This window comes from Leucopleurus acutus (assembly GCF_964270905.1).
Source record: "Leucopleurus acutus genome assembly, chromosome: Y".
Taxonomy (NCBI): domain Eukaryota; kingdom Metazoa; phylum Chordata; class Mammalia; order Artiodactyla; family Delphinidae; genus Leucopleurus; species Leucopleurus acutus.
This window is the reverse complement of record NC_139164.1, coordinates 2,282,779-2,426,957: the sequence shown is the minus strand read 5'-3', so window position 1 is coordinate 2,426,957 and position 144,179 is coordinate 2,282,779.

Below are 144,179 nucleotides of genomic sequence, written 5' to 3'. Positions count from 1 at the left end.
TCATAGGACCCCATGAAAAGCCTGGGGAGGATTTTCCAATTGCCATAATCAACAATCAACATAGGCTTATTTTGTACAATTTATTTTCAACAAAATGCAACTCTTTTTTAATTGGAGTAATAATTTTTTTTTTGCAGTACGCGGGCCTCTCACTGCCGTGGCCTCTCCCGCTGCGGAGCACAGGCTCTAGACACACAGGCTCAGCGGCCATGGCTTACGGGCCCAGCCTCTCCGCGGCATGTGGGATCTTCCTGGACGGGGGCGTGAACCCATGTCCCCTGCATCGGCAGGCGGACTCTCAACCACTGCGCCACCAGGGAAGCCCGGAGTAGTAATTTTTATTGGAGTAGAGTTGACTTACAATGTTGTGTTAGTTTCAGGTGTACAGCAAAGTGAATCAGTCATACATACACCTATATCCACTCTTTTTTAGATTCTATCCCCATATAGGTCATTACAGAGTACTGAGTAGAGTTCCCTGTGCTATACAGTAGGTCCTTATCAGTTATCTGTTTTATATATAGTAGTGTGTATATGTCAGTCCCAATCTCCCAATTTATCCCTCAACATCTTTTCTGTAAAAAAACAGAAATGAGCCAAAATGACCAAAATACATATTACTTACAGTTATTTAACTATTAGATATTATTTCATTCTGCTATGCACGTGTAATGATCTTGATCCATTTTTCTTTTTCTTTTTCTTTTGGTGACTGCAAATCCTTTTTGGAAGTAGATCGGCACAATGGTCAAATATTGACTGCAGAGTTTTGTTGACTATGAAACTTTACATGGCTTATTTATGGAACTTATTTCCTGAGATACTATGTCCGTGTGATTCCATTGGAAACAAAATTCAAAAATAGGTCATTTAATTTATACCTTAAAGCAAAATTCAGGCTGGAGATGTGTATTTGCAGCACTGTCAGACACAACGGGGGAAGGAAAATGCACTTCTTCTTGACACCTGAATCGGAGGTTATATAGCCCTTGGCAGACGGTATGTTAAATCTGTTTCCTTCTATTCATTCCCGCAGTAAAAATATAGGACCGCATTCACCAATGCCTCTTTACTTCTCTTTAAATCACGCTCAGCTCTCTTCTCCAGGCTGTATATTTTCCATTTCTCCCCTCCACTATAGTTGACTCATCCCGTGCCATTCAGCTGTGAGGATTTTCAGCCTTGAATGGAAATCAGCTTCCTCTGGACACCTAATACCCCGAGGACGTCTTTCCAAATGGTAAAAGAGTACCAGCATTAAATAATATGATTTTTTAAAATCACGATTTAGTAAAATTTCACCTTGGTTGACTTGCTATGCGTCAGCTACTCTACGTAGTCTAGACATGCCTCCGTTAATGATAAGCTTGTGAGCTGGTACAATTAGGATGCTCATTTGTTATGAGAATACAAAGGTCAAAGAGTGTCCACATGGATGACTAGAGAAGCAGCTGGGATGCAAACACAAAAAACCTACTGCAGACCTGAAGCCTTTAGCCCGGATTCAACTTGCTCCTGATTTCCATCTATATCAACGGGAAAATTGTCACCGTCACTCATGTGTATAAGTGACTGTGGCAGAATGAAAGTACAATGCTATCAGCGTCTCGACTTTTGAGGAATCAGTCTCGGTTTGGGGGAGAAATTAAATCCTTTGGCCGAAGATATGAAGAGCCTTGTGTTCATGTTCTTCTATTATTTGTAAGAATCCGTCCCGCTATTTTATTTGACTTAGTCTGTCTTACTTGTTCCTACTTCCCCAAGTGCAAGACATAATCCCTTGGATTTCATTCCTTCTTGATTCCTAATGAATGGTTTAAGCTGTGGCTAGCTCCTGGAATCCTACATTTACTACATCATAGAGGTTTTGATATGCGCTGTCTTTATGGCTTACATCTCATCGACTGGAATTATAATTACAGTTTTAATTGTTAACCGGAAAACGATTTAGAAGCGTGCTATCCATTTCCCAAGCAGAGGAGGTTTGGGTTTCTATTTTTTTCCCCCTGTTGAAAATATTTAATGGTGTTGCATGATAATTGGTGACACTTACTTAATTTTTTTTGGAAGGTGATTATGAATATGTTAAGGTCTTTTTCTCGGCATGATGCGTGGCTAAGATGGAGACAAAGAACAAATTATGAGAGCTTGTTGAATGCCTGGCGCTCTCTACTTTTCCTTCAAGATGGAAAACGTAAAGAGGAAAATGCAGTATTTTCCATGATCACGTTTAACCACTTGATGGCAAGAGGATAATAATAAGACTTCATTCCTTCTTGCTTTGGGGATAACTCCCTATGCACCCATAGCTTAGTCATACACACGGATTCCCCAGTACTTCTGAACCGTGAATTGCCCTCTTCCCCTTTTGCTGTGTCGATTATCAGTTTACACCAGAAGTCTGCATTTTTTTTTTTTTTTTTTTTTTGCGGTACGCGGGCCTCTCACTGTTGTGGCCCCTCCTGTTGCGGAGCACAGGCTCAGCAGCCATGCCTCACAGGCCCAGCCGCTCCGCGGCATGTGGGATCCTCCCGGACCGGGGCACGAACCCGCGTCCCCTGCATCGGCAGGCGGACTCTCAACCACTGCGCCGCCAGGGAAGCCCTCCATCCCATTTTTATACAGGTTTATCAGAGGTTAAAAACCAGGAAGATTTTTGATATAAACACCCAGGTATACTGACATTTCAATTCAGAAATTTCCACCTCAGCAAGAACACTTCAAGTCTATCTCCTTGCAAATAGAACATTTCACCGATAATTTTCTGCATAAGACACCCCGTTTAATTCTGTGGCTTCTACAGTATAAAACGTTAGGATTTAATAGTGTGTTGACAGAAACTCAGAGAAAATGTCTCTTCCATTAGACTTGGATTCCACGTTTTTCCTGGAAATATTAGAAGGCTCTCCTGCTCACCTCCGTGAAGTCAGGCTAAATTTCCTCTGAGCCATTCCCTCCACCTTCACCCCCCACACACACCAAAAAGCACCGCTGAGGCCCTTTAAGGTTTCCCATCAGCAGCTCTGGGTGCGCCATCCTGGTGGAACACTTCAACAAAAATCTACAAACTTCCAGGTGTGACATGTTCAAAATTAGATTTCCCTGACCGGTCACTTCTTCACTAATCTTCTGTTTCATTCATCAAAAGGAAACCTTTTCACAGAAAATATTTTTCAGATTTTTAAAAACAAATACACTGCCCGTACTTCAAAATATATCCTTTTGAGTGCACAGTTCTGTGACAGTTGACAAATGCATAGACTCAAGGAATCACCTCCACAACCAACATAGAGAATATTTTCATACCCCACCCCCACCCCCAGAAATTTCCACCTCTACCCTTCGTAGTCAGACCTGCCCCTCCCCCGCAGTCCTGGAAACCACCGATCTGAGCATCCTACCTCTACTCTGACCTTCTCAGGATGTCACATCCATAGGTTGAGAGAGTAGGTAACCTTGCGAGTCTGGTTTCTTTCTTTTTTTTTTTTTTGTTAACATCTTTATTGGAGTATAATTGCTTTACAATGGTGTGTCAGTTTCTGCTGTATAACGAAGTGAATCAGCTATACGTATACATATATCCCCATATCCCCTCCCTCTTGCGTCTCCCTCCCACCCTCCCTATACCACCCCTCTAGGTGGTCACAAAGCACCGAGCTGATCTCCCTGTGCTATGCGGCTGCTTCCCACGAGCTATCTATTTTACATTTGGTAGTGTATATATGTCCATGTCACTCTCTCACTTCGTCCCAGCTTACCCTTGCCCCTCCCTGTGTCCTCAAGTCCATTCTCTACATCTGCGTCTTTATTCCCGTCCTGCCCCTAGGTTCTTCAGAACCTTTTTTTTTTTTTAAGATTCCATGTATCTGTGTTAGCATACGGTATTTGTTTTTCTTTCTGACTTACTTCACTCTGTATGACAGACTCTAGGTCCATCCACCTCACTACAAATAACTCAGTTTCGTTTCTTTTTATGGCCGAGTAATATTCCATTGTATATATGTGCCACACCTTCTTTATCCATTCATCTGTCGATGGACATTTAGGTTGCTTCCATGTCCTGGCTATTGTAAATAGAACTGCAATGAACATTGTGGTACATGACTCTTTTTGAATTATGGCTTTCTCAGGGATATACTGCGCCACCAGGGAAGCCCTGGAAAGTTTTTTTATCATAAATGGGTGTTGAAAGCCTTTTCTGCATTTATTGAGATTATCATATGGTTTTACTCCTTCAATTTGTTAATATGGTGTATCACATTGATTGATTTGCGTATATTGAAGAATCCTTGCATCCCTGGGATAAACCCCACTTGATCATGGTGTATGATCCATTTCATGTGATGTTGGATTCTGTTTGCTAGTATTTAGAAGAGGATTTTTGCATCTGTGTTCAAAAATGTGAACATTTTTGTTCTTATGTGGCATCTTTGTCTGGTTTTGGTATCAGGGTGATGGTGGCCTCGTAGAATGAGTTTGGGAGTGTTCCTCCCTCTGCTATATTTTGGAAGAGTTTGAGAAGGATAGGTGTTAGCTGTTCTCTAAATGCTTGATAGAATTCGCCTGTGAAGCCATCTGGTCCTGGGCTTTTGTTTGTTGGAAGATTTTTAATCACAGTCTCAACTAAGCCTGTGCGCCAAAACTACTGAGCCTGTGCTCTAGAACCCATGAGCCACAACTCCTGAAGCCCACGCACCCTAGAGCCCATGCGCCACAACTACTGAGCCCGAGTGCCACAACGAAGAGTAGCCCCCGCTCGCCGCAACTAGAGAAAAGCCGGTGTGCAGCAACAAAGACACTACGCAGCCAAAAATAAAATTAATTAAAAAACACACACACACACATCCATCCATACTCCACCCAGTGACGGATCACGTGACCACCCACAGGACTGGCACTGTCCTTGAGGCTATAGCTCAGGGAACAAGACACAAAGACCCTGCAAGTGGATGCAGGCAAAGCTACTTGGGCAGAGATTTCGAGGGTCCTAGACACCCGGTGTGGGGTCTACAGTGGGTGCAGGTTCTTTATCTCTTGGATCAGAACTGTGTCCTCGAAACCTGGGCTCAGGACAGACGCCCTTCTAGCCTCAGTTTAAGGGTGATACTCATGTTTGCCCTGCCATCCCTGGTTATCTCTGAGCGTTATCATGTAAACAGTTTATCTCACAGCATCCGCCCTTGGTTATTCTCTCCCTGGCTCCCTTGAGTGTCAATCACCAGTGCCAGGAACATCTTGCAAACACCCAAGAAGGGAAGACCCACGTCTAATCTGCACACTCGTAGGTGACTACGAGTGTGGGCTTGAAGTTGGTACCAGGACTAGGTCAGGACAGGTCAACAAAAATTAATCAACAGTCCATCTAGGAAAGAAGTGGAAATGTTTACTTGAGTCAAATTTGAGGACGATAATCTGGGAAGAGAATCTCAGAAAGCTCTGAGAACTGTTCTGCCCATGAGAAGTCCAGAGGTATATAGTGTTTTGAGAAACAGGGATGTGCGTTCAATGACATATTACTGAGTTTTCACCGTCCAGATCTGAGCATCACCGTGGCCCCTTACGAGATCAAGAAGGAGCCTTGTCTTTTCAGGAGTCGTCTCGCTGCTGCTGGGAGAATGTGTTCTTTAGGGTTGAGCAGATGTTCCTGCTGACAGGGCAGACTGGGTCCATGCCTAATGCAGATATGCAATGCGGAGTAGACGAGGGAGGAGACCACAGGGCAGAAAAATCGGTTTCCTGTTTAAATGTTTCTTGTCTGGCCATAAACTATGCATGTTATGTCACAGACGCACTGCCTGGGCTGTAGGTATGCAACTGGCACCAGCTTCCTGAACCGCAGGCTCACCTCGGTGCCGGGATTCTACCGCACACACTGGGGCTTGGGCCCCGGGGAACCGCAGCAGGCGTAGCGCCGGGCTATAGACTGAGGAAGTCCCGTCTCATCACTGGGTCCTCTCCTGGGGTGGGGGTGGGGGGGCCACGTCCTCCAGTTCACCACAAGCCCCCAAGCATGCCCGGTGGGCGGCTCTTCCTGGAGAGATTAGCCCTGGATTTCAGCAGGAGTCACTGAGCCGGACCCTTACAATGTGTTCACATCTCTCTAAGTACGTTCTAGTTGACTAGCTCCTTTAGAAAAGGCTTCCCTTCTCTGTGAAGGGGTGAGTCCATCAGGGGCTGTAGCTCTCTTTTTCCTTCTCCCACTATCTCTCCTCCTCCCATTTCCTTTTTGCATATTTTTCTAAAAGGGATTTTTTTATTTTAAATTGGAGTATCGCTGATGAACCATGTTGTGTTAGTTTCAGGTGGACAGCAAAGGGATACATGTGGCTACACACAGACATGTATCTATTCTTTTTCAAATGCTTTCCCGTTTAGGTTATTACAGAATAGTGAGCAGAGTTCCCTGTGCTCTACAGGAGGTCCTTGTTGGTTCTCCATGTTTAATAGAGCAGTGGGTACATGTCACTCCCAAACTCCCAATCTATCCCTGCCCCCTCCCCCCCTCCAACTCCAGGTAACCAGAAGTTCGTTCTCTAAGTCTGTCTCTTTCTGTTTTGTAAATAAGTTCAAGGGATTGTTTATTTGACTTGCCTGTTCCCGTCCTTATAAACGAGCTCTTGGCATTTGCTATCTATATAGGAGGGAAGAAGGGCTTATCTCTCTTCCTTACAGAAAGCCTCAGGGCACTTTGCTTTTTGTGTGGAAGCTTGTTTTGTTTATCTTTTCTACTGCACACAGGCTGGGTGTCTGAGTCTAACCTTTTATCTTTCAATACTGCCTTGGACTGCGGCGTATTTGCACACTTTTGATGCTTTGCTTTTCAATGCAGGCTTTCATACTAAGCAGTGAGTCTCAGCGGAAACACTTCGGCTTCAAGCAGTTTTCTCCCTGTGCACTTTCCTTGTAGTTTTATTCACCATGGTCCCCCTGTTTCCAGCACTGAGCGAAAACTGCCCACCCTGGCCAGGCACCATAGCAACGACTGGCATGAGTTCTCTTAGAACAGGAGGTCCTGGTAAGGAACACGGAATTGGCAAGTTACCACCAACTGGAAGAATTTGGGAAAGGTCAAAAGGAGAGAGGAGTCCACAGGTCCTACCAACCTCCCGGAATCCTTCTCGGGGAATCCACCTTGGCTGACCGACGCGCGCACCATCAGGAAGGACCCTGAGTCAGAACGATTGGCCAGAGGCAACCTGGAAACTAACCCCATCACCATAAAACCCGAGACCGTGAGCCACATGGCAGAGCAGTTCTCCTGGGTCCCCTCACCCTCCTGCTCTCCAGCCGGGCGCCCCTTCCCAATAGAGTCTCCTGCTTTGCCAGCACGTGTGCCTCTCCTCGGACGATTCATTTCCTAGTGTTAGACAAGAGCCTGCTCTCGGGCCCTGGAAGGGATCCCCCTTCCTGCAACAGACCTGTTGATACATCTTTACAGATCCAATAACATCAGAGTTACACTCCAGTACAACGTATTGGAGAAGCTGCTGGAAATGGATAGATCCATGTTCTGCTCTATCCCGTGATTAACTTAAAAAGAAAATGATTCTCCCATGGTAATAAGTATCTTTCTGAATATCTAAGAAGGTAGAGGAACCAAGTAATAAGTTTACATCAAAAGGATTAAGCCAGAGGAAGTGCATAACCATCCCTTAGGGTCACTCTCATTAACGTACTTTTGAATACAAGGAAGGACTGTTGCCTCAGGTCTCAAGAAGGAACAAACACCTCAACCCAAGGTCTAAAGGTCCCTTAACCCTCTTGCGTCTCTTCTTTGCTCAAGTTCACCTTCCAAATTCCATGTATGTGCTTCTGCTGGTTGGCATAAGGGACACATGGAGAAACTTATCCTCGGGGGGTTCAGGATGTCCTGACTCTATAGAAGAAGAAAGTCATCTAGGAAGGGCTTGGGTTCATTGACGAATAAACCAGTTGGCAGCATCTTCCTTGGAACCTTCCTTGGGCTTCTCACTTCCTTACGTACTTTCTTTCCACAGATGAACCCCTAATAGCAACAGCCAAACCCACAAGCATCCCTGCCACTTGAGAATGATCGAAATCTCATGAGTCAGGACTTCCCTGGTGGTCCAGTGGTAAAGAATCCACCTTCCAATGCAGGGGACGCGCGGTTTGATCCCTGGTCGGGGAACTCAGATCCCACATGCCGCGGGGCAACTAAGCCCGCGCACGTCAACGAGAGAGAAGCCCGCGTGCCACAAACTACAGAGCCCACGCGCTCTGGACCCCGAGGGCCGCAACTAGAGAGAGAAAACCCACACGCCACAACTGGAGAAAAGCCCGCGCACCACAACGAAGATCCCGTGTGCCGCAATTAAGACGCAGCCAAAAATTTAAAAAATACAAATAAATAAATAAATACTCAAAAAAAAAAAAAAAAAAAAGGAATGGCCACAAAGAATGGGCCGAAACAGTTTTCCACTGCAATATTTAAAAAAAAAATCTCATGAGTCACTGGAAACATCTCTGGATTTTTTCTGTTCCTTCTCTGGTTAAGTCACCACCTCACATCCACATCCCCAGGGAAGTAAATGAGGAGGTTATTTTACCAACCGCCTATGCCAACCCTGTAGCCAACTCTCTTTCTCAGTCAGTAGACCCCAGATGACTTGCTTTCTTTCTTGCAGAGTCGACGGCACAGTAAGAAACAAGCACCACATTGCTCAACCCCGGTATCCCTTGAGCCTATTAAAGTGGTTTCTTGTAGCTGTCGTAGGATTGCCAATCACTGTCTCCTCTAAATACTGTACTGCGATGAATAATTTAAGGGACTATCAACACAGCATCCAAGTATCAGTTCAAATAAAAGTAAACCCCCCAAGAGAGACAAATAGCATATGACCCCACTTACATGTGGAATCTAAAATATGACACAAATGAACTGATCTGCAAAACACAAACAGACTCACAGACAGAACAGAACTGTGGTTGCCAAGGGGGATGGGGGAGGGAAGGAGTGGGAGGCTGGGGTGAGCAGATGCAAACTACTATATATAGGATGGATACACAACAAGGTCCTATAGTAGAGCACAGGGAACTACATTCAGTATCCTGTAATAAACCATCGTGGAAAAGAATATATAAAAAAAGAATGTCTATATGCGTGTAACTGAGTCACTTTGCTGTACAGCAGAGACTGACACAGCATTGGAAATCAACTGTACCTCGACACAAAAAAATTAAATTAAAAAAATAATAAATAAGCCACCCCAAATTCCCTTAACCCTCATAGCCTGTTATCTGCAACCATTTCAAGAACCTCTTGGTGAGGGTTCTTCACTGACCACGGAATACGCTGAACATACTTTACGTACAAAGATTTAAAGGATGAACAATTTTCTAGCTTCACCGTTTTTCTCAAACAGAGGAACCCAATGTCAAGCCATCCCTTGAAAGAAATACTGGACTGGCCACGTGGGACCATTCCTCTGCCAGCTGTGGACCCTCGGAACGACACAGTAGGATTGATGCCTAGGGCTCAGGGAAGTATCTGGTCTACCTCACAGACGCCTCAAAGGAGGGTTGAGAATGCCTCAAAGCAAAACAAACAAAAACAGAAACAAACACAAGGCCCTAGAACCTGGCCTGAGACCCACACAGCTTCAGGGGTTTCTATGATAATTAACACTATGGGCAAAGTTTTATCAAGAACACCAAGGACAGAACTTGAAAAGATACTGGAAAATGCAGGAGAGTGTTTCAGATTTGCTGTATCAAATCTGTAGTAGTCAAGATTTAATTATTTAGATCTGCAGAAAGAGGGCATCTGATTAGATATATATTTTATATATATTGATATATATCTCACCCTGTGTGTGCCTGTGTGTGTATAACTGTTGAATTAAATTAAGACTACTGAGTTCATATAACACTGTATGGATGTATGCTCATATCTATGTATTTATAATATATTTAATACACACATATAATACATGCATTTATCATGTTTAAAAAAAGTGCCACTGGGCTTCCCTGGGGGCACAGTGGCTGAGAGCCCGCCTGCTGATGCAGGGGACACGGGTTCGTGCCCCGGTCCGGGAAGATCCCACATGCCGCGGAGCGCCTGGGCCCGTGAGCCATGGCCGCTGAGCCTGCGCTCCGCAACGGGAGAGGCCACAGCAGTGAGAGGCCCGCGTACCGCAAAAAAAAAAAAAAAAAAAAAAAGAGCCATTGAAAGTGACCAAGAAAATCAATATTCAGAATGTTTGAATAAATCTTTGGCCTAAAGATTTTTAACTCTATGGTTCTTTAATGCTCCCTGGCGTGATTTCAAGACCTTGAGTCTGTAGTAATTCCACAGTTATGGTACATACTCATGAAAGCAATAACACACAGTCCCAGCAGAAATTCACTGCCTAACTGTTAGGAACATACTCCATTTAATCGACTTTCAAAATTATACTTTGATAAATACTGTTTTGTCTACTAATCAGGAAACCCATGTAAAAGTCACCTTAAGCTGTTCGTCAATCTCTCTGTCATATATTCCACGTTCAGTGAATTTTAGCAGTGACGACTGATTCTAAAAGTTTTGCTGTTTTCATCCTTGGTAGTTTATGTTTACTATCCTGTCATTCATAATGTGCATCTTGGTCTGGAGGTATTTTCTAGGGCTATCTCATGACATTTCCCATTATGTCTTTCCCTTATGTTTCAACTAATGCTCTTTAAACGTGCTTTAAAGTAAGATGCGTGAACGGGAAGGGGGAGTGATATTAGCAATTTTTCTGATGGAATGCTTTCGGCTGAGTTTTTAAGGATTGATTAATTCCCTCAAATTCCATAAAAACCCATGTGAAATGTGAAGTTGTCAGGTGCAAACTAGAGCATGGCTATCTCAGCCCGAATCCTTCTGGCAGGAACGCTTAAGAATCAGGAGGATATGATGCATCGCAAAGGGATCCTTTGTTAATGGACTACATCGGACGCAGCAGGGCTGGAGAGCGTGCGATCACTTTATATTCTGCTCGGCAGAAAGAAAAGAACATTCTGTATTCAGCAACGCTCTTTGTCCAAAAGTAATTGTGTCTCCAAAACGTAAGTGAGGTTTTCGGGCTTGTAAAATGTGACACGCATTATGACTAGCATTTAGGGGAACGGGGCATGGTGTGGTTTCACTAAAAATACATGAATTCGTCTCAGTTATCCTCCCCAGTCTTTGCAGGCTATGCAGCTTTGTCTTTCTTTTGTTTGGCTAACGTTGAACACTGTCTTAGGCAAAATATTTTTTAAAGAATTTACTTGCATATCTTTACAAGTACATGAGATGCTTTTTTAAACAATTTTTTTAAAATTTTATATTGGAGCAGAGTTAACAGTGTTGTGTTAGTTTCAGGTGCACAGCACAGTGATTCAGTTATACGTAGACGTGTATCTATTCTTTTTCAAATTCTTTTCCCATTTAGATTATTATAGAATACCGAGCAGAGTTCCTTGCCGCTAGAGATGCCCTTTTGCAGCTAGTTATTTCCTTGTTTTTTTTACGGGGAAAGTAGATAAATTCCCTGTATTATTCTTTTTTTTTTTTTTTTTTTTTTTTTTTTTGCGGTACGCGGGCCTCTCGCTGTTGTGGCCTCTTCCGTTGCGGAGCACAGGCTCCGGACACGCTGGCTCAGCGGCCATGGCTCACGGGCCCAGCCGCTCCGCGGCATGTGGGATCTTCCCGGACCGGGGCACGAACCCACGTCCCCTGCATCGGCAGGCGGACTCTCAACCGCTGCGCTACTAGGGAAGCACCCCCTGTATTATTCTTACTTCCACAAAAAATAGGTATTTTATATAATTCTTCCATTTATTCAAATATACAGCAAGTATATATAGACACAAATATACATCTATGAGTATATGTATGTACCTATGTTTACTTCTCAAAGACATATAGTATGCATGCATGTTTCTCTATCTATATATACAGACATATACACAGATACATGTTATCTGTCCCTGTCTATAATGTGTATGCGCGTGTCTGAAATCAAAAAGCATATACTAATATTCCAATATATACCAATAACTGTATGGCCTTTGGTTGGCAACATTCCAACCCTCACATTCCACATGTCTAAACATGAGTGGAAAGGTTAACAGCCATCTTGCATTAAATACGAAAAATAATTTCAAAAATCAGTTAAAAACCACTTTTTTTTCCAGGCGGGCGTGTTCACATGAAAGAGGGGTGTGAATGTTTCTGCAGCTTGATAACAATTTATGGTCGGCTCTCCATACCAGGTGAACATAGCCTGTAGGACACCTAGTTTCAAAGATTAGAGGGGATATATGTATACGTACAGCTCATTCACTTCTTTGTACGGCAGAAACTAACACAACACTGTAAAGCAACTACATTCCAATCTAAAAAAAGAAAGATATTGTTCAGATACTGTAGGCACCTGTCATCATATCCCTGGGATCTCAGATTAAATATGCACCATAAATCAGATATATTAAAAATGAGGCAGAACATTCTGCCTTTATTGTGATAAGAGTGGAGGTCCTTGATATTTGCCCCCCAAATATGATAATAACAATAATAGTCATCATCACTGTCTCTCAGCCACTGGCTTCATCTTGTACTGGTCAATTTCGCTCCCCTTTCTTGCTGTTTACTCCCGACATAATCTGTATTTCACGCTGTAAAGGCGTAGAAACCACATTTGCTAAGCTTCCTGATTACCTAATTTTCAAACTCAATGAACAGCAAATAATTGCCAATGATGTTCCCCCTTCTTGGAACATCTTTCCCCATCTTCGGTCATCAACATTCTCGGCGTCTTCAAAGCAAAGCTGAAATGCTGTTATTTCATGAACTGTATGGTTTCTTTTCCTCCTTCCCAGGAGAGAAGTCACGCTTTCCTTGTTTCCTTCACTATCCTACTCTGTCTGAAGGACTCTATACATAGAAAGAATTAGGAAATGCTCCCTTATCACCCATGTTGAGAGGATTATTCATGACTAATGAAGATGATTTGGGGTTTTTTCTTTTTAATTGCAAGTGGCAGTTACGCAACATGCATTCTATCTGTTGTCTTTGAAGCCTGCAAAATGAACACCATTTATCTCAATATGCCTTATAATAGAGCTGTTTATGCTCGTGTCGTTCTCCCTACCTGATAATGAATTCTAGGGAACAGCGACTACTTTTATTCATCATTTTATCCGTGACAGCCTCTCGCATAATTCAGCTGTAGGCCCTTCGTAAATGTTGCATCGAATTTCTTTCCCCTGCAGATCTCACGCTCCCTTATCCAAGAAGGTATTTAACGCACACAGAAAATATATATTCTTTCTTTTCTATCTCCATATTTCTGGCAACCTTCACAATCATACCCTACAGAAGAATAGCGGCTGGGGGTTTGGCATTGAGTTAACTTTTCTTAATGTATTTTGAGTTAGCCCAACCATCCCCAATAAGTCTTTTTTTTTTTTATGAGTGTCTTTTAAAATGGCAATGCCTGCTACCACTAGACACAGAAACACAAGTTCCCAAGGGTCGGTAAGGAGGGGTTTCAGACTCTTCCATATTGGGAGGAGAGAGAAGGCAGCTTCAATGGTGGTGAGTCCAGCACCATGATAAACACTTCTCTGTCCAATACGGCAAATCAGTGCTGGATGTCGGTCTATTCAATATACTCAGGTTTTGCATATCATTTGCTTGAAAACATGGTTGCACTGAAGAGAATGTGTCTGCACCCACTCTTGCAGACCAGAACATTTCCGAACAGGGGATTATGGTTCAGGGATATGGCATTCTGCAGACATAAATCAAGAGTTGCCAGATACAACACAGGATGCCCAGTTACATTTGAATCTTAGATAATACGTTTTTTTAGGGGAAAAAAAAATTCCCCCATATTGCATGGACACTCTTTCTTTTATTATTGTTATTTTTTATTGAAGTACAGTTGATTTACAGTATTGTGCCAATCTCTGCTGTACAGCAAAATGACTCAGTTTCACACATAAAGACTTTCTTTTCTTAATATTCTTTTCCATTAGGGTTTATCCCAGGAGAGTGGACATAGTTCCCTGTGCTCTACAGTAGGACCTTGTTGTTTATCCATCCTACATATAATATTAATAGTTTGCATCTGCTAACCCCAAACTCTCAATCCCTCCCTCCCCCAAGCCCCTCCCCCTTGGCAACCACATGTCTGTTCTCTACGTCTGTGTGGACACTCATATTAAACATATGCTCCGTCGATATAAGCAACATTTCTTAAATTTGAATCCACCTCCCCAATTCTTTTTCTATCCCTCTCGTTCTCTTCCTTCATACTTTATGATGTGAAGTTAAAATGTTTATCCACTGTATTTACTGAAAAAAAAAAGTATGCTCTTCTATGCTTGATATAAGAAACTTTTAAATGTTCTAATTTGGGAAAGAAACACACTTTTGCTCTTTTTTCTATGATTTTTCTCACACAGTACAAAAACAACAAAAAAATTTACATCAAAACACGTCACGGTTTGTGGGAAACCCAAATTGCAAATAACCTGAATCTGTACCTTTTTATGAAATAAAAACTTGATACTTACTGTTAAAAGAAAAATGCACTGTGTATCTGAAAAGCAAATTTAACTGGGATCCTTATGGCACTGTTATTTGCTAAAACTGGCAGTGTGACAAAAGGCACTGCTTAAGATGTTTTTGGACTGACTGTGAGAATGAACAAAATACTGAAGAGATGAAGGCTTTAGAGCCATCTAACGGGAAGATACAATGACCACCACGCAAGCACACCTTAAAAAAGAAACACAGCACACTCTATTAAAATATTTCTAAAATGTACAACTTTCACCATAAATCTTACCTGGTTTCCAATTTCAGCATCTTTAAAGAATTTGGAAGTGGCTGTTCTCTGCATGATCTTTTAAAAGTTCAATCAGTCCTCAGGCTTTCTTTCTTCAGGCTAAATTATCTCAATTCTTTGATCATTCTCTTCGTGACCTGTTAAATATTTTAAAATAATGGTTTTCATTAATATACAAAATGGATGCTACAGAAAAATTAGAGAAAGACCTGCTGGCTTAATGACTCCTTGGAAAAGAAAGGCTCTTTCTGTGCTATTTAATAATGCCTCTTACCTTCTGATCAGAAGAACATCTATGAATGATGTTAAGAATTTAGCATATTAATGAACCCAGCCCATATGCTTAGAAGTTATGAGAGTCACTGCTGGAGTTTTGTGTAGAATAACGGTCTCTGAAGATAAATATGTCTGGCAGCCTTTGGATAACACAGCCCTGGGTTTTTATTAATCTCACAACTGTGTCATTCAGATGTTATCAATTTGGATAGGTTTAGACATCTCAAAGAAAATACTACTTCTGTTTCTTTATTGAAAGAAAGTGGAAGTCAGATAAAAGGCATTGTAGCTACAAAGTCTCGGGAGTTTAGCAGAATTACACAACAGCTGTGGAATGCTAATGCCACATCACAAGTAACTCTTGAAGGTAATTCTGCTAAGGGGTCTGGGAGCTTCTAGCAGGAAAAGGTCTAATTAGTCCAGCTAATGTGGATGATTAAGTAAAGGCTTCTCTGGAATGAATTCCAAAACTATTAACTTTTTCTGGCAAAAGAAAAAAAAAAGGATAATAGCAGAGGGAAAATATGTGGAATATGATATATGGATAAAAGAATAAACTTGACATCTTACATTTCTCTGAGTTGACCAGTATAAAGACTATTTTTTAAAATATTAGTTTTAAAGATTTATGTTACTGAAATATACTTGATTTACAATGTTGTGTTAGTTTCTGGTGCACAGCAAAGTGATTCAGTTATCCATATATATACATTCTTTTTCATATTCTTTTCCAAGATGGTTTATCACAGGATGCTGAATGGAGTTCCCCGTGCTCTACAGTAAGACCTTGTTGTTTATCCTTTCTATATATAATAGCTTACATCTGCTAATCACAAACTCCCAATCCTTCCCTCCCCCATTTCCCCCCCTCCCCCTTGGCAACCACAAGTCTGTTCTACGTCCTGAGTCTGTTTCTGTCTCGTGGATAATTTCACTTGCATGATATTTTAGATTCCATGTATAAGTGATATACGATATTTGTATAAAGAGTATTTTAGACAGTGATGTTCAGGTTGTGTAAGCTGGTAATCATGACTGTTCTTACAATCATGGAGGGATTACTCTTTCTGCAACATTACTGGTGATTTCTAACCAAGATTCACTGTGGGGTACAGAAAGAAACCAGCACCTAACACACCTGAATAGAATGCTCACCAAAGGCCAAGGGCCCAGTTCTTTAAAAGTGAGATACTGGACGCAAGAGGAACAGGAACCATCTCCAGATGTCGATTCTGCCTACAGTCATACATACATGCAATGCAAACCTATAAAAATATACACAAACTACAGAGACTTCCCTGGTGGTCCCGTGGTTAAGACTCCATGCTCCCAATGCAGGGTGCATGGGTTCGATCGCTGGTTGCAGAACAAAGATCCCACATGTTGCATGGCGCGACCTAAAAAAATATATATCTATCTATCTGTCTATCTATCTATCTATCTACAAACTACATTTATGGACCTTGGGAAGATGATATTAACATGTATATGGAAAAATGGGTAAAAATAACTAGAAATACACTGAAAAAAATCAGCTTTGAGAGAGGAATAACCTTATCAGACATTTAAAAATTAATACAGTGTCTCTATTGTTAAAAGTGGTTAAAAAAAAAAAGAGATAAGTATGTTTTGGGACTTCCCTGATGGTCCAATGGTTAGGACTCCAAGGTTCCACTGCAGGGGGCAGGGTTTCCATCACTGGTCAGGCAAACAAGATCCCGCAAGCAGCACGGTGTAGCCAAAAAGAAATAAATACATAAAAGTGATGTGGCTTTGTTTCTAATAGATAAATAAGTAGAGTACAAGAGAAACTTCACAACTAGACCCAAATCCATATGGGGATGTACGTTAAAAAGATGTCATCTCTGATACTATACACAGAGAATCCTAAAATGCCACCAGAAAACTACTAGAGCTAATCCATGAATTTGGTAAAGTTGTAAGATACAAAATTAATGCACAGCAATCTCTTGTGTTCCTATACACTAATGATGAAAAATCTGAAAGAGAAATTAAGGAAACACTCCCATTTACCACTGCAACAAAAAGAATAAAATACCTAGGAATAAACCTACCTAGGGAGACAAAAGACCTGTATGCAGAAAACTATAAGACACTGATGAAAGAAATTAAACATGATACCAACAGATGGAGAGATATACCATGTTTTGGACTCGAAGAATCAATACTGTGAACATGACTATACTACCCAAAGCCATCTACAGATCCAATGCAATCCCTATCAAATTACCAATGGCATCTTTTACTGAACTAGAACAAATCACCTTAAAATTTGTATGGAGACACAAAAGACCCCGAATAGCCAAAGCAATCTTGAGAATGAAAAACGGAGCTGGAGGAATCAGGTTCTCTGACTTCAGACTATACTACAAAGCTACAGTAATGAAGACAATATGGTACTGGCACAAAAACAGAACTATAGATCAATGGAACAAGATAGAAAGCCCAGAGGTAAACCCATGCACCTATGGTCAACTAATCTATGACAAAGGAGGCAAGGATATACAATGGAGAAAAGACAGTCTCTTCAATAAGTGGTGCTGGGGAAACTGGACAGCTACATGTAAAGGAATGAAATTAGAACACTCCCTAACACCATACACAAAAATAAACTCAAAATGGATTAAAGACCTAAATGTAAGACCAGACTCTATAAAACTCTTAGAGAAAAACATAGGAACAACACTCTTTGACATAAATCACAGCAAGTTCTTTTTTGATCCACCTCCTAGAGAAATGGAAATAAAAACAAAAATAAACAAATGGGACCTAATGAAACTGCAAAGCTTTTGCACAGCAAAGGAAACCATAAACAAGACAAAAAGACAACCCTCAGAATGGGAGAAAATATTTGCAAATGAATCAATGGACAAAGGATTAATCTCCAAAATATATAAACAGTTCATGCAGCTCAATATTAAAGAAACAAACAACCCAATCCAAAAATGGGCAGACGACCTAAATAGACATTTCTCAAAGAAGACATACAGATGGTCAAGAAGCACATGAAAAGCTGCTCAACATCACTAATTATTAGAGAAATGCAAATCACAACTACAATGAGGTATCACCTCACACCAGTTAGAATGGGCATCATCAAGAAATCTACAAACAACAAATGCTGGAGAGGGTGCGGGGAAAAGGGAACCCTCCTGTTGATGGGAATGTAAATTGATACAGCCACTATGGAGAACAGTATGGAGGTTCCTTAAAAAACTAAAAATAGAATTACCATATGATCCAGCAATCCCACTACTGGGCATATACCCAGACACATGCACCCCAATGTTCACTGCAGCACTATTTACAATAGCCAGGTCATGGAAGCAACCTAAGTGTCCATTGACAGACGAATGGATAAAGAAGTTGTGGTATATATATAGAATGGAATATTACTCAGCCATAAAAAGGAACGAAATTGAGTCATTTGTTGAGACGTGGATGGATCTAGAGACTGTCATACAGAGTGCAGTAAGTCAGAAAGAGAAAAACAAATATCGTATATTAACACATGTATGTGGAACCTAGAAAACTGGTACAGATGAACCGGTTTGCAGGGCAGAAGTTGAGACACAGATGTAGAGAACAAACGTGTGGACACCAAGGGGGGAAAACCACGGTGGGGTGGGGATGGTGGTGTGCTGAATTGGGCGATTGGGATTGATAGGTATACACTGATGTGTATAAAATTGATGACTAATAAGAGCCTGCAGTATAAAAAAACAAACAAAATCAACTAATACTAAACTTTCTTTGGCTTATTTGTATGGAAATATGTTAATATAAATGTTTCAGACATTACATGAAATTTCTTAAAATCTTATATGTTCTGGTATAATGTTATAAGTCATAATTCTAGTTATTACTTTAAAATGTGTATCTCAGAAATAACTAAATTTCCTTGTCAATTGCATTATTATGAAGTTTCATCAAATCTTTAACCATGGTCATTTTTCAGTCTTTTGTCATTTACAGACAGTTCTGGGTGTACTCTGATGCTTTTGCAAAAGTGTTCCTACAAAAGGGTTTCATCTTCAAGGAATTCATGGAAAAGACTCTGACAAGTACAGGTTTCTGGTAACTGACTATACTGCTGAACTGAATGAATAAGCATTTTCAGAACTCTAATGGAAAACTGACGAATTCATAAAAGTGCTAACAAAAGATCAAGATGAAAAAAAAAATTAATTACATGGGACTGAGTGCACTGATGAGATGATTATAATTTTTGTGACTTTCTGTTTGAATAAAAGAAAAAAATCCTACAAGGACTCAGAGGCAAAAAATATGCAAATCAATTTACACTGCAAAGTAAAGGAGCTGTTACAGTGAAGGATTGCTGGACTGAATGTCAATATTATGACATAGTGTGAGTGTGTTTCATGTTTGGGAATTGCAGTCATTGTTGCTTTTGTTGTGGCCATCCGTTTACAATGCTTGGTGTCAGTTTATTTATCTCTTGTAAAAATAAAATACAGTGTGTGTGTGTGAAAAAAAAAGATGTCATCTCAAATTACTGGATACAGGTTTACTTCTTACTAAATAGTGTCGGGGTAACTGCTAGACACTTGCAAAAAAAAAAAAAAATCACATCAGATATGTACTTCACATCCAAGGGAAGAATAAACTCCAAATGGGAAAACTGCATGTTAAATCAAAATACTAGTACTAAAAAATAGCTTGCGTGAATTCCTTTTCACAATTCTGATTCAAAGTCCAGATGCATTACACATATTTTTTAAAAGGCTGACTACATTAAAAACATTTTCTTCAATGGCAGAAAAACACTTTAAGTCAAAGGCAATTGAGAAAAATAGAGAAAATATTTACAACACACATCATACATTCAGGGCTGAATACGCCAATATTTAAAGATGTTTCTTTACACTGAGAAGAAAAAACTAAAAACCACCCAGCAAATCCAAACCAAGGGGCATTCTAAAAATAAATACATCAACTAGCATCACAAAAGACAAAACTCAGCAAGCATGCTAGATCAAAGGAGATAAAAGACTCATGACAACTAAAAATGAAGTGGGACCCTGGATTGTAATCCTGCAGGAGAAAATATACGATCTTTTGTTTTTGTGCTTCCCAAAGGGGAACTATTAGTGGGGCAGTTGGCAAAATTTGTATAAGGTCTGTAGGTTACATAATAGTCTTGAAGCACTGTTAATGTCCTGATTTTGATCACTGTACTGATGATATATAAGAGAATGTCCATATTTTTTAAAATACATACAGAAGTATTTAGAAATAAATGAAGATTATGTTTGCAACTTACTGTCTGACACTTATAAAATAAAATTAGACTCACACATGCACTTATAGGAAAAGGTATAATATTAAGAAGACATAACTCCCTTTCCCTCTCCTCAGAGAGAGAGAGAACTGTCCAGACAGAAAACAAGAAAATGTTCTTATAAACAGTAGGAGGGTGAGGTGTGTGTGTGTGTGTGTATGTGTTAGTAGCCTAGGACATATACAATAAGTCTAATATATATGTATATAAACATGTCTATAAAAGCATATTTATTATGTACATAGAGATAAAATAATTTCCCCCAGAATTATAGAAATGTTTGAAATATAAAAATAAATGTTCCAAGAAATGTTCAGTCACAGGAAAACAAAAGTCCCACTCCCTGGATTAAAAGTTGTAAAAACTTCTAGAAAGAAAAGATCTAAGAATTTATGAAAATCAGGTTGACATCATACTTCTCCTCAACAACACTGGTACCTAGAAGACTAGCTAGAAGCTATGAAGCTATGAATCAAAGTCTTCAATCAGGTGGAGAGGGGAAAAAAATATGTTTAACCCAGAAATTTTGTAAGAAGCCTAACGTTCAAGGCTGAAGGCAAAATAAATACTTTGTTTAAAATATAAGCAACCAGAATTTTTACCTTACCTCCTCCCATATGTGGTTTTTGAATCGTGAAAGTGATATTCAGGAAGGCTTTCATTAGCATGAAAACAAATAGGAGAAATACTAGGACATCAAGAAATAGCACAAGGCAAACCAAAAGAGACGCCTCAGAAGAAACCAACCCTGCCAAAATCTTGACCTAGGACTTCTGGCTTGCAGAACCGTGTGAAATCTGGGTCTCAGTAGGAACATCCATGACCTGTTCCAGAAAAATCAGACAGCTAGAAGTCAGTGAAGCTCGAGAGATTGGTTCAAGACGGCGGAGTAGAAGGACATGCGCTCACGCCCTCTTGTGAGAACACCAGAATCACAACTAACTGCTGAATGACCGTCGACAGGAAGACACTGGAAGTCACCACAAAAAGATACCCCACATCCAAGGACAAAGGAGAAACCACAGTGAGACAGTAGGAGGGGCGCAATCACAATAAAGTCAAATCCCATAACCGCTGGGTGGGTGACTCACAGACTGGAGAACAAACACTTACACCACAGAAGTCCACCCACTGGAGTGAAGGTCCTGAGCCCCACGTCAGGCTTCCCAACCTGGGGGTCCAGCAACGGGAGGAGGAATTCCTAGAGAATCAGACTTTGAAGGCTAGTGGAAATTGACTGCAGGACTTTGACAGGACTGGGGGAAACAGAGACTCCACTCTTGGAGGGCACACACAAAGTAGTGTCTGCATCAGGACCCAGGGGAAGGAGCAGTGACACCACAGGAGACTGAACCAGACCTACCTGCTAGTGTTGGAGGGTCTCCTGCAGAGGCGGGTGTGGAGGCTGTGGCTCACCATGGGGACAAGGACACTGGCAGCAGAAGTTCTGGGAAGTACTCCTTGGCGTCTGCCCTCCCAGAGCCCACCATCAGCCCCACCAAAGAGCCAGTTAGGCTCCAGTGTTGGGTCACCTCAAGCCAACAACCATCAGGGAGGGAACGCAGCCCCACCCACCAGCAGATAAGCAGATTAAATTTTTACTGAGCTCTGCCCACCAGAGCAATACCCAGCTCTACCCACCATCACCAGTGTCTCCCATCAGGAAGCTTGCCCAAGCCTCTTAGATAGCCTCATCCACCAGAGGGCAGACAGAAGAAGCAAGAAGAACTACAATCCTGCAGCCTATGGAACAAAAACCACATTCACAGAAACACAGACAAAATGAAAGGCAGAGGATCATGTACCAGATGAAGGAACAAATAAAACCCCAGAAAAATAACTAAATGAAGTGGAGACAGGCAACCTGCCAGAAAAAGAATTCACAATAAGGGTAGTGAAGATGATCCAGGACCACGGAAAAAGAATGGAGGCAAAGATTGAGAAGATGCAAGCAATGTTTAACAAATGCCTAGAAAAATTAAAGAAGAAACAGAGATGAACAATACAATAACTGAAATGAAAACTACACTAGAAGGAATCAATAGCAGAATAACTGAGGCAGAAGAACGGATAAGTGACCTGGAAGACAGAAGGGTGGAATTCACTGCCACGGAACAAAATAAAGAAAAAAAGGGTGAAAATAAATGAAGACAGCCTAAGAGACCTCTGGAACAGCATTAAACACATCAACATTCGCATTATAGGGGTCCCAGAAGGAGAAGAGAGAGAGAAAGGACCCAAGAAAATATCTGAAGAGGTTATAGTCAAAAACTTCCCTAACATGGGAAAGAAAATAGCCATCCAAGTCCAGGAAGTGCAGCGAGTCCCAGGCAGGATAAACCCAAGGAGAAACATGCCGAGACACATAGTAATCTAACTGACAAAAATTAAAGACAAAGAAAAATTACTAAAAGCAACAAGGGAAAAACGACAACATACAAGCGAACTCCCATAAGGTTAACAGCTGATTTTTCAGCAGAAACTCTACAAGCCAGAAGGGAGTAGCGCGATATATTTAAAGTGATAAAAGGGAAAAACCTACAACCAAGATTACTCTAACCGGCAAGGATCTCATTCAGATTCAAAGGAGAAATCAGAAGCTTTACAGACAAGCAAAAGCTAAGAGAATTCAGCATCACCAAACCAGTTCTACAACAAATGCTAATGGAACTTCTCTAAGTGGGAAACACAAGAGAAGAAAAGGACCTACACAAACAAACCCAAAACAATTAAGAAAATGGTAACAGGAACATACATATAGATAATTACCTTAAATGTGAATGGATTAAATGCTCCAACCAAAAGACATAGACTGGCTGAATGGATAAAAAAACAGGACCCGTATATATGCTGTCTACAAGAGACACACTTCAGACCTAGGGACACATACACACTGAAAGTGAGGGGATGGAAAAAGATATTCCATGCAAATGGAAATCAAAAGAAAGCTGGAGTAGCAACACTCATATCAGATAAAATAGACCTTAAAATACAGAATGTTACAAGAGACAAGGAAGGACACTACATAATGATCAAGGGGTCAATCCACGAAGAAGATATAACAATTGTAAATATTTATGTACCCAACATAGGAGCACCTCAATACATAAGGCAAATGCTAACAGCTACAAAAGAGGAAATCGACAGTAACACAATAATAGTGGGGGACTTTAACACCTCACTTACACCAATGGACAGATCATCCAGACAGAAAATTAATAAGGAAACAAAAGCTTTAAATGACACAATAGAGCAGATAGATTTAATTGATATTTATAGGACATTCCATCCGAAAACAGCACTTTACACTTTCTTCTGAAGTGCACATGGACATTCTCCAGGATAAATCGTATCTTGGGTCACAAATCCAGCCTCAGTAAATTAAAGAAAATTGAAATCATATCAAGCATCTTTTCCGACCACAATACTATGAGATTAGAAATAATTTATAGGGAAAAAAGCATAAAAAGCAGAAACACATGGAGGCTAAACAATACGTTACTGCATAACCAAGAGATCACTCAAGAAATATTAAAGGAAATTTAAAAATACCTACAGACAAATGACAACAAAAACACGATGATCCAAAACCTATGGGATGTAGCAAAAGCAGTTCTAAGAGGGAAGTTTATAGCAATACAAGCCTACGTCAAGAAACAAGAAAAATCTCAAATAAAGAATCTAACCTCACACCTAAAGGAACTAGAGAAAGAAAAACAACCAAAACCCAAAGTTAGTAGAAGGAAAGAAATCATAAAGATCAGAGCAGAAATAAATTAAATAGAAACAAAGAAAACAATAGCAAAGATCAATAAAACTAAAAGCGTGTTCTTTGAGAAGATAAACAAAACTGATAAACCTTTAGCCAGGCTCATCAAGAAAAAGAGGGAGAGGACTCAAATCAATAAAATGAGAAATGAAAAAGGAGAAGTTACAACAGACACTGCAGAAATACAAAGCATCATAAGACACCACTACAAGCAACTCTATGCCAATAAAGTGGACAACCTGCAAGAAATGGACAAATTTTTAGAAAGCTATTTCCAACACTGAACCAGGAAGAAACAGAAAATATGAACAGACCAATCACAAGTAATGAAATTGAAACTGTGATTAAAAATCTTCCAACAAACAAACGCCCAGGACAAGACGGCGTCACAGGTGAATTCTATCAAACATTTAGAGAAGAGCTAACACCTATCCTTCTCAAACTCTTCCAAAATATAGCAGAGGGAGGAACACTCCCAAAGTCATTCTACAAGGCCACCATTACCCTGATACCAAAACCAGACAAAGATACTACAAAAAAAGAAAATTGCAGACCAATATCACTAAAGAATAGAGCTGCAAAAATCCTCAACAAAATACTAGCAAACAGAATCCAACAACACATTAAAAGGATCATATACCACGATCAAGTGGGATTTATCCCAGGGATGCAAGGATTCTTCAATACATGCAAATCAATCAGTGTGATACCCCATATTAACAAATTGAAGAATAAAACCCATATGATCACGTCAATAGGTGCAGGAAAAGCTTTTGACAAAATTCAACACCATTTATGATAAAAACGCTCCAGAAAGTGGGCATAGGGGGAACCTACCTCAACATAATAAAGGCCATATACGACAAACTCACAGCAAACATCATTCTCAATGGTGAAAAACTGAAAGCATTTCCTTTAAAATCTGAAACAAGATGTCCACTCTTGCCACTATTATTCAACACAGTTTTGGAAGTCCTAGCCACAGCAATCAGAGAAGAAAAAGGAATAGAAATTAAAAAGAAGAAGTAAAACTGTCAGTGTTTGCAGATGACGTGATACTATATATAGAGAATCCTAAAGATGCCACCAGAAAACTGCTAGAGCTAATCAATGAATTTGGTAAAGTTGTAGGATGCAAAATTAATGCACAGAAATCTCTTGCATTCCTATACACTAACAACGAAAGATCAGAAGGAGAAATTAATGAGACAATCCCATTCACCACTGCAACAAAAAGAATAAAATACCTAGGAATAAACCTATCTAAGGAGACAAAAGACCTGTATGCAGAAAACTATAAGAGACTGATGAAAGAAATTAACGATGATACAAACAGATGGAGAGATATACCATGTTCTTGGATTGGAAGAATCAACATTGTGAAAATGAGTATAATACCCTATGCAATCTACAGATTCAATGCAATCCCTATCAAATTACCAATGGCATTTTTTACAGAACTAGAACAAAAAGTCTTAAAATTCGTATGGAGACATAAAAGACCCCGAATAGCCAAAGCAAACTTGAGGGAAAGAAACGGCTCCCAGACTTCAGACTATACTACAAAGCTACAGTAATCAAGACAGTATGGTACTGGCACAAAAACAGAAATATAGATCAATGGAACAGGATACAAAGCCCAGAGATAAACCCATGCACATATGGTCACCTTATCTTCGATAAAGAAGGCAAGAACATACAATAGAGAAAAGACAGTCTCTTCAATAACAGGTGCTGGGAAAACTGGCCAGCTACATGTAAAAGAATAAAATTAGAACGCCCCCTAACACCATACACAAAATAAACTCAAAATGGATTAAAGACCTAAATGTAAGGCCAGACACTATAAAACTCTTAGAGGAAAACATAGGCAGAAAACTCTGACATAAATCACAGCAAGTTCTTTTTTGATCCACCTCCTAGAGAAATGGAAATAAAAACAAAAATAAACAAATGGGATCTAATGAAACTTAAAAGCTTTTGCACAGCAAAGGAAACTGTAAATAGAACGAAAAGACAACCCTCAGAATGGGAGAAAATATTTGCAAATGAATCAACGGACAAAGGATTAATCTCCAAAATATATAAACAGCTCATGCAGCTCAATGTTAAAAAAACAAACAACCCAATCAAAATATGGGCAGAAGACCTAAATAGACATTTCACCAAAGAAGGCACACAGATGGCCAAGAGGCACATGAAAAGCTGCTCAACATCACTAATTATTAGAGAAATGCAAATCAAAACTACAATGAGGTGTCACCTCACACCAGTTAGAATGGGCATCATCAGAAAATCTACAAACAACAGATGCTGGAGAGGGGAGTGTGTGGAGAAAAGGGAACCCTCTTGCACTGTTGGTGAGAATGTAAACTTATACAATCAGTATGGAGAACAGTATGGAGATTCCTTAACAAGCTAAAAATAGAATTACCATATGATCCAGTAATCCCACTACTGGGCATATACCCTGAGAAAATCATAATTCAAAAAGACACATGCACCCCTATGTTCACTGCAGCACTATTTACAATAGCCAGGTTATGGAAGCAACCTAAGTGTTCATCGACAGACGAATGGATAAAGAAGATGTGGTACATATATACAATGGAATATTACTCAGCCATAAAAAGGAACAAAACTGGGTCATTTGTAGAGACGTGGATGGATCTAGAGACTGTCATACAGAGTGAAGTAAGTCAGAAAGAGAAAAACAAATATCTATATTAATGCATATATGTGGAATCTAGAAAAATGGTACAGATGAACCAGTTTGCAAGGCCAAAATAGAGACAGAGATGTAGAGGACAAATGGACACCGGGAGGGGGGAAAGCAGGGGTGGGGTGGTGGTGGTGTGATGAACTGGGAGATTGGGATTGACATATATACACTAATATGTATAAAATAGATAACTAATAAGAACCTGCTGTATTTAATAAAAGTAAAATAAATTAAAAAAAAGGCACCAAATCAGAAGAGTTAAGACCTAAAAAATCATTTTTACAGAGAATCCAACAGACTTTGACACTTGGAAATGTGTTTCTTTAGCAACAAAGTTTCAGTGAGGTAGGAATACATTTCCATCTCTATAAATCCAATTAAAATGTTTAAATGAATAATATTTACATACTCTTCAAATACATTTTTATTGAGTTAGAACTTTTTTGGAATTCAACCAACCATGAAGCCCAAAGACTTAATTACATTATGGAAACTTGAAAATGTAACAGTGTCCTTAAAAAACAAAAATTGGAAGGAAGATGAAGAGGTGTACTAATTTCCTCACATCTTAGGGCAAAAAATCATCAGAATCTAGATTCTGATGCATGTACACTACTTAAGTTTATCTGTGAAGGATGAAACGTTAATTACTAAACAAAAATTCGAACTGTTTAATTAAGTTTGCCATTGGAGAATGGGGTATTTTTTGATTTTTGTTTTTAATAAGAGAATTTTAATGAATTTCCATGGAGGCTGGAATAATATTCATATCCCGATTGGAAACAGCATGGGGTATAAATGAAATATGCATTCACGTGGGTAATCCTCATAACCTAAAAACACCTGTAATTAATTGGAAAACAGAGTGTCTCCTGCTGGGAATGGATACTAGTACAGCATCTAAGAATGCTGAGTGGAGGAGATAAATCTCTTCTTAGCTAAGTGGCAGTGGGCAGGTTACCTAAACTTGCTATTATATGACAGCAAGTAATATAGTGATGACTTAGTCGCTACATTTTTCCTTTCCTTTTTTTTTTTATTACCGTGAGAACATTTAATATGAGATCTACCCTCAACAAAATTTTAAATGCATAAAATGTCACCTCATGCATGTTAGAATGGCTTTTATGCAAGAGAGGGAGGGAGGGGAGGAGGAAAAAAGAGAGGGGGGAGGAAGGGGGGGAAGAAGGAAGGAAAAAAGGAAGGAAGGAGGGAAGGAAGGAAGGAAGGAAGGAAGGAAGGAAGGAAGGAAGGAAGGAAGGAAGGAAGGAAGGAAGGAAGGAAACTTGTTTGTGAGGATGCAGAGAAACTGGAACCTGTGTGCCCTCTTAGTGGGAATGTAAAATGGTGCAACTACTATGGAGAACAGGATGGATATTCCTCAAAAAATTAAAACCATGCGATGCAGTGACACGACCTTTCCCTCTGAGCCTCACTGAGGTATAACTGACAAATACAATTGTATATATTTAAAGTGTACGACATGATTTGATACATGTATACACTGTGCGATGACCACCATCAAGTGAATCAACACATCCAACCACCATCACCTCCCATCCACTGACACCATCTTGATTTGTGCTAAGTCACTATCTTTTGCAGCATCTCTGTAAATGTCAACCCAGTGAAAAATAACAACAACCTCTGAATAATGTTATGAAATAACTCTGACCTCGCATTCCCCCCAAATGGGTCTCAGTGACCCCCAGGGCTCTATATACAGATGACACTGTGAGGACCACTGTTCTGCAGGAAAACCTATTTAGGAACAAAACGTGCCTTGAAATCCTACTGCAAAAATTACTATAGGAAACAGGGCACTTTGCTGATGATGGAATAGAAGAATTTTTTCGAGATAGAAAAAGTATATTTTATCTTCTGGATCTGTTGTCTCACTGAGGAACGCATCTCATTTATCCAAAAACTATGTATTCACTGGCAAACTTGGGCTGGAGACACATCTTCTGGGGTTACTCCACAGGGAAACAACATGCCTGAGGGAAACTGGGGGTTGCTGATAGCAAGAAGGGGCTTCTTTCCTCAAAGGTGGCTCTACTTTGTAGGAAAACCCCATGACATGATTTTGCTGGACAGAAACAGGTTTGTAAATCAATATAAAGTGAGATACAATTTATGTTCTGACACGCAAGCGAAACTGTTTCTGCAGGTAAAGCCATGATCACACATAATCCCCAAAGACATTTTCATGGATCATCTGGGAATTTCTAATCACAGCCCAGATTATGTTACCCAAATTCTCTTCCTTTTGAAAACATCCAAGAAATGTCATGTTTAAACGAGGGGAGTTACACGCACCATCTCTTTCTATTTATGCAAGAGACCCGCTCCAGGGATTGCCCACAGCCCAGTGGTATAGTTGCCATTGCTTTTTGGTTATTTTCATTTGGGGCTGTCCTTAGCTCATGATTCGTATCTAAGCTGAATAATAATTAGACATCTTGGAGTTTCATTTCTACCACTCCCCTTCAAGAAATGCTTCAAATTTGTTCCACATGTTTTCCAGAATCCATCCTTTTTCTGTTCTCTCCGCTCTTTTCTCTTTGCTTTGACTCCCCCAGTGTGAAGTATGTATTCCAATGGCAAGCTGACCTACTGTTGCCTTTCCCGACACCCAGACATTTTGCTCAAAGCCTAGCATTTCTAAATTAGATCTTCCATGAAAAAAAAAATGTCCCTGTGGGTGTGAGCCAGAGGCAGATCTGTGTGAATGTTCCCAGAACTGATCCTAGGACACTGCAGTTATCAGAAGACATGTAGGGTTCGGGTGATGTGTCCAGAGAAGCAAGGAGAGAATTCCTTAAATACCCCACCTATATTTCTAGTCAATTTAAAGTGAATTACAGAATTTGCAAAACAGAGTTTTAATGACCCTCCTTTACAAATGCAAATGTTTGACCTGCCTCCGGCTAAACACAAAGCCACTGACTTAAGACACAGCAAGTGTCTATGGTCATTCAGCAGTTTTCTAGACAGGAAGAATCCCCTGGGGGTGGAACATCTTGTGCCAGGGCCCTCAATGAACCCCAGAACGCAGATTCTCCCAAATACCAAGGGAAATAGGGCCAGAGTGAGAACCATGACAAAACCAACCTTCAGGTGTGAGATTTGTCCTGAAGTAATTATCAGTGAACAAATGCAGCAAATACGAATGATGGAGACTTAACAGTGAGCACATTTACATACAACATGTGCTACATGTTTTCTTAAAGGTGGAATTAATTTGTAGGCAGGCATAAACCCATCTGCATCCTAATAACTAAAATGACTCTGTGCCCTTCTCTTAACTAGGAATGAACTTCCTTTGCGTAACAAACAGTATAGGTCCCTCATCCACTCTTTTCCTTGGACTGAGGCAATCAGGACCCTCCATCTCGGGCATGGATTGCTTTCCCTGGATTTATGGGATCATGGTCACCCACCTCAGTCATCAGCTAGTTTTCCTAGCTTAAGGTGATCACTCCAGACCCCATCTCGGTCAACTGTTTTCCCTGTACTAGAGCAATCATGGAAGACAATCTCGGTCACTGACTGGTTTCCCTGAACTGAAAGATCCCGGCTCCCATCAGCTGCCTCAGTCCTTACCTGAGATCACAGCCCCCCACTGGCCATCTCTGTCATTTGTCACTTGTTCCCCTGGACTGATGGGATCTCAACCCAACATCTCTGTGTCCCACTGCTTTTCCTGGGTGTAGAAGACCACGGCTGCCCATCGGCCGGCTGGGTCACGAAGGACTCACCTTGGACATGGAAGATGGTGGCCGTCCATTTTTTAACAAAAAAAATGTGATATATTCATGGAGCAACGGATGCACATGGCTAATAGGCTTCCATGACATGGAAATAAGTGGGAACGGTGTCTGGACCAAGTATATATGGTATTTACTCAGCAGGCCAGCTTAGTATATACCCAGTGATGTCTCAAGATGGAGCTGGATTTATTTAAGGCTGGGAGCAGGGCATCATTATCAATGTCAGATCTTGAATTCTTTGACTGCGCGCTGCAGCTGTCTCCCAAAGAATTCTCCAGCTCATCTAACAAACGGCATGGCAACGTATGTTTAGCCTCATGCAAATGTCAACTTTCGAACCCTTCCAAGTCACACAAGCCTTTATTCCCCAATCAGTGAAGGAAGAATGAAAAATTAGGATGTCAGTAGCAGTTATGAAGGTTGGATAAAATGGAAAAAATACCCATCAGCAGCTACACAGGCCAATGGACAGAGTGTGAGTCCTGGATGCACCAGTATTTCTTTCTTCTTTTTTTTTGCGGTACGCGGGCCTCTCACTGCTGTGGCCTCTCCCGTTCCGGAGCACAGGCTCTGGACGCGCAGGCTCAGCGGCCATGGCTCACGGGCCCAGCCGCTCCGCGGCATGTGGGATCTTCCCGGACCGGGGCACGAACCCGTGTCCCCTGCATCGGCAGGCGGACTCTCTTCCCCACCAGGGAAGCCCGTCTTTATTTCTTTAATGCAAGAACTAGAAGATACACATAAAGTGAAAAGTTGGGTGCTGAAAATATTCCTTAGCTCGAATAAAGAATGTTTAGTCCAAGCTGCCTCAATTTAATTCTCATTAAATTGCAGAGCAATGTAATCAAATGCCTGGAATTATGTGGAGACATCAATACACCTTCTCATCTGAAAAGATGATTGCAAAGAAGTTCCTACAACTATACCTACATTCAAAGCAATGCGGGACTTCCTGGTGGCACAGTGGTTAAGATTCTGCGCTCCCAATGCAAGGGGCCCCAGGGTTCGATCCCTGGCCAGGGAACTAGACCCCCCATGCATGCCGCAACTAAGAGTTCGCATGCCACAACTAAGGAGCCCTCGAGCCGCCACTAAGGAGCCAACCTGCCACGACTAAGACCCAGCGCAACCAAATAAATAATAGTTTTACAAAAAGGAATCTACACAAAAAAACAAAAAAAAAAAGACAAAGTAATGTAGAACCAGAAATCTTTGGAGAGCAGAGAGGTTTATCTGTAATTAAAAGCATTTCATATTTTGATAAGGTTTTTATAATACCTGATACAATGGGGTAAAAATCCAGGCGTTCATTTTTGTTTCAAATTTTTGTTCCACCAACGATGTTGACCTATTATTCTGTGCTTCAGAATGCAATCATCCCTTTCTCTTTTTTTAAAAAAAATGCACGAATTAAAAGAATCTAGGCGGCGGCAGCCGAGGCTCGGCTTGGGCTCTGCGGGCAGGCGGGTGGACAAGGTGGCGAGCGGGTGGGAGATTACCCCTCCTATGAGAATTCCTCTAGCAATCAGTACCTCATCAGAAGGACAGAAGAACTCAACGAGACTGCAACTGGCAACGTGGACGCAAAAGTAGTGTGCTTTAAACACGACGAGATATTTCCAACACGCTTATAATGCTTACAGACAAGCACGCTAAACAAACTGAGGAAGAATCTGAAACAACAACTGAGGCTGACTTGACCGATAAAAGCAGAAACATCAGTTGAAACGTAGGGAGCTCCTTTCATCACGCCAACACGAATCTCTGCCTGCAACACATATCAAGTTAGGATTCCAGAACAGCATCATCATCACCACCATCATCACCATCACTGCTCCGTAGAAGACGGGCTGCAACCACAGTGTGTCGTGAACGTTTCTTGCTTTCAGTGATGCCAAGTTGCTTCTCCACTGTCTCCTGCCCTCCAAAATGAGGAGCTTTCTTAATTCAGTTGAAAAAGTAGCTATAGCAGCTGTTAAAAATCTTGGGTTTTATGTATAATTTCATAGGTTCTTCATAAGTATAACTGTTAGGTTCTTCAAGTCTAGAAGCTCCTTAGAAGGTCCTTTTTTTCCTTCTTCCTGACTGCTGTGGGACACAGTACTCAATAGCCCGTTAGACTTTGAAGCTTGCATAGTTTCCACTTAATTTTAGTTTTGTTTGTTAAGGAGATAAAAGGGATCAACAGATAGTCGAATAATCTCCTCTCAATTACTCCTGACCTTAAATGAAGTTTTAGATTGTGCGCCTTTTCTCTTTTCGTGAAAATTAAAGATTGATATATGGAATCACAGGTTGCTTAGGACCCTGAGGGAGAGTGACTTAGAGTCAACATCAAGCTTTTGCATGGAGGGCTAAGCAGAGGACAGGAAATCTGTTCTGTATACATATTATCTGTCACCAAACAAAAGGAATTTATAAGCCATGTACAGCAACCATGAGAAAGGGAGAAGTGGAAACGTTTCCAGCCAATAAGAGGTATTTGGGGGATGGAATACTGAAGTTCTTGTGTTAACACCCAGTGTTGATGAGGGTTGGGAAATAGATAATTCTTCTATATTCGAATGTTAATATAATCAGAGAAATCAAACTTTAATGTGTGAATATCCTTTGACCCAGCAATTCCACTTTTTTGGTTTTATCTAACAGAGGTTCTCATGCAAGTGTGTAGAAATATATATACTGATACGTTTATTGCAGAATTGTTTTTATTTTTTTAGTTCAAGATTTTTTTGCAAATAAATGAGGTCATTTCCATTCATACGTATGAGTCAGCATGACAAATGTAAGTAGGAATTTGATATGCGATAGATTTCAGGATTGCTCTCCTACCAGAAAATGCAAGCAACTTTCATAGTTATGCTTTTCTATATTTCTACTTTGTCTGAAATGAAAACGCATTAGATATACAATGGAAAAAGTATTACTTAAAAGTTTGCACATTTGGACATTGGAGAGGGAACACGCTATTTTGTGTCCGTTTTAATCCCCTGCCTTGCCTGACAACCTGGCTGGTTTTGATGAAGACAGAATAGACGGGAATCTACTAAAAACTAAACTCTTTATTCTCCCTTCCCCAGGAGTAGTAAAGTGCAATAGAAACATTAGCTACTGTTACCACTGGATAGCAGACCTGTTTGTAATTTACCGGTACATTTTCCAAATGTTTTTGTTGCAAAATGCTCTTTCCTTCAAGCATTATTCTGTCAGTTTATATTCCCACCACAGTATAGTATGAATACGCCCATTTTGCTGTTTCCTCAACATCACTGCATACTAAAATTTTAAAGTTAAAAAAAAAAAGAATCTAAAAAAGAGTGGATACATGTATAATACACAACTGAATCACTTTGCTGTACACCGCAAAGTAACACAACATTGTAAATCAACTACACACCAGTAAAACCTTGTTTTAAAAATGCATGAATTACCAGGCATCGTGCTAAATTTGGAGGCTATAAAATGAAGATGACACAGCTCCTCTATGATAAAGGTGATCCCAAATACTGAGGAGACACAGTCATTATTATTATTACTATTATTATTATTTTCTTGGTTACCTGTTTCTGGTATTACTGCTCAGTAGAGCCAGGGAAGCCGTATCAAACTTTCTTTTGTCGTGTCAAATGTATATTTAGTTCCAATATAGTTTTATAAGGCCTCTCACAAAGGAAGCAGCTGCTTTTAAAAGTAGGACACAGTAATTGTGGGAACGTGGAGATCAAAACATCCACCTGCTTTCTCTGATCCTGGAGCCAGGGAGGCTTCCGTTTGATAACCCAAAAAGACAGTTGAGGCCCCCTAGAAGCACGGAGCAGAGGTGCACCAACCCTTATTTTCAAAAGTGATGGATTATTGAAACAGTGTTTTAGATTTGGATATTCCAACTGTTTGAAATTTGAACACTGAAACTGAAATTTAAACACTTGAGCGTGATCTAACAGATGGACCTGCTAAGAACAAACACTATTTTAAAATTCCTACTTGTGGAATTATTTTCCAGAAGCCAGCAACCCAAAAGGGTGGGTAAAGACCTTTGCAGAATCTCTGGGCACAGACCTGAAATTGGATGGAGGGATCCTGTATCCCTGCACAGGGCACTGCACATAGTAGATGCTCAATGAATGACTCTTTCATATACAGAACACCCTAGACACTGGATGTCCCTGACTTTGAGCCCCATGCTCTTTACCATAATCAGTATAACGGTCACCAATGATCTAGGGTTATTTTCATCCTTTCTCCAGGGAAAGAACGCTCCTGACTCTGAAAGGTTTATATGCTGATTTTCAAAAATTAAGCCCCACGCCATTGAAGATAAAGGAGAGGCACGGTGAACAATTAGTTATAATTTGCATTCTGTATGGGAATCTTCTCGTTCGTCGATCTTGTCATTTTTAATTTATATATTACAGGGATAATGAGACCAAGTAAATTAAGGAGTGTGGAGAAGTGTGTAATTCCTAGTCTATATAAACAGACACGATGCATGGTTCAAAACTAGAACAGAATGGATAATAAGCCATCAGATTGTATTAGTGGGTCAGCGGTAAACCTGGTACTGAGTGGTAAAGACACAGAAGATGTACAAATATGACCTCACGTAAAAAGCATCATCTCAAAATTCATACGTTTTAGAGAACTTCCCAATCTGAAGTTTAAAAAAATATGTTACTTGTTCTTCTTTTTTTTTTTTCCAATCTGAAGTTTTATCTTCCATTATTACCAATGGGCTCCTATGAAGGCTTGATTAATATCGCCTGATAGGATGTATTTAACCTCATGTAAAAGGCAAATATGTAAATGGGATATAAAAGATCCTAAGGAGTTGCCATTAAATAAACACACTTGAAAGGTGTGTGCTTTAGTGATTTTGATCAAATAAATCCCCTTTTTTAAACATTAAAAGTGGGAAAATGGGTAAGATGTTTAAGACATAACTGGTATAGAAAGGAAAAGAGCTGGGAAGTATAAATAAGTGGCATTTTCATCATATAACAAGTATGACTTGTGATATTTCTTTGCAATATGTTTGATGTTTGGATCTGTTGGGCACCTATGACTTCCCAACCCAGGAGCTGTTTGTTACCCACTATGAAAAATGCACATGTAACACCTCAGTACATTTTAGGGATGTACTAATCACAGCTACTAATACTGAAAGCATTTTACTCTATTAAGTTTTGTTGGTTTCTGTTGGGTCGTCATCCAAATGAATGCAGCCTGACACATTCAATCTCGATGCTTTTATCTACCTGCGAACTCTGTACTCTCAAAACCTGAATTCATAAAAGTGTATAAAGATCCTATTTCTCACTGAACACATGTGTGTTCAGCTCCCCAGCTGGTACATCACTTCAGTCTAGCAGATTTCATTTACCAGCCTCCAGAAGTGGAAATCAGAATTCACTGGTTGAATCCGTCCTCCCTCTATCCCCAGGGAAGACACCCGACACCAAAGCTCTCACCCTCAAGTCTTCAGTCTTCCTGGCTCTTTTCTAGGCCTATGAGAATTTAATTCTCCCTCCTCATTTGTTTAATTAAATATAGTTTGTACCTCCTGTGATCTTCTAGAGATCCAGGGGTGCTATTCCTGAGTTTGTTTAACTTACACGACATGGCGTAAACACACACGTTCCGTTTCATCTTACAAATCGAGGCGACACTGGGTAAGGGACAATGCCTTACTGATTGCTTTGTAAAGGCGTGGCAGCAACAGACAAAGATGAAAACAAGAGCTTATTGGGTAGAGGGAGACAAGCAAAGCATAATCAAAGGCAAGAGACAGCAAGACCGACGCAGTTTATCAGACACTCTACTGAGGAGACAGAAACTACGGGGGTGAGAAAGGCGCTCGTGCTCCCCAAAATGTAAGCAAAGGATTTAAACGTGCAACAGTAATATAATGGATTCCCATCAGGAAGTAAAGGCTAATCACTGAAAAACATATATGTATATATATGCGTGCATATATACATGTCTATATACATATATGTGTATGTGTATAGGCACAGATACACACATACATGTATATACACACACATTTTACATGTCTATATGTAACAGTAATATAATGGATTCCCATCAGGAAGTAAAGGCTAATCACTGAAAAACATATATATATATATATATATGCGTGCATATATACATGTCTAAATACATATATGTGTATGTGTATAGGCACAGATACACACATACATGTATATACACACACATTTTACATGTCTATATGTAACAGTAATATAATGGATTCCCATCAGGAATTAAAGGCTAATCACTGAAAAACATATAAATATATATGCGTGCATATATACATGTCTATATACATATATGTGTATGTGTATAGGCACAGATACACACATACATGTATATACACACACATTTTACATGTCTATATGTAACAGTAATATAATGGATTCCCATCAGGAATTAAAGGCTAATCACTGAAAAACATATATATATATATATATATATATATATATATATATATATATATATATATATATATATGCGTGCATATATACATGTCTATATACATATATGTGTATGTGTATAGGCACAGATACACACATACATGTATATACACACACATTTTACATGTCTATATGTAACAGTAATATAATGGATTCCCATCAGGAAGTAAAGGCTAATCACTGAAAAAATATATATACATATGCGTGCATATATACATGTCTATATACATATATGTGTATGTGTATAGGCACAGATACACACATACATGTATATACACACACATTTTACATGTCTATATGTAACAGTAATATAATGGATTCCCATCAGGAATTAAAGGCTAATCACTGAAAAACATATATATATATATATATATATATATATATATATATATGCGTGCATATATACATGTCTATATACATATATGTGTATGTGTATAGGCACAGATACACACATACATGTATATACACACACATTTTACATGTCTATATGTAAAAAACATACATGTATAGACACACATTTTTACATGTATGTGTGTGCCTATATATACACATATAGGTACACACAAATTACATATACAGGCATCTAATCTAATTACATACACACATAATATTATATATATGTGAATATATATGTGTGTCTATAATCGACATGTATCTAAAATCAATAATTGTATCTATCTATCCATAGATAGATGATACGGAGGATGAGCTATAGATGTAGATGTACATACAGATATTGATATACATATATAATTAATGATTAAACCTCGATGGAAAGTTATCAAAAATTCATCAAAGGCGGAACCAGTAGCCAAAGGCAATACAAAGTTTTAAGGAACCGTCGTTCTGAAAATGTCAATGTTTGCCCAGCTTCCACGTATTTATATAAATGAACATCTTAAATACACTGGCATTTTCCACATCTGCGGCTCACTGAAAATTCTTCCACCTTTTACCCTCCTAAGTCCCGGCCCTGATAACATCTGGTGCTTCGATTTCTCCTCCCGAGAGCCTCGCCATGAGTAAAGAGCTGGCATCGCTTCAAAGGTGCCCCTGTACTCGGCAGGGTGCCACGGCGGTGGGTGTGATGACCCGAATGCAAGTGCAAAGAGATAATACATCGTAAGAACAGAGTGGGCGGGGCTTGGCGCTGATCCAACGACCACAGGGAACCAGCTGCTGACCCACGAAAAAGAGACAGCATGTCCGATAAAGTCACAGAAAGAGCCCAGCTAATGAGACAGCTCGGGGCAGTTCCGGGAAAGGTTCAGGAAGTTAATAGGGCTGCTGTGAAGTGTCTTGTTATTTCATGTAAACCCCGCCGGGGCTCTCTCCGAATACCTGCCGGATGGAGCTGGAGCTTTTGCAGGGGCAAGTGTGAAACACCTTTACACATCAAGAGAAAATCTCCGACACAGGCATAAAGCGGGGCATTGAGAAAGCTCTGCGTTGTGGGAGGTGTGAAAATAGACAATTCAATTCCAGGCGGCCTCGGTGCACGCGGAATGTCAGTTAGGGCGAACGCTCGCTGTGTCCTCGTCGAGGGCCTCTCTGCAAGTAAGATTCCTTTATTCACTTACACTGAATAGCATGGCAACGCTTTTCTATCATGCCTCAAAGTGATGGGGACGCACAAATTCTACCTGAGTGCCCATACGATGATACTGGTAATCAATGACACGTGCACCGCCATTAACCATCATCAAAGCACTTTCATATTTACATAATTTGATGTTGATATCCACTGTGACAGGTAGGGTAGTGGGGTGTATACCAATTCCATTTTAGAATCCGTGTTCAGATAGTCAAGTTCCCAGGCAGCAACCAAGTGGTGTTTTCAGGACTAAAGCACAGATCACTTTTGTGGTTATAGAGCTAGGATTCACATTTCCAAGACAGAAATGGACGCAGAAAAAGCTTCAGTGGGGCTTCCCCGGTGGCGCAGTGGTTGAGAATCCGCCTGCCAATGCAGGGGACACGGGTTCGAGCCCTGGTCCGGGAAGATCCCACATGCCGTGGAGCAACGAAGCCCGTGCGCCACAACTACTAAGCCTGTGCTCTAGAGCCTGCAAGCCACAACTACTGAGCCCACGTGCCACAACTACTGAAGCCCGCGTGCCTACAGCCCGTGCTCCGCAAGAGAGCCACCGCAATGAGAAGCCCGCGCACCGCAACCAAGAGTAGCCCCCGCTCGCCGCAACTAGAGAAAGCCCGCGTGCAGCAACGAAGACCCAGCACAGCCAAAAATAAGTAAATAAATAAATTTATTAGAACAAAGAAAAAAAAAGCTTCAGTGTACCCCATCTTTGCTGGAGTTCGAAGAGTCGTGTCCTAAAGGCTTTCAGTGCTGAACTTAAAGCCACAAAGCTAGTTACAGACACTGAGAAATAAAACTTACATTTTATGGCAAGACAAGAAAAATTTAAACACAAATTTTCCGGGCCCTTGGGCCTCCTCTCTCCCTGCACTGTGCATCGTGTATCCGCATTAGGCAAGAACCAGACCTCCCCCATCAGCAGGAATATCTGCTCAACCATGAAGAGAGCATTCTCCCAGCATCAACAAGACGACTCCTAAAAAGATGACATTCCTTACTGATGTGAGGGGCCACGATGACGCTTAGATCTGGGTTGTGTAAATTGTCACTAACACGTCATTTGTGGTACAGCCCTGTGCCTCAAAGCACTTATATAACTGGGCCTTGACTTCTAATGCATGGAACAGTTCTCAGAGCTTTCTGAGATGCTCTTTCTGGGTTATAATCCTTAAATTTGGCTCGAATAAAATTTTCCACTTCTTCCTTAGATCAACAGATTAGTTTTTCATCAACAACACCAGGACTTTTAGGACAGCCCTTTTGTTATTTGGGAGAATCATGGTGGGATGGAAAAGACTCTGAAATGATACCTTGATCAAGTCACACAATCGGAATGCAGCCCTTCACCAATTCCCCCTCTGCGCGAGATCCCCAAGGAAAGCGGTAACACCGCGTGATGACCTACGGAACAAAGTGAATCAAAGCGATTACTGAAACGGGGCAGGACCCTGTGGTCCTTGCCCCCCATGTCCTCCCCCTGCCTTTTTTCTGTGGAAAAACTTTAGCCAAAGAATAAGTTTAGTCAGAGAAGTGAGAAAATGCAGAAACAAAGGAAAGCAGTCCAACAAGAATAAATAATAACAGTTTAGTCATTAAGCAAAGTCAAGGACCTCTAGTTCCTCCTCAAGGGCTATAGATCATATTCTGAGCCACAGCCTGTGAGCTGTCTTGTAGATACTGAAACCACACCAGGTGGAAGTCGTGAACTACTACATGACAACCAGACTGTAGCCACGACATAAGCTGCCACAATTCTGAGAACTGGCCTCAAGAAAATGCGAACAGGGCTTCCCTGGTGGCGCAGTGGTTGAGAGTCCGCCTGCCGATGCAGGGGACGCGGGTTCGTGCCCCGGTCCGGGAGGATCCCACATGCCACGGAGCGGCTGGGCCCGTGAGCCATGGCCGCTGAGCCTGCGTGTCCGGAGCCTGTGCTCCGCAACGGGAGGGGCCACAGCAGTGAGAGGCCCGCGTACCGCAAAAAACAAACAAACAAAAAGAAAATACGAACAAACCGACCCTGGAACTGAAGACTAACTGTACTTAAAACGATCAAGATGATGCTGGTCACAGCTGGGTGCTTTGTTACCACCTGGAGGCGTGGCATAGGGAGGGTAGGAGGGAGGGAGACGCAAGAGGGAAGAGATATGGGGACCTATGTATACGTATAGCTGATTCACTTTGTTATAAAGCAGAAACTAACGCACCATTGTAAAGCAATTATTCTCCAATAAAGATGTTAAAGAAAAAAATGACACAGATCAGACCAGCGCAGGACCAATTTCAAAATGACCGTCAGAGCTGACTCTGCTGTGTCTGCCTGGGGCCCCCTCCCTCTGTCTATAAAAGCTCTTGCCCCCTGATTTTCAGGGCGGGGGGAGTCGGCCCTTGGACAGGTGTCCGCAGCTTCCCACCCCTGCGGGTTGCCGGCCTCTGAAACAAAGCCAACTTTCCTTTCCACCAGCCTTGCCTCTTTATTGGCTTTTGAGGGGTTAGCAGCCGGACCCCGCTTTCAGTAACCTTATCACCCGCGGGTTTGATTCCAGTCCTAACAAAGACGAGAACCACCGCGTGGGAGGCTTCATTTTTCAATGCCGGACAGATTGAACGAATGCCAACCCGCAATAAGCCAAGAGCCTGCTCCTTTGGCGTCACTGCTCAGAACACCCACAAAACCTATGTTTAGCTCTCACTACCTTTTTTGCATAAAGGAACGTCCAACACCGCCAGTGGTAACAGACCCAAGGAACCCAGTACAGACCTGGACACACCGATGCCTTTTCAGAAAACCTCACGCAATGGGGCCCCAGCGCACCCAGAAATCCATTCAACCATTGCTGGGTTGGAGAAGATGAAGAAACTTTGAACACACTGGAACACACACCAAGGACCCAGATAACAGGTCCTTTCTGTGCAGAGATGCACAGAGGTACAAAAAGACCTGGGTCAATTGTCACCACATCTGAAAGGGATGTTCTTGACAAGCTGATGTAAAATACTGCCTGGGTGGCGTACAAATTCAGGTCACCAGGGAGTATCCCGAAGAGGGTTGATCCATCTTTTTCAGCTGTTTCTACTTCTCAGTATTAGTTTCCCTTCCCTCTTACTGGTTTATACTGGGATGAACCTTTTTCCTGAACGCACCTGCATATGAATTCTCACTTCTCACTGAAACCTAAAGGGTTGGCTGCTACAACACTACAGCACACATTGTGCCTATTGAGAGGAGATGCATACCCCCAATACACACCTTAGATGTCCACTTCTGGTTTGGGATGTATTACTCCCATGACAATACCAAGAAAAACCCAGAATAAGGGGAGGTTCCACAGATTTATGGGGCTGTGGAAGGGAAATGGACACGATGAAGTTTTTAATAAATGACGTACAGAGGGGGAAGTCCTTCATAGCTGAGGAGTGGCTTTCAAGAGCTTGCAGGAGAAAAAGAAAAAAAAGGAACATGGAATTCTATATGCAGTGAATATGGCCATTCAAACACGAAGGTGATATCTTCTGAGTAGCTAAAGCTTAGACACTCTCACTGTGACTTGAGGGACACTGGTCTCTCTGATCTGGAAATTACTGAATGATGAGTTGCTGCAGTTTTGGTCAGACGGAACGCACGACTTTGCGAAGGGATTAGGAATTAACCCAATTATTGAAAAGCATCCTCCACATGGGCTAGTGCCTGTTGATTGCCTCGTATAATCTAAGTTTAAAACAAGGTAACTCAGCCATGGCTGAACGGCAACACGGCGCTTTACTTCATAGGGAAGTTCCAAAAAGAAATGATGGATGTGCTGTTGGAAAAGGCAAACGCCCTGTGTTGACACAAACTTTCAATCCTAAATGCGGTAGCCCTGTCAACATATATCATTTTGCACAAAAATAAAGGAAGAAAATGCAAATTTCAGGCTGTGTCGTTTTTAAATAACGTCTTTGCGTGCACTTTACAAACACCATCAAGTTACTTATGTTTCTTGCATTTTCTGTATATAACACTTTACATACATAATGTATTTCATAGATGCTGCGGCCATTATTCGTGTTTCTAGCATGACGTGCATCTCTCAAAATATCTAATGTGCTCTAACCTTGCACACAGTGAGACCCTGCACACAATGCTGCCTGTTTTTATTACTGTTCAGGGGTTTTAATTACATGTGTGGTTTCTGGGAGTCGAGTATCTTTTTTAGGTATATCTGACAGAAGAGCTAAATTAGAGCTCGTACCTGGTGTTCCATGACACTGTATTTTATTTTATTTTATTTTTATTTTTTTGTGGTACGCAGGCCTCTCCCTGCTGTGGCCTCTCCCGCTGCGGAGCACAGGCTCCGGACGCGCAGGCTCAGCGGCCATGGCTCAGGGGCCCAGCCGCTTCGCGGCATGTGGGATCTTCCCCGACCGGGGCACAGACCCGTGTCCCCTGCATCGGCAGGCGGACTCTCAACCACTGCGCCACCAGGGAAGCCCGACACTGTATTTTATAAGGGAATGTTATACACGGGAGTTAGCTACCACATTTTCTGCTACAGGTTCTATACTCACCAACCGGTTTTCCCGGTGAGGCTACAGTGGCAAGGACAGTCAAGGTCAACTGGAATAAGTTGTCCAAAGCCACATGCCCTCATTTTCACAATGCATTTCATACTGTACAGCTGCTACTTCTCTTCCTGGATCTCAGTTCAAAGAGGACAAATGATCTGTCCAGCGGGGGTGTGAAATGAATACACACTTCTATTTACATATGTAAATCCAGTTGATATTTAAAAAAATAAGGATGGAAAAATAAATGTCTGTTTCTCTTGGTCCAGGTGATTTTTTTCATTTGTTTTTTTTAATTGAAGCAGAGTTGATTTATAATATTGTATTAGTTTCAAGTGTAGAGCAAAGTGACTCAGTTACATATATATTACTTTCTTCAGATTATTTTCCCTTATAGGTTATTACAAGATATTGAATGTAGTTCCCTGTGCTCTACAGTAGGTCCTTGCTGATATCTGTTTTACGTATAGTAGTTTTTCTATGTAATCCCATACTCCTAATTTACCCTCCCCTCTCTTTCCCCTTTGGTAACCATAAGTTGGTTTTTTACATCTGTGAGTCTGTTTCTGTTTTGTATACACATTCATTTGTATTATTTTTCAGATTACACGTATAAGTGACATCATATAATGTTTGTGTTTCTCTGACTTAATTCACTCAGTATGATAATCTCTAGGTCCATCCATGTTGCTGAAGATGGCATTATGTCATCCTTTTTAATGGCTGAGTAATATTCCATTGTATATATGTACCACATCTTCTTTATCCATTCATCTGCAGATGGACATTTAGGTGCCTTCCATGTCTTGGCTATTGTAAATAGTGCTGCTATGAACGTAGGGGTGTGTGTATCATTTTGAATTAGAGTTTGCATTTTGTATACCCAGGGGTGGGACTGCTGCATTGTATGGTACTTCTATTTTTAGTTTTCTGATAAACCTCCATACTGTTTTCTGTAGTGGCTGTACCAGTTTATATTCCCCCAGGTGATATTTTAAAAATAAGAATGTAAAAAGCAATCTCTGTTTCTCTTGGATTTCCAGGAACATGTTTCTATTCAATCTTCAGTTTTCTAGAGTAAAATGTGGAAATGGTCCTTCACTCACATGTGCAGTAATAAAAGCTGAAATCCTGTGGCCACATCCCTTTCCTTTTTCTTAGAAAAAGTGCCTGTGATTTGCATGGGAACACTTTATTCCACAGGTCACACTGTATTTAGTTTCTTAGGTCTCCAAATATTTAAACAGCAAACTCTCCCTGTTCATTAGGAGATGAGAACATAAGACACTTGTTACTTATCTAAAAGCTGGACCGGGACTTCCCTGGTGGTGCAGTGGTTAAGAATCCGCCTGGCAATGCAGGGGACATGGGTTCGAGCCCTGGTCCGGGAAGATCCCACATGCCGCAGAGCAACTAAGCCCGTGTACAACAACTACTGAGCCTGCGCTTAGAGCCTGCGAGCCACAACTACTGAAGCCCACGCGCCTAGAGCCCGTGCTCCACAACAAGAGAAGGCACCGCAATGAGAAGCCTGTGCACCGCAATGAAGAGCAGCCCCCGCTCGCCACAACTAGAGAAAGCCCACACGCAGCAACGAAGACCCAACGCAGCCAAAAATAAATAAAATACATTTTTTAAAAAATTTAAAAAGCTGGACCTTGTGTGTAGACAGATTGCACCCAAATATTAACTGCAGCATTAAGGGTCACATGACTCTTCCTGGCATCTCTCTGTGCATCATTTGGAATGTGGAGGCTAACATCTAGGTGTACTCTGTGCTCTCTTTCCTTTTCTGGCCAGTAAAACAAAATCAGATTCACATTGGAAATTTTTCCCCAGATACTTCTGGAAAAAAACTGGATCGTGGAGGACGCATAACATATGGCTCAGTGACCTAAGTACAATCATGTCTTTTTTTTTTTTTTTTCTTTTCCTATCTCAGAATCAAGTTAATTGGTGTGTAGAGGGCAGGTTGGGGTCACTGCTTCAGGGAAATGGATTTTTAGTTCCCAGAGGCTCTTTAAACAACTTCATTTGAGTTTATGATTTCCTTCCATCCACATTTGCTGACTCTTTTTTTTTTTTTTTTTAATCAGGCACGAGTCCATAACGCAGAGACAGTGTTACAGAGAGAAATGGAGTTCTCCATGCACAACCTCCACGTGAGGCGCAGTGGTCCATACTATGAGAGGCAGATCCCAGGCATGTATCAAGGCATCGCAAGGATTCTGGCGTTCCTAGAGATGTTTTGTTTAATGCGATTCCAGTGAACAATGAGAAAGGAAGAAATGAAAGAGGGGAGGAAAGAAGATTGATTAGTAGATGCCTTATGGATTTCCTTCTTTTTTAAAGCAGAAGAATATTCCAGTGTATTCCATTGTGCGTGTGTATGATGTGAGTGTGTACGTACGTAGGTATATATGTGTGTGTGTGTGTATATATACATCACATTTATTTATCCATTCATCCATCAATGGACACTTGGGTTGTTTCCATGTCTTGCCTATTGTGAATAATCTTGCAATGGATCTGGGGATGCAGAACAAGATGCTGATTTCCATGTTTGAGGTCACATACCCCCAAATGGGATTGCTGGACCATATGGCAGTTCCATTTTCAGTTTTTTAAGGAACCTCCATACTGTTTTCCATAACGGTTGTACCAATTTACATTCCCACCAACAGTGTAGGAGCGTTCCCTTTTCTCCACGGCCTTGCCAACACTTGTTATTTCTGTTCTCTTTGAGGATGGCCATTCTGACAATTGTGAGGTGATATCTCATTGCGGGTTTGATTGGCGTTTCCCTGACGATTAGCAACTTTGATCACCTTTTCATGTACCTATTGGCTATTGGTATATATTCTTTGGAGAAATGTCTATTCAGGTCATCTGCCCACTTTTAAATCAGGTTATTTGTTTTTATGCTATTGAACTGTATAAGTTTCTCATACATCCTGGATAGTAACACCTTATCCTGCAGACAAAGTTTTCATTATGCAGGATGGTTAAGTTCTGTATAACGTGGTACCTATACTTAACAATATGCAATCGCACACTTTAAAATGTTAGGAGAAGTCTCGTGTTAAATGTTCTTGACACACACAAGAAAAAGAAAACGAGATTTCTGGAAGTGATGTATAGGTTTAGTACTTCGACTGTGGTGATGGTTTCATGGCTGGATACATATGACCAAACTCATCTAGATGTATACAAATTAAATGTGTACCAATTTTGTGCGTGTCAATGATACCTCAATAAAGCTGGAAAAAAACAAGAAAATTCAGTACCAAAAAAAAAAAACAAAAAACCCCAAACAAAAATAAATATGCCTTACAGGGTTCACCACTCAATGGGCAACCGGTGCTGGATTCCCCAAGACCTTTTGGGCCAGAAGTCTCTACTCTTTGGGCAAATGGGGGAATCATGTATCCATTTATTCATTGGACTCTGCCTCTCCTTCATCAGGCATGGTCTCTGGGAGGCATCTCTCTTTCGCAAAAAAGAAACCGTACGAGGAAGCAAGAAATATAATGTCAAGTATTGCAAGGACATTCGCGCAGAAAGCTGGTGACAGCCTACATGGATGAGTCATCACCAAACCAGCTGTAGAGAAAGAAGTAGAAAAAAGTATAGGAAGAGACCCCATAAAGTATCTATGTTTGCACTGACACTCTCACTTCCTCTTCCTTAATTCACTTCCGTCCAGCAAATATTTACGGAATGCCTGCTATGGGGAAAGGTCCATCTCTTAATTAAAAAAAAAAACTCAAGCAACTTTATCAACCTAATAAAAACCACAGGACCAAGGCAAGAAATATGAAGTTTTGCTCTTAATCTTTGCAAGTTTATTTGAGCGCCTGGAACATCATGTAGCTCATAAATGAACGCCCATCTACAGAGAATGAGTAAAACCTGAATTCTGCCATTAAGGGTGTCTGAATGGGTGCAGTCGACAGGCAGGCATGCACTGATACTGTAAGCAAAGCTGAAGTAAGAGCCACACTAGACTTGTAGATACATGTCTAGGAACACCACAGAAGGGAGTGCGGGATTCCTTCTAACAGGGAATGACCTCTTCTTGGGGTAGAGGTTGCCCATTGGGGGTCTTAAAAAGCTCTTGGCACAGATGAGAAGACAAAGGCTGCCACTCTGCACCTACCGAATAATAACCCAGGTATGGTTTCTACCTTCCTGCTGTTCACCAAACATTATCTACACAACACAAATAAGTAATTTCAGATTCCCAGTCTCTGACACAGAAGAGGAGAGAACAGCTGCAATTTCTTTGCCCAAAGGAACAAAATAACATCTCAAAAAGTATCGGTGGGAATGTAAATTGCTACAGCTACTATGGAGAACAGTATGGAGGGTCCTTAAAAACTAAAAGTACAGTTGCCGTATGATCCAGCAATCCCACTCCTGGGCATATATCGGGAGAAAACTCTGATTCAAAAAGATACATGCACCCCAATATTCACAGCAGCATTGTCTCCAATAGCCAAGACACGGAAGGACCCTAAGTGTCCATCAACAGATGAATGGATAAAGAAGATACGGTACATGTATACAATGGAATATTACTCAGCCATGAAAAGGATGAAATAATGCCATTTGCAGCAACCTGGGTGGACCTAGAGATGATCATACTAAGTGAAGTAAGTCAGACAAAGACCAATATCATATGATATCACTCGTATGTGGAATCTAATTTTTAAAAAAGACACAAATGAACTTATTTACAAAACAAAAACGGACTCAGAGACATAGAAAACAAACTCTGATTACCAAAGGGGAAAGGGAGGGGGATGGATAAATTAGGGGTTTGGGATTAACATAGAGACACTATTATATACAAAATACATAACTAATAAGGACTTACTTTAGAGCACAGAGAACTCTGCTTAATATTCTGTGATAAGCTATATGAGAAGAGAATCTGAAAAAGAATAGATACATGGATATGTAGAGCTGAATCACTTTGCTGCACACCTGAAACGAACACAACATTGTAAACCAACTCTACTTCAATAACAGTTTTTTAAGAGTACTGGAAATCAATACAGAACTAAGGTATGCTTTTAGGAGAAGGCAGCAGGAAGGAGGTTTGGGGAAAACAAAAGTCATTAAGAGGAAACTGGTCGGGAAACTGGAATTTAGGAGAATCCAGAACTCCATACAGGATTCTACTATACAGCTCACCACTTCAAAAAGGTGCTGAGAGAGGTAGGCAGGGGCTGGCTTTGGCTCCAATAACAGATGAAACATCACACGGGTGTAAACAAGATACATGTCTCCTTCACCCCAGGGATTCGTCCTAGTATAAGCAGCCCAGATTGATGATGGTGCCAAGGTGGGAAGGATCTGGGCCACTTTGCCCTTGTTGTGTTTCTATTCCTAGACGTTATGCATGTCTGCAGATCCAAAGGGGTGTTACCGTGATATCCACTGTCCACCCAGGTTGCATCTCCCTTGTTGTAAGCCATCTAGTTTGTGGTCTGTCTTGTTGTTCTCATTGCTGCTGCACAGCATGCGGGATCTCAGTTTCCCAACCAGGGATTGAACCTGCGACCCCTGCAGTGGAAGCGTGGAGCCTTAACCCCCGGACCGCCAAGGAAGTCCCTGTGGTCATTTCTTAGAGCAGGTCCAGAAAATGATATGCAGTGGTTCAATAATCCAGGACATACCCTTTTTCTCCTCCACCATTCTTAGCAAATACCATTTTGTCCCCATAGTCTCAAGGAAGCTGCTGGACTTCCAGAGAAAGCACCTACATTCCAGGCAGGAAGAAGAAGGAAGAGGCCAGTGGCAAAGAGCGTGTGCAAACTGAGATGGTCCTTTTGCACAAGCCAGATACGTGCTTTAAAAGAATGCTTTTAAATGATTTAAAAGTGGACACACCGTACTGGAAAAGAATATTAAAAAAAAAAAAGCATGTATATATGTGTACAACTGAATCACTCTGCCGTACGGCAGAAATTAACACAACATGGTAAATCAACTCTACGTCAACTAAAAAAAATACTAAAATAAAAATGTTGACAACTCCATGAACCACTTGTCCGTTTTTATTTCATTGGCCCAATATGCCCCATGGCTTCTCCTCATTGAAAGGGAAGCTGGGAAATGGAGGGTTTGGTGTCTCTCTGTACGTCTTTGGCGCAGTATAAACAGAATTTCAGTTCCGTGGGTGAGGACGGACGGGCAAAGGCACGCGGATAAGGCAGGCGGTATCACATGATAACGCATTCAAATCCAGATGTCCTCGTCAATGCTAGTAATGTGTGGTTAGGTTTCTCAGGTTTTTATATTTAAAAAAGAAAGAAAGATCTACATGGAGCTTCACCGTCCGCTGGATTATGCTACAGTACCCCCAGCCCACCGGACTGAAAGAACGTCGTTTCTGGAATATGAAGACAAATAACTACCGATAACAATGGATCTGTTGGGATAGAATTTTTGTGCCCTGAAATATAAACATATATAATAAAATATATATATTTAAGTGTGTGTGTATATACATATACATAAAATATACGTAAGTGTACGAGAATTCTATCCCAACAGATCTGAATTTGTACCTATATCTAAACGTATACGTATACATAAAATATATAATACGTATACTTCAGTATACAAGAATTCTATCCTAACAGATCCATGATTACATTTCAGTTATTTTAAGTAAACGTTTACCTTTCCCAAGAGTTCCTTCTGTGTCCTGGGTGAAAATGGACAAAGGAGAGACAGAAAGACAGCGAAACTCTATATACCATGAGGTGCACCCTGGTGATTCTAGGTTGATGTGATTATAAATAAATTGTGTTTTTTATAGAATCTTGGTTTTCTCTGCACTTGTTTCCTCAAGAAGTTGATTTCTTTTGAAATAGGAAGGTTATTCATTAAAAAATGACAAGTATATAAATGCCAGTATTTCAGATGGAAAAAAAAAGACGTATGCATTCCTAAACGCATTTTATCTAGCCCTCATTAGGTACCCCGAATCTCTTGGGGATGAATGATCTTGGCTCTCTTGTTTTCCCACTTAGGAAGAGAGAAACTATATTTTCTGAAAGCCCGTGGAACGAAGGGAACATGCCAAAACGATGTATCTGCTGCCTCCATGACGTTCTTAGCAAGAGACACTGGCCCTGACAGTCTTTACAAGTTGGAGGGTAGAATAATACAAGTTGAGAGCCTTTATACATCAACGTAATGTGAGACTCAAGAATAACAAACAGGGACCTTCCCGGAGGGCCAGTGGTTGAGGCTGTGCACCTCCAATGCAGGGGGCATGGGTTCAATCTCTGGTCCGGGAGCTGAGATCCCACAAGCTGCGTGGTGCAGCTAGAAATAAATAAATAGAAATTTTTTAAAAAAGGAAAAAAAGAATTGGAATGCTTGCTACTTTGAGCCTATCGATCCAAGAAAAGTTTTGAGAACTCACGGAGACGGCTTCCTTACTCAAGTGTACTTCTCATAAGCGGAGTGGGAAGCATGTAAAAGACACGAGCTCAGAACTCCAGGGCCTTAGAAGGCCTTGTTTTCCCAAGAAGTTCATTGAGACTCTTGTTAGATGCAAGAGGTGTGAGGCGTTCCTTAAGGAGTGCAGTGGAGGGACGGTTTGAAAATACAAATAACCTCGAACCCGTTTCTGATTTAAGACCTTTGTTGAGTGTATGTTCAATGAATCTACACCAGGGCTTTCCTCACAGGTGATGCAGAGATGTGGCCCCTGAGTATCTCAGTGTCCTAGACCTTGCTGATACCCTATACATCATCCTCCTCCCTTTCTCCTTGAAAACACAACCCCAATTTCATACATGGATAAATGCTTCATGGAACTGGAACCCATCCCCATCCCTAAGGGGGAATAAAAGGGGGAGAGGGCAGATTCAGTTCCATCTAAGCCAATCAGACTGCTACACCCATAGTATGGTTTTGGAACTGAATGGAGAGTAACAAGACCCAAATTCTAACCAAAAAGACAGGACAGGAAGGCTGCTGGGATGATTCTATGACAGATTCCCACAATCCTAAGAAGACCCTAAGGACTGTAACAGAGAAAGTTTGTACCATGTCCAGGTGTGCCCGCCATCTTGGCAAGAGCCAGATGTGGAAACCAACGCCTAGGACGGCAGGGGGGAAGCATGGAAGGTATTGCCAACATCAAAGACATCCTTCAGCCTGAGCTACTTCCGGTTATGTGGGATCACTCAGGTTTTAAATTGCTGATGACAGTGGATCTGGGGTTTCTGAGCAGTGCAGCTGAAAGAGACCCAAGACTTTCTCATGGTCAACAGTTCCTAATTTTAGCCCTTGTCCAACGCGGTGGGCCAAGAAGAGTGAACGCAAGATGGTGAGACGGCAGTATAGTGTCTGGAATACATGCTCACTCGCGAGAGCGTTAAAGTAATACGCCTGAGGTTACCATCTTCAGAAGGACCTGCTTAGGCGACCAGCTCTTGACGGGCACCTGAGAACCTGACATTCACAATAAACCCCCTGTTACTAAGCGCTAAGGTTTTTACGGGCACGTGTGTGGAATCATAGAATTCTACTGTACCAGGCTACCTAGGCAGTTTCTCCCAACAATGGCTTACCTCCAGGGAATCCACAAGTTGGATGATTATAACCGATGACGCAGGCAGAGAGTACCTCTGTGAGCCACCTTCATGGGGCTTCCTTTGGGCCAAACTCTGTGTGTGTGTGCGCGCTAAAGGAAAGAGCAAACACTACACAAAAAGCCGTGGCCTGGGTGAAAGTGGGGTGTCTAGACGTCTGTGATTGCCAAGCTGTAGCTCCCCAGCGGTGATTCCACTGGGGGATCACGTGGGGAGCCTGGAATCCCACCGGCACCCGGCAGTTAATGGGGTATCCGGTTCCATTTGCACTGGGGTGGTGTCAAAAGAGGTTCAGTGGGGATCGGGAACTTCACCACCAGCCAGAATGAATGAGGTTCCCCACCACCACTGGTGTGAGCAGAGGCCATTCGGGAAGCAGCAACGATGTACTCCTACCCCTGCCACCCAGGGGGGCACTGCGGAGGCTTAATGGGGATGTGGGAACTCCACGTCCAAGGACCGGTACCAAGTAGCATCTCTACCTTGTGTGTCAGTGGGGGCTGAGCAGGGGACCCGGACTTCTACACCCACCTGGCTGTAACTAGACATCGCCCCGCGCCTCCCAGGTCGTAATGCTGTCACAGAAAGCCACCTAAAACAGCAGGGTTTACTAAGTTCCAGACTCTCTTATCACAATGTCCAGAAGGTTCAGCAGGCAATAAAAAAAAAAAAAAAAACACTCATCAAACCGGGAAGCAGGAAGATCTCAAACTGAACAAAAATAAGACAATCAATGCCAACAACAAGATGCCTGAGGTGTTAGAAACTGGGTCAAGGGCACACAAGAATCTCTCAACCTTATTTCTTTGTTTCATTCTGTTTTAGGCCGTGCCGTGCGGCTTGTGGGATCTTAGTTGCCTGACCAGGGCTCGAACCCGTGCCCCCTGCAGGGGAAGCGTGGAGTCTTAACCACTGGACCGCCAGGGAAGTCCCTTGGCATTATTTCTTATAATGGCATGCGATTCTACAATCATCTCAAAATCAAACTGATTAATTAGAGATGTAAAGTTTACTAAAGTTAAATTACTGAGTTACTTTTAAATCGTAGGACATTGTTTTTAAAAAGAAAATTATATGTGTCAGCCCAGGATTATATATAAATATATGAAGATATTTGTGTGTGTGGTATATTAGACATACATGTGTATATAAATATATACATGTCGTGCATTTATAGATCTATATGAAAATGCATATGTGTGTTGTGACATATATAGAGAGCAACTGCAAAACTTGTTCTGCAACAACCTGGGCCTGGAAAGACGGGCTTCTCGTGGGAGCATGAGCTCCGGCTACGGAGGGGCTTGGCCCCGGCACACTCTTACGTGCACGGAAGGGTTTACGATAAAAATCAGAACCTGGCAAGTCAGCCCAAGCCTGGGCTGGCCACCGGCAGGTTCCAGAGCGGCCCTGTGCACTGGTGGGACAGGCACCCTATGGGAAGGGTGAGTTTGCTCCCCGGCATGGGGCCGGGGACCCGGGCAGGTTTCAGGAGGCCAGAGGGAGGGGGTAGGGGTGCACGGTGAGAGAAAAAGAGTGTTATTTCTTACAGCAGAGTCCAGGGCGGCTCTAACAACCACACACTGAGGGCCGAAAACCACAGGCATCCATCCTCCCCCCAGTCCTGGAGACCAGAAGTCTGAGGTCAAGGTGTCCCAGGGCCGCGCTCCCTCCAGAGGCTCCAGGGGAGGGTCTTTCCCGCCCCTTCCAGCTCCTGGGGGCTCCGGGCGTCCCTGGGCTCGTGGCCGCGTCCCTCCCGTCTCTGCCTCTGTCTCCTGTGGCTGTTTTCTTCCCGTACCTACCTTTTCCCTATTTTGCTCTTCTCATAAGGACATCAACCATATTGCATTAAGGTCCACTCTAGTGACTTCACCTTAACTTGATTCCATCTCTTAAGACTCTATTTCCAAAGAGTTCACATTCACAGGTGCCAGGGATTACGACTTGAACATGTCTTTCTTGGGGAGGGCGGAGGGACCCCATTCCGCCCACCACACACACAAGTTTTAGAAATGAGGGTTCTGGGAAAGGGGTGTGGACAAGTGGTATGAAAGAAAAGTCAGCTTTGCGAAACAATCAGCAGCGTTAATTCATTTAAATTTTGGAATTAACATCCGTGTACGTTCCCATAAACAAGCAGTTAAGGGTCCTGTGCTGGCACCAGAAAGCTTTTGACGGTGGAGTCGCTCCTCCTTTCCTGCCACTGCTTTCTCTCTTCTGTACTCCAGGCTCAGTAAGGATAGATGTGAATAAGTAAACCCTTTGCATGACAGCACACTCCATCACATACAGTTGAAACACCCTGTTCTTTGTAGAAACTAATGTGTTTGACCAGGACGCCAATTTTGCTGACAATTTCTAAAACGTATTTGTTTGAAGATGCACTCCTTTTTTTTGAATATGAAAAGAATGGCCAATCCAAAGAAGTATAAAAGAAGGCTCATAAAAGTAGAAACTCACGGGACCTCCCTGGTGGCACAGTGGCGAAGAATCCACCTGCCAATGCAGGGGACATGGGTTTGATCCCTGGTCCGGAAAGATCCCACATGCCATGGAGCAGCTAAGCCCGTGTGCCAAAACTGCTGAGCCTGCGCACTAGAGCCCGCGAGCCACAACTACTGAGCCCACGCACCACAACTACTGAGCCCACGTGCCACAACTGCTGAACCCGCGCACCTAGAGCCCATGCTCCGCAACAAGAGAAGCCACTGCAGTGAGAAGCCCGTGCACCGCAACGAAGAGTAGCCCCCGCTCGCCGCAACTAGAGAAAGCCCGCGCGCAGCAACGAAGACCCAATACAGCAAAAAAAAAAAAAAATGGGGGGTAGAAACTCAAGGGTGTACATTTTCAACAGGAGACATGGAGCAGGCTTACACCCTCAGGAGTCATTCCAGCTGTCAAAAGCCAGGCGGTCTAGGCTGCAGGTCTTCATATTAACAGAATAATTACCTGCTGACTTCGATGAAGAAAGAGAAAGAATCTTCCCAAGGAGATGAGGGCCCCAGGTAAACAGACGAGGAAAGCAAAACTGAGTAACAAGACAGGCATCTTGCATCTGTGCCCACCCGTTATTCCAGCTCCATCACTTTTCACTTAACCCTAAGCAAAATCTGAACTTTGCAGAACTTCAGTGTGCAGGGAACTTCCCAAATGTTACATACATCCAAATAGGGTTAGGGTTTACCGTCTCACACACCCTCACCGAGGAGCTGTGTGCCCTACGGAGCCACGAGTGAAAAGGAAGGTGATGTACGCTATCAAATGAATGAAATCGCCATAGCTGGGCAGACAGGAAGCTGCTCTACTATTCAGTCGAGACAGTGGAAGGAACTCGAAGCACAGACACCAAAAATGAGGAAACTGGTGGTTTCCTCATTCAAGGAAAAATACATATCTGGGAACTTCCCTGGCGGTCCAGTAGTTAAGACTCCACACTTCCACTGCAGGGGCCACGGGTTCGATCCCTGGTCGGGGAACTAAGATCCTGCATGCTGCGTGGCATGACCAAAAAAAAAAAAAAAAAAATATATATATATATATATATATATATATATATATCTGTATGGACATTTTTCCAAACCATGCATTTGAAAATACATTTATAAACCCTGCAGAAGTTCAAATACACCCTGGTCTTTGTGCATTCCTCGAGATCCTGGATATACTTCTGTTTATCATTGAGCTGCCGACCTCCCTTACTTAGTGTAATAGCTCTTTTTTTTTTTTCTTTATGGATATTTCAGAGCCTGGGTGGACAGTAGGTACGTTTTTGAGAAAAGGAAGAGCAGAGAAGCTTGTGTCTTACCCTTTTCATATCATCTCTCTCATCCTGGCCATGGAAATGAGGGACCAGTGGATTCCCAGTCCGTGATAGGCACGGAGATTTGGAAGGACCCATCCAGCTCACCATCCTGGATCATCCTGGCTCCGAAGCATGAGCAAAGGACAGCCACTGACTCATAGACAGACTCCATCACAAGGACACCATCAACGGGCACCGATCATTCCAGCTGTGAGCACCCTGATGCTGCTAAGAATCTAACAGTTCTCCCAAAATACATCGCAAAGACCAAACCCACAGTACCTGTGGATGTGACCTTATTTGGAAGCACAGTCTTTGCAGAAGTAAGTTGTTAGGTTAAGATAAGAGTAGGGTGGCCCCTAATGCAATAGGACTGGTGTCCTTATAAGATAGAACATTTGGACACAGACACACTGGCAGAACACCAGGTGAAGATGAAGTTGGAGATTGGGGTGATGCAAACCACCAGAATCTGGGAGAAAGGCATGGGCTGGAATCCGCCTCAGAGGATCTGAGCTGAGGTCCTCCTGGATGAGGGTGGCCCTACATCCAATGACAGGGTCCTTCTAAGACACAGAAGAGGAGAGACACAGACATAGAGGAGAAGCCCCGGGAAGATGGAGGCAGAGATGGGAGGGATGCGGCCACAAACCCAGGGGCGCCTGGAGCCCCCAGAAGCTGGAAGGGGCGGGAAGGACCCTCCCCTGGAGCCTCTGGAGGGAGCGCGGCCCTGCCCACATCTGGATCTCAGATTTCTGGCCTCCGGCACTGCGAGAGTATACACTTCTGTGGTCTATGGTACCCAGTTTGTGATAGTTTGTTACAGCAGCCCTAGCAGACTGTCACACAAAGTTACGGTCAACCCTGAGCTGCCTGCATCGGGAATTAATTTGAACAGCCTCAGCTGGTGTCTCTTTATCTCCTTGGGTCCATGTACACCTCAGGGGACCTCCCAGAAACACCTCTGCAGCCCTGCTTGCCCCGTAGATTTAATTTCCTCTTCATTCTGAGAGACACTAGCAAAAACAAAGCACAGCTTCTTAACCTGAGCAGGGTGGTGTTGAAAAGGAAATTCCCAGATTCCCACGCTCTAACAGAGAAGAAGCAAATATGAAAAGAAACGGCTTTTGTAGTCAGCACCCTCTGGAGAAGTTTGCATTCTGATAGACCATCACCCTGCTTCTCTCTAATATTTGTTAGGTCCTTTAAAGATAAGGGTCGTGATTTGGGGAGCACCTCTGTGTTCGTGAAAGGCCAGCCATGTTTATCTCTGCTCACACACAAGCAATTTGAATGCAGAGGACTCACAAAAGAGAGCTCTTTCAGTCTGGATTTGTTTTCACAGACGATTATTTTCCCTCTTAAATGGGTGTTACTGCTATCTGATCAGCTGGATGACTTCTCTTCAACATATTATTAAAATGCAGCAATGACCTTCAAGTCAATTATGCTATGTCGAATTCTCCACACCAGCACTGAAATGAACACTTCAGAAATACAGAAAGGAGCCTCTCAACACAAATTTTTTAGCGTGGAAAGCACTGTCAATTCTCTCTCTCTCCCCCCGCCCCTGTAAACATATTTGTGTGTATACAGGGATGGATGGATGGATGGATAAACGTGTGTGTGATTATGTTTCACATCTTGAGATGCTAAATCAACCAGTGTAAAAGGGGAAACAGTATAACTAAGAGCCAGCAGCATCTATTAACAGCTGTGATGAAATACTTCAGTTAAAAATCAGAGCCTGGGGCTTCCCTGGTGGCACAGTGGTTGGGAATCCGCCTGCCAGTGCAGGGGACACGGGTTCGAGCCCTGGTCCGGGAGGATCCCACATGCCGCGGAGCAACTAAGCCCGTGTGCCACAACTACTGAGCCTGTGCTCCGAAGCCCGCGAGCCACAACTCCTGAAGCCTGGGTGCCACAACTACTGAGCCTGCGCTCTAGAGCCCGTGAGCCACAACTACAGAGCCTGCATGCCACAACTACTGAAGCCCACGCGCCTAGAGCCCGTGCTCTGCAACAAGAGAAGCCACTGCAATGAGAAGCCTGCGCACCGCAACGAAGAGTAGCCCCCGCTGGCCACAACTAGAGAAAGCCCGCGTGCAGCAACGAAGACCCAACGCAGCCAAAAATAAATAAATTAATTAATTAAAAAAAAATCAGAGCGTGTTGAACAAACGTTAGGATATTTATATCTGCAAGTACAGGAGTGACCAAGGAATACAAAGAGTCACTGTTTCTGCTTTGAACATAGTCAGAAAATGTCAACCTTAAGAAAAAGCAGAGGCAGCGTCATGTCACACATTAGCAGGGCAGGCCAGTGGACTTGACGTGGACAGAGGTCAAACGTTGAGGGGGGTCACAAGGTTTAGTAACAGGCCACTGCTTTACCTCCGGAACTGAACCGTCTTCTACAGTGCGATTTTACTACACCTCACCACAAGGGGGCGTTTAAGTCCTTTCCCCTGGAATCCAGACAGGGGCATGGCAGCTTCAGCTAAGGGAAAGTTGCAGAAGTGACCACCTTGAGTAGAACTCTGGCCCTCAAAGAGGATATATCCATGTCTTAATCCTCAGAATCTGTGAAAGTGATATTTGGAAATAGGGTCTTTGCAGATGTGATGAAGGATCTGAGACGAGGTCCTCCTGGATGGGGGTGGCCCTGCATCCAATGACAGGGTCCTTGTAAGAGACAGAAGAGGAGAGACCCAGACACAGAGGAGAAGCCCCGTGAAGACGGGGGCAGAGATGGGAGGGATGCGGCCACAAGCCCAGGGACGCCTGGAGCCCCCAGAAGCTGGAAGGGGCGGGAAGGACCCTCCCTTGGAGCCTCTGGAGGGAGCGCAGCCCTGGGACACCTTCGTCTCAGACATCTGGTCCCCAGAAGTAAGACAGGATGAATTCCTGTTGTTTTAACCTACATGGTTTGTGGTCATTCATTATCCTGAGAGAGGATGAATTTCTGTGGTTGTCAGGCACCCACTCCACATTACTTTGTTACAGCAACCCTACGATTTCCTGGTATTTTCATCTGAAACCGTGAGCCACCATGGAGAACCTTCTACCATCCTGAGTCCACACTACAATGAAGTGACTGTCCCACCAGGAGAGTCTTTATGTGGGCTCCATCATCCATTTTCCTAATCCCAAGTTATCATACCCCAAGGTCAGAAAAGGGAGTAGATGAGACTGCCTGCAATCTCACCCCCACATGCCATTTGTGAAGTTGGCCCCAGGCTTTCAGTTTTCCCAGTTGAGGACCAAGTGCTCCAGATATCCTGAAGCAGAGACACACCAACCTCCCCACATCCAGTCCAGATTTGGGGCTCAAAGAATCTGTGGACACAACCACATGGTTCTTTTAAACCACTGAGGTAGGGGGATATTTGTTACATAGGGGGATATTTGTTACACAGCAATACTAACTCCAGCAAGATGACGTTGATCTAATCTCCAAGGACAGGCATCAGAGCAGAGGTTACTCGGACCAGGCTGGGAGCTGCTGGTTGACCAGGAAGGGGAGGCTATGAGGGAACCTTCTCAGGTACTTTAAATGCCCGTATCTTCACATGAATGCTGGTTACATGGGCATACTCTATGCCCCTTAAATTCTGTGCACTTTATCCCATGTTGGTCATACGTACTTGGATTTGGCAAACACAAGCGCGATGTGCTCCAAGGGGGACATTTCTTTGGAAGACCCTTCAATCCTACCTGGTGTCTCCTTTCCCCAAATATGGAGAGATATAACTACGTATGTCAAGTTCATTAAAATGGAAGGGAACCAAAATGAAAGGACAACCTGCCGAATGCGAGAAAATATTTGCAAACAATGCAACTGACAAGGGATTAATCTCCAAAATTTACAAACAGCTCGTGCAGCTCAATATCAAACAACCCAATCAAAAAATGGGCAGAAGACCCAAGTAGACATTTCTCCAAAGAAGACATACAGATGGCCAAAAAGCACATGAAAAGATGCTCAACATCGAAAACTATTAGAGAAATGCAAATCAAAACTACAGTGAGGTATCAGCTCACACCAGTCAGAATGGGCATCATTAAAATGTCTACAAACCATAAATGCTGGAGAGGGTGTGGAGAAAAGGGAACGCTCCTGCACTGTTGGTGAGAATGTAAATTGGTGCAGCCACTATGGAGAACAGTCTGGAGGTTCCTTAAAAAACTAAAAATAGAGCTACCATATGATCCAGCAATCCCACTCCTGGGCATGTATCCGGAGAAAACTATAATTTGAAAAGATCCATGCACCCCAATGTTTATAGCAGCACTACACCCAATAGCCAAGACACGGAAGCAACCTAAGTGTCCATCAACAGAGGAATGCATGAAGAAGATGTGGTACGTATACACAATGGAATACTACTCAGCCATGAAAAAGAATGAAATCATGCCATTTGGGGCAACATGGATGGACCTGGAGATGATCATATTGAGTGAAGTAAGTCAGACAGAGAAAGACAAATATCATATGATATCACTTATATGTGGAATCTTAAAAAAATAATACAAATGAACTTATTTACAAAACAGAAACACTCACAGACTTAGAGAACGAACTTATGGTTACCAGGGGGAAAAGGTAAGGGGGAAGGGATTGTTAGGGAATTTGGGATTAACATATACACATTACTATATTTAAAATAGATAATCAACAAGGACCTGCTGTATAGCACGGGGAACTCTACTTAATATTCGGTAGTAACCTATATGGGAAAAGAGTCTGAAAAGGAATAGATACTTGTCTATGTATAACCGAATCACTTTGCTGTACCCCCGACACTAACACAGCATTGTAAATCAACTCGACTCCAATATAACAGCAATGGAGGGGAAGCAGCGTGGCATTTACATAGCAGAAGGCAGGAGTGGGAAGAAGCACAGGGAGTTTCCAGCTGGGGTCCCACGTCTCTCAGAAAGGGCCCTCCTAACCTCCCCCACTTGCTGTGGAACACCGAGTCCTCCGTGCCATGAGTACCCTTTGAATTTCCCCCACACACCTGCACAAACCCTTCACCTGGGGTGGCCTCAAAAACAGGTATGGCCAGGATACCATCTCTATACTGAACTCCAGAAGACAGCCGAACAGTGTTTAGAGTAACGGTTGGCATTAATGTATCCAAATTACAATGTCTCTCTACCTGGACTCCTAAAACTTCAAGATAGGCTTGTATACTTTTTAAATGCAAAACAGATGCCTGATCAGCAGTCCAAATATTTTTAACGGATGCCATAATTATTACTGTAATCACCGCAGATTCCAAACTCCTGTCGTCTCTCACCTGTATCAAGTCAGTGAAAAATTCATTTCAGGTTTTATTTTAGTAACCTAAATGTTTGCTGTCAGGCACAATGGCCGTCAGCCACAGATGGCTATTAAAATTTAAATTACAATGAAACATTCAGCTCCTTGTGGGACTGTAAAATGGTGCAGCTGCTGTAGAAAACAGTTTGGTGGTTTCTCCAAAGATTAAACATAGGATTACTATATGCTACAGTAATTCTACCTTTGGGTATATACTCAAAGGAATTGAAAGCAGGGACCTGGACATATATTTGTTCATTTATATTCATAGCAGCATTATTCACAATAGCCAAGCATATGAGCCTTGAAAAGGAATATTATTCAGCCTTAAAAAAGGAAGGACATTCTGACACAGGCTACAACTTGGATGAAACTTGAGGACACTTTGCAAAGAGAAAAAGGCCAGACATGAAAGGACAGACACTGTAAAGCTGCACTTTCATAAGCCACCTAGAGTTGTCAAATTCATAGCGACGGAAAGTAGGATGGTGGGTGTCGGGCTGGGGAAGGGGACGGGGTATTAGGGTTTAAAGGGGACAGAGTTTCAATTTGGGAAGATGAAACAGTTCTGGTGATGGATGGTGGGAACGGTTATAGAACCATGTGAATGCACTTAATGCCAGTGACTTGTACGCTCTGAAATGGCAAAAATGGTAAATTTGATGCTGTATTTTACCCCAATAATAAAAAATAAAAGTTTAATTCCCCAGTTGCACTGGCCACATGTCCAATGCTCACGGGCCACAGGTAGTTAGAGGGACCACATCCGACAGCCCAGATGTACAATGTTCACACCATCTCACGAGCCACAGGCAGTTAGAGGGACCACATCCGACAGCCCAGATGTAGAACAGTCACACCATCACGGAAAGTTCAATCACACAGAATTGCTCTAGTGGGTAATGGGTCAAAAAGAGAAAAAAATAACAAAGAAGACCATTTCCTAAGGACAAATTTACTGGCCACAACACAGCCCACTTGGTGGGAGAAAATTAGCACCTTTAAAGTTGGTTTCAAGGAAGTGCCTAGATTTCTAGCATTTAGTGCTTAAAAAAACCAGAAAGGTCCCTGTGACTTCTCAAAACAAGAAGCTGAGATAGGAGAACAGCAAAAATATTAGCAGGGACAGCACGAGTTCCAATACAATGACAGCTGAACTGTGTTTTCTTGACTCAAGTTGGTTGAATCAGCATCTAGATTCCAAATATGTTCCAAGATATATATATTAAAAAAAAGTATCAATTCTTGGTACAAACTATTATGGATCAAATAAGGTACGAGGATGTACTGTACAACAGGGGAAGAGAGCCTATATTTTATAATAACTATAAATGGAGTGTAACCTTTGAAAATTGTGAATCACTGTATTGTACACCTGTAACATGTAACATTGTACAGCAACTATATCTCAATTTGTTTAAAAAGGTTAAAAAAAATGGTAACAATTCTCATTTCAGTCAAGAAGCTAGAGATACATGTTAGAGACTGGTCTGGCCTGGGGGGAAAAAACCTTCCTCCAAAATGGGATTCTTATATATCCATGATCCATATTATTACATGAAAAATGAAATGTTTGAGAAACACTTATCTCTTTCTCATAGACTATGCTGAAGTTGATAGAAAACAAGTGCTCAGGATATCACTAAAGAAAGGAGTATCAATATCCATTAAATAAGAGAAAAAAGGGGTTAAGAAAAAACAACCGTGTTTTTCTTTTTGTATATAATGGGAAGAGATGTAATGAGAGAAGGAGAAATGGTGTCCAAGGAAGAACGTCAAGCCAAGCAGAAAAGAAAGGAAGAAGATGTAGTAATGTTAAAAAATGTCAGATTATAGCTACAATCTATCCTTGCTGAACAGACGACTCACAGATAGATGATAGAAGATGGAGAGATGATAGGTAGATAGCTTACAGATAGATCCTGATAGATAACAGATAGATTAGATAGAGATCATGATAGACAGGTGATAGTAGATAGAAAGATCAGATAATATAATAGAGATAGATCATGATAGCTAGATGATAGGTAGTTGATAGTTGATAGACAGGTGATAGATAAGTAGATAGTATACAGAATGCATATAATAGATACATTTCCATTTCTCATAAATTATGATATATACATATATGTGTGAATGTATAATACATATAAAACATATATTCTCCTAATATATTGTGATACATGTATGAATGTATGTGTGTATATCATTATCATGTGTGTGCATATATATATATATATATAATATACATATTATCATCACATCATCACTATGTGAGAGTCAGATTGGGAAGTGCTACAGTTGAGCACGGATTGAAAGAAAGCTTCCGTGGACCATCTGGTCTGGAGATGAGAATCCTCCAGTATAAAATGAGGGGCGTCCAGCAAAGACTCTCGTTATTCCAAGAGTGGCCTTTGGACGGGCAGTATCAACCTCTCAAAGAGCTTTTTTGCTAAAACAAAAAATTTTTAAAAAATCACCATCTCTAGCTCCTACACGTGCTGAATGGAAACCTGTATTTGAACAAAACTACCATGGGATTTTGGTGCACATGAAAGTTTAAGGCTCTCTGGACCAGATGGTGCCTTATTTTCTTCAACAGTACACTCCTATGATTCTCTATAAACTCCACAAAGTTAAGTGGAGACTCCCAGCTTGGAGGTGACAATGACTCTGCCATCTCGGTTTTGCTTTGGTGCTTGGCGATAAGAAGAGGATGCCCCCGGGGGATGGTGGTCCCGACAGCCGGGGATGCTATCAGCCCTTCTAAATGCAGCCCCACGGATGAAAAACTATTGTAGTTTGATCTCACTTGATATTAGAAATCTCCTTTTGCCTAATTAATTTGTGATTTGTACACAATAGCAGAAAGAAGGTCTTTGATTAACTAGGCTCTTTTTAATTAGAGCTTTACAGATAGAGGAGAGAAAACAGAGAACAGACAACTTTTCTAAGGAGAATCCTTCAGCCTGAGAACAGAAACTGCCTATAATCCAAAGTAAAACCAACACCAGCACCAAAATCACAAGGAATTCCTTTGCTCGAATCAGTTACTGATACCCTCTGTGATGTGGTGAAAATACACCCTGGTTGTGGACCTCTACATCGCCATTCAATATTTCCTAAAATTTAGGCAGGTCAAATAAACTTTAAATGCCTCCATTTTCTTGAACTTATTTACAAAACAGAAACAGACTCACAGACACGGAAAACAAACTTACTGTTACCAAGGGGGAAAGGTTGTGGGGGGGGGGGTTAAATCAGGAGTTTGGGCTGAACAGATACACACTACAACAGATAAAACAGATAACCAACAAGGACCTACTGTAGAGCACAGGGAACTCTACTCAGTATCTTGTAATAACCTATTGTATAGTGGAAAAGAATCTGAAAAAGTATATATATATATATATCACAACATTGTAAATCAACTATTCTTCAATAAAAAAAGAAAGCCTCCATTTTCTGATCTCAAAGTCTCACAGTATTTCACTGCTCATCTCAGAAAACTATCACGATAAAATAAAATCATATCTATATGTGTATACATGTATACGTGAAGGTATCTATATATGTATACATGCATACGTGAAGGTGTTTCTAAACTACTACGTATTGTGTAAATTCTTCTTCTTATTATTTTTTTGGCATTCTTCCCCCCCCCCAGCTTTATTGAGACAAACAGAAATGCTACATATTTACGGGCTACAAAATGATGTTTTGATAAATGTATACACTGTGAAGTGATTACCACAAAGTAACGAATATACCCATCTCCTCGCATAGTTACCATTTGGGGCGAGTGAGGACACTTAAGACCTACTCTCCTAGCAAATTTCAGATAGTATACAATATAGTTTTATTAATGTTAGTCACCATGCCGCACATTAGGTCTTTTTTTTTTTTCTGCACTGAGAACTTTCATTATACGCTGAGAAAAGTTCTTATTATTTTTTAAGAGAAACAAGTTTATCAATACCTTACATTCTACGCCCAGATTTTTAAATTCCACGCAGGTGCAGGGAGTGAGACACATTCGGGGCTGCATTTGTCAAAGGTGCAGGGTAAGCCATCCATCACGTATTAATACACGGCAGGCGACGTGTGTCCTGATGCCTCCATTTCACGCCACTAAAGACATACCCTGAAATATTAATGCACGTAAATTGAATCTTCTGGGAACCCCTGAGTTTGGATCTCATTTCTTTCACTTTGAAGCAGCTGTGTTGGTAATGGAATCTGGCACCAAAGGACTTCCAACCTTTCCACTTTCCACTGTGCACTTTCTAGATTTACTTGAATTCCCTTTCACCCTTATCTTCTGCCAAAAAGAAAAAAGAAAAAAGGAAAGTAAGTGGACGGAGGAGGGAAGGAAAGAAGGAAGAGAGGAAGGAAGGAAGGAAGGAAGGAAAGAAACAGCACATTTCCAGATAGAATTTCCTTCCATAAAATTGCAGGATTTACTTGCTTCAACATGGAAATACTTTACTCTGAAATAAGAATGCTACGATTGGGGGTTTATAAATCAGAGGCAATTGTAATAACGCTGTATTTCCTTCTGTGGTGAATATGGTCCCAGGGTTTTCTTGGGACTGAGGAAAGAAACAGACACAAAATTGTCTTGCTGATTCTGAAGCAGTGTCTTGATAGAGTCACTTCCCAGCCTCCAAAGCCCTGGGTGCTTCCTTCATAACCTATCTTCTGTTTCCTACCCTTCCACAGCTCTTGACCACATAACTACCTCCCTTCGCCTCCACACCTCAACCCATGTTCTCACTCTTACGCCCCCCAGTGACCTAAGTGGCGAATTTAAAGGGTGCATTCCTGCTTCAGCCAGAATGTTAAATGTCCCATCACAATTAGAGATCTAAGTAAAGATAACGCTCAAATGAACTTATTTACAAAACAGAAGTAGAGTCACTGATGCAGAAAACAAACTTATGGTTAGCAGGGATAAGGGCAGAGAGGGATAAACTGGGAGATTGGGATTGAGATATACACGCTACTATATATAAAATAGATAACTAATAAGAACCTGCTGTATAGCACAGGGAACTCTACTCAATACTCTGTAAGGACATATATGGGAAAAGAATCTTAAAAAAAGAAAGGAGTGCATATATGTATAATGGACTCACTTTGCTGTACACCTGAAACTAACACAACATCGTAAATCAACTAGACTCTAATAAAAATTAAAAATAAATAACTAAAGACAACACTGGTATTGCCTGGATTATATAAGAGAGGACTGAACGATTTCAAGGAGAGATTCTAAGAGCGTACTGCGGTTCAAATATAAATTGTGACAGACGAAAATTGCTAACCTAGTTGGAGGAAAATGAGAATGAGACATGGAACCATAAGAAAAACCATATGAAAGTTATGGCTTTCTCTTTATATATTTCTTCAGGCAGCTACTCTGGGAAAACATCACGGATGTCCATTTCCATCAAGACTGCTCCAGAAATAAGATGTGTCTTCCGCGGTCAATATTTTTTTGAGCTTTCTCTGACCAAAGACATTGTCTTCCTTCATTCCCTCTGTGAACAGGAATCAGAGATTTTCTGAACCTCAAGGTCCATCCATGTTGCTGCAAATGACAAAATGTCCTTCTTTTTTTATGGCTGAGTAACACCCCACTGTATACAGACCACATCTTCTTTATCCATTCATCCCCTGTCTGGCACTCAGACTTAATCAAAAGACCTGAAACCATAAAAATTCTAGAAGGAAACACAGGGGAAAGTCTCCTTGACATTGGTGCTGGCAACAATTTTTTGGATATGACACCAAAAGCGCAAGCAACGACAGCAAAACATTAATACACATTTAAGGACTACATCGGCATTAAAATTCTCAGGAAATAGAAGGAGCTAGGAAAGGTAGCTGAATGCTTTTTTGTCTGAAGATGCTGATTTTGCATCTCCTCCTAAAGATCGTAGTGATATCGCCCTAACCTGATTTGTAGAAAAGAAAATGTTCAGCTTTCTGTCCATGGATTACCTGTTCTGCACATTTCCTATAAATGGAATCAAACAACGTGTGGCCTCTTATGCCTGGTTTCTCTCATTGAGCGTCATGTGTTTGAAGTTCCTTGCATTTCTTTTTGGTTGACCGAGGCAGCGTTCCCAGGGTTGGAGAACTCTCCTCACCCCAGCCATTGGTTTTACCCAAGAACCCTGACTTTTTCCCCCATTGGTCATGAAGGACATTTAGACGTTGTTACCACAACAAAGTCAAACCAGCGGTCCCCTCTATCTGTCTTCTTTTTTTTTTTTTTTTTGGTGGCATTTTCTAGAAATTTATTTTATTTTATTTTTTTTAACATCTTTATTGGAGTATAATTGCTTTACAATGGTATGTTAGTTTCAGCTTCACAACAAAATGAATCAGTTATATATATACATATATTCCCATATCTCTTCCTGCTTGCGTCTCCCTCCCTCCCACCCTCCCTATCCCACCCCTCCAGGCGGTCACAAAGCACCGAGCTGATCTCCCTGTGCTATGCGGCTGCTTCCCACTAGCTATCTACCTTACGTTTGGTAGTGTATATATGTCTATGCCTCTTTATCGCTTTGTCACCGTTTACCCTTCCCCCTCCCCATATCTGTCTTCTAAATGACAGTCAAGACAAGCCCAGGACACCGGATCTGCTCTCTGATGTGTATTTCTGTACCACAGAGACGCTTCACCCTTTTTCTTTTTTAAAAAAAAATTTGAGGCTGGCTAAATCTTGTTAATATGTTTTATATGTTTTGTGCCCTGTGAGGTGACCGGGAATAAGTAAATGTTTCAGTTTCCTACACCGTCCTATCCAGATCACCCTCTTGTGTATCACTGTTAGCTGAAAACAGAGCAGGATGTGTGCTTACAGAAATGCTCAAGTACACGGTGAGGTCGTAAAAGTACATGGTGAGTCCCTAAAAGTACACGGCGAGTCCATAAAACTACGTGGCAAGTTCATAAAAGTACACGCTGCGTCCATAAAAGCCAAACATACGGAGGTCTATTCATCTCTGAAACCCTTGCACTCAGCACAGAATCCAGCATCTACCAAATTCAACAAGAACTGCTCGTAGACCAACACATTTCAAGGAAATGATCCCAAGTACTTCCTAGGAACACAAAACAATCACAGATAATCCTATCTCACATTGCAATACCCTGTGCTCCCCAGCGCTTCCAGATCTCTTCATCCCACGCTGCTTTTCTTTTTTACGCAACACCCATCAACTTCTAGGATACTCTATAAGTAAATCATTTAATTTATCTATTGCTTCTTGGGTCTTATCTCACTAAGAAGTTAATGCTGAGTGTTGGGACATTTTTTTCTTTTCAGTTTATTATTTTATCTCCAGTACCTCAATAACTGCCTAGCAAAAGTAGGCATTTAACAATACAGTTGAATTTTAATACGTTATACTGTGTTACATTACGTTATTACGTTATAGTATTATGTTGTATTATAGATTGTACTATATATCTATATATATACTACACGACGGTATGTTTTATTCAAACCTACACATTTGTCATCACTCTGTTCTTACCTTCTACATTTAAAGCACCGATACACTTTCTTGTATCACCTCACACTTTTACCCATTTTCTTTTCCATGAAGGTTTTCTCAAACCTCTTTGTTTTTTAACTTGCAAAGTTGTGTCCAGCAAGTTTATTGCTTCATTTTATTATAATGTTTTCCATTCAAAGATTAATTAATTAAGTTGCTGGCCATGCACCAGAAAGTAAAAGAGTCTCTTAAGCAGTATTTTTCTTTCTTTCTTTATTTTTATTTTTTGGCTGCACTGGGTCTTTATTTAAAAAATAAATTTATTTATTTATTTGGCTGCGTTGGGTCTTCGTGGCTGCGCACGGGCTTATTCTAGTTGCGGCGAGCGGGCGCTACTCTTCATTGTGGTGTGTGGGCTTCTCATTGCGGTGGCTTCTCTTGTTGCGAAGCACGGGCTCTAGGCGCACGGGCTTCTGTAGTTGTGGCTGTGGGCTCTAGAGCGCAGGCTCAGTAGTTGCGGCGCACGGGCTTAGTTGCTCCGTGGCATGTGGGATCCTCCCGGACCAGGGCTCGAACCCGTGTCCCTTGCATTGGCAGGCGGATTCTTAACCACTGTGCCACCAGGGAGGCCCCTTAAGTGGTATCTTAAGCAGTGATGCTGATTCTTGTGGAACTTCTCTATCACCTTCTGAAGTGCCCGGGGCATAATATCGAAGTAAGATCCAAAATTCCAAGCAGAGGCATGAGCCCCGTTAATCAGACTACAGTATCCCTGACATGTGTCCAGGTTCAGCAGGTCAATGAGCTCATAGTTTACAAGTCATTCTCACTCTGCCTAAAATGCTCTCCTCTCACCCCTGAAATGACCACTGGCTCCCACCATGACAAGTCTACAAGCTCAGGAAGGTTCATATACACAACCAAATTACCACGATGACCTTATACTGTAAGGTTTATAGTCTCAGCCCATGCATCATACGTGGTCTTCAATTCTGTTCACCCTTCCTCAACTTTGGGTTCATACTTAATCAGGACAGCATGGGCAGACCTGCCTTCTCAGACGGATAAGTGACACCCATGCTTCCGGCCATGAGCAAAAGCACAGAGATCTGAGTTGCCAGATGCTGTAGTGATGGAGACATTGCTTGCGTGTGGAATATTTAGGTTCAGAACCATTCCTCCCACACCACACCCCTGGCCCTTGGTTCATCGTGGCATTTGTTTTCTTCTCTTAATCACGGCCTGATAAACGGCCCTCTGATGCGTTTCTACCAAAGAAGCATATGAACTGATACCTGAATCAGCACATAATGCCTGGATTACTCTTGGCCATGTCCATTGTCTCTATGGTCAAAAGACTCATCTCACTCATGTGTGTAATATCTGTTAACATCTTAACATTTCAATTTAAAACAACGTTTTCTTGCCTTTAGTTTCCAATACATAATTCTGCCTCTCTTCTTACTGCTGTTACTGAACTGAGGTTCGCTGCTGGTCACTCAAGAATCCAATACTGAGAGACAAGTGTCAGGTAAAAGGAAAGAGAACTTTACGGAGGAAGCTGGCAGTCCTGGGGAGAAGGTGGACTCATGTCCCAGAGAACCTACTCTCCCCTGCTGGTCAGTGGGACGAGCTTTTAAAGGGGAGTTTCACGGGTGCACAGATGGGGAGGGGGCCCCATGCAGAAACAGCACAGTCAGCTCTGACCTTCATCTTGAAATTGGTCATGCGGTGGTCTGACCACCGTCATCTTGATTGTTTTAAGTACAGTTAACAACCTTCAGTTCCAAGGTCGGTTTGTTCCCATTTCCTTCATGCCAATTCTCGGAATTGTGGCAGCTTATGTCATGACTACAGTCTGGGCGTCATGTAGTTCACTTCTTCCACCCGGTGGGGTTTCAGTATCTCCAAGTCAGCTCACAGGCTGTGGCTCAGAATAAGATCTACAGCCCTTGAGGAGGAACTAGAGGTCCTTGACTCTGTTTAATGGCTAAACTATTATTATTTGGTCTTGCTTGACTGTTTCCCTTTGTTTTTGGATTTTCTCATCTCCCTGAATAAATTTATTCTTTGGACTTCAGGGAAGGCCTAGGAGGCTAAGGCTTTTCTACAAACAAGAGGCAGGCAGACAACTTGGTCAGGGGGTCTGTTCTCAGGAGGCCCCCTAGGGTCCTGCTCGGTTATACGACCTCACTGAAACTCCCACTGCTTTCCTATGGGTCACATGTGATGGAGCTTACTCAGAGATATGTTGCTGGAATGGTAGATAATTATATTTCATAAATCACAAAGCCAGAAGGAACATGCAAGCGTGAGGCAGAGAAAGGCTCGCTGCACAGGGGCTGGCTGTATCGGCCCCTTGTTGAACCCCACTGCTGTCCATCTCGTTTCAGCTCACCAGAACCCGTGAACTAAATAACAAACTTGCAGGCCAGCAGTCTTTACTCTGAAATAGAGGAGGGAGGACTCCAAGGTCACCTCTGCGCTTCTGATAAACGATAAACGGCCCTTTTCGAAACAAGGCCTTATCTTGTTGACACAGGCCAGACAACACCCAGAAATAAACAGAAGGCATTGGTGACCGAGCTACCAGGCAACTCTATTCTCACCCCTGGCTCACGCCAGATGAGTGGAAAACTCCCGTCGGAAACTGGGCTGAAATTTCCAAACCCACATATAAAACCATGGCCAGATGAACAGCCAGTCTTGAGTTGTTCTTTCTAATGCATCACATCCAAACAGATACTCTTTTCTGATAATGCAGGTTGTGACACCAGAAGCCTGTGGCCACCCCCCAACCAGCAAAGGTGGACCATTTGGTAGATACAGGAATCCCTATTTTCTGCTGCAGATGTGTGTACCCTTCATTATAGTCAACGGAAGACCAGTTGCTTCTTACTGGCCTCACCATTCATGGGTTCCTTTGTCAACTCTTAAAACATTTCACTCGACAGGCATCAGAATTATGATCCACATACAGAAGTATGGACGGTTCGATGATTAATACCGGCATCTAGATCTGAACCGAGTCTCTTTTTTTTTTTTTTTGGCCTCACTGCATGGCTCGTGAGATCTTAGTTCCCCAACGAGGGATCAAACCTGCACCCTTGGTAGTGAAAGCTCGGAGTCCTATAACCACTGGACCGCCAGGGTAGTCCGTGAGTCTTCTGACTTATAATATGCTATGTGTTCCGCCATCCTTCCCTCACAAGACGCCAACTCCTTAATAAGTTGGATCATAGCACCATGTCTGTGTTATTCACTGTGGTTATCCCAGTAGTAGATATTTCACACAATAAGTAATTGTCAAGCTAGAAATAAGGAAAATCGTTGACTTGGGAAACTCAGCAGAGAGGCAAGGAATCAGTTTTCCCTCTGGGCGCACCAAGGGCAGCCAGAAATCTTGTTTTCCCATGGAACGATGACTAGACTCTTTAAGTGTGAACTAGAGGCAAGTAGATGTCTCATCAACACCATTGCCGAAGAAGCCAGTTTGAGCGTGGAGACTTTGCAGAGCAGAACAGCAGCAAGAAGCCATATTAGCACTGCCCTGATTTGAGAACTGTCCCATGGAGCGTCCACACTGGCTTTAAGAAAAACAGCAGGTTGTTTAACAGGTAAAACCGTACATGAGTTACGAGACGATCTACCTCGTCATCTCACAAGGGGGACCATTAGTGAACAAATCAAAGGATGTTGCATTATATTTTCTGTAGCATCCAGCAGACTATCTTATACTAGTCGTTTTTCACCCCACATTTCTTTAAAAAATATGCTTTTTCTTTGCTTGTTGGTTTATTTGTTTGTTTAGGACTTAGGGGAGTAGAAAGCTCCCATTAGAATGTATTTCCTTCTTTTGAAGAAGTTAGCATTCTCTATCAAAGAATAAAACAAACATCAGGAAAAGATTAGACATTGACTGGATGTTGAGTTGTATGGGTATTTCTGAAAAACAGAGTTGTGAATATGGGCTTGAGTATTTGAGGAAGGCAGTATAGGGATACTGTTCGCCAAAGTTGCAAAAGTTGGATTTTATTGGGTTGTTTTATATGTCATCATTTGAATGGTGTCGCCCCCCACCCTCCAAAAAAAGATATGTTTACGTCTTCACCCCCAGCATCTCAGAACATGACCTTATTTGGAAATGGGGTCTTTGCAGATGTGATGAGTTCAGTTAGGATGGGTCCATAATCCAATATGACTGGTGTCCTAATAAGAGGAGGGCCATATGAAGAGAGACACACACAGCCCTGTGAAGACAGGGGCAGAGATGGGGGTGATGCACTTACGACCCAAGGGATGCCAAGGATTAACGGACATTAGCAAAAGCCAGACAGAAGCAAGGAAGGATTCTACCCTGAGTTTCAGCCCCACTGACATCAGTTATTCCTATCAAGTTTCATACCAAATATTCAGAAGGATGGTACTGAATCTAAAACCAAATCTTGACGGACCTAGAGATTGTCATACTGAGCGAAGTAACTCAGACAAAGACAAATATCTTATGACATTGCTTATATGTGGAATCTAAAAAAAAAAAAAAAAATGGTATAAATGAACTTATCTACAAAACAGAAATAGAATCACAGATGTAGAAAACAAGCTCACGGTTACCAGGGGGTGAGGCGGGGAGGGATAAATTGGGAGATTGGGGTTGACATATACACACTACTATATATAAAATAGATAACTAAGAAGGACCTACTGTAGAGCACAGGGAACTCTACTCAATACTCTGTAATGACCTATATGGGAAAAGCATCTAAAAAAGAATGGCTAGATGTATAACTGATTCACTTTGCTGCACAGCAGAAACGAACAGAATACTGTAAATCAACTATACTCCAATAAAGATTAATTAAAAAAACAAAACCATATTAAATTCACGGAAAGGCAAATATATTCCAACATAATTATTATATATCGTAAATGATCACATCTCAATTTATTTTAATGTAAATATTTTTATGTTACTGTTTTGAGCCAAATGCTAAAGAAAAAATAAATATATTTCCTTGTGGAAATCCTGGATAAAAAGATTCCAGACCTGTCGGCTCCAGAACTGTGAGATGATACTTTTTTTTTTTACATCTTTATTAGAGTATAATTGCTTTACAATGGTGTGTTCTTTTCTGCTTTATAACAAAGTGAATCAGTTATACATATGTTCCGTATCTCTTCCCTCTTGTGTCTCCCTCCCTCCCACCCTCCCTATCCCACCCCTCCAGGCGGTCACAAAGCACGGAGCTGATCTCCCTGTGCTATGGGCTGCTTGTAAGCCACCCAGTGGGCAGTCCTTTGTTACAGCAGCCCTAGAAAACTAAAACAGAGGGTGACCATAAAAAGGAAATTAAGTCAACAGACCCAGTTGAGTGTGAATTTGAACTTTAGAATCCTAAAAATCAGACTTCCTGAATCCTACATTTAAGAGATCTCACTTCTCTTCTTGATCGAGTCTGGATTTGCTTCACCAAATCAAACTCAGATGTCCTCTGAGGAACCAGGTCCTTACCACACTTAGGACCCCACAAATAAATCAGGGATTCCGATCAACAACCCTGCATCCCATAGCGTTCTGTGGATGTCCGTCAAGCTGCCAATTCTCAAAGGCATTTCTCTTCAGCATCTCAGTCAGACTCCCGAGCCCACAGCGAGGTGTAAAAGTTATTCTCAGGGCCTCTTCCTCACAATTCAGTGTGACCTTCTTGATTAAAGCATCCCTTCCCCATGAAGGCTATCAGATGGTACTTCAGAGCAGCTACTTGAATTTTATGACTGTTTTGACTGAAGCCAGCCTCTCTAAAATGGTAATCAAGCATAGGCTTGGGGGGAAACGCCATTCAATGCCCACGATTACCTTGCAGAATGGGGAGACCAGTAACACTTGCATCTCGGGAGGACACAGATGGATATTTCTTCAGGGACCTGAGAGTAGGCATCAAATGCTTCTAGCCTTCCGTTTCCGCATTGTTCTCATTCTTTAGATTCCACAACCGGTACACATTATATACTCACTCTCTAACTGAAAATAAACCCTTCCCGTGTTCTAAGCAATGAGTTTTGCGCTCATTTCCTGGGGTGAAATCGGGGGCAAAAGATCAGAAGTATTTTCCAGGAGTGACAGTGGAAAGGAAAGCTGAGGAATATTGTTATGGATTGAATTGTGTCCCCAAAAAGGATACAGTGAAGCCCTAAACCCAAGTGCCTCTGAATAAGACGTTATCTGGAAACAGGTCTTTGCAGATGTAATCGAGATGAGGTAGTGCTGGATGAGGGGGACCCTAATCAAAGGACTGGTTTCCCTGTTGTAAGAGGGAAATTTGGCTGCAAAGAAGGGAAGAAAGTCAGGAACACCTTGGGGAGAGGCATGGAATGTATCCTCCCTCAGAACCTCCAGGAGGAACCAACCAGCTGCTTTCTGGCCTCCAGAACTGTGAGCTGATAAACTTCAGGGTGTCTTTAAGACCCACAGGTTGAGATGTGATCCATCAATCCCTCTCCTGGGCATACACCTGGACAAAACCATAATTCAACAAGACCATGCACCCCTATGTTCATAGCAGCACTATTCACAATGGCCAAGACATGGAAACCACCTAAATGTCCACTGACAGATGAATGGATAAAGAAGATGAGGTACATATATACAGTGGAATATTACTCAGCCATGAAACTGAAATAATGCCATTTGCAGCAATATGGATGCAACTAGAGATTATCATACTAAGTGAAGTAAGTCAGACAGAGAAAGACAAATACCATATGATATCACTTACATGTGGAATCTAAAATAGGACACAAATGAACCTATCTATGAAACAGAAACAGAATCACAGACATAGAGAACAGACTGGTGGTTGCCAACGGGGAGGTGGGTGGTGGAGGGATGGATTGGGAGTTTGGGATTAGCAGATGCAAACTATTATGTATAGGATGGATACGCAACAAGGTCTTACTGTAGAGCACGGCAAACTATATTCAATATCCCGTGATAAACAATAATGGAAAAGAATATGAAAAAGAATGTATACATATGTATAACTGAATCACTTTGCTGTACAACAGAAATTAGCACAACACTGTTAATCAGCTATACTTCAATTAAAAAAAAGACCCACAGGTTGAGATAATTCGTTACAGAAGGCTCAAGAAACTCATACAGGTGGGGTTAACAGAGGCAGACAATTGGAAAACAAGTTGATTTTAAAAGATTTTACAGTGCTGCAAGGTGCATGCCATCCACCTGTTGCCTTTAGAAAGAACAGACATTTTGCCTGGTTCCCTGCTTTGATTTCTAGCAAATCTATTCCAGAGACAAAAATCTACAACTACGTTGCATATGGACACAGAACACTGAGAAAGCTAACTCAAAGATCACACATCATGTCATACGCTGTTTTGCAGAAAACGGGACCTTTGGGACACCTAGTAGAGATTTTTAAACTTTTTAAAAGCTGTTTGGCTGCTGAATTCTGCCCCAAACAGTCCATGCCTTGAACAACGCTGGCCAGTAAAACTTTCTGCAGTGATAGAAATGTTCTATAATCTGGGCTTTTAAAAGTGTAGCCATTGGTCACATGTGTCCATTAAACATGGGAAACATGGCTAAAGTGCCTAAGGAAGTGGGGTTTGCATTTGATTTCATTTGATTTCATGGTAAGGAGTCACACGTGACTGTTGGCTACCACACTGGACAGAGCAGATGTGTAACAATTATTCAACTCAGTAGCAATGTGTTCTACAAAAACTGGGGCATCTTCAGGTGTCTGTAAGCTCACTTCCCATTCATAGGCCATGAGCTATGAATACCTGTGAACCAAAAACACTGTAAACAAACATTTAATAAAGTCATTTTTAGTGGATGAAAATAACATGTACCTACTTCAAACTCATTGTTTACAGAAAAAAAGAAAAAAAAACCAATGGGGTGTGTGTGTGTGTGTGTAAAAACATGAAATCGTCTAAGTGAAAATTATAGGATCATTTTTTTCATTAGGTTCAACATAGTAATCAAATAGATTTAAATGTCTTGCAGGTAAAAAGTTACAAAAACGTGCTCTATATATATGATAATGGAATGTCCGGTATTTCTCCCAAATTTCACAGTTCCTAAGAACGGACATCAAACATCTGGGTCTGGGCTTCCCTGGTGGCACAGTGGTTGAGAGTCCGCCTGCTGATGCAGGGGATGCGGGTTCGTGCCCTGGTCCGGGAGGATCCCACATGCCGCGGAGCGGCTGCGCCCGTGAGCCATGGCCGCTGAGCCTGCGCGTCCGGAGCTTGTGCTCCCCAACGGGAGAGGCCACAGCAGTGAGAGGCCCACGTACCGCCAAAAAAAAAAAGAAAAAAAAAATCTGGGTCCCAAAAATCTGGGTCCTTTTTTGGTGTATTCTGAAGACCATAATATATATGACCTTGGGTATGTCCCTCTAGGAAATGACCACCTTAGACTCCTAATGTTTCAATATCTTTCTGCCCCAGCTTCCCCCCAAACATCCTTCAAGAGAACTAGCTTGCCCACCCCTTTGAAATTACTTTAGTGCCTTCTTTCTAGAAGCAGTTTATAAAAGGCCTTTCTAAGTCTTTAAAATTAGCATGAGGTATTCCATTAAAGGATTGTTCTACAGTATAAATAATGAATTTCAAAAGTGCTTCCACCATGTCATAATAAATGTTAATACAAGAGGACCTTTGGGTTTCTGAACTGGAGCTTCACACTAGTGCAAAATTCACTATAAGACAGACCTGAAAATGAACCAACACAGCAGGCATCTGTGCAAATGACTATCTGATTAAAACAAAATAGAAAGCACAATTCTGGTAAGAAAGATTTTTTTTTTTTGTCATTTCATTTATTCTGATTAAGTGCCTAAATGGTTTAACTTAATGGTTAAATAAGTCCACTTTTCTTGCTCTAGGGACAGACTCCCTTGGCAAAGCTGTAAGTGTCGACTGCCCTTTTAGCTGTTGAATTTGCAAATGGGTAATGAAATACTATATAGGAAAGGAGGGATTAATTTTTCAAAGTGGTTCAAATATATGTAGAGGAAAGTGTTATCCATCTCTGTCTCTCTAAGTTTCCATAACTACTGATATATACAAATCTCTCTCTCTCTTGATCTATCTACCCATCTATCTATCTACCCTGCCTTTCTGTCTGCCTGCCTTCCTGTCTTCCCATCCATCCATCCATCCATCCATCCATCCATCCATCCATCCATCCATCCACCTGTCTTTCTGTCTGGCTATCTATCTATCTATATTTCTATAGATGTGTCTACTTCTGTATATCTGCCTCTATATACTCTGTATCTCTCCTTGTCTCGCTAAATGTATCTAGATGTATGTCTGTAGACATATAGATATATACATGTACAAAAAGAAGAAAAATGAAGAAAAAGTGAAAGATAGTATGGGAAGGCAAAAACCATAGATTTCCCATTGCATTACACACAAACACACACCTCTTAAGGGGAGAATTGATTTACTTTTTTATTGAGATGAACGGTTGGTTTCTTGAAGAGAAGGACATTTACAGTGTATTTCTAGAGAGCCCCACACTGGGACTAGAACACTTTACTGTCCAACCCTTATGAATGATGCATAAAGGGCTTTGCAGGGGTCCTGGTGATTCATCTCAATTGACCTAACACAACGAAAGAGGAGAAACCCTAGGAAACACAGGATATATGATACTAGAGGCAATATCAGAGGTGTTTCAACTAAAAGTACTGCGAGGATCTCTTGTCTGGAGGAGGAGAAAGGCAGCATATCACACTTCCAATATTTCTGTGAATATCCGAAGAAAATTTGTACTTATGTAAGATGGTCTGGTCTACAAAAAAAGGTAACACGCTATCCATATATTATAAAATTACACACATAGATACATAATTTTTGGAGAAAAGTAATGACAAAAAATTCTACTTTTTAAAAATTAATTAATTAATTTTTTTTTTTTGCGGTACACAGGCCTCTCACTGTTGTGGCCTCTCCCGTTGCGGAGCACAGGCTCCAGACGCGCAGGCTCAGCGGCCATGGCTCACGGGCCCAGCTGCTCCGCGGCATGTGGGATCTTCCCGGACCGGGGCACGAACCCGTGCCCCCTGTATCGGCAGGTGGACTCTCAACCACTGCGTCACCAGGGAAGCCCTAGAAACATACTTTTAAATGTGGGTGAAGTGAGAATAACATTTGAAGTGTGATATGACAGGTGAGGCTGTACACACACACACACACACACATAAACACAGTCTGAAGTTTCAAGAAAATTAATGGGTCTTTGTCTTAATGGATGTTTTCAAATGATGCCTTTTAAATTTCTTTCTATATCCGGCACCCTTGAACACACACACTCACATACCACATTGGTTTTATCATTAGAATTATTAAAACATGAAGATATTGATTTGGGGTAGGTATATATGTATCTTTTTTATTATTTTTTATTGGAGTATAGTTGCTTTACAATGTTGTGTTAGTTTCTACCGTACAGCAAAGTGATTCAGCTGTATGTATACATGTATCCCCTCTTTTTTGGATTTCCTTCCCATTTAGGTCACCCCAGATCACGTAGAGTTCCCTGCGCTATACAGTAGGTTCTCATTAGTTATCTATTTTATACATAGTATCAATAGTGTATATATGTCCATCCAAATCTCCCAGTTCATCCCACACCAACCCCCTCTCCCCCACCTGGTGTCCATATGTTTGTTCTCTACATCTGTGTCTCTATTTCTGGTTTGCAAATAAGATCATCTATACCATTTTTCTACATTCCACATATATGCATTAATATACAACATTTGTTTTTCTCTTTCTGACTTACTTCACTCTGTATGACAGTCTTTAGATCCATCCACGTCTCTACATATCACACAATTTCACTCCTCTGTATAGCTGAGCAATATTCCATTGTATACATGTATCACAACTTCTTTTTCCATTCCTCTGTCGATGGACACTTAGGTTGCTTCCATGTCTTGGCTACTGTAAATAGTGCTGCAGTGAACACTGTGGTACATGACTGTTTTTGAATTATGGTTTTCTCTGGGTATATGCCCAGTAGTGGGATGGCTGGGTCATACGGTAGTTCTATTTGTAGTTTTTTGAGGAACCTCCATACTGTTCTCCACAGTGGCTGAATCATTTTACATTCCCACCAATGGTGCAACAGGGTTCCCTTTTCTCCACACCCTCTCCAGCATTTCTTGTTTGTAGATTTTCTAACGATGGCCATTCTGACGGATGGGAGGTGGGGTACGTATATATTTTAAGGAAATCAGTTTTCTGTGGAATTCCTTCCAAATAAGGACCACGACATTTTTCTCTGCTTATTAAGCTCTTATTTACGTCTGTCAGGAAAACTCAGTGTTTTTTCACTCTCTTGGATGACCAACAAAGTTGAGCGCTTCCATCTTTCCAGAATTCTCTGATAAATAGAATCATGTTGATAATAACTTAACAGACATGTACTGAAGACCTTCACTTTTTATTAGCACCATGCGAAGTACCTGAGTGTGTGTTCATTTGAATAAATATTTCTAATTAAAAACCATGATGTCACATAGAAGCAACCTTAGTATCCATTGACGGATGAATGGGTAAATAAGTTGTGATTTACACACATATATAATTTACTGTACTAACAAAAAAGAAGGAACTCCTGTCATTCACAACATGAATGGACCTTGAGGGCATCGTGCTTAGGGAACTAAGAGAAAAACAAATACTGCACCATCTCACTTATATGTGGAATCTAAAAAACTACGACAAAACAATGAACTCACAGATACAGAGAACAGAGTACAAAATTCCAGTTTTAAAATAAATAAGTCCTGGGGATACAACCTACAGTGTGGTGGCAGTCGTTAGTAATACTGTGTTGTATATTTGAACGCTGCTAAGACACTAGGTCTTTAAAGTTCTCACCACCAGAAAAAAGTTTATAACTACGTGTGGTGATGGATGTTAACTAGACTTACTGTGATGATGATCTCAGACCATATACGTATCACTATGTTGTACACCTGAAGCTAATAGAATGTCATATGCCAAGTATATCTCAATAAAAAAAATGATGTCACCTTATGCTACCTAATACAAAAATACACTCTCAGTGGGGAAGAATGGAAAGAGTTTATGAAAAAGAACATGAAAACATGGGTCTAGAAATGTGGGTAACACTCCAGTGAAAGGGGGTATGTGTGTAACATTTTAGTTCAATAATTTTTTTTGCACCTCTGAGATGAAGTTAATTCTGTGCATTTCACAGTGCACTACCATATATGTATTTGTTTCCACTTACACCTGTTTGACATACCTGGTGAAATAAAAATTTATATTTGAAGGCAGGACAAGAGAATGTAAACATAAAATTCTCTATCTGGGTCTCTTCCCTCCATCTAATGTGCAATGTGCATCTGCATTACACATTAACCAGACCTCCTCAAAGATGGGATGCTTGCCTGATTGTAAAGATCATTTTTTCCCCTTTCTTCTGACACTAGCAGTGTAACTTCTTTTTTTTTTTTTTTCTTTTTGGCTGCATTGGGTCTTCGTTGCTGTGCACGGGCTTTCTCTAGTTGCAGTGAGCGGGGGCTACTCTTTGTTGCGGTGCACGAGCTTCTCATTGAGGTGGCTTCTCTTGTTGTGGAGCACGGCCTCTAGGCACACAGGCTTCAGTAGTTGTGGCATGTGGGCTCAGTAGTTGTGGCACACGGGCTCAGTAGTAGTGGCTCGCGGGCTCTAGAGCGCAGGCTCAGTAGTTGTGGCGCACGGGCTTAGTTGCTCCGAGGCATGTGGGATCTTCCCGGACCAGGGCTCGAACCTGCATCCTCTGCACTGGCAGGCGGACACTTAACCTCTGCGCCACCAGGGAGGCCCTAGCACTGCAACTTCTTATAAGATTGAATCCTCTCCCAGCTCTGTAAGGGGTCATGGTGACTTACCACTCACTCTGTACGTGCCTACCTCGACTGTGCATCCTAGGTGAACTTTAATGTAAAATGTCAGTATGTCATTTTCACATAGGATCCTTTGTGTCAAAACTGTATATGACTGTGCCTTCAACTTCTAACAGGCAGGACAGTTCCCAGAACTTTCTGAGAATCTGCTTCCTGCTTTATAATGCTCAGTTTGGCTGGAATAAAGTTCCCTTTTTTCTTCTTAACTTGATAGTTCATTGAATTTTCGTCGACATACCTGTTCATATTAGATCAGGGGTCCACAGGGCACAGCCTGAGGCCGACATCTGGCCCATCACTGGCTCTCTTATATAAATAAAGTTTTATTGGCACACGGCCATGCACACTGGTTGATGTATCGCCTACGGCTGTTTTCACACAAGAGCAGAGCTGAGTGGTTGTGACACAGCCTGCATGGCCGTCCAAGCCTAAAACCTTTATCCACGAGCTCTTTACAGAAAAACTTTGCCAACCGTGGAAGCAGCTTTGGCAGCAGGAAAATGCCGTGGCTTCTCAGAGAGGATTCTGGGACCTGAGGCCCCTACTGACATCACCGAATTTAGCATCACAACCTCATGCGTCATCCGTCTGATACCCATAGCGTCTGACTTTCACCTGCTTGAACCCCACGGCCTGACACACCCAACCCCTGGCAGAGCATTGAGACATTATCAAAGACATATTTCACATCTTTAAAAGTTGGAAGAACGCCCAACAAATTATCAGTTCTCTTTGAAACAGGATTCAGTTGGATTTGTGAAAAAAGGCCAGTCGTACTTATGTTATTCATGCTCTGTAATGTTTTCAACATAGAACCCATCTCCACTCCATTTCTTTTTTTTTTTTTCCGCTTCATCGCGTGGCTTGTGGGATCTTAGTTCCCCAGCCAGGGATTAAACCCTTTAATCCCTGAAAAAACACTGAGTTTTACTGACAGACGTAAATAAGAACTTAATAAGCAGAGATTAAGGCCTTTATTGGCCAGGGGATTCCCACCATTCCATTTTTAAAGACCTCAAGACCAAGGTTTTCTTTCCCCACCAACCACCTCTCCCCAAATGCAGTATCTTAAAAGATGGGTCTGGAATTGTAACTTGCCTCCACCTGTAACCAGATGCATGACTTTGAACAAATGGAGTGATCTTGAAAAATGCAGTTTTCTGATGGGACACACAACCTGCCCACCTCACAAGGTTGCTTTAAGATTTAAGAGCACGAATAACGATGAAATCTAGAACAGAGAGTGACAGAAAAGTGTTGTCTTCCTCAGTTTTTCAGCAAGAACAGACCGAGAACTTGCCTGAGAGCTGAGAGAGGATGGAATCTGTGCCTGCTGGGGCCAGACTCCTTAATTCTGTAATTACATTTACACAGGGTCCTTCAAAGGTAAATTAAGGGCCAACTCTCTCTCTTTTCTTTTGAACAGCATTTATTTTCAAGGCGTCCAAAGACTGTCCATATTTAGACAACTTAAAATCAGCTTATGAAGTATATTACTGAATAGAATAGAGAAAACTGCACAGAATGTAAATAAGTAAATAGTGAATAAGGTTTTGAAGCCACAGGACAGAAACAGATTATCCTGGAACCAACGAGCCATCGTGTCACCAGCCTAGGAAGACGAGGCAATATTTTCACCACTTATTTTTTTTGGTTGCTGTTAGTTTCTGCTTTATAACAAAGTGAATCAGTTATACATATACATATGTTCCCATATCTCCTCCCTCTTGCGTCTCCCTCCCTCCTACCCTCCCTATCCCACCCATCTAGGTGGTCACAGTGCACCGAGCTGATCTCCCTGTGCTATGCGGCTGCTTCCCACTAGCTATCTATTTTACATTTGGTAGTGTATATATGTCCATGCCACTCTCTCACTTCGTCCCAGCTTACCCTTCCCCCGCCCCATATTCTCAAGTCCATTCTCTAGTAGGTCTGTGTCTTTATTCCTGTCTTCCCCCTAGGTTCTTCATGACCTTTTTTTCCCCTTAGATTCCATATATATGTTTAGCATACGGTATTTGTTTTTCTCTTTCTGGCTTACTTCACTCTGTACTACAGACTCTAGGTCCATCCACCTCACTACAAATAACTCAATTTTGTTTCTTTTTATGGCTGGGTAATTCACCACTTAAACATCAGGTGGTCACTGACGGAAACCGGAAGCTGGCTAGAACGACTCGGAAGTCAAGTTGAGCACAGTGATCCTGCTTCCCTGTCTCATTCTTTGTGCGGGTCTTCTCCTTGTGAGTTCCTTGAGATGCGGACCTTTCTTGACTTGATAAGCGAACTACAGATTTAAAGAAAATTTACAGCAACAGCACTGCATGATCTATGGACCTCGTGAACCCATGTGAGTTAAAATCTCTCTCTAGAAACACTTAACTGGTTCACTCGTTAAGTTCATCATAGAATAGTAAACGCTAAACTCCACAACCGGCAAATGCCTTTACATTTTACTATTTACAAAGCAAGTGATTTTATAAAGTAAACTGATTGTAGAAGGTGTTCAAGAAATGTGAAAGAAACAAAAACTCTTCCCATTTTCCTTAATTTGCTGAAAATATTTTTTAGGAAGTGCATCTCTCAAAGGGATGCTACTCTTAAAACCCAACACAAGCTTGCTTTTCTTTCTTCTTTGGAAAAAATGCATCCTGGAAATGCATGTTATTTGTCTCCTAAGAATAAACTGTAAGCAGATATTTGACTGATTTTTCAAAATAAGTTCTGCGGTTTCAACCCTTTATAGCTTAAAAATGTATTAATGTGTAAGGGAGCTGAAGAACAAATATTTTAAAAATCTCAGACACAAAAATGTTAGCTCATGGAAAGTAAGGCTTTAAGCGTGTTCATTTTTCTGTTTCTCAAAACTTTTGCAACTGGCCCCCTCTCTAGGAAGCATTCATCTAATGAGAGGACATGAATAAGAATGAAAATGCAGAAAGCAAATAGTAAATTATTTTTTAAAATGCAAAGTTTGGCTACGGTGTATTTTAACCATGTTTTGATTTTCATCGATGTAAGGACACAGTTTTCCATCCTTCAATCTGTTAACGTTGCTCTGGATATGGATATATACATATTTATATACACATCTAAATATTATATGTAACATATATAATAAGTATTCATACACACCTGTGTACTATTCTTTTCTTTTAATCTGAGAAAATAATATTCAGTGAAGTTTTAACCAGAAATAATGTTTAACCAAGAAGGGAGACTTGCCTAACCTTACAGACCACAAGGAAAGAAAAGAATTAGACATTTAAGAAGAAACGGACACAGTACTTTAATTTTCTGACCACAAATGCTTTTATAAAAAGCTAGTAGGGCTTCCCTGGTGGCGCAGTGGTTGAGAGTCCACCTGCCGATGCAGGGAACACGGGTTCGTGCCCCGGTCCGGGAAGATCCCACATGCCGCGGAGCGGCTGGGCCCGTGAGCCATGGCCGCTGAGCCTGCGCGTCCGGAGCCTGTGCTCCGCAACGGGACAGGCCACAGCAGTGAGAGGCCCGCATACCGCAAAACAACAACAACAACAAAAAACCTAGTAAACATTATCTTGCCCAGTCTGCATTTTACAGATGTGTCCTATTGTCTCTTGACTATACTTAGGCAGAGATGGGGTGCCCTCCAGGCAATGACAGATAATGGTAGGGAAGCCTAATTCTCTGAATCTAGTGAATTCACATTCCCAGTGGGTTGGACATACAATCTTGATGCAATTTGCAAAGAGAGAAGGGATGATCATCTTTTAATATCGCAGAGTCTGAAAACACCTATTTTAAAAAAAAAAAATATTTGCAACTGGATTTCTTTTAGGTTCCCAGTATCCCAGGGTCACAGGAGGTCTTATCAGAGGCCTTTTCAGTTTCTGGCTCTCCGCTGCATCCCCAGCAGCCTTCAACGTTCCGGAAACCTGTCTTTCTGTGCATCTTGTCCCTAGGACAAGTTCTCCTAGGACATTCTTCCCCTCACCTGACACCAGCAGTTCTCTCTGCCCGATTATGCAGGACAGGGGAGACAGGAAACGCTTACTGCAAGAAGACATCCCAGTCTCTCAAACTGGGAAGCACACTTTGCAAGGAATGCCAAAGAACCAGCATGCCAATAAAAACAACGTGGCTTACGGTACCATACACTACCTTTTGATTGAATCGGGCAGGAGGTAGATGCCAGGCGTCTTTAGTATTAAGTCAGGGGACTCTGACACAGAAGAAATGTCCTTTTTGGCTTTTTCCTTCATGCCCAAGCGATTGAAGCCCTGCTTCTCTTTCTCTCACAGAAATATCCTTAGGGAGAAATAGTCCCTTCAAGAATTACTGATTAAATTGCATCGGTGCCTTTGGCTATAGTGATTTGAAACAAAATTGGACTTAGGTGTTTATTATGTAGCACAGTGATATATAAATAAGACTAATTATACATCAATGCACAGAAACCACCATAAATTGTTTATATAACCTATAAACCACTCTAAATGCACAGAAAACAGAGTACTGTTACCAACTATTTGGAAGGGCAAACGTCCAAAATCTCTTAGTTGTAGGAACCTCAAAAACAGTAAAAGCAAACAAGAAACTGTAACTCTGAGGGTCATACATCCTGAAATGATGACCTCAATAAGTTCTGTGAACATCCAGCATCTTGTATACATACAAAATGAAAGCAATAAGAAAACTTTTCTTCTTGTGATGAGAATTCTTAGGATATACTCTCTATACAACTTTCCTACATAACAGGCAGCAGCGTTAATTATATTCACCATGTTGTACATCACACCCCTACTCCTTATTCGTCTCTTTTTTTTTGGCTGTGCCGGGTCTTAGTTGCAGCATGCGGACTTCTTAGTTGCGGCATGTGAGATCTTAGTTCCCCAACCAGGTATCAAACCCGGACCCCCTGCATTGGGAGCGTGGAGACTTACCCACTGGACCGCCAGGGAAGTCCCCTTATTCATCCTATAACTGGATGTTTGTACCTTTCGACCACTGTTATCCAATTCCCCGTCCCTTCAGCTCCCGCCTCTGGTAACTACAAATCTGATCTCTTTTTCTATGAGTTTGTTTGTTTTTGAAGTGTAATTGACCTATGACTCTATGTTAGTTCCTGATACACAAAACAGTGATTGGATACTTATATACATTTCAAAATGATTACCACGATGCTAGTTAAGGTCTGTCACCATACAAAGACATTATACATAATTAGGTATATTAAAAATTTAATATTGTGCATATTATGCATATATTATATTTAATATAATTATTTATAATACTTAATATAATAGTATGTATAATATAGACAACAGATATGTTATATAAATATTATATAATATATATAATATATCTTGCATATATAATGCAATACAATGCATATAAATGTAGTATTAGAGAAATCATAAATCATATTGTAAATAACATTTCTCATAATATAAAATATCTTCATTTTACATTATTTTGAAACACTGGATGTTAACTAAACATATCGTGCTGATTTCTCAATGTATACATAAACCAAATTCATTTTGTTGTACCCCCTAAACTAATGCAATGGTATATGTCAAATATCTTAATAAAACTGGAACAGAAGTTTTAAAATTAAAAAAAAAAAGAAAGAAACTCTGGTGGCCTCAGAAATCGATCAAAGATTTACTGTTGCATCGTGGCTCTACCCAAGTAAGTGAGAGTTTCCATGCTTTGAAAATCACGTGTGCCTGTCTTCACTCTTCTCCATATTTGGCGTTTTTCTCAGCCAGGGGTTGTATCACTTAATGTCTGTGGAGTCCCATGTGCTAAATAATTTTCATGTATTGTTCCCCAAATCCTCATCAACTGCATACATGAGCATTTTACAGGTGAGAAAACTGAGGTATAGAAGATTCAGTAACGGCCCAGACCCATGTAGACGGCTGGTGGTGGGATTAGTACCTGCAGGCGGTAGTTTGGACAGGTTGCATTTGCAAGCAGAGAAACTGCTTCTGCTCCCAGCGTGAGGTGTGGGTCACAGGTGGCAAGGGGAAGGCACGTAATAGTTCAGAGTAAAATACAGACAGACTGGGAACCAGGACGTTATTAGGAAAACCCCAAGGCTGGGTCGATGGCCATCTTTTTTAAGTGATTGAATCCCATCCACTCTTAACCTCAGACATGTAGATAATTACATCCAGCCCTTGATTTCAACTCTACAAGCAGGCTGATGAAAAAAGAAGTGTTGCAACAAGTCTTTCTAAACATGACAGGCGTCGTGCAGAAAAATGCATTTACCAAGCCGTAGGCATGTCATGTTTTGTCATGGGATAAAAAGGGTGACTTCCCTGTGGAGGGCTATTGCTCATACAGACGCTGTGTCTCAGGCCTGGCCACAGGCAAGACTCTAGTTTACGACAGGTGTCCACTGCCCGGACATTGATGTGGCCAGGGAACCATCAGGACCCTGAATCTCTCTACACGACAGCACACACACACAGATCTGCGCGTTTCCAGTTTGATGGTCTGCAAACAGGCAAGACTTGCTCCAGTAGGCATGAGAGACTAATGAGGTCACAAGGAAATCTCAGACATCTTCAAGTTGGCATTTGGGGAAAACAAAAAAAAGAGACGCTCATCTTTCAAATCTCACACCACCCCAGGTATGAAAACACAAGAAGAGCTGAAACGTATCAGAAGAGAGTGACTGCCAGCGAAAAGACTGACATATCCTGAGGCTGTTGCCTCTTTCTCCCCCCTTTTAACTTTTTTGTGTCTTTAAATTAATTTTTATTGGCATAGAGTTGCTTTACAATGGCGTGTGAGTTTCTGCTGTACAGCAAAGTGAATCAGCTCCGCGTGTACCTATATCCCCTCTTTTTTGGATTTCCTTCCCATTTTTTTCCCCTTTTTAAAACATACAATATCTGTCTCAACTACTGCCTTTTCTTAGTTGTTTGCTGTCTTTAAATATCTGATCCTTCTAACTGGTAAGTGGTCAGGGAAACCATTCGTTTTCAGCCCACCCCCAAACACCTTCAACGACCATCTATGAGGCACAAGACTGTATTTTCAGGCTTCTCCAGAGAAACGACTCCACCAATAGAACATACGTTAACACAGATATACAGATACAGACGGCGGCTGTGGATAGATATCCGTATAGATTTAGATGCAGATAAGGATATAGAGATAGCTATAGATATAAAGCAATTCATTACCAGGAAATGGCACGTGCAACTACGGATGCTAAGAAGTACCACAATATTTCTCCCCCTTCCCCCAAAACAAGCGCACATGGAAACCCACCAAAGTAAGGCCGTGTCAATGACAACAGGAATGGGATAGATATGGTGAACTTGAGTCCATGTCTTCCAAGACTCATTGGCATCTGAGGGACAAAATCTGTTGACGATACAGGGATACTGATTACGAGAGCCAAACTGAGCAGTATTTACGGAACCCCCTGATTCAGACACACTGGTCTTCTGTCTCCCAACCTGTGCTAGTACCTTCTGAAAATGGACGTAGGCTTCTCCCCTCGCAAGCACCCCTCGGGTAGCCTGTTGATAAGCCCTTGTCATCTCTTTCCGAACTCTGGTTGCTGAACTGGGACATTCACCCAAATGCTTTGCTTCTCGGAACCTTTAAAACGAGCACCCCATCATAGTCACCAGTGTGTCCACCTCCTCTCGTCCTGGCTTTCACGTTGCCCACTCTCCCTTGCACAGAAATTCAAGAAGAGTTTAAGAAATTATGATCTCTTTTTTTTTCCGGTAAGCAGCTTGAAGTGACCTCTAAAAATGGGTTGCCATTCACTTGACCCGGAAAACCCTACAAGATCACGCAAATCAAGAGGTTCAAATCTTTGTGTTCACTTTAAGAACACATGTGAGACTGCCCGGGCCATTAAGGGTAGGCATATCCGAAAGCCACCAAGTATCTGAAGGATGTCACCTTACAGAAGCGATGGGTACCATTCCGTCGGCACAATGCTGGAGTTGGCTGGTGTGTCCAGTGGGGCTGGATGCAGGGTCGGTGGCCCAAAAAGAGTGCTGAATCTTCACTGCACGTGCTCACAAATACAAAGTGTAACGCTGAACTTAAGGTCTGAGATGTAGATTCTCTGGTCAACGAGCACATCCAGGTGGACAAATCGCCCGCGATACGGCTCAGGAATTACAGAGCTCATGGTCGGATCAACCCGTACGTGAGCTCTCCCTGACACACTGAGATGATCCTTACTGAAAAAGAAGAGATTGTCCCTCAACCAGAAGAGGAGGTTGCAGAGAAGAAAAAGATACCCCAGAAGAAACCGAAGAAACGAAAACTTACGGCCCTGGGAATAAATGCTGCGAAAGGAAATTATGATACATTGACCTCGATAAATGTAGGTCCATCAAATATGCAGAAATTATAACTACATGAAGGATATCGGTCCCTGAAAGGGATTCTAGGCATGATTCTTCTTTTTTTTTTTTGGCACGTGGGCCTCTCACTGTCGTGGCCTCTCCCGTTGCGGAGCACAGGCTCCGGACGCGCAGGCTCAGCGGCCATGGCTCACGGGCCCAGCCGCTCCGCGGCACGTGGGATCTTCCCGGACCGCGGCACGAACCCGTGTCCCCTGCATCGGCAGGCGGACCCTCAACCACTGCGCCACCAGGGAAGCCCTAGGCGTGATCCTTTTACAACTCCCTGCATATATACTCTACTGGTCTGTCTGTGAACGTGATGACACCATTCAAATTCTTTTCGTTTTTTTCTGAGTGTCTTCACATCGTTAAGGGGAAGGGAAAATGATTCATAATACACTGTAAGCATCTAAAGGAATGCTCATCTATTTTACTGTTTGCATCTAGACACTTGTTCATTCAAACTGCATGGCTTAAGTTGAGACGGATTTTGAATTAGCAATGATCTTAGGCTACTGCTACTTTTATCACACTGCTCACGACAACCCACTTGGGAATTTGGGGGCATTCCTATCCCCTGTCAGGCATAAATGGGTGTAGAAACGCGGGAAATGCTGCAAGAACACTCGAATCTCGGGAAACGAGCTAACTTAGCAAGTTGTGCTTCCTTCAGACTATTTAGCCAACAGTGTAAAGCAAACTGGTTTTGTAGCAAGGTGCAAACATGTTTTGCTCTTAAAATAATGTAAAACCCTATAATCCAAAGAAAGGAAGAAGACAATGGTTTGTATCACAGACAAACGCTGTGTTTGGTCAGCGTATTCCAACATGCACGTGAATAAGCCACTCGGGTTTTGTGTGTTTTGATGAAGCAACGTTGAGTTGCTCTAAGCCACATCCCGCAGGGTCTGATCAGTGCCTTTCGAGAATGGAGGTGATACTGACAATGACCTTCAAGATAGGAAAGGAAGACATTCACACTTCATGTTGCTAGTTTTCCTTGAAGGTTTCTGGGGCCGTGTACAAAATAAATTTTACAGTAGTGATATGTCAGTGACAAGATCAGTTTTATGGCTAAAGTCATCAATGCAGTTCTTGCGACAATTTCAATCATCTACGCAGACTGTTAAAAATTTATTTAGCCACAGTAACTGGGAACAAGATAGAGTAACGGTGGCAGTGAGAATAAACCCAAGAATCAGACCCTCGAATGGACGGAGGGAAAGGAGGGAAGATGGTGGCATGGGGGTGCCCTCGTGAAGGCTAGTCTGAATTATGGGAATATTCTCCTTGCCTTTGACGATCTCTCTCTTGGGATGACCAAGGGCCAGGACAATGGCCTCCTCTTAGTAGGATCAGGATGGGATGGAGAGGGGAAAACGTTTGAAGTGGCAGAGGGTTAAAAACAGGCGATATTTTACACCTTTGCTTTAAAAGATGGGGTACTTGTGTACATTCCCGTATGACGGGGATATTCCTGGAGATCTTGTCCCGGTTACAGCACTGATGCTTATGCCAAACAGACGATCAGCGTAGCCCTCGCTGGCCAAGCCCACACTTCTTCCATTTTTGAACGCAGACAGGACCCTCCTCGTGGGAAGGTCTGCAGGACCCCTCAGAGGCCAGCTGCCTGAACCCAGAAAGACCCCGAGTTCTCAGTATGGAACCTGAAGAACTGAATTCCCTGTGAAAGTCACAGTTTGCCATCAGATCACCACTCCCCTCCCACCTCAGCTTTTATAATAAAAACTAACTTTGTTCTGCCCTCCCCAGATGAAACAGAACTTTATCCACACTCATTATCGCATGTAAGGACGTTAAGATCTAGTTCGATAGGTGGAGATGTTCAAAGACAATCCTCAAACAGAATCACCTCAAAAAACAAAACAGTGGCAAATCCATGGGGAGCAAAACATGATAACGTTTTTTGTTGGTTCCTCTATCTTTTTTGGGGGGCGGCTAATATAATGGTATAATATATAACATATCGTATAATATATTCCATAAGCGTGTGTGTTTAATGCACTGTGACAAAGGGATATTGCCTAAGATAAAGGGAATAGTTATCACATGACAATCTCTAAACTACAATTATCTACAGGCAATAAGAATGTAAAGTGAGCACATGTATGTCGGCAAGTAGTCTGACTGTCAATTTTATTTTGCGTAGGAGCTGATAACATCCATTCTTGGAATGTGATAAACTTTTTTTTTTTTTTACCATATTCTAAGAGGTATGTAATATCTTCATCTTTTTATGTAATGGATATTTTTATTATCTATCTCTTTTGATGTATAGCTGATGTACAATATGCTGTAAGTTTCAGGTGTACAATATAGTGATTCACAATTTTGAAAGATAATATTCCATTTAAAGTTATAAAATATTGGCTATATACCCTGTGCTGTATAACATAGTCCCGGAGCTTATTGATTTTATACCTAATAGTTCGTACCTCTTAAGCCCCTATCCCTTTATCCTGCCCCTCCCCCTTCCCTCTCCCCACTGGGAACCACTAGTTTCTTCTCTGTATCTCTGTTTTGTTATATTCATTCGTTTTCACAACTGCATTTTTATGTGTTTCTGATTTGCATCTTCTTTTCCGTGTGTCCCTCTCTTGTTCCCAACCACATGTCCTAATTTATGTCCACTTAGTTTTTTCCTAATCTTGCTGCTTTATCCTTTACAATTTTAACAGGGCGAAGCCAATCACTCATAACACACAGCACAGCTTTTCAGAAAGCTTAATCCAGAAACACCTAAGCAATTACTAACCTTAGGATATTAAGAATTTATATTAGATTCCATGGTGGTTTTTTTTCTTCCAACACACCGAACTTAGAACAAAAATTTTTTTTCCCATTAACGTAAGAGACCAAAGACCAGCGAAGAGGAGCAGAGAAGACGTAACACCCTCAACCTCAAAGGGACAAAACTAAGATTACTGCCATTTCGGTGATTTTCATCTCCAAGACACATTACAATACAAAATCTTTATTTAAAAAAATCCACCTTTTTTCTGAAGATGCTGAGTGTGGGTACTTTCCAGAAGGTCTGGCATGAAGAGGACTAAGTAATAAACAGGGAAAGGGTTTCCATAGTCACAAAGGGCAAATTATCATTTTACATTGCGGGAATGCGTTTTGAATATACTATAAATGCTAACACTTGGGCTTTTAAGACCTTATGATGTGGCCGTATTATTAGCATTTTTTGCAATTCCTTTAAGACTCAGGGACTCAGTATTCCAACTCAGCTCATACACTGTGCTCAAATGTTCCTGTTAAATGCTAGCCTTCAATGGAAAACACTGCTTGGACCAGAAAGGAAAAATGCCAGCTAGGAGTATGGAGCGCTTCTTATCAGGGGTCGCAACTTCAGGTCTTAGCTTAGGGAAAGTGGCACACAAATGCAGTACGATGTGCTGAAATTCAAACTGCCAGGGCTTCCGTGGTGGCGCCGTGGTTGAGAGTCCGCCTGCCGATGCAGGGGACGCGGGTTCGTGCCCCGGTCCAGGAAGATCCCACATGCCGCGGAGCGGCTGGGCCCGTGAGCCATGGCCGCTGAGCCTACATGTCCGGAGCCTGTGCTCCGCAACGGGAGAGGCCACAACGGTGAGAGGCCCACATACCACAAAACAAAAAACAAAAAAAACCTGCCGAAGCCACCAAAAACACAGCATTTTGAAAATTGCATTTTATTCCCCAAACTGAGGAATAATGCATCGTGGTGTAAGTTACAAGCCTGAGGGTCATTTTGTGAATCCTAACATATGCAGATTCTATGAAAGGGGCCCTCATAATGAAAATAACAGATAACATTTCCATCGAAGTATGTTCTAAAGAATGTACCTTGTAGTTGCTTCATCTGAATCTCTTTATGCTCTTTCTAGTAATACAAAAATACTGGGAGAGGAGGGACTTCCCTGGCGGTCCAGGGGTTAAGACTCCACGCTCCCACTGCAGGGGGCGAGGGTTGGATCCCTGGCTGGGGAACTGAGATCCTGCATGCCCCGTGGTGCAACTAAAAAAAAAAAAAAAGTATTGGGAGTAGAGAGTTACGGAGGGAAGTCTTTGGTGCAGAGCGGTCAAGGGAGGCGTCTCTGAAAGTGTTACATTGCAAAGGAAGTGAGGAAGCAAGTCGTGCTTGTGGAAGGGCAAAGGAACGGAGACATCAGAGACAAACTGCCTGAGGTCTGCGTGTGATAGTGACGTCCTATGAGCTACAGAGAAGCAGGTGAGAATGCGGAGGGAGCCCAGAAGCGACGGCTGGTGCGACAAGGGGCGCAATGAGCTTAGAGGTGGACAGAGTTCTTGTCGGACTTCTGAGGACTTGATTTCACCGTGAATGGGACACGAGTCATTGGACGGTTTCGAGAACAAGACAGGCTTGCCCTGACTAGTCCATCCACAGACTGAGGGTCCATCAACAGAGAAATGGAGAGAGAAGATGGGGTCCATGTATACAATGGAATACTACTCAGCCATGAAAAAGAATGAAATCATGCCATTTGCAGCCACATGGATGGACCTAGAGAGTGTCATACTAAGTGAAGGAAGTCAGAAAGAGACAAATATCATATGATGTCACTTATATGTGAAATCTTTTTAAAAATGATAAAAATGAACTTATTTACAAAACAGACAAACAGACTTAGAAAACAAGCTTATGGTTACCAAGGGGGCAAGCGGGGGTTGTGAAGGGATAGACTGGGAGTTTGGGATCAACATATACACACTACCCTGTTTAAGACATATAACCAACAAGGACCTACTGTATAACACAGGGAAGTCTGCTCACTATTCTGTGATAACCTACATGGGACAAGAATCTGAAAAAGAACAGATACTTGTATATGTATAACTGAATCACTTTGCTGTACACCTGAAACTAGACAACATTGTTAATCACCTTTCTCCAATGTAAACTAAAAAGAACAAAATTTAAAAGAGTGACAAGGATGAAAGAAAAACACCAGAAATGAGAATATTACAGTTGGTAATGTGAACTATAATTGGGGTATGGAATAAAAGGATAAAAGTGTGGTAGTTGGAAATGTTTAAGATTCCAGACACATTTTGAAAGGAGAACAAATAGAATACGTTGATCAACTGAATGTGCATTATATATTAAAAGAGCAGAAGAAATACTTTAAGATTTTTGGTCTCAGCAACTGTTAGCCCAGCAGGATAATTTTCATGTGTATATGAGAAATACCATGGATGGACCAGAATTGAGAATAAAGGAAGGACTTAAGAATTCATTTTTTTGTTTGTTTGTGAGTTTTTTTGTTGTTGTTGTTGTTGTTTTGGTACGCGGGCCTCTCACTGCTGTGGCCTCTCCCGTTGCGGAGCACAGGCTCCGGACGCGCAGGCCCAGAGGCCATGGCTCACGGACCCAGCCGCTCCACGGCATGTGGGATCTTCCCGGGCCGGGACACGAACCCGTGTCCCCTACATCGGCAGGTGGACTCTCAACCACTGCGCCACCAGGGAAGCCTAAGAATTCATTTTTTAACATGCGGAACTGGAGATGTCTGTAGGGTGTGTAAGGTTTGCCAAACTGGCAATAGGATATGTAAGTTTAGACTTTTCTAAAGGTCTAGGACAAGCAAAGAATGGACTGAGGCTGGATAGAAACTTGGGAGTTACTAGGGATTAAAAGGTATTCAAACTGTAGAACAGCATGATATTAAATATGAAGTGAATGTATGAAACGATGAGTTCATCCTATGAATGAGCCCAGGAACCCTCCAAATTTTAGAGTTTGGGGAAAGCAGAAGGATTGCCAGAAGCGCTGGAAAAGGAGTCCAGAGGACGTCCAAAATAATAGCAACACCTTGGGGGCCATGCAGAGAAAATGGTCAACTACTTCGAATAGAGCTGATACACCAAGCACAATGGGGGCAAAAAATAACCACTGTATTTGTCAGCAGAAACAGTAGTAACCTGGATAAACGTGTTCTCGGTGGAGTGGTCCCTCCTTTAAGAAGGAACATCTGTGCCCACTTCGGCAGCACATATACCAAAATTGGAACGATACAGAGAAGACTAGCACGGCCCCTGCGCAAGGATGACACGCAAATTCGTGAAGCGTTCAGTATTTTTATATGGATAACTGATTCACTTTGTTCTAAAGCAGAAACTAACACACCATTGTAAAGCAATTATACTCCAAAAAAGATGTTTAAAAAATAAATAAATGAATGAATAAAATGAAAAAAAGAAGGGAAATCTCACTGGAGTAGATTCCCAAAGAAGTTCAGGAGGTGAACTTGATAGGGTGGGTACAGTTGAGCAGAGCTCTTTGGCAGTACTGAGGGATGGGGGTAAGCTTTGCAGGGCCCCAATTTTTTTTAAAGTGGTATATATTGCAGCACATTCTATGTTGATGGAATGATGCTCTTGAGGAAACAGATCGTCAGTTGAGAAGCAGAGGACAGTGTATCCACGGAGCACTGTCCTTGTGTAATTGAGAGAAGATAAAACCTAGTGTCCTAGGAGGTGGATCAAAAAAGATCTTGCTGTGACTTATGTCAGAGTGTTCTGCTTATGTTTCCCTCTAAGCGTTTTATTGTGTCCGGCTTTACATTTAGGTTTTTAATCCATTTTGAGTTTATTTTTGTGTATGGTGTTAGGGAGTGTTCTAATCTCATTCTTTTACATGTAGCTGTCCAGTTTTCCCAGCACCACTTATTGAAGAGGCTGTCTTTTCTCCATTGTATATTCTTGCCTCCTTGTCATAGATTAGGTGAGCACAGGTGCTTGTGTTTATTTCTGGGCTTTCTATCCTGTTCCATTGATCTATATTTCTGTTTTTGTGCCAGTACAATACTGTCTTGATGACTATAGCTTTGTAGTATAGTCTGAAGTCAGGGAGCCTGATTCCTCCAGCTCTGTTTTTCTTTCTTGAGATTGCTTTGGTTGTAAGGGGAGGATGGGTAAATTGGAAGACTGGATTGACACATAGACATTATATATAAAATAGATAACTTATAAGGACCTACTGCATAGCACAGGGAACTCTACTCAATATTCTGTAATGGCTTATATGGGAAAATAATCTAAAAAAGAATGGATACATGTATAACTGATTCACTTTGCTGTACACCTGAAACTAACACAACATTGTAAAGCAACTATACTCCAATAAAAATTTTTTTAAAAAAGAAAAGCAGGGGCTTCCCTGGTGGCGCAGTGGTTGAGAGTCCGCCTGCCGATGCAGGGGACACTGGTTCGTGCCCCGGTCTGGGAGGATCCCACGTGCCTCGGAGCGGCTGGGCCCGTGAGCCATGGCCGCTGAGCCTGTGCTCCGCAACGGAAGAGGCCACAACAGTGAGAGGCCCAAGTACTGAAAAAAAAAAAAAAAAAAGAAAAAGAAAAACAACCTAGTATCCCAAGGGAGGGGGTGAGTTTCGAGAAGAAGAGTGGAGAAAAGATATCCACAGACAGAGACTAGACAAATCACACACAGTCTGCAAAGTCCTCTCTCCTTTTCTCTACTATGGTCACACAGGACATACTTTTCTCTCCTGCTCTGAACTACTGAGACATGTAGCAAGATGTCCACTAAGAGCATCCGGCCTTGGGTCCTGAGGGTCTAGAGTCCTAAAAAGAGGCTAGTCACACAGGTGCATACTGATGGACGACCTGCCATGATGCTGAGCCCAAACGTGGGGCCAGATACAAATCGTCCATCTTCATGTTTACATCAAGTCACGTTGTCTGTCTGCTTCCTCTAACCCACAGCCTTGGGTGTACAGAAAGACATTGTGACCCGGTCACTCTGTGAACATTCTATTGGTCTCATTCTCCAAGTCTGACCAAGCTTCATCGTCATGGCTACAGAGGTAAGTAAGGACTGAGTAAAACCTATGACTGAGCCACTCTATTAACACTTTCCTCAAGCCGGATCTATATAGATATAATAACATGGACACGTTCACTTGAAAACCTTTCCATTTTTCAGGAAAATGAAAAGCAAGTTCAGGGACTTCCCTGGTGGTCCAGTGGTTAGGACCCCACGCTTTCACTGCAGGGGGTGCGAGTTTAATCCCTGGCCGGGGAACTAAGATCCTGTATGCCGTGCAGCAGAAAGGCAAAAAAAAAAAAAAAAAAAAAAAGGCAAGTTCATCGGCTCACTGTGAGAAGGTGTTGGAGATTTGATCAGAAAGGAGAAATGAAAATGCAGTCTTGGCAGAACGAATTAACTAAGAGAAGAGAGGAGAACTTTGGGGAATGACTGCTGTTTCCTGTGAGAGTAGCTATCATAATTTAAAGTTAGATCATTTGCTATGTTGAGTGTTTTTCTCCAGCACCCTCAGGTCGGGGTTAGGAAAAGCTAGTCCAAGCAGGATTGGGGCTTGCTAATTGTTAAGCTAGAAAGCGGAGGGATAAGCCAGTACGGGGGGTAGAAAGCAAGGATCACGTATCACGGAATCCAAACCGTATTAGGAGGCAGGGGAAGACCTTTGGGGGTAAATGCAGGACGCTTATATTTCATAGCACTTCATAGTTTCTATAGCTATCTCACAGGCAGCCAAACACTTTCTAGCCACGGTCACCCAAAGAGACTTGTGGGACAAATATTTTATCCTCACCTTTCAGATGAAGGATCTTGGAGACCCCTTATTACAACGTGGTGCTCTAAAATTCAGTTCTGACTTTCCAACAGGGAAATGAAGAAAGAGATCAGGAAGCAGTGATGTTGGCATTTGAGTGAGCCCCTTTTTGGCATAACCTGGACGTCTTGCCATTTTCCTCCTTTGTGAGGAAGTAAATACATTCACAGTAAATCCCATACCATCATATGTAAAGTTCTATTAAGGAACCAATATCCATCATTTTGCTTAAGTATCAACTGCGCTTAATAGATGGTGGGGATAAAATGATAATTTCGAAAAGATACGTGCACCCCAATGTTCACTGCAGCACTATTTACAATAGCCAAGACACGGAAGCAACCTAAATGTCCATCAACAGATGAATGGATATAGAAGATGTGGTACATATATACAATGGAATATTACTCAGCCATAAAAACAAAGAACAAAATAATACCATTTGCAGAAACATGGATGGACCTGGAGATTGTCATACTGAGTGAAGTAAGTCAGACACAGAGAGACAAGTATCCTATGATATCGCTTATAGGTGGAATCTTAAAAAATAAGGGTACAAATGAACTTACTTATAAAACAGAAGTAGAGTCATGGATGTAGAAAACAAACTCATGGTTACCAGGGGGTAAGGGGGGGGATAAATTGGGAGATTGGGATTAAGATAAACACACTACTATGTATAGATAACTATTTTAATAGTTAACTATAGATATTAGTTAACTATAGTTAAAACTAACTATTTAATAGTTAAAACTATTAAAACTATTTTAATAGTTAACTACAGATAATAGTTAACTATAGTTAAAATAGATAACTATTTTAATAGATAATAAGAACCTACTGTATAGCACAGGGAACTCTACTCAATACTCTGTCGTGGCCTATATGGGAATAGAATCTAAAAAAGAGAGGATATATGTATATGTACGGCTGATTCACTTTTTTTGCTGTACACCTGAAACTAACATCACATTGTAAGTCAACTGTACTGCAATAAAAATTAAAACAAAAACAAAAAAACTGCTAAAAGAAACAATAGATGGTGGGTCCCACTTGATAAATGTCTTACCCCTATGCAGGTAGGAGATTAATACATGACCAGAGAAAACACTGCCTTTTCCTGTTTTCAGCACACCCCCTAAAAGGATAGACTTATACTTCTACACTTTTGAAATGGCTGGATGGGCACCCTAACATTGACTTATTCATAAGCCAGGAGAGCTGGTTTCACCTCACTTCTGCTCAGAACAGTGCACGATACAGGAGGAACAGTCATGGGGCCCGCGGGTTTTCAGGGATTTCTTTGTACCAGGAATTGCCGCATTTTGGCCTGCATCACTTAATTTTAGTCTCACAACAGATATACAGTGGACCCTCGAACAACACAGGGGAGTTAGAGGCGCCCAGCAATTGCCCAGTCAAAAATTTTCCTATGAATTTACAAAAGCGTCGGACCTCCATATTCACGGTTCCACATCCACCACGGATTCCACCAACCACACAGATGGGGCAACGCTGCGGGACGTAATTTTTTTTTTTTTTCAGTAGAGAAGGAATACAGTTCTGTTACTGAATGGGCTTTAAACCAGAATGTGACACACATCACAGGCAATCTACTAAGAGATTGCAAAGACAAAATGAAATCTCCCCCTTTTCTAAAGCCAAGGAGGTACAGCCCGTTCCATACACATTTTCAAGATAAACAGCAACTAATCCCCAGGTGAGAGGACTTGGTAACACCACGTGTCACATAGTTCACCCTAAATTTTCCTGGTAACTGAGGTGACCATCTATGTTAGCCAACTGGCTTTATCCAGAGGAAAGACAAATTCTCATAGTCTACACTTTGGAGCTCAGTGCCCACTGAAGTTAGGCTCCTACCCTCCCACCAGCAAGAGGAAGATGTGGTGGTATATCCCCTTGACATTTCTATTTCAGAGAGATGGCTCCCAGGTCCTAGAGAAAGACACGCCTGTGTTACAAAGCGGGCACAAGGCCTATCTAGTTCTCAAAAAGGATTTATACGCATTTCAAAGGAGGAAGGAAAAAACCTACAATCACAGGTTTTCTTAATTCTTTCTTTTTTGGCCATTACTCTGTTAAAAATTTATTTTAAATGTAGATGTAAAAAATAAAGAGGAAAAACACCAGACAACACTTATGAACGAACATTCTCAGACAATCCTCCGTCCCAAATGCATGAAGATTTCTGGGGCACCTGGCATCATACAACACGTTTTACATTATAGGAGAAACTCTAGCTGTTTCGTATTTTAAGCTGCCAAACTGATTTCAATATACACAGTGGAAAATGTCTAGATGTTTGAGAGGTAATCATTTCTCATTATAAATTAATTTGTCCTTTATGATTTGAAATAAACATTTTACTTTGAGCATTCAGAGGTTCTAAACGAGTACTTTTTTTTTTTAATGAAGGGAGGGAAATCTCTTCTCTTATTTTCCTTTTTCAATTTTTATTGGGGTATAGTTGATTAAAAATGTTGTATTAGTTTCTGCTGTACAGCAAAGTGAATCAGTTATACATATACATATATCCACTCTTTTTTAGATTCTTTTCCCATATAAGTCATTACAGAGTATTAAGTAGAGTTCCCTGTGCTATACAGTAGGTCCTTATTAGTTATTCATTTTATATATAGTAGTGTGTATATGTCAATCCCAATCTCCCAATGTATCCCTCCCCGCCCTTTACCCCCAGTAACCGAAAATTTGTTTTCTACATCTGTGGTTCTATTTCTGTTTTGTAAATAAGTTCACTTGGACCATTTTTTAGATTCCACATGTAAGTGATATCATATGATATTTGCCTTTCTCTGTCTGAATTACTTCACTAAATACAATTTCTAGGTCCATCCATGTTGCTGCAAATAGTATTATTTCGTTCCTTTTTTTATGGCTGAGCAATATTGCATTGTATATATGTACCACATCTTCTTTCTCCTTTTCTCTGCTGAGGTTTATTATAATAAACCTCCTTCTCTCTATATACACACATCCTACTGGTTCTGTTTCTCTGAAGAGCCTCGAGTAATCCACTGGTGCATACAATTCCATGTGTTGCTTATGGTCACAGATCAGCTTTTAAGAGATACAAAGGTGTTAATGCAAACACTGAGGAGAAGAACCTTCTGCTTTTTCCTTTGGGCATCCACCAATTAAAGATATCAAACAATACATAAAACATCAAACAATTCAGAAGGAAGGAAAGCGTAGAAAAAGCACATGCAAAAGTACAACTTTCATGACTGCTTGAAAAATACAACAGTGTATAGCTCACTTCAATTTTTTTTTCACTGACAAATCACATATCAGTTTCATTTAGAGTCAAGAATGAACATTGCTGGGGGTGGCCTGTTACTACTGATTGTTTATTAGAATAGGCTGCTAAACCTTTCCTCATACAAAGAAGTCAATTTTGCTTCAATGCCCTCATCTTTTAGAAAGGATTATTAGCTTTTTTCTGGCTGTTTGAACAATTCACATAGCACGATTACCTCTTAGATATGAAACTCAAGTATTCTGGTTACATTAAGATAGACTAAGTATATTTTGGGGGGCTCATTGGTTAAAGAATACCATTACAACCTAGAATACGTAAAGCTGATTGAGTTGAGAATGAGTGTACGTGGTGGGGTAGAGCAGCAAACATCATTCTCAAGGGTGAAAAGCTGAAAGCAATTCCTCTGGAATCAGGAGCAAAGCAAGGAGGTGCACTCTTGCCTTTATTATTCGGCGTGGTTTTGGAGGTCCTGGCCACAGCAATCAGAGGAGAAGGAGAAGTGAAGGGAATCCAGATCGGACAGGAGGAAGTGGGACTGTCGCTGTTTGCAGATGACATGGTGCTGTGCATAGAAAGTCCTAAGGATGCTACCAGAAAACTACCAGAGCTCATAGATGAATTTGCTAAAGTTGCGGGATGCAATTAATAAACAGAAATCTCTTGCATTCCTATACACTAACAACGAAAGATCAGAAAGAGAAATTACAGAAACAATTCTATTTACCACCACAACAAAAAGAATAAAATACCTAGGAATAAACCTACCTAAGGAGGCAAAAGACTTTTACTCAGAAAACTGTAAGGTACTGAAGAAAGAAATCAAAGATGACACAAGCAGATGGAGAGATATACCATGTTCTTGGATTGGAAGAATCAATATTGTGAAAATGACTATACTACCCAAAGCAATCTACAGATTCAATGGAATCCCTAACAAATTACCAAGGGCATTTTTCACAGAATTACAAGAAAAAATTTTACAATTCGTATGGAAACACAAAAGACCCCGAGTAGTCAAAGCAATCTTGAGAAAGAAAAATGGAGGTGGAGGAATCAGGATCCCTGACTTCAGACTATACTACAAAGCTACAGTAGACAAGACAGTATGGTACTGGCACAAAAACAGAAATATAGATCAATGGAACAGGATAGAAAGTCCAGAGATAAACCCACGTACCTATGGTCACCTAACCTATGACAAAGGAGGCAAGAACATACAATGTGTATCTTAATAGAAATGAAAATCTTCCTTAGACTTTTAAACTGGAAAGTCAGTGGTTAAAGCAGCAGACCTTCTGTAAATTCCCTTCCTTTGTGAGGGTGTCAGAGATCTTTAGGGAGAGAAAGAACACAGAAGATTGAGTCTCATCTCACTATGATCACCCTACCGGCAGACCTCATGCTGAGCAAGCCAAGTACTAGCAAGACAATCCTTGTCTATAGAATGTTGTAGCATGATGCATCTCATTGTTTAGGATTGCTTTATGGTAAGGGAACCCAGTATCTATGGATTTAGGTGACGTAGCGTCCTAGAAAGTGTGCCCTAAGCTAGCAACTGAGTATAAAAAGAAGACGTTTCATGACCTAAAAATGCTCCTTCTGTGAAGGCAAAATGACTGTGTACCTTTGTTAGAAATCTCATGTGACCTTAATTGGAAATAGGGTCTTTGCAGATGGAATCAAGTGAAAATGAGGTCATACTGGATTAGGGTGGTCCCCAAATCCAACAACTGGTGTCCTTATAAGAGGAGGGGAAACAGTGGGATACAGAGGTTGCGTGAGGAAGGCTGTGTGACCAACAGGCAGAGGTTGGAGTCATTCAACCGCAAGCCCAGGGACACGAAGGATTGCAGCAACCACCAGAAGATAAGAAGGCAAAACAGAAAAAGACAAAGACAAAAAATGGCACAGACAACACCTATCAATCCATCTATTAAAGAATATGGGGACTTCCCTGATGGTCAGGTGGGTAAGACTCCACGCTCCCAATGCAGGGGGCCCAGGTTTGATCCCTGGTCAGAGAACTAGATCGCACATGCATGCTGCAACTAAGAGTCCGCATGCCGCAACTAAGAGTCTGCATGCCGCAACTAAGAGTACACATGCCACAACTAAGAGTCCACATGGTGCAAATAAGTCCACATGCCGCAACAGAGATCCCGCGTGCCACAACTAAGACCCAGTGCAGCCAACAAATGAATAAAGAAAGAATATGAATCCCTAACTCAGAAGTTGTGACATTTGCTTAGGTTGCTTACATGTCCTGGCTATTGTATATAGAGCTGCAATGAACATTGTGGTACATGACTCTTTTTGAATTACGGTTTTCTCAGGGTATATGCCCAGTAGTGGGATTGTTGGGTCATATGGTAGTTCTAATTTCAGTTTTCAAAGGAACCTCCATACTGTTCTCCATGGTAGCTGCACCAATTTACATTTCCACCAACAGTGCAGGAGTGTTCCCTTTTCTCCACACCCTCTCCAGCATTTACTGCTTGTAGGATTTCTGATGATAAATCTCCCTAATTCTTGAGCTTACTCTCAGAGGAAAAAGGAGAAATTCTGTGGAGAATCTGGTTTAATTGCCTTTACGCCCTCATTAAGATTGGAGAATGGGGTCCTTTGCGTTGGGTGAGTGGAGGGAAGTGGGTGGGCAGAAATCGAGGATCCAGTGGACCTGATTGCAATAAAAGCATCTCTGAATAATCAAGATGCTGCACTGAACAAGATCCTCATCTTTTTTTTTTTTTTTTTTGCGGTACGCGGGCCTCTCACTGTTGTGGCGTCTCCCGCTGCGGAGCACAGGCTCCGGATGCGCAGGCTCAGCGGCCATGGCTCACGGACCCAGCCGCTCCGCGGCATGTGGGATCTTCCCGGACCGGGGCACGAACCCGTGTCCCCTGCATCGGCAGGCGGACTCTCAACCACTGCGCCACCAGGGAAGCCCCAAGATCCTCATCTTTGATTTTGTTTTGATCACCAACGGGGCACGCCAGCAGCTGAGATAGCACCGAGATAGAAAACAGATTAGCATCTGCCCAGAGCTGGAGGAATGGGGAGGGGCTGCTCCACGAATACCGGGTTTTTATGGGATGGTGAAGACGTTCTGACATTAGACGGTGGTGACGACTGCGCGAATCTGTGAGTACACCACAAGCCACCGAATTGTGTTTTTTTACAAGTGCAACTTTTATGGTATGTGAATTATACTTTAAAAAACTCTACCACTATGGAGGACAGTATGGAGGTTCCTTAAAAAACTAAAAACAGAGCTACCATATGATCCAACAATCCCACTCCTGGGCATATATCCAGAGAAAACCGTAATTCTAAAGGATGCATGCACTCCTACGTTCATAGCAGCACTATTTACAATATCCAAGACATGGAAGCAACCTAAGTGTCCAAGGACAGAGGAATGGATAAAGAAGATGTGGTCTGTATATACAGTGGAATATTACTCAGCCATAAAAAGGAGGAAATAATGCCATTTGCAGCCACATGGATGGACCTAGAGGGCATTATGCTCAATGAAATAAGTTAACCAATATCCTGTGATATCACTTATACGTGGAATCTAAAAAATGGTACAAATGAATCTATTTACAAACAGATATAGAGTCACACATGTAGAAAACAAACTTATTTATGGTTACCAAGAGGGAAAAGGTGGGGAGGGATATATTGGGAGATTGGGACTGACATATACACACTACTGTGTATAAAACAGATAACTAATAAGAACCTGCTGTATAGCACAGGGAACTCTATTCAATACTCTGTAACGACTTATATGGGACTAGAATCTAAAAAAGAGTGGATATATGTATATGTATAATGGGCTCATTTTTCTGTACAGTAGAAACTAACACAACATTGTAAATCAACTATACTCCAACAAAATTAATTTTAAAAATCTCTAAACTTTAAACATTTAAATCTAATATTTCCAACCTACTAAATTGCTAAAGTACGTGTTGCTGAAAATGATTTGTTTCAATTCTAGATGGCAAGAATCTCAAATCTTTAAATTTAAATGTAATTGATTGGCCAACATTCTCTCTTTTGAAAAAACATGCTGAGGTCAAAGGAAGTTGTTTGGAGTTATCTGTTAAGATAATCACATATGGAAGGAGCCTGGGAAATTCTCCAAAGTTCCTTATGTTGACAGTAAATCTTTCCCTAAAAAGGAAAGCCAAATAGAAATCTAAGGTGGCAGGTCTTGAGTCAGTTTCTAAGAATCAGAATACACTCCCCTAATAGAACAAATCTATACATGCATTTTTATAAATGGCATCAGGTGTCATTGGCCAGATAGTATTTCAGAGGCAAGCACTATAAATCTTACTGTGGGATAAATTCCATGAAGTCTGAAAGAAATAAAATCTTGCGGGTTCTGTTTTTTGAAAACTGCGGTCCGTTGTCTTATTCACAATGCTCATAAAACTCTAAACCTCACTGAAATTTATTAAGTCCTACAAATTTTAGTGTATGTGGAATGGAAATGAAGGTAGTTCATCCATTAATCTTCCATAATATCCCAGGCAGGACGCTATGACTTGGAGTTTTCTCCAAACTGAAGCTTGAGGCATGTTATACTTAATTTCTCCTAAGTCTTTATGTCCTCCTCTTGGCTAACTTGTGAACATTTGGAGAGATTAGTAGTAGAGAATAGACACACACACACAGACACACACACACACACACACACCGATTCTTATGATACCTTACTTAGCAAACACGTCTGCATTTTGAAGCCAGAACATACTTATTCTCCTACTAGACAGTGGATCACATGAAGACAACTAAACAGGGCAGTCACTGCCCGTTAAAATTTCATATCGCTTTAAAACTGCAAAGAGCTCTTTTGCCTACACAATCTCATCCAGCCCCCATTTTACAGATGAGAAAATTGAGACCCATGGCAGTTACGTGCTTTCCTCTAGGCTATTTTCAGCAAGTCTTCACTCTTCTGTTCCAGCCACTGACTATAACAGGAGACAGTAAATGTAATAAAATTAAATTTCTAAAAAGCAGGTACTATATCTTCCTCTTCCATTGGTTCTCCCCCCTCACAGCCAGAACAGTGATTTTTTTTTTTAACAAAAAAGAGAGCTTGGCAAACACTGATGGACGCGATGTCAGGACCTGGGAGCCTGTGGAACAATCCTCGTGGTAGGGATTGATTGACTCTGCCATGACAGGAACACGGCTCCCAGTTTCCAGGCTGTCTATCAGAAGGCAGTTCTCCATAGATGCAGGGAAGTAAGACAGCTTCAAAAGGTACCACTTCCCACACTAAGTCTAAGAGGCTCTCTGCCACTGTATCTGTCCGTAACGTAGCAGGTGCCACTCTCAGCCGGTACGTATTGATGAAGTGGCGAGGACGGAGATGCGCACGGTGGGGACGCAGCGCTCAGAATACAGCCTGACTTGGAAAATGCCCATGCCGTGGAGCTTTGCGACAATATATGGCCCAAGAGGCCCATCACGAAAGGGAAATTATCCTCCCAATACAGTCATTAATGGGATGTAAACGGATGCTTCTAATATCCAGGAGGGTCACTTGCAAGAAACTGAGAGGTACCTGCCTGCAGCCTGTTCCTCCTTCGACTGCACCAACAACAGCCCCGTGGCAGGCATCAACCCCAAGGATTGGAAACTGGCTTTTCATGGGCCTCAGAAGTGCAGAATGAAAGGGTGTTCATCAGAGAGGTGCACGAACGATACTCTGTCTCTGGGCAGAGAAGGGGTTAGCGGAGGGTAAGTATAAAAGCTGCGTGTCCACTGGGTTCAAACCAACTCAGTTGAGTCCTTCCTACTGCTTTCTGCCCCCGGGACTCTACTGTCCTCTCACACACCTCTCCTTCTATGATGTTCCGCCCCACACGTAACTCATAGGTACCCTCAGCTGTCCTGTCTCCCAGGAGGACCTCCTGGCCCCAGTCCTGGTTTGGAGTTTCTCTCTGGATCTGATTTCATTCGAGTTTGTATTGTAGGAAGGTGCATCTCGCCTTTACTGAAACAGTCAGATTACAAGTCTACGTCTTTACAGACCATAACCCTGGGAGCAGAAAGACTGTGTTATTCTTACCCATCCCCCCGTAGGCAGTCAGATGCCGGACCCAGAACAGGCTTCAGATAACAGTCCGTGTAACGATGCTGAACGAGGAGAGAATTCTTGCACAGAGCAGAGGCACAGCTGTTTGTTTACATGGGGAAAGTTCTTGATCATTCAGACACCCACAGGTCTGCAGTGATCAGACACTAAACTTCTGAAAGCTTCCATCATACTGAAACCAAGCAGGACCCTGCAGGGTCTTCCCAGGGACAAGGCCACTGCCCCCAACCCCCAGGTTCCCCGCCTTTTGTTTGTGGAAAATTTAGCCTCCTAGACCTTTCCCAAGTTCCAAAGAATAAATTTAATCAGAGAGGTGAGGAAATGCAGAAACAAATATATATTCCTTTTTCAGATTCTTTTCCATTATAGGTTATTACAAGATATTGAGTACAGTTCCCTGTACTATATAGTAGGTCCTTGTTGTTTATCTATTTACATATAGTAAAGCGTATTTGTGAATCCCAAGCTCGTAATTTATCCCAAGCTCCCCCCTTCCCCTTTGGTAACCCTAACTTTGTTTTCTACATCTGTGAGTCTGTTTCTGTTTTATAAAAAATTTCACTTGTATAATTGCTTTTTCTACATTCCACATATAAGTGATCTCATATGATATTTGTCTTTCTCTGTCCAACTTAACTTCACTTAGTATGATCACTTCTAGGTCCATCCGCCAATTCAGTTTTTAAATTTAGAATTTTCACAGTCTCCATTTTTGACAGGTGGCTAAAAATATAGCCCATAATAAGCACCGGGCAGGATGTGGACAAATTGGAATGCTCACCCATTGCTGGTGGAATGTAAGATGCTTCAGCCACTGTGGAAGACAGTCTGGGAGTTTCTCAACAGTTAAACCTAGAGTTGCCACACGAGCCAACAATTTCACTCCTCGATGCCAACCAAAGAAAAACGAGAGTCCACACTAAAACGTCTCCATGAACATGCATAGCAGCGTTATTCCTAAGAGGCAAAAGGTGGACACAAACCCAATGTCCATCAGTGGATGGATGGATAAAGAAAAGGAGATATATCCACACCACGGAATGTTATTCAACCATAAAAATGAATGAAGTACTGATCCATGCTACCTGGGGGCTTAACTTTGAAAACATTGCACTAAGCGAAAGAATCCAGACAGAACAGACCACATAGTCTGTAATCCAATTTATGGGAAATGTCCAGGAGAAGCAAACATATAGAGAAAGTAGATTCGTGGTCTCCATGAGTTGAGAGAAGAGGGGATGAAAAGTGGCTGCAGATGGATACAGGGTTTCTTGGAGGGGTAATAAAAACATTCTGAAATGAGAAAGTGGGGACGGATACACAGCTGCGAGTATACCGAGAGCCATCGACATGGACACTTTAAAGGTGCAAATTTTGATATGTGAATTGCAACTCTATAAAGTTGCTATTAAAACTGATTAAGAGGCAGCACGCTGGAAAGAAAACAGAGTAACTGTGCTTAAAACGGCTGCAAATGTGATCACCGATCCATACGGCTTAAACCGTTCATTGCCTAGTGAAACAAGGTAAAACGACACATGCTATTTCCACACCTGAATCATCACCTCCAAGATCGCCATTCAGGTTTTCCTCGTTGTTCTGTCACACACAGACCTTGGGGGAAGATCAGGCCGAGTGGAATGGTGCATTAGTCAAACTGGTATGGGCTGTGAAGAAAACTTTGTACGTCCCTTAGTAGACAGCTAATGTGATTCGGACACCCCCCCACTTACCCTTCTAGGCTCCTTATAATCACAGAAGCCAATCAAGGCAAACTGATTGATAAATACATTTCAGAAATTAAATGAAGGGAAAAATTAAAGGGTCAATAGACAGGTGGCATTGGTCTTCATTATACTTGCAGCTAATAAGTCTTCATATAATCAGAGGGCAATGCAGAGACCTTGAATAGTCAGCTGGTACCATCAAGAGAAATCCTCAGACGTGTTTTTCAAAAGGTGAGTCTCTGCCTGTCCCATTTCTCCGCGCGTTCTGCAAAATGCCTGAATGTCTGTTCTCTTTGAAATGAGACAGTACATTGTTTTAAAACAAAAATTAACTGTGACCTTATATAAAGGAGGTAATAGAAATTGAAAAGTGGGCAGCTGGGGGGCTTCCCTGATAGTGCAGTGGTTAAAAATCCACCTGCAAATGCAGGGGACACGGGTTCGATCCCTGGTCCGAGAAGATCCCACGTGCTGCAGAGCAACTAAGCCCGTGCACCACAACTACTGAGCCTGCGCTCTACAGCCCGCGAGCCACAGCTACTGAACCCACATGCCTAGAGCCCGTGCTCTGCAACAAGAGAAGCCACTGCAATGAGAAGCCCGCGCACCGCAACGAAGAGTAGCCCCCGCCCGCCGCAACCAGAGAAAGCCCGCGCGCAGCAACAAAGACCCAACACAGTCAAGTAAATAAGTAATTTTAAAAAAAAGTGGGCAGCTGAACCAACGCACAGCACAAGGAAATTACGAGACACATCTGGAGGAAGGATTTCTCTAGGAAAACTGATCTAGATGCTTCAATGGGACAATGGCAAAGAAAAAGGTGTGTGTAGGGGGAAGTTAAGGGGGAAACATCATATTATGCAATTTTATGCACACAATGATCAGATGGATTTCTGGTCCTGTTTCGGATTCTGAAAAACCAACTGTAATCATTTGGGAGGCCACTTAGGGGAATTTGAATATGTTCCAGATAACAGAATGCGGGAATAGAATTTACTGAAATGAAAAGGTGGATACTATTGAATGAAAAAAAAAAAAGGAAATCATAAAGCAGTATGGTCACTGTGATTCCCTTTATGTGAAAAGATATTTATATGCAATGAAAAGATCTGGACATTAAAGTGTCACAAGTGGTAATCACTGCGTGGTAGGGATTTGATGTATTTCTATATTTTTACTTTGTTTTTTTAATATGTTCCATACTGCATATACATTGCTTCTGTAATAATAAAAGGTTAATTAAGTTTAGAAAAAAAAGTGATCACCATTAGATCAGAGAATCCCACACTGATATCAGGTGCCGTGGGCTTCCAAGGGACTTACAGATCCCTTATGATACGGTAATTGCAACTCAACAAAGTTGTTATTGAAATAAATTATGAGGCATTTGTCCAGCTGAATGCTAAAAAAATGCACTCCCCCTCCCCCGAAGAAAAAAGGTGCTTTCCTGGTCTGAGGACTCAGATTCTATCTCAATTATACCCCTAAATTTAAACCTAGCATCTCTTTTAAAACTTTATTTCCACTTGCAATATATCACCTCTTGTGTTTAGACATTTTAGGGTGAGTGAAAAGCAGTTTTTTGTCCTTCGGTTACTCAATGGCGAAGTCACAGCTGTGATTAAAGCGTCATGAGAAAATTCTTCCTAGTTAAACATGTCTTGATACTATGTTTGCTGTATTAGTTCTAACCCTAGAAGCAGAGTGAGCTTAGCTCTTTGGATACACATGTGGTCAGACTCTGGTCACCAAATATTAACCTGTATCATTTAGAATCTCATATGACTTCTACTCCCCACGTTGTTACAGTTAATCAACTAGACATTCCATCTCTATTCCTTCAAGGAAAGGGTGTATAGTTTAACTCATACATCAGCACCACCTCCTAGAAGAGAGGGGAGATCTGACACTATGGACCCTAAAAAGGAGTCAAGGATCTCTACCTGTGCCTTGTATAATTCAATCTCAGCCAGGGGTATGGGCATGACTGAATCCATGGGTGGATTTGTGGCATCAGAAAAAAGGCAGGTGGAGCCAATGAGGTCAAAGCCATTGTGTATCTATCTGAGCAGTCTCCAGAAGGGTGTCCATGGAAGACCTCAGCTCAAGAACAGCCAAACGACCCCACGTTCCTACAGATGGCACAAAACCTACTACAAGAGAGAAAGACATAAAGGAGCGTTGCAGCTGGGGATGAAGGTCAGCTCAGCTGGATCTGTATGGACCAATCCTTGGAACCAGAAGGCAATAAAGACGGCTCAGTTTATGCCAACAACAAATAGATGGTAACAACAGGGACGAGATAGTTCCATCTCCTGCCGTTGCGTCTGACTCTCTGATACAAACGTAGGCAGTACCCGGGGAAGAGGAGAGGCCTCCAACTTCTGTGTGCATTTGTCAAGTCCAGGCATTTTCTGTTCTCCATGAACACAAGGTCTTCTGCGTGGAAGCAAGCCTCACCGTACTTTATAAAAAGCACTGTAATTTACTCCTGTCTACATGCACAAGAGCATGTGGGAGAGAGACTCACTTTACGTCCAGGAAGACCCCTCAAGGGAAGCCGCCGCGACATACAAAGGACCAGGGTGGGGCTGCAAGACATGAGCTGCAGCCCTGCCCCCAAAGGACCAGGGTGGGCTGCAAGACATGAGCTGCGGCCCTCCCCCTCCCCCTCCCGTGAAGGATGAGTGCCTTGGGGCGCTCATGGAAGTTGAAAGTTGGAGGGGGATCCAGGAGTGAACGTGGCAAGGAAAACTGGGAATGGGTGTGAGTGTAAATTAAGGGAACGGAGAAACAATGAAGTTTTAGGTGAAGATACAACCAAATCTTTACGATAATCTTAAAATTAAGACCTTGTGTGCTTAATCCATCTCCCGTGCCCTGCCAGCATCTACCACTCAGTAAGAAACCTCTTCAGAGACAGTTCTGATAACCCTGCATATATATTCCCACCTTCTGCTTAACACACGCGCCACCCATCTCTTCACAGCTGTCACTGCATGAAGACCCACCTCCTCTGCTAAGAATCGTCAAGACGTATTCCAGGATGCTGACCACAGAATGATCTTCTTGGACAACTGGTACTTCAAAAACCACAGAAATACACAGATAACCTCACTTTCATATAAGTCCATGCTTTGGAAGCCAATACTTGAAGCCCCATTGAATGGATTCCGCCATTTTGTCCATGGTCCCTTTGTTGATTAATCATTGCAACCTTTACCTTCACAGGGTACCTGTGCAATGGTGAACAACCCCTTTCCTAGGAGTAAAGTAGTTTATCGTCCTAGCAGAGGACATCCTACCTATCGTCCTAGGTAGCCAGGAACCTATCACAGACATAGATGTTTACCTCTCTTTGACTTCCAACTTAGGACACAAGTTCTCCAACTCTCAAGAGCGTATTTGTTTGTAAACATATTTAGACATTCATAGCCTCTGTGTTGGTAATGGCCATCTCATTTCCCTTGGCTTTTCTCATTAGATTTTGTTTCTTTTGTCCACCCTAGAGTAATGCTCTTTAAAAATGAGTCTTTGTTGACTGAGTCAGCTCCGCTTATGAGGTGCCACCCAGAAGGAGGGAACAGGAAGCAATGGGCTGAATCACACTGACCCTCACAAGAGAGATCTGCAAGCCCCCTGCTCAGCCAGGAAACAGGGGCCCTCACACCCTTAGCCCCGATGCCAAAGTGAGAATCAGGGACCACCTTTGGTTTGAAATCAATGGGTTTGTCTAAAACACGGTTCACACGAATCCATTTTAGACACAGCCTTTCAGGGAGCACCTTAATCACTGGGGATCAGAATAGTATGATAGCATGTTCAGAGTGGAGTGAGCTGAGCAGAAAAGAGAGAATAAGAGCTATCAGGTCCTGTGGCAGGCAGAGATTAGATCGATTAGACAGACGATCAATAGATAGATGATATATAGATAGATGGCACATAGATGATTCACAGGTAGAAAGATGATCAATAGATAACAGATGATAGAGTAGATTGACAGATGATGAATAGATGATAGATAGATTGATAGATGATAGATGACATAGATGACAGATGGTAGATCTAGATATGATATCTACCTAATATATCTCATATAAAATTTGTTAATTAGATAACTCAAATATTCTATATCTTTACTAGTATCTTATTTGTTTCAGCTATTATCTTATTTTATGAGAGAGGTATCTAAAAAAATCACACAGTAGGATTGTGGATTTATCAATTTGTTCTTGCAATTATGCCTTTTTTTTTTTTTTTTTTACCTAGCTTGAGACTACATCATTAGGTGCTTATAGGTCCACTAAAAGGCACCAGTTCTATGCATCTCATATGCACTTTTGCATGATTTTAACTGTTAGTATAATTCTCATGGTAGCTTCGTGTGGCTCAAAAACAAAAGAATAGGAGGAGAAAAACAAACACAGACAGAATGGCAACAAAACCACTAGAGTTAGGGAATGCACCAGAAATGGAGGTTTTGAATATTCTCTGATATAAATCGTACCCATGTTTTCTTAGGTCAGTCTCCCAAGGCCATAGAAATAAAAACAAAAATAAACAAATGGGACCAAATCAAACAAGCTTCTGCACAGCAAAGGCAACCTTAGAAAAAATGAAAAGACAACCGACAGAATGGGAGAAAATATTTGCAAAGGACACCACCAACAAGCACTTAATCTGCAAAATATACAAACAGCTCATGCAAGTCAACAACAAAGTAACAACCCAATCAAAAACTGGGCAGAAGACCTTAATAAACATTTCTCCAAAGAAGATATATAGATGGCCAGTACAAGAAAAGGTACATGAAAAGATGCTCAACGTCACTAATTATTAGAGAAAGGCAAATCAAAACTACAATGAGGTATCACCTCACACCAGTCAGAATGGAATCATCAAAAAATCTACAAACAATAAATTCTGGAGAGGCTGTGGAGAAAAGGGAACCTCCTACACTGTTGGTGGGAATGTAAGTTGATGCAGCCACTATGGAAAACAGTGTGGAGGTTCCTCAGAAAACTAAAAATAGAGCTACCATATGATTCAGCGATCCCACTTTTGGGAATATGTCCAGACAAAACTCTAATTCAAAAAGATGCATGCATCCCGACGTTCATTGCAGCACTATTTACAACAGCCAAGACGTGGAAACAACCTAAAAGTCCATCACCAGAGGAATGGATAAAGAAGATGTGGTACATATATACAGTGGAATATTACTCAGCCATAAAAAAGAACAAAATAATGCCATTTGCAGCAACATGGATGCAGCTAGAGATTATCATACTAAGTAAGTCAGAAAGAGAAAGACAAAAAACATATGATATCACTTACATATGGAATCTAAAATATGGCACAAATGAATCTATCTACAAACAGAAATAGACTCACAGACACAGAGAACTGACTTATGGTTGCCAAGGGGGAGGGGGTGGGGAGGGATAGACTGGGAGTTTGGGGTGGGTAGAAGCAAACTATTGTATACAGGATGGATAAACAACAAGGTCCTACTGCAGAGCACAAGGAACTATATTAAATATCCTGTGATAAACCATATGGGAAGGAATATTAAAGAATGTGTGTGTGTATATATACATACATACATATATATATATAACTGAGTCACTTTGCTGTACAGCAGAAATTAACACAACATTGTAAATCAACTATACTTCAGTTTAAAAAAGATGAAGAAATGGTATTTTTAAGAATAATAAAAGATTTGCTCAGGGTCAAAAATAAAATAATGGATATTTACAAACCTTCATTTCCACTTCTTATATTCTTTTCACAACACTTTTTACTGCTTATTTTCCTAGGACATTGCAGGAGAAAGTTAGTCCATACTCAGGAACTAAAAGAATCTATGAGTGTCTTCCATAACACAAGACCCCAAATCCAGATTCTTCTGTGTTCACGTTGTACCTTTTTCCTTTCCTCCTGTCCCTCCTCCCTCCTCGCCCCACACTTCTGATCTCAGACGGAAATACGGACTTTCAGATCTTATCTCCTCCACCTGTGCTGTCTCATAATTGCTTTTATTCTATCTCCTAATTTCATCAGCCACACTCTCTTGCCAGTCATCTTACCTCTTCCCTCTCCACCTGCTTTCTTTTCCCAGGGCAATAATATACTTAAATTCCTTCCAACTTGAAAAAGAGAAGCTTTGCTTACAGCTCATCTAATTGCAATATGATCCCTTTTCTTAAACACGGTACCAACACGTACAGAATGTAACCATCCAGCCTACTGGTCATGTTAATTTGGTTTATCTCTAGTCTGGGTTAACGATGAACAATGCTGATGTGAATATGTTCATCGTGTGTCTCTGAGCACAGCTGCCTTCATCTCTCTAAGGTGTATCTATCTTAAAGCGTAATCGCCGAATGATAGGCTGTATGCAGTTTCAACTTTAAAGAATCACATTATTAACTTCAAAACATAATAGAAAATTTTAAACTGTCAATGCATGAATACTAGATGTGTTATTACAATTCCAAGTGAAATTAGATTTGAAATATCTTTTTAATAGAATAAAAGAAAACAAAAACGAAGAGAAATTTGATCACATAGGGTGCTAAAACCAAGTACTGAAATTAAGGAGTTGCTCATGAGTGTAGGGATTTGGGGGGAGGTTATTCCTTCTATTGGATTGGCCAAGAAGGTCAGTCGGTTGTATGTAAAAATACACATTTTTCATTTACACAAAGAACTTTATTGAACAACATATTCACTAACCGAACAAACTTTTTGGCCAATACTTTTGCTTTACATTCACTTCTACTGCATTGTACAACACATTTCTTTCTGAGGCCAGAACTTTGTTTTTAAGTTGTTCAGGCCCATTGATCAAAAGTTACAAATATGAATGCATAGATGTTTCCTTTTTCTGATTTTATGGTCAATCATGCCAGTCACCCATTTGTACAAGTTTCATTAGATGGTTAACACCATGTGTGTGCTCATGGAATTCCTCAGTAGCAACGCAAGTTAGTTTGTGACTCAATCACAAACTAGACCCTAATGACAGTGTGTCTTAAGGGAAGGGAGATCGACGTTGCTTGGAAAATCAGAAGAGGCAGAGGTTGAGGGGACATTTGGAAAGACAGACGGCATTTAAATAAGGGTGAGGAAGGGGCAAAGCCATTATAGTTCAAGAGAAGAGAGCAGTTTCCAATCAAGGTATAGAGACCACAGAAGAATTGAGAAGAGGAATAATGCCCAGAACAGAAGGTAACATGATAAATGCGGACATACACGGTAGAGGCAGATCATGGAAAACTTAAGGTGTGTTGCCCTTGATGGCCACAAGACTGCCTCTGAATTATTCATATTTGCAGTAATTTATATTCATAATGGTTACATTATGGATTATTACATTAAATACATATTATTATGACTATTTAAAATAATTTATATTAATAGTGGTGCTTGGGACTTCCCTGGTGGCACAGCGGTTAAGAATTCGCCTGCCAATGCAGGGGACACAGGTTCGAGCCCTGGTCCGGGAAGATCCCACATGCCGTGGAGCAACTAAGCCTGTGCACCACAACTACTGAGCCTGCGCTCCAGAGCCCACGAGCCACAACTACTGAAGCCTGTGCGCCTAGAGCCCGTGCTCCGCAACAAGAGAAGCCACCGCAATGAGAAGCCAGAGCACCGCAACGAAGAGTAGCCCCCGCTCGCTGAAACTAAAGAAGGTCCACACACAGCAATGAGGACCCAACGCAGCCTAAATAAATGAATGAATGAATGAATGAGTAACTTTAAAAAAATAGTGGTGCTTCCCTTTTTGTGCATGTCATGTCATGTCCCTTTAAGAAGATTTTAGACTTGTGTACAGGAAAGGTTTACATCACTCACAAGATTACTGCAGAATACTTAGTAAAAGTTTCTTAAATTCCTGAATAGATAAGTGGGAACAGAGATGAAACCATCACCGTCATCATCATCATCACCATCACCATCATCATCACTAACATCACCACCATCATCATCACCATCAGTATCACCATCATCATCACTAACATCATCACCATCAGTATCACGATCATCATCACCATCATCATCATCAGTATCACCATCATCACCATCATCATCACCATCACCATCATCACCATCATCATCACCATCACCATCATCACCATCATCATCATCACCATCACCATCAGTATCACCATCAGTATCACCCTCATCACCCTCATCATCATCATCACTAACATCATCATCATCAGGCTTCCCTGGTGGTGCAGTGGTGGAGAATCCACCTGCCAATGCAGGGGACACGGGTTCGAGCCCTGGTCCAGGAAGCTCCCACATGCCATGGAGCAACTAAGCCCTTGCGCCACAGCTACTGAGCCTGCGCTCTAAAACCCGTGAGCCACAACTACTGAGCCCACGTGCCACAGCTACTGAAGCCCATGTGCCTAAAGCCCGTGCTCTGCAACAAGAGTAGTCACCGCAATGAGAAGCCTGCGCACTGCAACGAAGAGTAGCCCCCGCTCTCTGCTACTAGAGAAAGCCCGCGCACAGCAACGAAGACCCAATGCGGCCAAAAATAAATAAATTAAATTTTAAAAAAGAAAAGCATTAAAATATATATAAAAATCATCATCATCACCACCACCATCATAAGCTACATCATCAACACCATCATAACCATCATCATTACCACAGATGAGGGTGATCTGTGTTGTAGAGAGGAAACAGGCAAGAATGTGTCTAAGAGTGAAACGATCCAGCAGGTAGGAGAGAAAAGATTCTGGTTAAAGGTAGAAGCATTCTATTTTAACTTCCCTTTAGCAACAACACTTACTGAGTCCTTTCCATGTGCAAAATATGGAATGGAGGTTGATGCAAAAAAATAATAATAATAATGGACACAGACCTTGCTCATAAGGAGTTTATAAATCCATTGCACATGTTTCTGTCTATATTTTATGCATTATTCTCTAAGGATACTTGAACGCTCTAAAACGTCCAAGAAATAGCCTGTGAAATGCTGCCTCTTAATTTTATGGGTCTGCTGGCTGGTGTACGAGGAGCTGCCCCTTGCCAGCACAGTCTGGTCTCACTGCCAACAGATGACTCTTCACGCTGGGTAATCAGATTAGGGCCAACAGGCTGGAAGATGAAGGCCACCAGATTCCTGGGGCACAAGAGTACACTTTATTTTGTTCGAACAAGAGAAGATGTGGCAGCAGAAGTAGCCTACAGACAAGAAATTCAACAAACCAGTAAATTATAACTTTCAGGCCTGCCCCACAAGTGAAATTCTAAAGTACAGGGAACTTCACAGTAGAGCCTTCTTTTCAACGCACAGATTAACTTAGCAAACGTTAGTGTTTAACACTGTCTGCTTTTTGTAGCGACGTGAAGCGACGTGGAAAGTATGCAGTTAACAATAAATGGGGACAATGTGGGTGTCTCGACCAGATTGTTTGGGATTTTGCAGTTTCCCCTAAAGATATACAAGCAAGACAGTTGAATACTCCTTTATTTATTTATTTATTTATCCTTTTTTATTTTTGAAACACAGCATTTTTAATTCAAGATGGAATTTTTTTATAAAGTTTTTTTTCTTTTTATTTAAAGGTTCTAATAGGTGATTTGTGTGAGCTCAATGGACCTTTCAGACTGAAATACTACTTTTTTTTCAGGTTCTCCATTTCTCCTTTTTTAAAAAATTTTTACTGGGGTATAGTTGATGGACAACGTTGTAATAGTTTCAGTTGTACAGCAAAGTGAATCAGTTATACATAGACATGTATCTATTCTTTTTCAAATTCTTTTCCCATTTAGGTTGTTACAGGATATTGAGTAGAGTGCCCTGTGCTACACAGTAGGACCTTGTTGTTTATCTATTTTATATATAGTGGTTTGTATATGGCAATCCCAATCTCCCAATTTATCCCTCCCCCCCCCCCCCGCTTATCCCCTGGTAACCATACGTTTGTTTTCTACATCTGTGACTCTACTTCTGTTTTGTAACTAAGTTCACTTAGACACTTTTTTTTAGATTCCACATATAATTGATATCACATGATATTTGTCTCTCTGTGTCTGACTTACTTTGCTCAGTATGACAATCTCTAGGTCCATCCATGTTGCTGCAAATGGCATTATTTTGTTCTTTTTTTATGGCTAATATTCCACTGTATACATATACCACATCTTATTTTTCTTTTTTTGGCTGCGTTGGGTCTTCATTGCTGTGCGCGGGCTTTCTCTAGTTGTGGTGAGCGGGGGTTACTCTTTGTTGCGGTGCGCGGGCTTCTCATTGCAGTGGCTTCTCTTGTTGCAGAGCACAGTCTCTAGGCACACGGGCTTCAGTAGCTGTGGCACATGGGCTCAGTGGTTGTGGCGGACGGGCTTAGTTGCTCTGCGGCATGTGGGATCTTCCCGGACCAGGGCTCGATCCCGTGTCCCCTGCACTGGCAGGCGGATTCTTAACCACTGTGCCCCCAGGGAAGTCCTACCACATCTTCTCTTTCCACTCCTCTGTCGATGGAAGTTGAATACTCTGCTAATGCAAAATCCCATGTCACTCCCATGACCTACGAACCTAGTAGAGACATTTGTAAATTCAGAAGAAAATTAGTGAGAAGAGCAATCAGCGTTCCTCAAATGGTGGCAATTTCTGTCCCCCAGGCAGGGCTGCCAGAAAAAAGATGGCAAGGGACATACTTATGCTAAATAATTATTCATTCCTTATTTAAAATTCAGATTTAACTGCGTGCCCTGTGTTTTTATTTGCTAAGCCTCAAAGTACTATCTCCACTGGGTTGCGTAGCAAGGCCCGCAGACATTTTTGGTTGTCAGGACTCGGGGTGGGAGCTGCTCCTGTCATCAAATAGGAAGAGGCCAGTGATGCTGTTAAACATGCCACAAAGCACAGGACATGTGACATGTAAATTCACAGAAATGCTTAAAATACAGAGACAGTACAGAATCAAGAAAGATTTTCACAGGAACTGATAAAGAGATGTAAGAAAAAAATCTCCCAGGGAGGGTGACATGTAGTGGGGGTTTTGATGGATGAATAGGAGTTTGCTTGGCAACGATGTGGAAGCATAGGTGTGTGCTCCAGGCGGTGTAAGCAGTTATCCATGAGCTGGCAATCCGTTCGATAAAATACAGTGCTGAGAATAGTAAGACTGAAGTGTGAAAATTCTGCATAACAGTGATTGCCATATTATCACTTATTACAAAATTACACAAGCCCCAAGGTGGTTAAGAGTTCAGAGAAGGTAATAAAGCAGTAGATTCACCTAGTCCATACTTCCAAAGAGGTATGAGAACCTAACCCAGACCTTCACTTTCAAATTTGAAGTTAAAGGCTTCAGCTGCATGTTTGTGTTAGATGGCTTCATAAGAATGTGGGAACCACTGGCCATCTGTGGTCAGTTTACAGTTAAAAATATTTCTGAGCACCCATCTGATGCAAAGTATTGGCTAAGGAGCATGAGGAAATGCAAAAATATCAGCCAATCTTCTGCCTCTTTGGAACCAGTGACATTTAGCAATTCTCGGGCTCTGGACCATGGGCTACCCTGCTTTATAATTTCTGTTGAACATGCACATTTCTGGGTTCTACCCAAACGGATGGAACCAGTACATCTGGACATGGGGCCACAGAATCTGCATGTTAAAGTCTCCACCCAGTTAATTCTTACAAAGTGCAAAATCTGAGAACTGTCAGTCTGGTGTAATATTCATAGCAACCTACAATTTATTAATATGCAACTCAAATAAGTTATTACATGGAGAAAAATGAGTATAAAAACAAAACAAGGGATGTGTATCGTCAGGGGGTTTCCTAAGCATGAGACGAGAAAAAGTCTCACTGCAAAAGAATGAGGAGACATTACTTTACTGGAGAAAATCCCCAAATGACAATGATTAGTAAAAATCCTGAAATCAAGATTCTATCCATTGTCAAATCCTCTTCTTTTTCATCTTGTATATTCTTCTATTGAGTAAAGGACGTAAGGACCAAGTAGAGATGAGAGGTTTTAGAGGTGGAACATGTATATAGGTAAAAAATAAAACACTTGGCAATTTCTATGTCTATGTTCACTTATCCTTCCGTAAGACTTAAAAATATCGTGAATGGGTTGAATGGGTGCAGAAGCTTTCAGTAATCGGTTTTGTCTTCTTCTTCTTGAGAGGAAGCATATTATAAACCCATTAAAAACCTGTGCATTAACTGTGAGGCCGTAACTCAGCCGAACCTCGTGGCTCCTTGGTGAGTTCAACGGGGTTACTTCAGAGACAGAAGTTAATTGCTTGTGACAAACTCACAGCCAAAAGCTAAGGTACAGGAGGCAGACAATGAAGTGGCCTGAAGAAGGATGAAGCGCAGGATACAAATGGCGTTTTATTAGAGTCGAGAGAGCACCTACAGAGGGTTTTATAGACTGTCTTCATGCGGGTGGATGTGGCTGTACCCACGAAGGTTGCCTTTACAGGAATGCTGTGGTGTTGGCTGCTATGCCTTATGCCTGCACTTTTGCACAGAATCATCTTTGTCTCCACCTCACCTGCAGATGCCTGGAAGATGACACCCCACCACACACACCCAGGGACAACTGCTAGCCAGTAATGGCTAAGCGATGCAGAGGTGGACCAGCTCCATTCTCCCGGCTGAGAAGAACCCTCTGGGGTTACTTATATTCCAGAGCTCCCCTGGGATTAGGCAGGAAAGGATGCTTGGCTTCTCCATCCATCTTATCCTGTATCCCTTGATCTCTTACAGGTTCCTCCTGAGAGCACCTGTTCCCTGGATCACTCCACGAGAACACCCAAATCACATTCGGACACTAGACAATCAAAATTTGGAAGTGTTCTACTTGCACTAATTTTTCCAAACAATATTCGCACAATACTTAGGTTCTATGATGCTTTAAGCTTTGCATACAATATTTTTAAATATATCAAGTACTTTAGACGAAAGCATTTTCTCACAAATCAACAGACCATGATGAGCAGTCTGTATTATCATTCACTAATATTTTGAAATCAAAGTCATACCCCAAGTAGCCAAACAATCTTGAGAAAGAAAAATGAAAAACGGAGTTGGAGGAATCAGGCTCCCTGACATCAAACTATACTACAAAGCTACAGTAATCAAGACAATATGGTACTGGCACAAAAACAGAAATACAGATCAATGTAACAGGATAGAAAGCCCAGAAATAAACACAAGCACCTATGGTCAATTAATCTATGACAAAAGAGGCAAGACTATACAATGGAGAAAACACAGTTTCTTCAATAAATGGTGCTGGGAAAACTGGACAGCTACATGTAAAAAAATGAAACTAGTTTAATACCATACACAAAAATAAACTCAAAATGTATTAAAGACCTAAATGTAAAACCAGAAACTGTAAAACTCTTCGGGGAAAACATTGGCAGAACATTCTTTAACATAAATCACGGCAAGATCTTTTTTGATCCATCTCCCAGCGTAATGGAAATAAAAACAAAAATAAACAAGTGGGGGGCTTCCCTGGTGGCACAGTGGTTGAGAGTCCGCCTGCCGATGCAGGGGACACGGGTTCGTGCCCCGGTCCGGGAAGATCCCACATGCCGCGGAGCGGCTGGGCCCGTGAGCCATGGCCGCTGCGCCTGCGCGTCCGGAGCCTGTGCTCCGCAACAAGAGAGGCCACAATAGTGAGAGTCCCGCGTACCGCAAAAAAAATAAAAATAAAAATAAACAAGTGAGACCTAATTAAACTCAAAAACTTTTGCACAGCAAAGGAAATCACAAACAAAACAAAAAGACAACACACCGAATGGAAGAAAATATTCTCAAACGCTGTGATCAATAAGGGATTAGTCTCCAAAATTCACAAACAGCTCATGTGGCTCAATATGAAAAAAACAACCAACCCAATCCAAAAATGGGCAGAAGACCTAAATAGACGTTTCTCCAAAGAAGTCATACAGACGGCCAAGAGGCACATGAAAAGCTGCTCAACATCACTAATTATTAGAGAAATGCAAATCAAAACTACAATGAGCTATCACCTCATAACAGTCAGAATGGCCATCATCGAAAAATCTACAAACAAAAACCGCTGGAGAGGGTGTGGAGAAAAGAAAACCCTCCTACACTGTTGGTGAGAATGTAAATTGGTGCAGCCACTATGGAGAACAGTACGGAGGTTCCTTTAAAGAAACTAAAAGTAGAGCTACCATATGACCCAGCAATCCCACTCCTGGGCATGTGTCTGGAGAAAACTCTAATTTGAAATGATAGCTGCACCCCAATGTTCACTGCAGCATTGTTTACAATAGCCAGGACAGGGAAGCAACCTAAATGTCCATCAACAAATGAATGAAAAAAGAAGATGTGGTACATACACACAATGGAATACTGCTCAGCCATAAAAAGAATGAAATAATGCCATTTGCAGCAAAATGGATGGACCTGGATATTATCATACTAAGTGAAGTAAGTCAGACAGAGAAAGACAATATATGATATCACTTACACGCGGAATGTAAAAAAAAATACATATGAACTTATTTACAAAACAGAAACAGACTTAGAGAATGAATTTCTGATTACTGGGGGGAAGAGGGGAAAAGGGATAGAGAGTTTGCGACTGACACGCACACACTACTGTATTTAAAATAGATAACCGGACTTCCCTGGTGGTGCAGTGGTTAAGAATCTGCCTGCCCATGCAGGGGACATGGGTTTGAGCCCTGATCCAGGAACATCCCACATGCCACGGAGCAGCTAAACCCATGCACCACAACTACTGAGCCTGCAGTCTAGAGCCCGTGCGCCACAGCTACTGAAGCCCGCACTCTTAGAGCCCGTGCTGTGCAACAAGAGAAGCCACCACAATGAGAAGCCCACGGGCTGCAAAGAGCAGCCCCCGCTCGCTGCAACTAGAGAAAGCCTGCACGCAGCAACGAAGACGCAACACGGCCAAAACGAAATTAATTAATTAAAAAGTAAAATAAAATAGATAACCAACAAGGATCTACTGTAAAAACAAAAACGTCATAGAAAAAAATTAACATTCCGGTGTTGGACCCTATTAAGTTTGAGTTCAAGGTCAGGGTTAACTGTGTCTATAAGCAGAGTAGGTGTTGAGTCCAAGCTCGAACTGCTTGCCATAGGACAAAGAAATAAATCAAGCCATGAGTTGCTGGGGCAAGGAATAGCAACTTCATTTAGGAAAGTCAGCAGACTGAGAAGGTGGAGGACAGTGTCGCAAAGAATTATCCCACTTGAGTTCAAGTTCAGACTTCTTTGGGGGTGTGGCTGGTTGCTGCAAACTTCTTGGTGTGAGAATCCATTGTTCTTGCAGCTGTCCACGTACCTCTGATCACAATGTTCCCATAAACCTCCAACAAGACAAAGGTTATCTTCTGTTTTGCAACTTTTTAGTTCGCCTTTAAAGGTCAAGCCTGGGAGGCAGAGCCTTGAGAATGTGCTGTCATGTATATTTCAGGCTCTAGGCAACATTCTTCTACAAAAGGTGCAGAGCCAGCCTAAGCACAGACAAGGGACCACAAAGGTTAGAGCTAATGGAACAGATGAACAGGGAGTCAGGTTTACTCTTCTCTGTTACATCAGGAGCTGCCTAGTAGAGGTGATAATAAAAATACTAGAACAAAACTTTGACGACCTTCCGCGGAGCCAGGAACTGTATGCAGTGACTGAATTCTACCAATTTAAGTGCTGACATTTGCTCCCGCTAAAATATGTCCCCAAGGCTCTTCTCTAGTAGGGAGAGCATCTGAGAAGGGATGGGTTGGAAGTCGGGTGTGTTTGACGGCTCGGAGGTTGGCAAGAAAGCTCTACACTCAGGGTGATCCATCCCAGCTGCATGTTGGAATTCCATGGGGAGCTGGAGAAGAAAAGCAATGCCCAGGATTATCGCAGATGGACAGAACCAATCCTTAGGGGAAAATGGCCCCAAAGAGGCATTAGAGTTTGGGCTGGACGCCTAAGACCCTTCTTATCTAACATCTCCATCGGTTTCCTTGGTGATGCTAATGCCTGCATCTGTGAAGGCACGTGGGTAGCAAGCTTCTCAACTGCGAGGACCAGAAAGTCTGGACCTAAAAAGCACAACGTTAGAGCAGTAAAAAGGCAAGCCCTCCAGGAAATAAAAGGAGAGTAGCTCCAGTGGTGGGCGTTCATAGGAGCTGGAGACTGGAGGGTCATGGCAAAAAGGTAAATTTCAGAGGAGTAGGCATTTGAGAAGAGGCTGAAGGAGTGGTGCTCTGGAAAAAGCCAATGTGAAGAGAATGTAGACCTAAGTTCCTGAGCATGTGAATGTGATGGTGAGAGGATAAAGAGAGTCAATTTGAGGTAGGACAAGAAAAATAGTGCTTCCGAGTTGATGAGGTTTCAGTGGAGAATCAAGTGGATGGAGAGGTTTCTGGCATTTGTGAAAGGGGGGTTTTGTTTACTTTTTTAACTTTATTTTTAAAAAAATTTTATACAATTTTTAAAAGTTACATTTCATTTATAATTATTATAAAATATGGGCTATATTCCCTGTGTTGTACAAAATATCCTTGTAGCTTATTTATTTTACACATAATAATTTGTCCCTCTTTATCTCCTACCCCTCTCTTGTCCCTCCCCCGTCTCTCCTTCCCTCTCCCCACTGGTAACCACTAGTTTGTCCTCTATGTCTGTGAGTCCGCTTCTTTTTTGTTATATTCACTAGTTTGTTGTATTTTTTAGATTCCACATATAAGTGATATCATTTGATATTTGTCTTCTTGTGTCTGACTTAATTTCACTTAGTATTATAATCTACAGGTCCATCCATGTTGCTGCAAATGGCATTATTTCCTTCTTTTTCATGGCTGAGTAGTATTCCACTGTATACATGTACCCCATCATCTTTATCCATTCATCTGTCAATGGACATTTAGGTTGCTTCCATGTCTTGGCTATTATAAAAAGTGCTGCTATGAACACTAGGGTGCATGTATCTTTTTGAATTATGGTTTTCTCCAGAGATATGCCCAGGAGTGGGATTGCTGGATCATATGGTAACTCTGTTTTTAGTTTGTTTGAGAACCCCCCCATACTGTTTTCCACAGTGGCTGCACTGATTTACAGGGTTGCGTTTAATTGCAGAGCGTTTAATAGGCAATGTCAATAGAAGAGATCCCCCTCTTTACCTCAGCTATTCATTCCTGACCTGAAGTCTACTTCAGCTGACGTTAATAAAGTTTCTCCGTTTTCCCAGGATTAATATTTGCACCTGATTTCCTTTTCTATGGTTTTCTTTTAACCCCTTCTGGGGTTATATTTAAATTGCCCTCCTTGTAGAAAGAATGTGTTGGTTCTTCTTATTTCGTGTGTCCTGTTGGACAGTATCTGTCTTAACTGGAATATTAGACAATTTATAGTAAAACCATCATTAGTTTAATTCTACCATCTTCCTGTATCTGTTCTATTTGTCCTGTATTTTCTGCCCCCTCCCCCATCCCTGCCTCCTTTTGGATGAATTGAGTATTTTAAATTTTTTTCTCCCTATTAGCTTACTAGTTATACTTTTAAACAAATTCATCTCAGTGATTTCCCTAGGCCTCCCCGCTTGTGACCTAGTCACCTCCCAAAGACCCGTCTCCAAATATTACCACCTTGGGGGTTAGGATTTCAATATATGAAATTTTCAGAGGACACAAACATTCTATCCAAACACGGAGACATACAGATCATGTAAACAAAATACCTTATGGAAGGCACTGGCTTCTTAGGACACAAACAACACAAACCATTAACAAAAATGAAATACTAGAATTCATCAAAAATGTAAAGGCTTGGGCTTCCCTGGTGGCGCAGTAGTTGAGAGTCCGCCTGCCGATTCAGGGGACACGGGTTCGTGCCCCAGTCCGGGAAGATCCCACATGCCGCGGAGCGGCTGGACCCGTGAGCCATGGCCGCTGAGCCTGCGCGTCCGGAGCCTGTGCTCTGCAACGGGAGAGGCCACGACAGTGAGAGGCCCGCGTACCGCAAAAAAATAAAAAAATAAAAAATGTAAAGGCTTCTAATTTTCTGTAGATACCATTAAAGTAATGGAAAGGAGGTCTGCAGAATGAGGACCACTTCAACACATATACTTCAACACATAAATCTCACGAAGGACGTATAGTCTAAATATATAATTACCTCTTACAACTTGGGAAGTCCAAAAACACATTTTTTTTTTAATGGGCAAAACTTTTTTTTTTTTTTTTTTTTTGCGGTACGCGGGCCTCTCACTGTTGCGGCCTCTCCCGTGGCGGAGCACAGGCTCCGGACGCGCAGGCTCAGCGGCCATGGCTCACGGGCCCAGCCGCTCCGCGGCATGTGGGATCTTCCCGGACCGGGGCACGAACCCGTGTCCCCTGCATCGGCAGGCGGACTCTCAACCACTGCGCCACCAGGGAAGCCCCAAATGGGCAAAACTATTTGAACAGACACTTCACAAAGAAGTCATGTGCATGACCAAGAAGCATTCATCTCAGTAGAAAAGATGCCCCAGGTCGGTGGATGCCAATCTATGATGAGATATCGCTAAGCCACTAGGAAGTCTAAAAGCAAGAAGCAAATCCCCAAATATCAAACGTCAGTGAAAATGTGGAGCAACTGGAACTCATATTTTTGCTTCTGGGGACGCAAGATGGTACAGCCACTTGGGAAAACAGTTTGGCGATTATAAACTCACCCATTCCTTCCTTCCCTAGTCAACCTAGTTCCATAACTCACAGTGAAACATTCCTAAGAGAAACGAACACGCGTGTCCACATAGAGACTTGTCCACAAATATCGATAGCACCTCTATTCAAGATGCCCCCAACTGGGGATCAAGTGAACACTCGTGGTCAGCTGCAAGGATACACGATGTGTGCTCTAGTCCCATTTGTGATCTAGTCCATCTACCACCAAACCATAGAAAGGCACAGAGGCTCACACACAGTATCTGGATGCATCTGGTAAAACGCCAGGCTTCACTGTTGATGTGTGAGCAATGAATCCAACCTCATCACATCCCTGCTCCGCGCACCCTACAATTGGGCAGTCTTCTGAGCACACCACTATGTATGCTCTCGTGTCGCCAGAGGGCGACTGAGCTATGCAAACCTCAGCCCATGCCCTGTAACGACAGGAGAAAACAAACAAAAAACAACAGCAACAACAAAACACGAAGTCACCAGCACTTCATTTGTGAATAATACATCCTTTCATACCCCTGATGCATGCGCTACCATTAGTCTAGACATCCTAACCACTTATTTATTGCAGAGGTGTTGGTGATGCCATCAGCATGGCACCTACAAGACACATCTCAAAACTAACTTTAAGCACTGAAAAAAATCCAGAAAAAAACACACAAAGTACGTAATTCCATTCCTATTAAAATCTAGAAAAGACTGACTACAATCAAAACTAGATACAAGGGCTTCCCTGGTGGCGCAGTGGTTGAGAGTCCGCCTGCCGATGCAGCAGACACGGGTTCGTGCCCTGGTCTGGGAGGATCCCACGTGCCGCGGAGCGGCTGGACCCGTGAGCCATGGCTGCTGAGCCTGCACGTCCGGAGCCTGTGCTCCGCAACGGGAGAGGCCACAACAGTGAGAGGCCCGTCTACCGGAAAAAAAAAAAAAAAAAAAAAAAAAAAACTAGATACAAAACAAAAACGAAAAAACCCCAGTGGCTTCCAGAGACTGAGGAGGGTGGAAGGGAAACAATTTCAAAGAAATACAAGAGAACATTTTAAAGTGATGGAAACATTGTATATTTTTGGTTGTTTCCGTGATTAAACTTGGGTAAACATTTGTCAAAACACATCAAAGTGTGTACTTTAAGAGGTTGCAGGGTTCTGTTGTATTTGTCTTTTGTGAATTACACCTTAAAGATGTTGAGCTTTTTATTTTAAGGAAAGCATTAAAATCCACTTGAAGACTTGATATGTTCACGAAGTATACTTGTGAAAGAGGATGTGGAAAATGTCCAATTAGAGGTGAATGAATACATTGCCGAGTTGCACAGAATATGCAGGTGAGATTACAGAGCATGAAATAACTGGCAAAACTGTTGACCCAATTTGGCCATGAACACTTATTTCCCCATGTTCTCCAAAATGGTGACTGGAAAAAGTAATAGTGGGGTTTAATGACGGCTGGGTACCAGCAAGGAATTCCCTATAGAATGACACGGGTCTGGTGTGCTTGCTGGAGCATTTTAAGAAAGTTTGTAGAAGACCTAGATCAGAAAAGACAACCTTGCAAAGTCAACTGAGAGATTGAGCCATCTGGAAAATTTACAGCGTAACCAATACACACAAGGAAGGAAGATTTATATTGGGAGAAACGCACACAGGATTCAATCTATGAAGAGGAACTCATGAACGAGAGCAGCCTCCTCTTACCACAGAATTTCCTATTAAACTGAAGAGGACTTTTACAAGATTCTGACATGTGTGGCACTGGCAGCAAGAACAGGAGGCAGAAGAGCTCAGATCTTGACTTCGACAGATTCATTGGTGACAGATACAATGGATAAAAATGGACCTTGGATAAGAGCCCCTGGGGTCAGCTGGAATAACAGATGTTCAGCACTGCTGCTGTGCACGACTATATTCCTTTTCTGTGCTCAAGAAAAAAGATCCCCCAACGTAGAGGCTTCGAACAACACACCTTTATTATCTCACAGTGTGTGTGGGTCAGGAGTCCAGACACAGCTTAACTGAATTTTTGTCAAGGCTGAAATCAAGAGGTCAGCCAGGGATGAGTGCTCATCTGGGGGCTGAAATGTGCAAAGTTCTGCTTCCAAACTGTTTGTTGACAGAATACATTCCCTTGCAATTGCACGATACAACATGCCACTTGCATCTTCAAAGCGAGCGAGGAGAATAAGAGTTGAGGGAGAGTTTGTAAGATGGAGTCATAATATAATATAATATAAAATATATATAATGTAATATAATACAATGTAATGTAATAATCATAGGAGTGATGTCTTCTCACCTTTGCCATATTCTCTAGATTAAAAGCAAATCGCACCTCCTACCCTCACTTCAGGAGAAGAGATTCTACAAGGGCGTGAACACCACGAGGAAGACATCACTGGGACCATCGTAACGTACGTCCACCACCTGGACCCAAGAGTTTAACGTGACATGTTTTAGGGAGCCTACCAGATGCCCCCCAACGTTCAGTCCAGCAGAGCAAGGGTGATTCTGATTCTATAGAATTCTTCTCCTATCTGCAAGGTGAAGCTTTCTAAAGATCATGTCTAGTAGAGGGGACATCCCTAGAGGTCCAGGGGTTGAGACTCTATGCTTCCAATGCAGGGGGTGCAAGTTCAAACCCTGGTCAGGGAACTAAGATCCTACCTGCCACACAGTGTGGCCAAAAAAAGAAATGCTAGCAGGGCTATTCACACCAGACGGCACTTTTAGAGGTGGGGTCGTGAGGCTACAGTTTCTGTACACAAGATCCCTGGCATCCTGAATTTACATCATTATTTTCACATCCAGCACCCACACTGCGTCCTTTCTATGCCAAGAATATTCATGAAATCAGCAAGACTCCGTGCCTCTTGTCTCTTGCCTCGGAGGGCACTGAATTGGTTTCCTCTGCACACAGGGAAGTTCTGGACTCTGTAACTTTCACACGTGGCGAAAAGCGTGCTTCGGGTAGTACGGCTTGCCGTTGAATCACTGTCGATCTATGTGGCTTTGTTTGATAACGTATACTGCCTCAGGATGGGGGTAGAAGGAAGCCACTCAGAGTATCATTATTGGCTCAGACGGCAGCAAATCACAGCAAAGCACAAATATTTGTTCTTACTTATAATCCAGCTGTGCCCACATTGCCCAAAGGATGTGAAACAAAGAAGGAACACAATCACCTTGTCCAGCCTCGGTTACCAAATGGCATTTTGTAGAGGAGCCGCAAAGGTGGAGAGTTGCAGGTTCGATGCCATCCTACTGCATTCTACATTGTAACCTAACGTTCTGCCCTCCCTCTTATTTTGTAATCAAATGCCCCACAAATTGCCCTGTAACTTGGGATAGGTCTAATTTACCCACTTTCTCTTTAAAACAAAAAAAAAAGAAAGAAAGAAAAGAAAAAAGAACATTGTAACCTGTCCTTGAAGGTACAGTCTTTCCCCATTCGTCCTCTCCAACAAGCCAGCCCACCTGTCGGTGTTCTCGTTAATATGTCATCCTATAGAGAAGGGAAACAACGTCTCCTTTTCTGAGGCAAGGTAAACCCATCATATTGTCATCCTGGGTCATTTTCCCAAAATTTGATACCCCCATCAGCTCCAATCTGGGTATTTTTATTGCCCATATGTGCCCGGTTCTGCTGCAGCAACTCTGATTTAATGCCATAGCAACTGCTCCACAACTCAAGAAAAACAACTTCACCCTTAAGAAAAATAGAGTACAGTCAGATCCAATCTGCCATGCCCATTAAGGAAACGCTCAGAAAAATATATGCATTTGTTAAACGCGCAGATATTCAAGACATTGCTTTTAGGGCCCCTGCCTATTTCCAAGAAGTCTGATTCCAACCCAACACTAGTCTTTATCCTCTCCAGCTATATTTCAAAAACAGCAAGATGACAGTATTTCTGACTTTGAAATACGCTTCTAAAAATTAATGAGGATGAGATAAACCAAGTTAAGAAGAGTGTTTCGGTTTTAAGCTCTTCTAACATCTTCACCCAATTAACTAACCGAGGCCAAGGAGATAATTATGGAAGCAGGAGGTCAGATGCTTCTATGGAAGAAAAACCGGAACCTTCTGGGACCTAAATGTAGATGTAATTCCTATGATTTATTCACCCCAATTAACCATTACCCATATGTCTTGTGCATGGTAAATGAGACCTTGAATTCACTCTTGGAGATATAAAGAAAGAGGGAAGGGCAGTAACAGATTCATTTGTCACCTACACGGCCCCCAGCATCCCCCCCGCCCCCCGCCCCAAACAGAAGTAACATTTTTTTCATTTGTCATTAGCATCTGATTTGAAACATAGCCTTAGGAAATAGTGTTCTGTTCATTACACAAATGAAGCAGAACATGGTTTCTGTTCAAATGTTTTGGGTTTCTACCCCATGATCCGTAAAGCATCACTTTTTTGTGTCATGACTGTTGACCCGCAACGAAATGATTGGTGCCCCAAACATTCACTTGGGCACGATGGAAACTCCTGGATGTGCGGCCAGAAAATCCAGTAATGCTGTCAACCTTTCATGTTGCATGGGTGTGTCCTTCAGCCCCAGGTGTGTCTGTATCCGATGTCGGAATGTGTTTGACACACAAGAGGAATATGTGAAAGTGACCAGAAAAGGGTCCCTAGAAAGAAATTGACTTAATGAGAAGAAACACGGTCAGGTTTAATGCTTAGGTCATTGAGGCCAGCTCTCTCTGGGCTGTGAATGTATGACACTTGTTTGGTCCATGAGTCTTGCATCCAGAGGCTCATAAGCGAGTCTCTCAGGGAATCCTAGGGTGGACACAGAAAAGGGTACCACCATGCAAAACACCAGAGCATTATTGTTCATTAACAATCTGTAAGGCTCAGGTATTTTTCCGAGCCACTGCAGTGCTCATGGTGGTAAAGGGTAGCTCAGAGAGTTAATATCATCCGTTATGCATGGACTATCGAATTGTTCTGGCAAATTGAGGCTTCTGAAAAACTCAACAGAATTGGGTCCCATCCAAGGATGCATGTCCTAAGGTGGTCCCTGATAGTAGCAGGGACCCGAGAAAGCCAGCTTGCTGGCAGGTCCAAAAGCCATGGCACCCACAAGCAACTCTGCATGTGGAGTAGTTACGGGCTGTCCACAAAGGATTAGTGTCTGGATAACCTTGAAACATCTCTGAACTCCCGTGGAAGTGGAAGAAAGTCTGGGCACAAGTAGAACGGCTGCCAACCAATTACGGAACATAAGGAAAGCAAGGAGTTGATCCCTAGTCATGGGAATCCAGTTTAAGATCCTATGGGTGGAGCCTGGGAAATCCAGGTGCAATTAATGGGAAGAATTCCTTCTTGGGCAATGCAGTGGACCTGGTGGTGGAGAGGGGGCAAGGGACCATGCTCTTGATGGACAGGTACACCGAGTTTCTTGGTCTTAGCGCACTAATGAGGGTTTTGGATACATGTCGAATAACGGTGGATGTGTTGGATTTCAAATGTTCTTCTCAATTTAAATGATCTGGCTCTGTTAATTGAAGCTTCCACCTCAAGTCCATCACCACTAATAGGAAACAGACAGTAACATTTACACAGTTGGGGTAGCATTCTTAATCCATGCTACACGCATTGGCACGTAAAATCCTCAAAAACAAACTCTGAGGACAAGAGACAGTAGGAGAGAGTCTGAAACCAAGGACATCCCAACTTTAATTACGACCTGGCCGACATACACGACGCTCCTAGAATTACCCAGATTGAGTCTGCAGTTTCAGCGGCCTCTGTATAACAAAATAATGTTTGTCCTTGACTATAATCCAGTTGGGTTTCAGCTACAGAATCAAGGGAGAGCAAGGTCACCACTGGTGCAGATTTAAATGACCTTTTTTATTATTCACGATGTAAGATGCACTTACCTAGAGGGGGGAAGAAAAGACCTGTGTACCGGATAGCAGATTCATTTGAGGCAAAATAAATAAAGTTAGCATTAAAGAATGGCATTAACTTAACATACGGATGCTCATCTCTCCTCTTCTGCACGGATTCTTCAGTGCAATAAACAGTGACAATCTCACTTTATAAACTGTGTATACCACGCACATCAAAAAATAAGATTCGTTCATGGTGCTGGGATGCTACGTGGAATCCAACAAAGGAGAGCCTAACACGTCAGAGATAAGGATGTGTGATTTGACAGTTCACACAAGAAATGGAATAGCATTTCATTACCTGGGACGACATGCTAAATGAAACAGGAGGGCGTCACCACTTTTTTTTTTTTTTCCACTACAATTGAGGTTTGCCTGAGTGGCCTCATTCCAAATTTTGTCAGGTGTGGGGAAGGGCGTACATGTGAGAGGTTACTTCAGTTTCCTATTTCCTAGCAATATTTGGTATACTCTTCCTAACTGGCTAATATAGGATCCTGAGAAAAAAACTCACATGGAAATTGAGACAAGAATGTGACTCACAATGTATGATGGACTGGTGGTTTTGCGTATGCCATTTAAGGCAGTCCTCTTAATGACCCTACGGTGGTTGAGCATTGCCATTTGACCAGAAATCCATGGAGAAAAGCCATACAGAGGAAATCTGTGGCAGCCCCCCACCCCTCCACACTGACTCCCACTGACCCATGGCTTTGTATCTTCCCCTCCCCTTTTCTGCAGGTAGAAACTGTGACTCACTTCTAGCCAAGAGGATACGGCAAAAGGGATGAAATGTCACGTTATGATTAGCTTATGTGATATGGGACTCTGTCTTAACTGTCTGAGTGAGAGGTTCTCCTACCGGCTTTGAAGAGTGAGGTATCATATTGTGAACTGCATGGATAGAGCTATATGTCATAGCTACATGCTCGAGGGGGCCAAGAACAGCCCTGAAGATAGCTCAGTCCTACAACCTCAAGGACCTCAGTTCTGCCAAAAAGCACATGAGCTTGGAAGGGAACCCTGAATTCCAGAAAAAGTACACACAGCCTGGACGGTACCTCAGTTGTAGCTTCGTAAGATGCTGAGTAGGGTACTCAGTAAGCCATGCCCAGATTTCTCCCCCACATATCATAAACGCTTGTTCTTTTAGGTTGCTAAGGTTGGGGTCACTTGTTACACAGCAGAGCTAGCCTATACAGAACTATTAACAAGGAGGTTACCAGGAGATGACTGAACAGTCCAAAAATCTCATCTGGATGGGTTCAATTATGATGCAACTCAAACAGTTATGACTCTGTAACTCAAAATTAAGACTGAGTGAACCATTCAGTAATGGAGTGACATCAACCAAACTCACATGATCGATGTACAATACAAAAATGCTAATTTGTGGTTTTTCTCTTCTTCTGTTCCCTGCCTCTCCCCCATGGGAAATATAACAATTGTGTAGACCAGAAAATGTATATAAGAAAACCTATGTGACTGTGAACCCACCCAATGGTTGAGAAATATTGGATACAGTCAGTGGGAAATCTGAACCATGTGTGTTTTAAGGGCTACAAAGAAAATTCTTAGGGCTCAGGCCTGAAAATTCAGTGCTTTGTTAAATACATGAATCAATTTTATATAATAAATCAAAGCAAATATTTAAAACTGCTGCTTAATTCTGTATTAAAAATATCTAAATAACTGCTGCTTTATTCTGTAATAGCAGATACTTGAATTCAAAGATATTTAGATTTTGCTTTTTTTTTTTTAGTATTTATTTATTTATTTTATTTATTTATTTTTGGCTGCATTGGGTCTTAGTTGTGATGTGTGGGCTTCTCTCTACTGGTGGTGTGCAGGCTCCAGAGTTTGCGGCACACAGGCTCTCTAGTTGAGGCACGTGGTCTCAGCAGTTGTGGCGCATGGGCTTACTTGCCCCATGGCATGTGGGATCTTAGTTCCCGGACCAGGGATCGAACCCACGTCCCGTGAATTGGAAGGTGGATGCTTAATCGCTGGACCACCAGGAAAGTACCCTAGATTTTCTCTGTTTTGATCACTGTGTTCTCTCTTTTAGTATCTAGGATTAGTATACCAAGGTAACTTTTAAATAAACTGGATATTTAAAAAACAAACTACTTACACCTGATACTAATATAATATTGTAAATCAACTAACTTCAATAAAATAAGTAATTTTTCTTTAAAAATAATACCTATGTGGGAAGCCAATGTAAAACTAGGAGATTACTCAGTGTCCAACCTAAGTGTCCATCAACAGACAAGTGGATAAAGAAGATGTGGTACATATATACATTGGGATATTAGTCATAAAAAAGAATGAAATTTTTCCATTTGCAGCAACATGGATGAACTTGCAGAGGATTATGCTGAGTGAAATAAGTCAGACAGAGAAAGACAAATACTGTATGATCTCATATGTGGAACCTTGAAAAGTACAACAAAATAGTGAACATAACAAAACAGAAGTAGACTCACAGATACAGAGAACAAACTAGGGGTTCCCAGTGGGAAGAGGGAAGGAAGGAGGGGAAATACAGGGGGCGGGATTAGGAGGTACAAACTACTATGTATAAAATAACCAACAAGGATATATTGTACGACACGGGGAATACAGCCAAAAGTTTATAATAACTATGAATGGAGTATAACCTTTAAAAATTATGAATCACTATATTGTACACCTGTAACTAACATAATAAATTTTTAAAAACACTATGTATCTTAAAAAAATAAAGAGCCATGATAACAAAAAGAAAAAAAAGAAAGAAAACTAGAAGATTCCTTTCTGAACACAGAACCAGACCAAGTTAGGATGCATATCCCAATATCAACTGATATCAGGGTATTACTCAGGTCATCACATCCATGGATGTATAATCAGGCTTGGTGTCTCCTACTCTTAGAATGATTCCTCTCTCCTAGGCAGTGTTTTGGATGGATGCTAACAAGCTTTTCCCTGGGAAGCTTCCATTTCTATGATTCCATCCTTGACAACGCTTAACGGTAGATTGTTGTTTTTTTTCCCTTTAGCTTGAATAACATAATACAATGTAAGTTAAATTTTTACTTACCCTCCAACTAATCTCTATCAGGTGAATTTCTCTGACCCCATAGGTCTTGATGTCATACTTGATATATCAGAGACCACTTTCTTCTTTCCTTCTGCCTACACTCTTTCAAGAAAACCTCACAACTTTCACCCATAATGCTCACACACAACAAGTGAACCAGGAACCTGGGGGCTTCAAGATGGTCTCTAGCCTGCTTAGGGCCACAAAGCTGGTGAGAACGAGAGCTAAAAATATACTGTGGTCTGTCTTATTACAAAGCCCACACGTGGTCACCTGTAGAGTTTACTGTTCCAAATCCCGTCACAATCCAGGAATGTGTTTGAGCCCATACCTAGATGCCCAGATACCACCCTACCCCTCACCCCAAGTCTGAGTTCCTTAGATTCATAGAGTTGCGGTAGCTAGAAGCTTAACCCACTTGTTCTTCCCTGAGCCTACATCACTCTCAGTTACAGGGCAGATATGCTTCACCCACTAATTAACCATGCCCCAAGAGCCAGGAGCTCCTCCAAGAGCATCCCTGGAGGTGGTGTCAATCGCCCCCTTCCCCCACCAGCGAACTGTCCTTGGGGGAGGGACGGTACAGATTAACAAAAGAGTTCTCAATAATATACTGGTTTATAAGAGCTATCATAAACATTTTCTATCACACACTGTGTTACAGGGAATACACCCAGTGTGTTACAGAAACCACCACACTTCATTTTCATAACCCTAGGAGGTAGGTATGCTTATCCTTATTTTAAAGATGCGTCAGCTGAGGCTCAGAAAAGGGAGAAAACTTCAATAACTGCAAAACTATTTAGCTGGTGTATTAGGGTCCTTCAGAGAAACAGAACCAATGGATGGATGGACAGATGGATGGACAGATGGATATAGATGAGAGACTATATTTAGATGGATGAATGGATGGATGGATACACAGACAGACAGATAGAAAGGAAGAAAGATAGACCAACCATGCAGATTTACTACACTCCTTGGCATTTATCCAAAGGAACTGAAAACTTATGTCCACACAAAAACCTACACACAGATGTTTACAGCATCTTTATTCATAATTGCCCAAACTTGGAAGCAATCAAGATGTCCTTCAGTAGGTGAATGGATACATAAACTGTGGGGCACCCAGACAATGCAATATTATTCTGCACTAAAAAGAAATGAGCCATCAAGCTATAACGTGATATGAAGAAACCTGAAATGCATATGACTAAGTGAAAGAAGCCAATTTGAAAGGGCTACATAATGTGTGATCCCAGCCCTAGGACATCCTGGAAAAGGCAAAACTACAGAGACAGGAAAATGATCAGTGGTTACCTTACCATGGGCTGGGGGGAGGGAGGGATGAACAGGCAGAGCGCAGAGAATTTTTAGGGCGGGGAACATACCATGTATGATACTCTAACGGTGGATACATGTCACTATAAATTGGTCCCAACCCACAGAATCTACACCACCAAGAGTGAACCCTAACGTCAACTATGCACTCTGGCTGATGGTGGTGTGTCTCTGTAGCTTCATCCACTGTAACAGGTGCACCACCTGGCGGGGGACGCTGATCTGTGGGGAGGCCGTGCATATGTCGAGGTGCAGGAGTCTATGGGGAACCTCTGTACTTTCCCCTTGATTTGCTGGGAATCTGAAACGGCCTGAAAAATATAAAATCTGAGTTTTACAAAACTGAAGGAGATTATAGATCGGCGGGAACTGATCTGAAATAAGGCACAGTCACCCGCTTTGCTTAGTTCATATTCCACACCTCATCTGGCTTCCTCTCATCTCTCGTTTCCCCCCACCCCAGAGCCCGGCAGCATTGGCCCACACCAGCGTTCAGTATAACGCCTGCGAAAAGGCCCTGCTGATGCCCATCCCCCAGAGAGCATCTGCGATGCAGAAGCCAGCACTTCAAGTTCATTCTCAGCTACGAGAAGCACAAGCTTCTTGGAACAGCAAGTAGGCCCCCGGCGACAAAATCGAGTGAGGTGTCAACAGTTTTGGAATTAAGAAACGCGTGACCTTCACTGATGTGCAATTTGAAAGAAGACTGCGTCTGTGAAATACGGAACAATGCTACGAAAAAAGCAAGGGCCTGGTGCTGGAGGTCAGCCGACAAAGAGACGATGGATGAAGGATGGGGGCTTAGAGAAAGGAGGCTCCGAATCACCCCCCGGGAGGTCCCTTGTTGTTGGGATACAACAACAGCCATGCATGTCCAGGTTAGAAGAAAACAAAGGCAACCAAATGCAGATGCGAAGATTTTCTTTACGTCTCTGTCATCGTGTACTGATGTGCCCCGTCATCCAACAGCATCAGAAACGGTTCTGGGTGCGGAAAGATGTAACCCATCCTGTTTTATTCTATGACGGCAAATTTATTTCCTGAATGTTATAATTGAGGAGGCACGAAAACACATTCCGAAGCGGGTTTTTTTGTTGTTGTTGTTGTTGTTGGCTGCATTGGGTCTTCCTTGTTGTGCACGGGCTTTCTCTAGTTACAGCGAGCAGGGGTTACTCTTCGTTGCAGTGCGCAGCTTTCTCATTGCGGTGGTTTCTCTTGTTGCGGAGCACGGGTTCTAGGCACGCGGGCTCAGTAGTTGTGGCACGCAGGCTCAGTAGTTGTGGCTCACGGGCTCTAGAGCACAGGCTCAGTAGTTGTGGCACGCAGGCTCAGTAGTTGTGGCCATGGGCTTAGTTGCTCCGCGGCACGTGTGATCTTCCTGGACCAGGGCTCGAACCCATGTCCCCTGCATTGGCTGGCGGATTCCTAACCACTGCACTACCAGGGAAGTCCCCAAAGCGGGATTTACTTTTTATTTTTTTTGCAGTGCGCAGGCCTCTCACTGTTGTGGCCTCTCCCGTTGCAGAGCACAGGCTCCAGATGTGCAGGCTCAGCAGCCATGGCTCACGGGCCCAGCCACTCCGCGACATGTGGGATCTTCCCAGACCGGGGCATGAACCCGTGTCCCCTGCATCGGCAGGTGGACTCTCAACCACTGTGCCACCAGGCAAGCCCCGAAGTGGGATTTTTTAATGAATTTTGAGGCGGTCGTGCATCCTTCACAATTACATGCAATTATTTTTTCGTACAAACAGTGCATTGACACAATTCACATAGAAATAGCACGGTTTCCTTTGCTACCCAAAGTCCTATAGATTTAAAGGAGGAACAATCCACTTCCTGTCAAGATCACTCAAGAAAATTAGAAGTTACCGGTTACTCATAAAAGGATTTTAGCCATTTTGCTAAGATTTGAGTATTCCAAATTTTAAGTCCCATCACGATTTTGAATCTCTTTTTTTTCCCCCACGAGAAATCCCTCTAACTACGCCTCAAAGCGTACTTCAGTATTACTATTTGATAGACTATATACATATGTTTGTAGTGAACAGTTACCCCTTCCTAAAGAGATGCCTGGCTTTTACTCTGGGAGGTCATCTCCAGACCCCTGGAAAGCCCAGGTGCTAGGAGTGCCTCTGCTGACCTGCAGCTTTGGGCCAACTGGAAGAGTCTACAATGTGACTTACGACGGAGGCTTTGGACTGTGCCTATCACTTCTGATCTCCAGAGGAACTGAAGACCACAGATATTAGCCCCACCTCTGCAGAGGTTGGAGGCCAATGGTCCACCCCAGGGGCTGGAGAGGATGGAGCTCCAATAAAGACTCTGGGTACCAAGGCTCAGGCCAGCTTCCCTAGTAGCCAATACTCTGTGTGTCATCATAACCATATCTGGGAGGAAGGAACACCACCTATGACCTCTTTGGAACAGGACAGTGGAAATTCCACTCTAGGACCCCTTCTGGACTATGCCCCATGCACTATTTCCCTTGGCTGGTTTTACTTATTTACAGTTGACTGTCCATATCTGTGAGTTCTGCATCTGAGGACTCAACCAACGTCGGATGTACTATATTCAGGAAAAAAAAAAAATCCACCAAGTTCCATAAAGCAAAGCTTGAATTTGCTGTGTCAATGACAATTTACATAGCATTTACATTGGATTTGCAACTGTTTACATAGCATTTACCTTGTATTAGGTACGATAAGTCACCTAGAGATGATTAAAGTCTATGGGAGGATGTGTATAGGTTATATTCAAATACTATGCCATCTGGACACATACACACCACCAAATGTAAAACCGATAGCTAGTGGGAAGCAGCCACATAGCACAGGGAGATCAGCTCGGTGCTTTGTGACCACCTAGAGGGGTGGGATAGGGAGGGTGGGAGGGAGACGCAAGAGGGAGGGGATATGGGGATATATGTATACGTATAGCTGATTCACTTTGTTATACAGCAGGAACTAACACACCATTGTAAAGCAATTATACTCCAATAAAGATGTTAAAAAAAACTACGCCATTTTATATAAGAGACTTGAGCATCTGTGGATTTTGGTATCCAAGGGGGTCCTGGAACAAATTTCCCATGGATACTGAGGGATGACTGTAACTATCTATCCATCCATCCATCCACCCACCCACCTATCTGTCTGCTTGGCTTTAAAAAAAAAAAATTGTGTTCTCTCACAATTCTGGAGGCTGGAAGTCAGAACTCAAGGTGTGGACAGGGTTGGTTCCTTCTGGAGGTTCTGGGGGAGTATACACTCCGTGCCTCTCTCCTAGCTCCTGGTGACAGCCGGCAACCCTTGACTTGTAGATGTATTTATTCTCTAGGCTGATTATAACCTGTGTCCTTTCACTGCCATAAACCATAGCCCTGAGTGCACCAGTTTTCAGGGAGTGCTATATGAGTCCTTCTAGCAAGCCGTCAGAAGTGAGGGTTTTAAGGACCCCCTTGAAGTTGCAATTGGTGTCAAGACAGGAGGACAGTATTGTTGGGGTGTGCAGCCTCTCCCTTTGTCATTTTCACAAATTTCTCAATTTCTAAAGAAATTTTCAAAGAAAACTGTAGAGTCAGAGGGGATGATGTGGACCTTCCGTGGAGTTATCCATCCTACAAGCACGTGTGCTGAAGATCCAGTATGTTCCACGAACAATGAGCAACAGTTGTATGACTTGTGTTTGTCATACAGCCAAGTATTATCTATATTGATACCTCCAGACCATGTAATTAGCAGGATTATTATTTCCAATTCATGCAAAAAGATACTGAAGCTCTGATGGTGTGGTAACTCTTGCAAAATGGTACAGCGCAAGTGTGAAAGAGAGGTATTCTAATGCCATTCATTCGTTCTCCCACCTGATAGTTTTGCTAATACAAGGATATATGCATAGGTTTGGAGGTCTATGGGGTATCTGTGTAGTTCTCCGTCTTCTACAAAATTTAGCCTAATTACACACTTATTCTGTTTTGCACCTTTTCCTTTCTGTTTTTTCACTCATGATTACAACCTATAGCTCACTCCACACCAATATCCTGATTCTTATTTTGTATTTGTAGTATTTTATCTATCCATGTACCATAATCTGTTGAGTCAATCTCCTATTGAGAGACATTTGAAATACTTTCTTTCAGATTACAAATATTGCAGCTAGGAGTAATGCTGTCCAAAGAGATGCAGTATTTTTACCTGTTTATCTTTGGGCTGGATTCAGAGATGTAGGATAGCTTAATCAAAGGTTAACTGGATATGGATATCGCCAAATTATCCTCCTATGAGTGGCCCAATTTTGCATTTCCACCAGCAAACGTACTGGGCTTATTTTTCTACAGCCTGGCCAACAGGGTTTGTTGCCAAACTTTTGCAATTTTCCAATCTAATTGGTAAGAAGTGGTATCTGTGCCTGATGTCGATTTGTAACTCTCTTATGAAGTTCGGTATATTTTCATATAGTTAAAGCCTTTTCCATGTTTTCTTTTGAGGGTCATCTGTTCATTTCCCTTGCACATTTCTGAAATTTTAAAAAAATCTTGATTGTAATAGAGACATCTCTTTGTGTGTGATACACACTGCAGACATCTTTTCACAGTTTGCCTTCTGTCTTTAAACTGTGCTTACGGTTGGTTGAGAGATGCAAGAGTGTTATGCTTGTATGCAGTGGATTCACTAGTGTTTAGCTTTATAGCTTCAGGAATTGGAGCAATGGAAGGTTTATTTCTAGTACGTAACAAGTTACATGTTTCCCTATGTATATCCTTGATGCATTTTTACTTATTGTGGTGTATGGTTTGCTATGCAAGTTACATGTTTCCCTATGTATATCCTTGATGCATTTTTACTTATTGTGGTGTATGGTTTGCTATGCATCCCATTTTATCTTTTTCTCAGTTCTCAAATGTCCAGCCAGTTGTCCCAACAACATCCAATAACATGTCCATTTGTCCCTGCTGACATGCGATGCCACATTTACCAAATACAATATTGCCAAACACAATTCGGTCTGATTTTGGAATTTCTCTTGTGTTTTCTTGGTCTGTCATGAACCAAGACCCACCATTTTAACTATAGGTCCAATACGATGTGGGTTTTGGGGGGTTTTTTTTGCATTCTATATATATACGTTTTCATTTTTAAAAAATTTGAAGTATAATTTACAATGTTGTCTTAGTTTCGGTGTACAGCCAAGTGATTCAGTTATAGATATGTACACGTTCTTTTTCATATTCTTTTCCATTACGGTTTATCACAGGATACTGAATATAGTTCCCTGAGCAGTAGGACCTTATTGCTTATCCATCCTATATGTAATAGTTTGTGTCTGCTACTCCCATACTCCCAATCCATCCCTCCCCCTGGGAAACCACAAGTCTGTTCTCTATGTCAGAAAGTCTGTTTCTATTTTGTAAATAAGTTCATGTGTGTCATATTTTAGATTCACATATA